Source organism: Prorops nasuta, unplaced genomic scaffold, assembly GCF_024137725.1.
Source record: "Prorops nasuta isolate Cenicafe-Biocafe unplaced genomic scaffold, Cenicafe_Pnas_1.2 PNAS00022, whole genome shotgun sequence".
NCBI classification, from domain to species: Eukaryota; Metazoa; Arthropoda; class Insecta; order Hymenoptera; family Bethylidae; genus Prorops; species Prorops nasuta.
This window is the reverse complement of record NW_027116819.1, coordinates 2,546,434-2,690,612: the sequence shown is the minus strand read 5'-3', so window position 1 is coordinate 2,690,612 and position 144,179 is coordinate 2,546,434. Positions and strand designations below refer to the sequence as shown.

The window sequence follows — 144,179 nt, the reverse complement described above, 5'->3', positions numbered from 1 at the left end:
TGTCATAGTGAAGTAGTACGTTGAACTGAGAAAATCATGAAACTGCAATCTCTTTTATATAGAATAACGCTTTCTTCTCTTATTTAGATCCTGTCAATTTGTAACTATTATGCTCGATTTTATCATTCAATTTTTCGATTCTTTCATCAATTTCATCGATACGTTTTTTCAACAGAGTTGTAAGTTTTTTCTCAAGAATTTCACATTTCAATACGTATTCATTCAGCTTCACACTATATTCATTCATTTCTTTTGTAAAGCTATCACGCAGAGGTGTCAAATTACTCATCAGAACACTGATATTCACCGTACTTGTCTCATCAGTAACATCAGATCCCAAGTTTGAAATTATTTTCTTCTTGGCATTAAATGCATTCTTATATTTATCAAACTTTAACGTATCATCATCAATTTTATGGAAATAATTTCTCACTTTACCAGTATTGAAACCAGCTCCAAATTTATTTATCGCCATAGTGAAGTAGCAGGTTGAACTGAGAAAATCTTGAAACTGCAATCTCTTTTATAAGATGATACCTTCTTCATGGAGCTCCTCAATTATTGACTGTATCTCATTATGGTGATTCGTATGACCAGCAGCAGATGATGCAATTAAAAGTTTTAATCTCTCGACCAGTTCGTTTGGATCGTTCCAATGTACATAGCTTACTGGATTATTATTAACACGCATATATCCCTTACTTTGTACAAGTTTTGTCTTCGGTGGAAATAATTCACTAATTATTTTCTTCCATTTATGTCCCTTATTCCCACGAAGCTTTCCTGTACTAATGTTATCTGCTCTGTGCACATTAGTTTGAGAAAGAATACTTTTATATGTATCTAAATCATCTTTAGTATAGTCTTCAGGTTCTTTCATGAAGATCAATTCAAATAGACCTTTCGTGCCAGGATAATACTCCTTATCGATAATAATAAAATTACTGTAATCATCAACATTAAAAGCACATTTCGCAAGCCACATTTTATTCGTCACTTTATCTAACTTAACTCCAAAATTACTGTCAATTTTATCCTTACCATTATTCGTCAACAACTCTATATATTTGGATGCAATTGAACCAGACTTTATCGTACTTCGATTAGCATCTTTTACATCCTCGATGGATGTATGCACAGGTAATTCTATTTGTCTCGCTAAATCTTGCGTGCCATATTCATTATTCTTCTTCACCTTCTCCTCCTCCTCTTCATCATCCTCCAGAGAAAGGTACTGTGTTTCGTGCGACTGTGAATATTCCTGCTCATCATCCGATAAATGATCTTGAACGTTAATTCTGGAGCTGCCTATGAAATCTTTCCGTTGTGGAGTCGATGTGGGATAAGACTTTTTTCGTTTCATCGGAATTATGAAAGATTCCTCGTGTGAGACAGATCTCTTTATAGGTTCCATTTTCGTCTCATGTTTCGGTGCAACGAAAATTGCTTGATTATTTTCGGTGAGCTTCTTTAATGGTTCAACTATTGGTTTAAAAGTTTCATTTAAACTGTCTTCCATTATTACTCTGTCTGATTTGAGTGCGCGATAATTTTAACAAATTACTTCACTTGCCACAGCAATCTTCTTTAGAAGCTTTTTCTCCTTCATTTTGTAAAGCTATTCTCTATTCAATATATAGACTTGATCAACGTTCAAGGTTAAACTAACATTTTTGACCATTAACATCACTCTTTAATCACAGCATATTTATTGAAACCCTTTCGATATCGTCCATTTTGCATTGCACTGTCTTTATCAATTACTAAAAATCCATAATCACGCTTCCAACAATTTGAACACAATTCACAAAATTTTTCAAACGCCGTATCTGTATTTACATGTTCGTTATATATACACTACCGGTCAAAAGTTTAAGACCACTTGAGAAATTTGGCTGAAAAACAGTTGCTTCTTTAAACGCGCATAACTTGATAATGAAGAAAGATAAAAGAAAATTCAAAACACCATTGGGAAGGTGATGAAATTCTCCATACAATAGAATTAGATTCATTTCCTAGAAGCTTATAATTACAGAATTGTAATTAAATAAAAATGCTGCTAAATTAAAATATTTTAATTTTTCGTTATGTCAATTCAACCTGTTGCAGCACTTGTAATAATTATGGTAACTATGTGAAACTTTGGTGACATAAAGCTCAAAGTTTTAGCTTTAATTTGAGTCATCACACGTAACGATATTCATCGCATTTCCTTATTTTCATAACGTTTTTCTGAGTAATGTCGGGAAAAATTTTTGACTGAAAAACAACTGCCCAAGCATTTGAAACAATTTCAGATCGAAGAATCCGTCGGTATTAAACGACTTATTCTACTTATTCCATATTGCGCTTTTATTCATTTAACACAAAGCACCATTCATTTTTAAATTAAATCAACAAATATAGAGTAATAATTAACCAAATCTATTTTATTAATTCGAAGATTTACAATTATCATATTTCTTTTAATTGAATAAAAGTGCAATATGGAATAAGTAGAAAAAGTCTTTAATACCGACGGATTCTTCGATCTGAAATTGTCTTAAATGCTTGGGCAGCTGTTTTTCGGTCAAAAATTTTTCCCGACATTACTCAGAAAAACGTAATGAAAATAAGGAAATGCGATGAATATCGTTACGTGTGATGGCTCAAATTAAAGCTAAAACTTTGAGCTTTATGTCACCAAAGTTTCACATAGTTACCATAATTATTACAAGTGCTGCAACAGGTTAAATTGACATAACGAAAAATTAAAATATTTTAATTTAGCAGCATTTTTATTTAATTACAATTCTGTAATTATAAGCTTCTAGGAAATGAATCTAATTCTATTGTATGGAGAATTTCATCACCTTCCCAATGGTGTTTTGAATTTTCTTTTATCTTTCTTCATTATCAAGCTATGCGCATTTAAAGAAGCAACTGTTTTTCAGCCAAATTTCTCAAGTGGTCTTAAACTTTTGACCGGTAGTGTATGTTTTAGGTTAGTTCCATCTTGTTGAAAAATAATTAAAAAATTTGCATTATCACGTATTAGATGTTTTGGTATCCTTGCATAAGTCTGACAAAGATAAAAGCAATCAATCTTAGAATGTCTACCCATGGAGAAGTAGTTTCTTATATTGTCTTGATTATCGGTTGCAACATCATCAAATATGAAAATTGAATTTGGTAGTGCTTCAGCTACTTTTATAACCTCACTGTTATTAGAAAATTGGAAATAACTAATTTCTACATTGTCCGATAATAGTCGCTCCAAGTATCGATATTTTAGTTGCTGTAACGATTTTGAATAAACGTATAGGTTTTCAAATCTCACATCCTGAGGGCTTTCTATAAGGCTCAGCAATACATTTGTTTTTCCACAATTTGAAGGGCCACAAACTATACGGCGTATGGTTGATGGGAGTAGAGGTCCGTGACGTCTCATACATTTATCGGTTGTTCGGTAATCTATATTAGAGACACGAATACCGAGCGGCTGCTTTACGAAGTCCATGACTGAAAACTCTGTGGTCATACAACCTATTTATAGGAATGAAATGAATTGTTTGATCAGTTCTTATCATGCCGTTATTAGTGTTAGATGTGTCAAGTTTGGAAGAATTAACCGCTGAGCAGTTTGAATACATACCGAAAATTTTACTTTTAAAGTACTTTCCGCGTAGTATTCAAGAGGTTTGGAATAAATTGCCTGAACACATTCGCGCAGATCCTGAAGTGCAACAATATCGCTGGTGTTTTAAACATCATAATCTACCTAATACAGATCACATTGATGGACCGCCCCCTTGAATAAAAGATTGCTGGGCTTGTCAGCAAACTCTGTGCGAGAAACAGAAAGAAAGTTCCACATGGTAAGCTACGGTTGTGGAACTTTTTTCAATAAAATACTGAATAAATTACCGTTCGAAGTACACATACCTGGCTACAATTATTGAGGACCAGGTACTCGACTTCGAGAATGGTTAGCACGTGGTGATCCTGGTATAAATCCTCTAGACGAAGCCTGTCGTGAACACGATATCGCATATTCAATATATAAGGATCTGCCACCACGTCACCAGGCTGATAAAGTTCTTGCACAGCGTGCACGAAAACGTATCACTGCTAGTGACTCATCTTTACGTGAATGAGCAGCTGCAGCAGCAGTCTGGGCATCCATGAATGTAAAACGAAAACTTGGCTTAGTCCTACAAGTGCATGGGAGAAGTATGAAGAAAAGGAAAATTCGTGTACCGAAGAAACGAGGAGGTTTATTGAGGAAAAAGCAATTTACTCACAAAAAAAAACGGGGGGGTTTATTACCTCTGCTCCCACTGTTGAGTGCAGTGGACGCATTAGCTGGGGGCGCAACAGGTATAACAAAAGCTGTAAACGATGCGAAAGCATCCAAGAGACAATTGGAAGAGATATAGCGTCACAATCGTTTAATAGAAGGCAGGCGTGGACATGGTTTATACCTATCCCCTTACGGGCGAAAGGGAGAGGGTTTGAAAAGGAGGAAAAAAAACTCGCAAAAAAAAATAAGCAACCTTCCGAAATCTGGAGCTACTAGTAATATTCAATTATTACATGCATGTCAGGATATACCACATTTTCGAGGAGTCTTTATGCGCACATCTCTACCACAAACCGTACTATGCAATGAGTGTGCAATCGTGAATCTTGACGAAGAAAAAGGTTCTGGTACACATTGAGTTGCCTAGGTTAAACGTAATAATTACGTAAAGTATTTCGACTCCTTCGGAAATTTGAAACCTCCAATTGAACTTTTAGATTATTTTGGTTCTTCTGCTATAATCTACTACAACCACGATCAATATCAATTGTATGATACAAGCATATGCGGTCAGTTGTGTGTCAAGTTTCTACGTGAACAATGTCTTTAACGGTTACGCTGTCTGACCGCGAGTCCATATGAGAGACAGATTTTTTTCCAACGATCAATTTTCAGGAGGGGCAATCTGAACTTGGTCTCGTAGACTTTCAGAGCTTCAATTCAATCGCTAATGTTGATGAGTCGAACAATAAGTTTTACTACGATACCGAAGATCTGACTATACCTACAGGTTGTTATGAGTTGAGTGCTATAAATGATCTTTTGCGTACATTGATGCATGAGGCGGATAATGAAGATGTTATTATTCTACGTGTTAATAATAATACGTTGAAAAGTGAAAAAAAGTGTAAATATCTGATTGATTTTACAAAACCTAATAATATAGGCTCTTTATTGGGTTTTTCGTCAGATCGAATTATTCAGCCGAACACTCTAGCCGAATCAGACCAGCCCGTAAACATTATGAGGGTCAATATTTTACGAATTGAATGTAATATTACTGCTGGTGCATATACAAACGGCAAACCTCAACATTTTATACATGAATTTTTTCCAAGCGTCCCACCTGGCTATAAAATCTCGGAAACACCGAAAAACGTCATTTACTTGCCAGTCATTGTGAAAGTATTTGACCGTCTTACCTTGCGTATTCTCGATCAGGAAAACCGTCTAGTAAATTTCGGTGGGGAAGAAATTACAATTCGATTACACATTAGAAAATGCTAATTTACAAGAATACTTATAAATCACCGATACCAGATGAGCCTATCATCAGTCCAACAGTTGCTGCAGGATCAGATACATTGGGTGGGGATTACGTTAGAAGACCGCTAACAAGAAAAAATATAGCCTTTCTTCAATCACTGGGTTTCAAGGTCAGAAATAAAGATGGACCTGTTGGACGTAACCGCACAACCTGTGTACGACAATCACATTACTAAAATGGAAATACATGCTTACAATCCGTATGCAAATGCATCATTGGGAAATAGTGACGAAATTCGAATTCCAATACAACAGCAAGATTTAATACTTTCACCATGTGAGAGTTATCTTTACATAGAAGGAAAATTAATCGAGGGTACTCGTATTTCAACTGCAACAGCTGAAGATACTGTGGGACTTGACTGCAATTCCATGGCATTCTTGTTCGATGAAACTCGCTATGAATTGAATGGTATTGAAATTGACCGCAGTAAGAATGTGGGTATTACTAGTTCCATGAAGAATCTCATTTCCCTGACTGGGGAGGAAAGTACGAGTCTACGCCATTCAGGATGGTTTCTATCAGATTATAAGCCTATGAAATATTTCAATTTTTGCGTACCACTGAAAATGCTGTTGGGTTTTTGTGAAGACTATAGAAGAGTCATAATAAATGCACGTCATGAGCTCGTTCTCATTCGAGCGCGTAATGATATGAATTCGATATAGTCTTCAACGAAAATTACCGACTCCAAAATAGATGTTCAAAAAGTGCAATGGAGAATTCCTCATATATCATTGAATGAATACACAAAACTTCAATTTCTACGTACTATCGACCAAAACAAAAGCCTCACCATGGCTTTTCGATCCTGGGAACTCTACGAATACCCGCTTCTACCAGAAACACAGAGGCATACGTGGGCTGTAAAAGCTGCAACACAATTGGAGAAGCCTCGATACGTTATTCTAGCATTTAGAACAAATAAGAAGAATACGCAGCATATGAAGGTGCTTGACTTCGATGATAGTTTTGTTCGTGATATTAAAGTCTATCTTAATTCTGAATTTTATCCGTATGATCGACTTGATACTGATACTGAAAAATCACGATTTTCTGTACTATATGATATGTATGTTAAATTTATCCAATCCTATTATGCTGGAGAAAATCCGTCGAAACCAATGCTTGATTACAACAATTTCTTAGAATATGGCCCTCTCTTTGTCATTGATTGTTCGCATCAAAACGAATCTATTGAATCTGGCACAGTTGACGTTAAAATAGAGATCGATTGTTCTAAAAATATTGCAAGTAATACTACTGCGTATTGTTTAATTATACATGATAAAATTGTTGAATATAACCCGCTTACAAGTATTGTTAGAAATGTAAGTTAATCGTTAATAGCTAGAAATATAAGTTAATCGCTAATAGTTAGAAATGTAAGTTAATCGCTAATAGACTATAGTTAAGCTTATCATTATAATGAAGGAAAAAAAATAATAAATAAGATATAATAATCATTTATTTTGTATTTAAATCATTCCTTACAAATGTTTTCTAAATTAATCTTTTGAAATTTGACTAACAATTGCAAATGTCATATTATTGTAATTTCCACCATGATACGTGAATGTTAATATTTGATTTGAAGCTGCATCTTGAAAATTCTTGAATTGTTCTGGTTTTTCCAGGAATGCCATCATCCTCGCAGGCAAGAAGAACCATTCCTTCGTAAACAGCTTTGCTTTTATTCTCTCTCCATATTTGGTTTTAATTTTCGATAATTCAGTTATTCGGTATGACCCCCCAATCTCCAAAGTATTCAGCTTTATAAAAGTTTTTGGTTCTACAGTTGCGAGTTCATTAATCTTAGTTAAATCCATTTCTATAATAAAATAAAAAATTAATCTTAGTTAAATCTATTTCTATAATAAAATAATATTAAGAAAAGAGAATAACGTAAAAAGAAAAAATAATTCTTACCTTCTAAAGATTTTCTACGACAATAACGTGATAATAAAAAAAATATTCTATCTGCAACGTGACACTGGTACTTTGCACTGCTTGAAGCTTCAATACTGCTATTACACCACAATAAAATATTCTGACTGCAGCATTACAGACTTGAACTTTCGACTGTTTCACGCTTCTAATCGAGACTGAATGAAATTTCCGAATTGTTAGCGTGGGTGACTTTGAATAATATCGTAGGTAGGGATAAGATATACACACATATTGGAAATTGAGAGTAGGGAAAGTGTTGCAGGCGAACGAAATTTGTAATAGGTTACTCTCTCATGATTGTAGATTTCAAAGAGAAGTCATAATTTTAAACGTGTTGATACATGTAGTCTTTAGATTAAGTAGTTGTTAATTAAAACAAATAAATCCATTTAATTATATACACGTTCCTTAGATAAAGTGACATCAGTCTAGAATATAAACTTTTCATTGTTTAAAAGCGAGTCGTGAGATACACGTTCTTCAGATCAAATAACTGTCATCTAAAACAAATATATTTAATTCAAACGTATCATAACACGTACTAGATGGTAAAGATAGTCACGTTCCTCAGATAAAGTAATGACAGTTTAAAATATAAACTTTTCATTATTTAGAAACGAGTCGTGAGATATTCGCTATGTGCACACCTACACATTGGTAGTCAGGTAAGAATGTGTAGTGATGCATATGCATAATATCAGCGCTGACTGTCGGTAAATTTTGTCATTTTTGTCGGACTTTTTTTGTTTATGTATATTGCTACACATTCTTACCTGACTGCCAACGTGTAGGTGTGCACATAGCGAATACGTTCATTATTACTTGAATGGGGAATACTAGCTTCTTAAGGACGTATCCTGAGTGCAGCTTAAAATTTACGAGCGCATCAATGACTTCTTGAAAATCTTACTTCACACTGCGACTCTGTTTAGCACATGGGTTCATTTGTCTGGTCTGCTTGTGAGAAAAGTCTTGAGAAAAAAATAGCTAGAGGCTGGTTGAGAGGGTAAAATATGGTCAGAAAGTATCGAGCGCATTAATGGCTTCTTGACAATCTTACTTCACACTGCGATTCTGTTTAGCATGTGGGCTCATTTGTCTGGTCTGTTTGTGAGAAAAGTCGAAAAAAATAGCTAGAGGCTGGTTGAGAGGGTAAAATATGGTCAGAAGGTATCGGGCCAGTTTTAGAGAGTCCTGGGAAAGCTTACAGGAGGAACATTGGGTGGTCCCTAGAATTTCACTCCCCATTGTTTCGCAAAAGGAAAAATAATGTCTGTTAACTATGTGACATGTAGAGCATGCTTACAGGAAGATGTAATGAATAATCTATTCACTTATAATATGCTTACAGTAATTTTTATTCAATATTCTAAAGATTTAACATATAATACTTTTATTCTATATATATATATATATATATATTGTTATGGGTTCACACCGTGACAAACTAATTCAAGTACTTTTGGTACAACTAAATTTATTCAGTCCTTGTAGAGTTATTTTACAATGTTGAGTTATAAAAATAAATTATAGTTATACAGGTTTTTAGAGGTTTTAAATAAAAAGATTATCTAATTGAAGTTAGATTGAAATTAGAGTAACTTGGGAGCTAATGCTCGGTTAAAGTCAGATGACTTGTTCTAGTTACTGCTGGGCCTGGACTGATCGGTCAGGAACCGAGCAGTCAAGTCGTTGCCTCAAAATGCATCGTTTCTCATGACCATATATGGTATGGTTTTAGGGAATCGATCGTGCGTCAGTGGTTACTAAGTCAACCGTGCGTCAATAAGGCGATTGTTCTAATAGCTGACTAAGATTTTTAGCCACGCGCGTTCTGAGGCCCTGGCAACAGAGAAGTACTGTTGCCTAAGAAAGAGGTTCAGGTTGCATACGAATGACGCCACACGGCTCTTGTTTAGAATGCAACCGGAGCCTTTTTGAATTAACTAACTTTTATGAATTAAATGTTTTAGTTCTAGTTATTGGCTAGTTAATAGAGAAAAGTAGTATAAATAGTTATATGTATATAACACCCCTCCCCCCCTGGGGGAAGAGTACCATAAGGGACTCTTAATTGTTTACAGCACGGACATGTGGTCGGAGTTTTGCGAGTTAACATCCTCTTGCATCTCCATCGCTTCTTTTTTTATTACTCTGGTCCTTGGCTTGGGTGTGGGCCTACGTTGACAATAGTGCCACAATGCGTAGAGTCCTATTTCAAGTAGTAGTAAAACCAAGGCTGAGTATGAGGATACTGTGTGGTGAAACAGGTAGTGGCCCGTCCCTTGACCTTTTTTTTCTAGGTCCTTCTCGAGGTCCTTTAATTGAACGCTGAGGGTATTGAGTTCGTTCACTTTGTTTAACACATTGTGAAGTCGAGGTATCTTGTTGGTGTCCGCTGTATTCATGCTGTTTTTGGGATCAATTGTATTTAGAGAAAAATTATAGTTTGGAATGTAATTCCTTCGCTTGCTTATTCTATAGGTTTGTACGGTTTCCAATATAAAATCAGTAGCTGTTAGCAAACAATTATTATGTAGGTAAATTGTCCCGGAGCCCATTAATTCTACGCTAAATTTCGGTTTATTTTTACAAATTATCTCTATAATTTCTTTATGCGGAGTCGTAAATATCCATGATGATGGATTGTTCATTGGTATCAGCATTGGCTGAACCAGGTGTACTGCTTTATGTTCACATGTATCTGTTTCTATCGCTTTAAGATATAAGGCAATTTCACATGGGTTTACGCTTTTTATCTTTATCATCGGTTTTTCTAACGGGCAAAAATATTGGTCGTTAATTATGTTACAATTTCCTAATTCTTTTAGGTCATATTCTGTGTACCTTTCTGTTGTACTATCTATTGCTAGGTATTCTCTTTTCAGATTTATTATTGTAAAGAGTGTTTTTGAAATGTTTGTTGGAATCGGAATAGGGTATAAGTGTATAAGCTCGTATTCTTTTGGTGTAACTAATGGTATACTTAATATTACTATTAGTTTATTGGTTTTAGACCAAATTGTGGGTTTCATTAACCTTGCAATTAAGTGTATATTTAGATTGTCTAATGTTATTGGGAATTTCGTACCCGATGGAATGTGTTGTACCGCATCTTTTAAATATTGTAAGATTTTTGAATGTGGGATAACTTTTGGGTTTATTACTCCGTTTGTTGCTTGTATCGCAAAATTTAGGAGATGATCGGTATCTACCATTAGCTGTTCCGCGGCAAAGTCTATATTATATAACGTTTCTTTTTCCGCTTGCTGCGTAAGCAGACTATTCGCCGTGCGTGATAGCATTTCTTCATTCGCGTACAGATTTCTTACGCTGCTATTAAATATTTCTAAATTCCTAACAATAATTTGTATTTGACTTTTTAATGCTTTTTTATTAGTATCTACTTCATTATCTAAATCTTCTAAATGTTTATTTATTTTTTCTTCATCTTCGCTATCCATTGTTCCGAATAACGATTTTCCTAATGAACAAATCGCATTAACTAAACCTTGCTTTGATCTATCTGTATGTTCTGTTATTTCAGTAAGTTCTTGTAAGTTTCGTTTTGTCGTGTTTAATTTGTAGTCTATGTCGTTTATCGTGTTCATGCAAGTTTGCTTGTTGTTGTCGTTATTACAAAATCGTTGTTCTTTCATTATTTTTTCTAGTGTCTTGTGTCTCGTATAATATTCGGTGACGTCCGTTGTAATTACTAGTTTCCATTTTTCTTTATAGTAGTTTATAGTTCCAATACGTTCGTAAAAGAGTCCTGGTTGTCCAACTATGGGGTCTATTTTGACTTGTTGTTTCGTCCGTCCAATGTGGATAATTGTTAATAACAATAGGAACCTAGAAAGAATGTTATTTATTAGAAAGTGAAAGATTTCTTTCTTTTCTTGTCTTCTTTTTTTTCAGTGCTGTTCGACCCATGGCTTGAACGTTATGCGATCGCCAGGTCAGCGCTTTTTTTTATGTGTTCCTAAGTGGGGATTTTCCTATATAATGTGCGTTTTTCGGACGTGAAGTCATTCTCGTTCCTTCTTTCGAAGTGCATAGTTGCTCTACGTTTTTTTAAAAGAAAATATGGTTAGTGCTCGGAAACAACAGTTGGCTAAGTACCGGCCTCATGATCGGGGATTACGCAACGAGCATGGGTTCCCCTCTTTGGATTTTTTGGTGGTTGTAAGTATTTAAAGAATTACTTTTGTTATATATTTGGTTATAACTTTTCCGTTTTTAATATCGTTGTCTGTTTCGTTTAGTTATATGGAAAAATCTCCGAGCCGTCACTGCGCGGAAACAATATCGCCGGCAGGAGCGGTACTTCGCGGAGGCTCACGCGGACTTCGCGGAGCAAGACAACGACTTCCATGAAGTCTTTGACTACTACGGGATCCGGTGGTTGCAGTACACCGGCGTGGTACCCCAACGTGGCTGGGGGTACACTAATCGTCAAGTGGTGTATCCGGAGGAATGGTATCCACATGCCCCCTCAGATGTCTATGTCCTGTGGTACCATGGGCTAATTAATTAAGAGGAGTAAAAAAAAATTTTTTTGTATAACTTTATGTTTAATTTTTTTTTCTTTTTATAATAAATTGATAATTTTACTCAATTTTGTGATTCTCCTTTATGTTTTCCTTTCCCAAACGAATTTTTGAATAAATTATTGATTTTACCTAATTTTTTCTTATTTTATTTGTATTTTCCTACCTTTTAGTATGTAATTAATATAAGATAGCTCAGGTTTAGTTTTAATTACGATTGGTTGCTAGTTTGCAGTAGAGTAGATTTGTTAGTTATTTTTTAAAAAAAATTATAGTGTTAATTATTAAAACTACGCGATTAATTATTATACTTATTTGACTATTCACATAATATAGGGTTTTAATCTGTTTACGTGTACATTCACGAATTTTTTTCCGGTTAATATTTCGTAGTTTAAGTCGTTTCGTTTCCTTGTAACCGTATAGGGACCATCGTAGATAGGTTCAAGTTTCTTTGGTCTACCATGCCGAATCATTTCCCTTTTTAGCAAAACTTTATCTCCTATATTAAAGTCAATTTCTCGCGTGTTTTTATCGTATTGCAGTTTAGATTTTTCTGTTTCCCTTATCAGATGGTCTTTCATCATGATTCCTGCCGAACGCATTCTTTCGCGTAATTCTTCACGGTAATCTCCGTATGTATATGATGGTTTCGGCTGTGATTTTAGGGATGTTGGGAGTTCTATTTATCTCCCAAATAACAATGAAAATGGAGTTTCGTTTGTGGCAGTATGAGGGGTTGTATTATATGCAAACATAGCGTAGGGTAGCCACTCATCCCAATTATTTAAGTCGTCATTAACGTAGCTTTTTAAATATGACGTTAGTGTTCTATGCGAACGTTCTAAAGCTCCATTTGATTGTGGATGGTATGCGGTTGTTTGAATTTTCTCGATCTTCAACAATTTGCATACGTTTTTGAAGAGTTGACTGACAAAGTTAGTACCTTGATCAGTTAATACTTTTTGCGGGATTCCGAATATAAAAAGTATTTTTTCCACAAAATATTTAGCCACTGTAGAAGCTGACTGGTCTGGTATGGGTAAGGCAATACTATACCTCGTAAATAAGTCTTGGAACGTCAGCGCATTTTTATTTCCACGTGGTGTTGGCGGGTAGGGTCCAATAATGTCAAGTGCTACCTTTTCGAAGGGTTCTAACGGTGTATCCGTAATAAGCATTGGAGCCCTTTTTACTCCCCCTGTTTTGTTCCTTTGGCATTTGTCGCATTTTGCGATGTATTCCTGTATATCTTTTTTCATGTTGGGCCAGGTATGTCGGAGTTTAATTCTTTTTAATGTTCTGTGTATACCTTCATGACCTCCAAAGGGTGTGTCATGGTATTCGTACAGTATGCGAGCTATTTTTTCAGCGGAATATGTCTCCTCTTTTTCCAATATTTCTGACTCGCTTTCTTCCTCTGATTCGCTTTCTTCTGGCCTTGACGAGTCAGCTGTGTCGGCGTCAACGTTCGGCGTCTCCTGTTCTGGGTCCACGTTCGGTGTCGCTAGTGATGTAACAGTTTCAGCTGTCGTCTTCTCTTTGCGGGTTTTTTGTTTCTTCTGTAACAACTTAGGATCTGCTATTGGAGATTTTGCCTTATCATTTGTTAGCGGATCGGAGGATACCGTTTTCGCTGTGGCCCTTGTGACAACATGTATTCTACTAAGAGCATCTGCGTTGGTGTTTTGTTTTCCTGGCTTGTACTTTATTTCGTAATCGTATTCCTCAAGTTTCAGTCTCCATCTCATAAGTCTTGATCCTGGATCTTGAATATTGAATAACCATGTCAAAGGTTGATGGTCTGTAACTATAGTGAATTTTGTTCCATATAAGTATGGTCTGAAATTTTGAACTGCCCAAACTATGGCTGCTAGTTCTTTTTCGGTTGTACTATAGTTTATTTCTGCTTTGTTTAATGTTCTACTGGCATATGCCACTGGCAGATCTTCTCCCAGAATTCCTTGTGACAACACGGCTCCTACTGCTAGTTCAGATGCGTCCGTAGTTAAAATGAAAGGTTGTTTAAAATCTGGGTATTGCAATATTGGTGCGCTTACGAGTTTCCTTTTCAGTGTGTTGAAAGCGGTTTCTTCCGCCGTAGTCCAATGAAAATTTTTTCCCTTTTTTAAGAGTTCTGTTAGCGGTTTGGCTAGGTCAGCAAATTGGTCTATAAAACGTCTATAATAGCCTGCTAATCCTAGGAATGATTGAATGTCTTTTACATTTTTGGGTCGTGGATATTTTTCCACAGCTGTTGTTTTGCTCGGATCAGGGTAGATTCCTTTATCCGATATTATATGTCCCAGATAACATGTTTCTTTTCGTAGAAAACGACATTTTTCTGGTTGTAATTTTAACGTATTTTCCCTTAATCTGGTAAACACTTCTTGTAGCCTCTTATTATGTTCTGTTAAAGTTGGTGCATGGATTACTATATCATCCAGATACACGTAACATTTGATTCCATGCAGTCCTGACAACACTGAGTTCATCATAGGCTGGAATGTTGCGGGTGCATTTTTCAAACCAAATGGCATACGATTATATTCGTAGTGTCCCATTGGCGTAGAGAATGCTGTTTTCTCCTTGTCCTTCTCTGCCATTTCTATCTGATGGAAGCCTGATGCCAAATCTAATGTTGTGAAATATTTAGAATATCCTAATTGATCCAGTATTTCTGTTATATTTGGTAAGGGAAATGCATCTCCTACCGTTACTTCGTTTAATTTACGGAAGTCTACGACTATGCGCATCTTCACATTTCCCTGGGCATCAGGTTTCTTAGGAACCACCAGGAGTGGTGCATTCCATTGACTTTTACTCGTACGTACTATACCTTCTCCTTCCATCTGATTTATCTGTTTATTTATTTCGTTCTTATGTTTTTCTGGCAGACGATAAGGTTTCTTGAAAATTGGGGTGGTCCCTTCTTTTAGGGTGAGTGTGTGTTTTACTGCTTTTGTAGTCAAAAGACGATCTCCTTCTATTTGGAATATATCGCTGAAGCTTTTACAAATCATGTATAATTTCCGCTTTTCTTCTTCATTGAGATGGGCTACATCTATGAGATTTATCAGTTTATCAATTCTATCTTCATTGTAATTGTTTATGTGATAAATTGCTGGAGGTTGAGAGTGCTCGATGTTTTCTTCGGGTGGGTCGGGAATTTTTTCTAGTTCCACTATTGGGGTATCTATCTCCTGCTCGTCTTCTGTAACATTAATTATGCTGACGCAGCAGGTAGACTCAGACGGCCTGGTGACACAGTTTCCCATGTATACGCCTGGTCTAATCTCTTGAGCTGTCGCTAGCCCCTCACTCGTGCTATGTGTTATCGCCGCCACTAAAGTTTCGGTTCTCGGTTTCAGGGTCACTGTCCGGGGAACTGAGTAGTGCATTTGCCAGCTGTGTCCTAGCATTGTAATTGAATGATCTCGGTTTACCGTGTAAACATTTTTCTCCCAGAAATCTACACCTAAGATTCCGTCTGCGATTAATGGGAATGAACTAGGTATTACCTGGAATGGATGCAAAATTACGTGTTTCCCTATTTTCACATATAGTTCCACTGTTCCTGCAGTAGTGAATGGGTAGTTTCCTAATCCAGTAACGGTGTTTTCCTTTTGGTTGATCATCGTTTTTCCTTGGAGAACTCCTGCCTTTATGATAGAAATATCAGCTCCTGTGTCAAAAAGTAACATAGCTGTTCGGTTTTTGAATTCATCAGCTTGAACTTCAATTAAATTTCTATGTGACGAGTTCTGTAATACGTTTAGTCTCGTAGTGTCGAGTCGTACTCGTTCCTCCGCTTGCGACTCTGCGGCACTTGTTTGCTGAGTGGATTCCCTTTGTTTTTTCCTTTTTAAGGTTTGGCACTCTTGGACTGTGTGTCCAGGTTTTTTGCAATAATTGCATACATCAGATATTTTATTTATTGATACTCTCTTATCTTGAGGTTTTTTAGCGTTAGCTAATCGTGCGTAGCAATTTTTTGCGAGGTGTCCCTTTCTATCGCACCTTTCGCAATGTAGGTTATCATTTTTCTTATTATTACCTGTATGAGAGCCTTGTTGAACTCCTCTCTTGTTATGATTAGGTTCATGATAGGATGGGTAGGTGCTATCTTCTTCTATAGCTATAGAGATAGCTTCTTGTAGAGTGAGGCATTTAGAAGCCTTCACTATCGTTGCAATACGCGAATTTAAACCGTGATTAAATTGAATCAATGCTTGTTTTCTCAGCAATCCTTCTATTGCGGCATTACTGTCTGCTGAGTTTCCTGGGTCTAAGCTTAATTGTAATAGCTCGGTTAGCAATCCTTCTATTCGGTTAGCGTATGCTTTTACTGGCTCGTCCTTCCTTTGTCGGCTAGTATATAGGTCGTTTTGTACGACTGCTACTGATCGTTTAGGCCTGAATATGGCTTCTAATTCTACGACTAAATCGTCGATGGTATCAATGGCCCTATGTTTAAGTTCATGGAACGCTCTGCCTTTTCAACTTGAGAATCTAATGAATTGTAATTGGTCGCTTCGATCTTTAGGGGCTATACCATCGTGAATAAGGTACGCTGTACTTATAAATGGATCTAATCCATCTGGATTCCCTGAGAAAGTGGGTAACATTTTCATAGCTGTTTCGAACGAGAATCGGGGTTTCGGTTCGTCTTCGTTATGAGTTAATTCTTCCCGTTCATGATTTGAACCATGGTTTAATGGTTTAGAGAAGGTCCTCCGTGAAGGTTTCCTTATTGTGGAACTTCCGCAAGGTCGCGGTTCGTTTTCTGTTGCATAATAAATCGCATCCTGCCGGAAACGTAGTTGTCTAAGTTCTTCTCTTAGCCTAGCATTCTCTTCTTCGAGAGGATTAGTCTCTCGTCGTAAGGTTTCAGTTAGTCTGTTTATTTCAGTCGTTACTGGCGACTGAGACACCCTTGGGGCAGGTGTTACAGGTAGTCTGGTATCCAGAGTTCTATCTGTATTTTGTTCAGGAACCAAGTTTGGGCCATGAAAAACAACACGATCGCGATTTGCCATAATGGAGCTTCCGCGCCTACGAATAGTAACGTTGCGTCTAAGAGCACTGCGGTCTACGCTCCCAAATAATGGATTTCGGTGTGTGTTTGTATTTGATGTGCTAGGAAATGCAACGGTATCGGTCACTTCTGGGCTTTCCGAATCGAATAGTGCACGTTCGGTATTTTCCTGCACTTCATGCAAGAAGGAAGTTACTTCGTCACTGATAGAGACTTGATTAAATAAGCGCCTAGAAGTTGCTGTAAGATTTGGAACCGATTGAGTCGGTCAAGGTTTCCGTCGTCTTGACTCATGAGAAAATTTTTCCTCTAAAATTTAATTTCGCTCGCGGGGCTCGCGTTTACAATGATTCGCAAAGTAAATAGTTTTGCTACTGATTTTTTACAAGTTGGAACCGTACTCACCAAAGATCCATTCTTCTTCAGTTGGGTCCTGATGTCGTAGGTCCTCTTGTAGATTCCTTGAGTAAGCTGGTCGGTGATGTTGAATCCTCTAGGATAGGCAGTGATCTTCCGAATGAACGAGGTCGAAATGTTGAGACTGCGATAATGATCGATGAGTCCCTTGAGGACTGGAGTACTGAGGGGTTGATTTGAAGTGAGAATTCCTCCAGTTGTTGCCGTCGTAGTAGTTGATGAGCGTAAGGAAATCTCCTTTCTTTTTCCTGCTGCTTCACCAGTCGATAGATCTTTCAGCCTATCCCACCGCTGCCACCACTTTTGTTATGGGTTCACACCGTGACAAACTAATTCAAGTACTTTTGGTACAACTAAATTTATTCAGTCCTTGTAGAGTTATTTTACAATGTTGAGTTATAAAAATAAATTATAGTTATACAGGTTTTTAGAGGTTTTAAATAAAAAGATTATCTAATTGAAGTTAGATTGAAATTAGAGTAACTTGGGAGCTAATGCTCGGTTAAAGTCAGATGACTTGTTCTAGTTACTGCTGGGCCTGGACTGATCGGTCAGGAACCGAGCAGTCAAGTCGTTGCCTCAAAATGCATCGATTCTCATGACCATATATGGTATGGTTTTAGGGAATCGATCGTGCGTCAGTGGTTACTAAGTCAACCGTGCGTCAATAAGACGATTGTTCTAATAGCTGACTAAGATTTTTAGCCACGCGCGCTCTGAGGCCCTGGCAACAGAGAAGTACTGTTGCCTAAGAAAGAGGTTCAGGTTGCATACGAATGACGCCACACGGCTCTTGATTAGAATGCAACCGGAGCCTTTTTGAATTAACTAACTTTTATGAATTAAATGTTTTAGTTCTAGTTATTGGCTAGTTAATAGAGAAAAGTAGTATAAATAGTTATATGTATATAACAATATATACACTGCCGGTCAAAAGTTTAAGACCACTTGAGAAATTTGTCTCAAAAACAGTTATCGATTTAAATGCTCATAACTTTGCAATAAGAAAAGATAGAAGAAAATACAGAAAACTGTCAGAAAGGCGATGAAATTCCCCATACGGTAGAATTAGTTTTATTCACTAGAACCTTATAATTGCCGAATTACCATTAAATGAAATAGGTGCTAAATTTTTAATTTTCAGTTTTTTGTTCCGCAAACTTAACTGCTCACACCACTTACAAGAATTGTGGTAGGTATCTCAAACTTTGGTGACATAAAGTTTAATGTTTTAGCTTTAATTTAAGCCATCAAACATAATGAAATTCGCATTATTTCCTATTTTTTATTACTATTTTGTGAGCAATGTCGAGAAAAATTTTTGACCGAAAAACAACTGCCCAAGCATTTGAAACAATTTCAGATCGAAGAAACTGTCGGTATTAAACGACTTATTCTACTTGTTTCATAATGTACTTTTATTGAATTAACTCAAAGCGCTATTAATTTCTAAGTTAAATGAATAAATTTAGGGTAAGGAATAAACGATTATAACATTTATTTTCATGTATGCAATTAATTTAATGTTTTTTCATCGGAAAAGACATCTCTATTTTTTATTACCACTTGTGCAATTCGCAGCATTTTTGCTATCAGTTTTCCAATGGTTTCTGCAGATATTTTTGTCCAGTTTTCTTGCAGTAATTTTTATGGATATTTAGCTAAAGTTGGGCATTTATTTCTGAGCGCCTTATCAAATTAATGACAAAAAAGCTCTATGGGGTTAAGGTCAGAACCTTGCGACAGCTGCGTCATAATTTGTGAAGTTCTTTTTTCCTCGTATTTTTGAAGATAATTAATGCATAGTTTTGCGGTATATTTTGGGTCATTATCTTATTGAAAAATGAATTCTGGACCTATTATTAGCAGCTCAGATGGGATTGCATGATTTATTAAAATTTCATAAAATTTCTTTTCGTTCTAAATGCCAGACATTCTAATCAAATCATCAACTCCTTCAGCTGAGAATCCACCCCATCCTTGACTGAACCGCCACCATGCCTGACCGTAGGAACTATGCATTACGAGACCATCTTTTCATTACTTGCACGTCATACAAAAATTCGACGTTTATTCCCAAACACTTCAAATTTAGACTCATCTGTTCACAATACTTTCCTCCAATCCTGAAGGGACCAATCCTTATACAATTTAGCCCATTCTAGGCGCTTCTTTTTATTTATTGGACGCAGTAATAGCTTTCTTACGGCGATCCTTCCATATAAATTGGCATTTCGTAGCCGCCTGTTGACTGTTAATAATGAAATAGTTTCTAATTTTGCTCATTAAAAGTAGCTATTGTTTCAGGAGCTGTTAAACTTCTGTTTCTTTTATTTAATACAGAAATGTATTTATCTTCTGCAACTGATGTTAGACGAGGTCTACCGCTATGTTTTCTATTCATATTTTTATCACTTTCATTGTAATGTTTAATTACATCATGTACTGACGATTTGGAAACATTTAACTGGGATGTAATAACTCCTTGTGATTTGCCCTTTTTAGGAAATATATAGTAATATAGTAAAAACAAAGGAAAATAATTAGATATCTTCGTGTTGTTAATTTGTTGATGATTAAGCTCTCAATTTTCATATAACCAAGTCAGTTGTAACCGAAAATATGGGAAAATCAAAAGATTTATCAGTTGAGATACGATCAGCAATTCTCACACTTCACAAAGAAGGTAAATCACAAAGGATTATTGCAGCCCAGTTAGAAGTATCTAAAATGGCGGTGTTTAATGCAATTAACCGTTATAATGAAAGCGGCTCAAATAAAAATAGAAATCGCACCGGTAGACCACGTGTAACCATTGATTCAGAAGATAAATATATTACAATATTAAGTAAAAGAAATAGAAGATTAACTGCTCCTCAAATAAGAGCAAGTATTAATGAGCAGGCGCTTAATACAGTCTCATTGTCTACCCTAAGCAGACGGTTAAGAGAAGCTAATCTCCATGGAAGGATTGCCGTAAAAAAACCCTTGCTACGTCCTATTAATAAAAAGAAACGCCTAGCATGGGCCATCGCACATAAAGATTGGTCTCTTCAGAATTGGCGAAGAGTATTGTGGACGGATGAATCCAAATTCGAAGTTTTTGGAGTTAAACGTCGAGTTTATGTGAGACGTGCACCAAATGAAAAAATGGCTCCGCAGTGCCTAGTACCAACTGTAAAGCATGGTGGTGGTTCGGTTACGGTGTGGGGTGGATTTTCAGCAAAAGGCGTTGGAAGTTTAATTTCAATATCGGGAATTTTGAACAAAGAAAGCTTTCACCAAATTTTAGTAAATCATGCAATTCCATGCGGGTTAAAATTAATTGGTCGAGGATTTATTTATCAACAAGATAATGATCCCAAGCATACGTCAAAACTATGCATGAATTATTTGGAAAAGGAAGAAGCAAAAAGAAAATTGAGTATTATGAAGTGGCCACCACAAAGTCCTGATTTAAACCCCATAGAACTCCTTTGGGATGAAATTGACAGAGCTATTCGAAAAGAATGTCCAACATCGACAAAGCATCTGTGAGAACTATTACAAGCAAACTGGCAACAAATTTCTGCAGAAACGACAGAAAAACTTGTAGCAAGAATGCCACGAATTGTAAAAGCAGTTATAAAAAAGAGAGGCGGCTTTTTCGATGAAAAAACACTAAATTAATTGTACATATGAAAATAAATGTTATAATTGTTTATTCCTTACCCTAAATTTATTCATTTAACTTAGAAATTAATAGCGCTTTGAGTTAATTCAATAAAAGTACATTATGAAACAAGTAGAATAAGTCGTTTAATACCGACAGTTTCTTCGATCTGAAATTGTTTCAAATGCTTGGGCAGTTGTTTTTCGGTCAAAAATTTTTCTCGACATTGCTCACAAAATAGTAATAAAAAATAGGAAATAATGCGAATTTCATTATGTTTGATGGCTTAAATTAAAGCTAAAACATTAAACTTTATGTCACCAAAGTTTGAGATACCTACCACAATTCTTGTAAGTGGTGCGAGCAGTTAAGTTTGCGGAACAAAAAACTGAAAATTAAAAATTTAGCACCTATTTCATTTAATGGTAATTCGGCAATTATAAGGTTCTAGTGAATAAAACTAATTCTACCGTATGGGGAATTTCATCGCCTTTCTGACAGTTTTCTGTATTTTCTTCTATCTTTTCTTATTGCAAAGTTATGAGCATTTAAATCGATAACTGTTTTTGAGACAAATTTCTCAAGTGGTCTTAAACTTTTGACCGGCAGTGTATATATATAATTAAAAAGAGTTTTAACATATAATATTTTAAAATATGAAGCTATTCTTCAGCCCTTGCTACCTCCATTGTTGTCTCCTCATCCTCCTCCTCCTGCTCATCCTACTCTTCCTGCGGAATTACCCCTGCCTCTATCTCAATCATTCTGATACCGCTCATCAACATTTGCATACACCGTGATACTGTAAAAAATCATCAGATTTTAGAAAAATGTATAATACAATCTCATTTATAATAACTTACTATTTTCATATTCCATTCCATCCGTCTCGATTGTTTCTTCATTTACCACCCGTGATTAATTTTGCATAATTTCACCCATTATTCTTGTAATTATAGGAATTACTGGAGAATTCTGTCTATACGCTAAATTAATAACCATTTGATACTGCATATTTTTTCACTTTATATTTTTCGACAGCTTGTGTAAGAAAAAAGGAATCTGTATCCAAGGTTCAAGAAAGGTATAATGTGAAATTAAAAGAAGGACCCATAGGAGGAAAATAGTAGGAGGGTCTAGAATGGGTATGTGGAGGGAAAAAGTCCCTTGAATGGCGTAGAGGTCGGTTGAGAGGGGAGAAAAATGGTTAGAGAGTATTAGGGAAGTTTTCAAGAATAACATTGACTTTAGTTTTAAACAAAATTTTAATAGATTCACTTGTTTCATTATTTACAAGTTGTAACATTATATCTCATTCAATTAAATTTTTGTTAACATATAATATATGAATCTATTTCAAAGAAATTCAAATGAAACAATTCAATTATTTCCTGTAATATACTGTCCGTAGGACGTCCTAAAATAATAGCAATGCTAACTCGCATATTTTTTCAATTTATAATTATTACTAACTTGTAAAAGAAAAAAAATCTACCTAGTGTTCACGGTTTAAGAAAATGTGAAATCAAATTAAATGGCGGGTCCACAGTAAGAAAATAGTGGGAGGGTCTAAGATAAGTTGTAACGAAGTTCCCCGTTACGTATACGAGATACCGAATAAAGAACATAAAAGCTACCGAACAGTGGATATTATTAATCCCTACGTTACCGACTCGTGAGATAGGCTCACGAGTGGATTATAGCTAACGTCAAGGATAGACCCCGTTGACAGGCAGAGGCCCGGATGAAAAGACCGGCGCTCCAGTAAACGATGTCCAGGTTGTCCTGAGAAGTAAGGCAGGGCCATGCCAAACAACCCAGGCAACCTGAGATAAGGAGAAGCGGCCTCGGGGAGTCCTAAAACAATGACAGTGTCTATAAGTCCCCACGAGGAGGGGAAATAGAACATCGAGTCTGGCTTGAACGCTGGTTACGCGCGTCAAGCAGGCTGCGCGAATGTCGTGCGCAGACTGCCATAGCAGGCAGTCGGAACCCGACCATGGGACTGTGCTGATGTGCCCGTGCGTGCTGGTGAGCGCGTGACGCGGCACTCAGACATCCATGGGTCGGTTCGCGTACGTGAGGCGTGTGCTATAGGCCAGCCTGCACGTACGTCACGACTGGATACCGGCCAATGCATAGTGGGTTGTGCAGGGGCGTAGTTAGCCCGTTGGAATGTGTCCCGGTGCCCTCCGTAATCCCATAGGCTTGCGCTATGGCTGGACGGGCCGTGAACATTGCCTCCGTGGTGGTCCGCTCCTGGCAAGACGCTATGCTTTGGCAATTGATACCGCATGTTCCCGCACTCCTCACCACCACCTGTGTGTGGGTGGTGAGGGAGAAATGTATGCCCCTCAGCAGGCAGGTCTGCGAGGCTCGGACTTCCGTAAGGAACCCTCCCCTCTCTCCACGACCTAGCATACTGAGCGACCCCGGCTACCGCTACCGTCCATATGCATGGCCGCAGGGCCGTATAAGATGCATAGAGAATGGGGTCGAAGGACCCAATTGATAACGTAGGGTTGTTGGCCACCCAACTGACCAACTGGCGCCCTGATACCGATAGAAAAGGACGGGCGAAGGTAATGGGAAAACCCGTAGTGTGAGTGGCCCCTCGCACTGACGGGAATAACGTTACAAAGTATGTGGAGGGAGAAAAGGCCCTCCGAGGGCAGGCCTAAGAAAAAATGGTAGTCTGTAAGATGGTGAGGACCCCTAGCGGTGTAGCTGACCCAGTAATTTTCGTGATCGCCACCTAGTGAAGAAAATCAAAACTTTTTCCTCCACTAACTAAAATACAAAAAAGAGTTCTCTGGGTAACTGTCAGGATAACTAACCATCCGGACCCTAGAGTGATGGGAGAGGAGTAACCCTTAGGAAACTAGTCGACCCGTAGGATAACCAACCATCCGGGCCCAAGAGTCATGGGAGAGGGGGTAAGCCTTAGGGAACTAGTGGACCCGTAGGATAATTAACCATCCGGGCCCTAAGGTGATGGGAGAGGGGTGAGAGACTCTCTCTAAGAGAGAAAGAGAGTGTGAGAGGGATCTCTCTCTCTCTCACACACACTCCCCACAGCCAAGGCACTTCCTCCGCACACCCGCACTCCCCCTCATCCCCAATATACCCTAGCTCTTAAGACACTTCCCCTCTCACACCCGCACTCCCCTCATCACCGTGTCACAGGAACCGCCTAGCTACCACTACTCAGGTGAGCAGGGCCAGCGGCTCCCTATAAAACCGTTCGGTGCTACGAGCCCTAAAGCCCTAGCACACCCCGAGACGTCACTGGACTTTATCACAGAACGAATAATCACCCTAATTTCTGCTTACAATTGGCTGGCTCTCTTCTATCTCTCTCTCTCTCTCGCTCTCGCTCTCGCTCTCCTTCTCTTTCTATCGCCCCTGGTGGCTGGCCCGAAGGGCTAGAGTGTCCCGTCGTCCGATATGGGTTCGCGGCTCCCTGGCAGTCGCTGCACTTTTCCTTCTTCTTCTCTGTGTGGCGGCTGTCAGTGGGGTCGCACTAGTCTCGGCGGCGGGTCACTATTGAGCACTCTCTGTGTCACCTTTGACATCCAAACTACGTGTGTCGGGGCAGTTCGCGGGAGCAGGTAAGGCCCTGCGCCTGTCCCGCCGCTGCCCCACTACACCCATCGCGCGACACTAGGAAGCCGACAAGTTATCGATCCTAGATCAATATTTATCGATTGATAACTCCCTAGTTCGCACGCGACCCGCCTATCTAGCGCTTGTGATTAGCAAAGCGCTAGATGGCAGCTATTGTAACGCTGCGGGAACGCAACGTTACAGTACAAATGATTTAGTTATTTTTTTTTTTTTTTTTGTAAGGGAAAAATGCATCTTAGCACACTTAGCTAAAAGAAAAAGAATATATATATATATATTCTTCCCCTTCTTTCTAAGTATTGTGGGACTCACTATCTCTTTGTTCGACTCAATACATTGACAGCAATTTGTATACAGATAACTATTGCTAGTGTCTGTTTCATAATATTGCCATTAAGGAATTGAGCTGAACATGGATTTATCAGATAGCGCCTACCCACTAAAAAACCCTCAATTACAAAGTGTCGCAAGAGGCAGACATTGTTTGTAATTATTTTTAAATGTGTCGCAAGAGGCTGACATTGGTATAATTTTTGTTAAGGTATCGCAATAGGCAGACATTGGTTTAATTTTTGTTAAGGTGTCGCAGTAGGTAGACATTGGTTTAATTTTTGTTAAGGTGTCGCAGTAGGCAGACATTGGTATAGTTTTTGATAAGATTTCGCAGTAGGCAGACAATAGCTCAGTCGTACATATTAAACCCTGATCATCATTATTATCATCATCATCGCTTTTATACCCATAAAGAGTAAGAGTCCTTTCATTTGCTACACAAGTTTTAGCATATAAATGATTTGTTGCAGTGAACAATAAATGTCTTTTCGTTACTGGAATAGCAACGCTATTAAAGTTTGTATACTTCAAGTAGCTTTTAATCACGCATATAGAATTTAACGTTGCAAAGTTAATACTATTTCTTTCTTTCGTTTTCACATCAGGTATTAGTGAAAAACAGCGCTCGGCTTCCGCATTGGAATGCGGTAATGATCGGACATTATTAAGAAGCAATCGCAGTTGAGGATATTTTTTAATTCCTTCAGACGTTAATTGAGAACATATTGTCATCCACATTTTATCAAAAGAAAGTTTAGACCATGCAATTCTTTCATCCGGCGATTCTTTATGAAAAAGAGAAAACTATTCATTTTTTAAATCCGTTTCATTTGAAATATCAAAAATATTACCGATTTTTATTAATACTGCAGCCGATGAATCTCGGTCGGAATCGAAAAGAGCAGTTTTATAATCCAAAATTGTTAAATTTTTGAAAAATTCATTATTGAAGAAAAGCGGTTACGGATTTCCTCAGCAGATTTTATTAAAAATTGCAAGTAGTTTTTCTTTATGTCATCAACTTGTATTTTGGTTAATGACTCATCGAGTAATTTATCTTGGAGATATTCTTCGCAATCAGTTACCAACATTTATACAGGGTGGAACGTTAACGCCGCACTTCCTTTAAACGGGTGATTCCTGAGACTTTTCTAAGGAGAACGCCGTTAGCCGTTTTAAAATCTAGCCACTGGTTAAGGAGATATTAAAGATTAAATTTTGTATGCAATTATTGATTTTACATATGATTGCAGTAGTATTGGTATGTACGTGTGGCAAGTGCAAGTATAAGAGAGAAGTTGTTGCTATGACGTTTCACTCTCCTCTTTTATTGATTTTTTCAGATTCGTTGAGAAGTTGCTGCCGGTTAGCTGTTTTGCTTTTTTATTGATTAGCTGGAAATTTTGAGATTTAATTCGCGTTTTCGCGCAGAAACTAACGCGTACGCGCAATTTACCGACGGAGAATCTTGGTTAACTGTTATTGTGTGCGTCCCCATACCATTTAATTTCCGATGCCAAATAATTAATGGGCAAATCGAGATAATATAAATTAAATTCTATGAGGATTGAACACATTAAACCAAGACTATGCTCCAGTCAATGAGCGCTCAGTTGTGCATATCTGTCGATCATTGACTGTAAGCGAGAGAAAGAAGCTATAGCCGAATTGTCGCGTCGTTGACGGTTAGCCTAATAAATGAAAAGATTGCGTAATCAAATGTTTATTTACCTGATTTTATGGAGCAACTTCAAGGATGGGCAGCATTGTAAATGTGCTCCACATGGCCACCTTCAGCATCGATGCACGCTCTTGCTCGTCGGAGAAAATTTGTTTGGACAGTGGCTACCACATCAGGTGTGATCTCCGTGATAGCCACATTCAATCGCGCTGCTAGTTCTTCCTGATCCCGCATTAGTTGTCTTCCCGTGTAGACCTTTTCTTTCAAGGCCCCCCAAAAGAAGAAATCTAATGGATTCAGATCAGGAGATCTAGCAGGCCAAGGGATGGGACCACCACGGCCGATCCATTTGCCGGGAAACTTGCGGTGCAGCACGCCTTTCGCAGTGGCCGCATTATGCGGAGTTGCTCCGTCGTGCTGGAACTACATTTTCTGCCGAATTTCTAGAGGAACATCTTTCAGAAGGTCTGGAAGCTGATTCTCTAGAAATTCGGCATAAATGTGTCCCGTCAATCGAGATGGTAGGATGCACGGTCCAATCTGTAAACAATTCAGAACGAACTTCAGTTGCAAGCATTATTAGCATTTAAGAAACGTGAATAAGTGTTAGAAACTTACCAAATATTTTCCGACGATGCCTGCCCAGAGATTTACCGACCATTTGTATTGAGATTTCTGTTCTCTTATTACATGTGGGTTACTCTCAGCCCAATGATGGTCGTTTCGCATGTTTATAACACCATTTTTGTCAAACATGCTTTCGTCAGAGAATAAGATACAATTTATGAAATCGTTATCCTCTCCATGTTTTGCGAGAAGCCAGCGGCAAAACTGCAAACGGCTCCCATAATCTCTGGGCAATAATTCCTGTACACTTGTGTACTTATAGGGGTGCATCGATTCGCCATGGAGCATTCGCAGCACCGTGGTGCGATTGCTGCCTAAATCTCTGGCTATGGCTCGTGTGCTGGTCCTCGGCCTCTCCCGGAACTCGCGCAGCACCCTCTCCTCAAAGGCAGGAACGCGTGATGTTCTCTGCTTGCCGTTGTCACTATAATTTGGCGCCAAACTGCCCGTGTCCCTCAAGCGCTGCACAACCGTCTTGATAACATTTTTATCCGGGTGTCGCCGATTGGGGAACTTTTCCGCGTACACCCTCGCGGCCACGGTAGCCGAAGCATTGTTCTGCCAGTATAACTGGAGCATATCACAATATTCAGTGTTGCTGTAACTCATTTTTCACTAAGTTTACGGTTGATAAACGGATAAAACGATGCACACACTTATGTCGACAAACTGGTAATAGTTTTTTCAGTTGCTATTAACAACCCTAGCGGTGCGAAAGTAGCCCTTGCTATAGAAAAAGGGGGTGGATGTTATTAGCAACTGAAAAAACTATTACCAGTTTGTCGACATAAGTGTGTGCATCGTTTTCTCCGTTTTTCAACCGTAAACTTAGTGAAAAATGAGTTACAGCAACACTGAATATTGTGATATGCTTCAGTTATACTGGCAGAACAATGCTTCGGCTACTGTGGCCGCGAGGGTGTACGCGGAAAAGTTCCCCAATCGGCGACACCTGGATAAAAATGTTATCAAGACGGTTGTGCAGCGCTTGAGGGACACGGGCAGTTTGGCACCAAATTATAGTGACAACGGCAAGCAGAGAACATCACGCGTTCCTGCCTTTGAGGAGAGGGTGCTGCGCGAGTTCCGGGAGAGGCCGAGGACCAGCACACGAGCCGTAGCCAGAGATTTAGGCAGCAATCACACCACGGTGCTGCGAGTGCTCCATGGCGAATCGATGCACCCCTATAAGTACACAAGTGTACAGGAATTATTGCCCAGAGATTATGGGAACCGTTTGCAGTTTTGCCGCTGGCTTCTCGCAAAACATGGAGAGGATAACGATTTCATAAATTGTATCTTATTCTCTGACGAAAGCATGTTTGACAAAAATGGTGTTATAAACATGCGAAACGACCATCTTTGGGCTGAGAGTAACCCACATGTAATAAGAGAACAGAAATCTCAATACAAATGGTCGGTAAATCTCTGGGCAGGCATCATCAGGAAATATTTGGTAAGTTTCTAACACTTATTCAAGTTTCTTAAATGTTAATAATGCTTGCAACTGAAGTTCGTTGTGAATTGTTTACAGATTGGACCGTGCATCCTACCATCTCGATTGACGGGACACATTTATGCAGAATTTCTAGAGAATCAGCTTCCAGACCTTCTGGAAGATGTTCCTCTAGAAATTCGGCAGAAAATGTGGTTGCAGCACGACGGAGCAGCTCCGCATAATGCGGCCACTGCGAAAGGCGTGCTGCACTGTAAGTTTCCCGGCAAATGGATCGGCCGTGGTGGTCCCATCCCTTGGCCTGCTAGATCTCCTGATCTGAATCCATTAGATTTCTTCTTTTGGAGGGCCTTGAAAGAAAAGGTCTACACGGAAAGACAACTAATGCATGATCAGGAAGAACTAGCAGCGCGATTGGATGTGGCTATCACGGAGATCACACCTGATGTGGTAGCCTCTTTCCAAACAAATCTTCTCCGACGAGCAAGGGCGTGCATCGATGCTGAAGGTGACCATATGGAGCACATTTACAATGCTGCCCATCCTTGAAGTTGCTCCATTAAATCAGGTAAATAAACATTTGATTACGCAATATTTTCATGAAATAGGCTAACCGTCAACGACGCGACTATTCGGCTATAGCTTCTTTTTCTCGCTTACAGTCAATGATCGACAGATATGCACAACTGAGCGCTCATTGACTGGAGCATAGTCTTGGTTTAAAGTGTTCAATCCTCATAGAATTTAATTTACATTATCTCGATTTGCCCATTAATTATTTGGCATCGGAAATTAAATGGTATGGGGACGCACACAATAACAGTTAACCAAGATTCTCCGTAGGTAAATTGCGCATACGCGTTACTTTCTGCGCGAGAACGCGAATTAAATCTCAAAATTTCCAGCTAATCAATAAAAAAGCAAAACAGCTAACCGGCAGCAACTTCTCAACGAATCTGAAAAAATTAATAAAAGGGGAGAGTGAAACGTCATAGCAGCAACTTCTCTCTTATACTTGCACTTGCCACACGTACATACCAATGTAACGTCCACAGTATAAATTTTTTTTCTTTTCATTTCCTAAGTAAATTCTGACCAAACAACAGCTAGTTAAATATTATTACTATAATCTTAACCCTTGTCCTATTAACTAGGAATAAATTACAATATTTACAGAAATGTATAACTACCATCCCGATCTCGAGAACACGTATTGTCAAAGAAGAATCTACTACTTTAGCTATAAGTATCCAAATATTTGCGGGAAATGTTATAATCACCTCAGTAAATCAATTCGTATCAATTACTCATTATACAATGAACACATTACTACTATACATCCAGAGATTAATAACATCGATTATTGTTTTAACTGCAAAAACGAATTCATAAATATAGCGAAAGCTAAATGTTGTAACATTTGTTCATTGGTGTATTCGGAAGGTAGAAAACAGAACGATAAATAACATACAACCCACACGAACATACATGTATATATATATATATCGCTTTTATATGGATAATAAGAAAAGTAAAAAATTAAATAATAAAACAATTGTAAGCCAAGATACCGCACTATGTATAAATTTCTAAGAACGATAAGTTCAACGAACCCAAGAAGTCCCTAGAAGATGCAAGCTCAACATCCGGTGGCACAGCACACCGGCGCTCAGCTCATCAGGTTTCAGGAATCGCCAAGCGATAGACCTAAAAACAAGTACTGCTGACCAAGCAGTACTTCTCCAAATCGGTCAAAAAAAGAAGCAGAGCAGTCTCAGTCTCATCTCAACGCCACTATTAACTAGACATACTAAAATTAGCTCTCATTAACGCGTCCAAGTTATACTTGACATGGTACATTAGGGCGGTAACTTGGTTATTCTGTACAATACATAAAATAAAGTTGATTCGTGAACGGACAAAACATTTATTGAATCAACCAAGAATCGAACGTTTCTTTGCCATCCCATTGTCGACAACACTTACAAAATCACCATCTGCAACATCTCCAGGCGCTGAGCATTTACAAATTTCTTTCCCACTACCAAAAGAAATAAGGTAGGACTTAAGTATTATTGAGACTCTGCTTTTTTCCAAATTTTTCCTATCCTGTCGCGTGAAGTGTACGAGCGAGTACCGGCTTTCCCGATTATTCAATTCAGACCACGATATTTAATAGGCTCAAAGGTAGTGGAGGGTTATAGTCAAGAAGAACGCGCAGCTCTTATCTAAATCCACAATAGTCATACTTGCGACCTAGCGTACGCAGTGGACTATTCCACGCATGCGATTAACACGCAGCTCTTATCTAAATCCACAATAGTCATACTTGCGACCTAGCGTAAACAGTGGACTATTCCACGTATGCGATTAACACGCAGCTCTTACCTAAATCCACAACAGTCATACTTGCGACCTAGCGTACGCAGTGGACTATTCCACGCCTGCGATCGACACGCAGCCCCTTCAATCCATCTGCTAAATTACGCAGAGTAACCATGTTTTCCCCCCTTCAGATCCAGGGTTATGCCCAAGAAGAAGTGCAGAGGTGGGCGTAAGAAGAGGGAGAGAATTCTTCGCGCCAAACTAAAAAGAGAGCTTGAAGCTTACAGACTCTTGCAGGAAACATCGTTTCCAAAACAGAATACTGCGTCGCAGATTACTCTTCAAGACGTCCCTACCAATCTAGAGCCTACTGTATCATCAACACTTCCTTTGGGTGATCTAGAATCCACACAACTACTAGAAATAATAGAATCGGATTTCGAAAACCCACCTAACGAAACCAGGAACGAATTACCGTATCAAACCTTGGATTTCGAACAATTCTTCCAGCAAGAAAACCCCTTTAATAATCCGCTAGGAATTTTTACCCCACCCCAGGAGACCCAGTTTGTTAATTTTTCTCTTCATCAACAAACTACGATAGTAAATAGTAATAGCGTTGTGATTGAACAGTTACAAATAAATGTGACCCAAGTAGAAACGGTCTGTATTCCCAACGACTGGAATCTCACCACGGTTGACGTAAATACAAGTGTTGATGCGTGCCGTTTATCCAATAACGATATTTTTACCAAGGATTCGCGCTTTTCGTCTCTCCGACAAAATACAAACGAAGGGGAAATAGAAACTGTTATAATAGATTGAAACTTCGTAAATGTTAAATAAATAAAGACAACCATCTTAAATTTCCTAATAAAATTTATTTTGTGACAACCGGGATCTCGGCTCCGACCACTTTAACGCTACTCCATTAACATTATTCCCAAATCCACATCCCGGACGTTACAAAATTGGTGGCAGCGGTGGGATACGACGATACTGGTGCCCTAGACGTACTAAAACTCGTTGACCCATTACCATAATCTGGAAAACAAGAAACAAAAGGGATATAAGATGGCAACATATAAGGAAGACTCAGGGATATTAGAATCACCAAGCATCATTGAACAAACCCCAGAGAAATATCTCGGAACAAAGAAAAAGATAATTGACGAACGAAGGAAAGCTATTGACTTTAACCTGCAAAGGATAGGAAAAAGACAAAACAGCGATGAGGAAGAAAACGTTCCCACCACGGGACAACTAGCTGTCAATAATATAATTAAACAAATGAAAACTCAGTTAGATAAATACGAGGAAATTATGGGAACCTTAGGAAAATTATCAATCGAAGTAAACGGCATTAAATCACAACTTCGGAATCAATCTAATAACGACCTACAAACTCCTGCAAGATCCATACCTCAATTTCGATCTGCAACCTCCACACCAATGACAAGTAGATTTATGGAGCAAGGTTCTCTGATTATTATTTCAAGACGAGCAAATATTAGGGATGCATTGGAGCACGTACCGCGTTATGACGGACAGAATATGAGCATTTTCCAATTCTCTAGACATTGCAGACGAGCTAGAGATATGCTTCCTTCAGAAAGCGAACCTGAATTAGTATCCGCCATTGTAGCAAGGCTCGAAAAGTACGCCTATATTATTATAGGGAATCGACGCTTCGAATTTGTGGAGGAGTTAATTGATCGACTTAAAAGCATATTTAGCCCAGCAAAAGATGCGACCAATTATCGAGCAGAACTAGCTACCATTTATCTCAAATATCCTAACGAATTGTTACAATACATCGCCCGCGTAAAAGACTTACAGGAAGCTATATTTGACGAAGAATCCGAAGATCCTCATTTTGTAATAGATGACTCTAATATTAATAGATTGGAAAGAAAAGCCATGAGTAGTTTTAGACAAGGCTTGACTACCGAAATCAATAACCGCTAGTAGTGTAGCTATGCCGATACTGGAACATTGGCGAGGGGGGTGCGGCGCGCGGGGGTCCCCGTCGCAAGGCGGGAGGTGTCCCCACTCCTCTGACGTCATGCCCCCCTCCACTTTTTTAATTGCTTCACGAACGTGTCACAATTTTGATATAAGTTTAACGGGAATCCGTATACCGATATTACAGGGCGAAAACTATTTCGCATGCAGCGTCGTCATTTGTTGACGGATTGTAAAGTTATTACAGGTTTTTGGAAATGCCAGAAGCTTATCTACTAAGTTACGTTAGGACAATTAACAAAAATTGAAAAAAAATTTTTGTTTAAATAAATAAATTAACATTATTGAGAAACAACAATTAAATCGCAAAATCCCCCAACGTACTTTACTAGATAATGTTCATACGTTTCCAAAAAGTCCATATAAATGCAAATCCGTCAAGAAATGACGATGCTGCATGCGAAATAAATAATGGAAGAATTTCGTGTTAGCGACTTCCCGAACACGAAATTCTTCCATTATTTATTTCGCATGCAGCATCGTCATTTCTTGACGGATTTGCATTTATATGGACTTTTTGGAAACGTATGAACATTATCTAGTAAAATACGTTGGGGGATTTTGCGATTTAATTGTTGTTTCTCAATAATGTTAATATATTTATTTAAACAAAAATTTTTTTTCATTTTTTGTTAATTGTCCTAACGTAACTTAGTAGATAAGCTTCTGGCATTTCCAAAAACCTGTAATAACTTTACAATCCGTCAACAAATGACGACGCTGCATGCGAAATAAATAATGGAAGAATTTCGTGTTAGCGACTTCCCGAACACGAAATTCTTCCATTATTTATTTCGCATGCAGCATCGTCATTTCTTGACGGATTTGCATTTATATGGACTTTTTGGAAACGTATGAACATTATCTAGTAAAGTACGTTGGGGGATTTTGCGATTTAATTGTTGTTTCTCAATAATGTTAATATATTTATTTAAACAAAAATTTTTTTTCATTTTTTGTTAATTGTCCTAACGTAACTTAGTAGATAAGCTTCTGGCATTTCCAAAAACCTGTAATAACTTTACAATCCGTCAACAAATGACGACGCTGCATGCGAAATAGTTTTCGCCCTGTAATGTCGGTATACGGATTCCCGTTAAGGACTGCATTGACCCCCACCACTTATGAGTTCCCCCACTCTGATGACGTCAGGGCATATTTTTTTTTTAATTGCTTTAGGAACTGCTGTAATTTTTAATAAGTTTAGGAACTACATTCACCCCACCAGTATGATTAGATATAGATGTTTTTTATTTTAAATGTATTGGTACGCTCCGATGTATTCGAACGTTTCTCAATACATGCGCATGAGCTCGCCATTGGTACTTTCCGATGAAATTCGGACGTGATGAGTCTCCCTCACCTACATTCATGTTTTAAATATTTTTTTCCACGATAGTTTTTCTCCTGTAGAGAGAGAGAGAGAGAGAATAGCGGTCTCGGATGTGCTATTCGGCTGAGCACAGCCTTTCGCGCTCACCGTGATCAAGCTCATCGTCCTCATCACATCTCAAGACCCCGTCTATCCCCTCTAAGACTCCACTACTTGGTTTCTTTTACTACTACTACTACTACTAATGCTGCTAGTACTAAGGTGAACCCCTTCCCCTATGTAAGGTTAGTGGAGAGGAAGAAAAATAATACACACACACATTTTTATTAAAATGATTTTAATTTTTAAAATAATAATAAAATACAAATAATAATAATAATATAAAATATAGGGTTATCAATATTTCACAAGTGAAGGCATGCAATCGCTGCAGCATTCTCCCATTATATTATAACCGGGAAATTTTCACCTTCATCTTTCCCCCAAACGGAAACAGCATCTATGATTAAACAGAGAAAAATTATTTATTGTTTATTTATTATTATTAGTTTTGATTTTTATTAACTCTTACCGATTGGTGGTGACTGTCACACAACCCATATGCTCACATCGGCTGTATATTGCGTAGCCGTAACACAGCAGCAGCATGCTGTGGCAGCAAATGTGGTCGACGTAGTGGTTGCCGCTGCTGAGGTATCCATCGGTTACCTATCTGCACTGCCTGTTGTTGCTGTTGTTGCTCTTCTTCAGGAGCATATGGCTTAACAATTGCCACTGGTATGGATGAGTTTATAAAATCAAATTTTTTATCTGGCAAACTGATTTTTCTGACAGAGCTCATGGTGTTATACTGTTAGAAGCACTACTGAAGTGATAATTGCTCTCCTCTCCGTATTCAAAGAATAGAAAATCCTACATTAGCATTATGAAACACTCTATACCTAGTAAGATAATATAAGCTGATGGTATAGAGAGCGAAAGGGGCTTCAACTTTTTTTCATCTTCTTTTTTACTGTAAAATAATAACTACTTCAAGGTTGTGATGATACATCACCCAACAATTAGAAATTTAATATACGATCAACAAAATTTCAAAGTGTAACATAAAATTGAGATCTGTGTATGCTTTAAATATTAAATTTCAATTGACTGGTTTTGATTTCGTACGTGTATATTTTGAATTCTTTAAAGCTAAAAATAAGATGTAATTAGCAAAACAACAATTAATTTTTTAAATTTCAGCGAAAATTGATATCTGCACATATCTTTAAGATATCCCTACCATCATTATTTTTTACCCCCTCCACTACAATTTTTTATTATAAATTCAAGCAATACTGCATAAGCGTTATTCTTGAAAATCTTCCAACAGTGGTAACCAGTTTCACTTGTATTCAAGCTTCAGTCAACAGTATTAACTAGTATCAGTTAAAATATATACCAGATTAATTCTTTACACAAGTTTCATACATATTTTTTTCGTCTTCTAAAGGTAAGAATACATCATTTAAATCTTTGTTATTTAATAATAATAAGGGTTTCCTTTATAGTATAGAAGAAAGAATGTCCTTTTTAAGTGGTGTCAATTCAATAGCTTCCGTCCCTGAGATGGATTTTATTAAATTAAACACTCTTGAAGAAAATCAAGAGTACGAAATACTTCAAATTCTGAAAGTTAACACGAAATTTGGGATGAGATTAATAGCTAAACTATTTACTGATAAATGGTTCTATTTACCAGCGCGGATGGCTGCTTTATTGGAATCGAAGGCACAGGACCAATTTGCAGAGCTGCAGAAAGCAGCAAATGAAAATATATTAATAATGAGATATTTGGGAGGAAAATACAATAATCTGGAATTTAAATTGAAAGAATAATGTTTTTGTGTAATAACAGTAATAATGTGTAAATTAATAAATACTTTTATATATGTTTTAAAAAACAATGTTTTATTTTTTTCTACACCTTACATTTCTAATTTACATTTCTCACAATATTCGTAAGTGGATTATAGTCTACAATTTTATCATGTATAATTAAACAATACGCTGTAGTATTACTCCGAATGTTTTTCCAACACTCTATCTCAATTTTAACATCAACCGTTCCAGTTTTAATAGATTCATTTTGATGTGAACAATCAATTACAAAAAGTGGACCATATTTTAAAAAGTTTAGATAATCGAGCATTGATTTCGACAGTCTTTCTCCAGCATAATATGAATTGAAGAACTTTACATACATGTCATATAGTACAGAATAGCGAGATTTTGTGAAATCTGTATCGAGACGATCGTACGGATAAAATTCAGAATTCAGATAGACTTTAACATCACGTACATCACAATCACTAAATTTAAGTACATCCGAGTATTGATCGTTCTTTTCATTTCTTCTAAACGCCAGTATCACATATCTAGGCTTCTCCAATTGTGTAGCTGCTTTCACAGCCCACGTATGTCGCTGTGTTTCAGGGAGAAGCGGATATTCGTAGAGCTCCCAGGAACGAAAAGCCATCGTGAGGTTTCTATTCTGCTCGATAATACGTAGAAATTGTAGTTTGGTAAATTCATTCAAAGTCACATGAGGTATTCTCCATTGCACTCGGTACAGTTCGATTCTTGAATCGGTAAACTTATTCGATGAAAATATTGAATTGATATCATTACGTGCTCGTATCAGAATAAGCTCATGGCGAGCATTCATGATGACACGTTTGTAATCTTCGCAGAATCCTAACAGCATATGCAGGGGAACGCAAAAGCTGAAATTGTTAGTGACATTTTCACTGTCTTGAGTCTCGATAAACCAACCAGAGTGACGTAGACTCATACTCTCTTCAGTGCTTAAGGATATGAGATTCTTAATACTGGTAGTAATGCCAACGTTTTTACAACGATCGATTTCAATACCATTCAATTCATACCGAATTTCATCGAATAAGAATGTCATAGAATTAGCGTCGAGCATAACTTTATCCAACAAAGGTGTATCAGCAGCACGAGTGCCTTCAATCAGTTTCCCTTCTATATAGAGGTAACTTCCGCTCGGTAAAAGAATCAAATCTTGTTGTTGTATAGGTATACGAATTTCATCACTATTTCCCAATGATGCATTCGCATATGGATTATAGGCGTGTATTTCCAATTTACTTATGCGATTGTCGTATACAGGCTGTGCGGTAACGTTCAACGGATCCATGATTTTTTTTCTTCACCGTCAAACCCAATAAGTGTAGAAAATCTATATTTTTTCTCGTTAGCACTTTCTTATTACCAATTCCAATTTTATTATTCTCAATATTACTCCGTAATGATGATGATGATGTATTCAATTCAACTGCAGCTGATTGACTGATTGGTTCATCGAGTAATGATTGTTTATAATCATTAATATTCTTGTAAATCAACATTTTCTAATGTGTAACCGTATGGTGATCTCTTCGCTTCCAAAATTTGCAGGACGATTGTCTTGATCGAGAATACGTAATGTGAGACGATCGATTACTCTTGCAATGACTGGCAAGTAAATGACGTTCTTCGGTGTTTCAGAGATTTTATAGCCTGGTGGAACGCTTGGGAAAAATTCGTGGATAACATGTCGTGGTCTACCGTTCGTATATGCACCAGCGGTAATGTTACATTCGATACGTAGAATATTTACTTTTAAAATATTTACAGGTTCGTCCGATTCAGCCCAAGTGTTTGGTAGGATTACGCGGTCCGACGAAAATCCTAGCAGAGAACCAATATTATTATTTTTTGTAAAATCAATAGAATATTTACACATTATTTCACTTTTCAGTGTGTTATTATTGGCACGCAGAATAATAACGTTATCATCATACGGTAACTTCAACCGCATACACAAGTATTCATTTATCGCACTCAACTCATAACAGCCTGTAGGTATGGTTATTAGTTTATTTTTACCAAAGTAAAAATTATTATTCGTCTCATCTACATTGGTGATCGAGTAGAAACTTTGAAAATCTACGAGTCCCAGCTCATAGTGACCATCGTCCAGATTGATCGGTGGGAAAAAATTTGATTCCAACACATGACCGTGTCCTGATAGCGTAAATGTTAAAGACATTTCGTCTGTTCTCTTAGAAATTTAACACACAACTGACCACAAATGCTCGTATCATACGACTGATATTAGTCATGATTGTAATAAATTGTACTAAGCGGACCGAAGTACCGAAAAAGTTCAGTCGGTGGTTTCAGATTACCGAAAGAATCGAAATACTTTATAAGATTATTGCATTTAACGTAGGCAACCCAGTGAGTGCCTGGACCATTAGAATCGTCAAAGTTAACGATTGCACATTCATTAGACCATGGACCGTTTCGTGGTAGACTTTGTAACGAAGCGTACGTTCGTCACGATAATATTTCAATGTTCCGTTCTTTCTGTTAATTTCTGTAAAGGAGAGGGGCAAGCGCCACCTGTGCGACCCCGCGATAATTACGCGTAATAGGTTTGATCGCGGGTCGATAGGGGGTCGATCCGCACACGCGCGACAATAATTATCTCGCGTGCCACTGTCCTCCCGACTCACTCGCATTTTTGGGCCCTACGTAGCCGGTTGTGTGCCGTAGTTGTGTCTTGTTGAGTCGTTAAGGGTACCCCCCTGTTTAGTATTTTCTATTTCTTCTCTACTTGTAATAGTGCGCCATAGCGATTTCACTGAAAGGATTCCCTGGTTATTAAGGAAAAAGGTGTAGCATGGTAAATGGACCCGATACAGGAAGCATGGAAGGAAAGCAGAATTTGGAAAGAACCGTCTAGCACGTGGTAGTCCTTAAAAAGGCCCCTGCATGGATCCCCATTTTGTCTGCATATATAGTTGATTCCAGGTAAAGCTGACTTCGAATTTGCGAAGTCAGGTTTCCTTAATCTTATACACCTCTTTCCTTGAGTTTCGTCCGGCATTATTACTCGTATGATTTTTCTTATATTTGTATTGAGCGTATATCAGGTATTTTGTAATTAATTAATTGGATATTGCTCCTTTTTATTAATTGTTACGTTTTCGGGAGCGGTTTAAGAGCAGTGGGCTAATGGACGGGTCGCGAATCGCGTAGGGATTCCCTGTATTTTAGGAATACTTTGTAGGACAGGGTGTAGTCCCTCGTCGGAGAAAGGCGATCCAGAGCCTTCTCGAAGTTTTCCCGACGCGAGCCCGTTCGAATATCCTTGCCCTAGCCGTTTCCCCGTTACTTTAAGTAAAATTTACAAAGCGTCTTGGTTCACGCATGAGACGAGTCTCAAGCCGGTCAGCCGCGGAGGGTCATATTAACGGATTTAGCAAGCTGGCGCCCAACACCTTGTAAACGGTTTATTGTACTTGATCTCCTTTTCATTATAAATAACAAGTATATATAATTAACTATTATCATTTTACTACAACGTAGGGAATACCCTATTGTAACTATGAGAACGTTTGCTTATCCGTAATAATTAAAGTAAAGCTGTATTTTTAGAAACTAATCATTTGCTTATTTGATTACCCGGCCAATAACTCCCTCCGTGTCTTGGGCGTCGGTTCTGGTCACTGCCTATCCTCTGGCCAACCAAGGCCCATAAGTGATACTTTTCGTTTTTAGGTAATAACCTTAGTGAAAGCACTTATTTGGCCAGGCCGCGAAATACGACGTTACAACTTGTACACATAAAGACTCCACGGAAATTTGGTATATCACGACATACGTAAGATAATTGAATATTACTTGTAGCACCAGATCTTGGTAGACCGTGTACAGTTACTTTTTTGTTCTCTTCTTTGACATTGATTTTTTTACTACCCCTCTTCCGCTTCGTTTGTACGGTGCGAGATACAGCCCCCGTCCACCTCTTGCAGTTGCTTCTATCATACGATTGTGACGCTGCATTTCTTCCAACTGTTTTTTCGCAGCTTTGGCATCGTTTACAGACTTCGCTATACCTGATGCCCCACCTGCTAGTGCTTCCACCGCACCTAGCAGTGGGAGCAAAGGCAACAAGCCGCCCCGTTTTTTAGGCACTCGAATTTTCCGTTTTTTTACAGCACTATTTCCAGTTTTTCTCACTGCTGCTTTCCTCACCATATCTGTTTGTAATCCTAAACCAAGTTTACGCTTTGCGTCCATAGACGCCCAGACAGCTGTTGCTGCAGCACGCTCACCCAAGGTTGCGTTACCAGCTGTGATACGTCTACGTGCACGTTTTGCGAGCACTTTATCAGCTTGATGACGCTGCGACAGGTCTTTGTATTGCGAATATGCGATATCGTGTTCTAGACAGGCTTCGTCCAGCTGATTCACACCTCAATCACCGCGTGCTAATCGTTTTTGAAGTCAAGTTCCTGGTCCACAGTAATTGTATCCTGGTAAATGAAGCTCAAACGGTAGTTTGTTTATTGTTTTATTGAGGAATGGTCCGCATCCAACGCACAACATGTATAACAATCTTTTATCAACGATGGTAGTCCATCCGCATGAGTAGTATTAGGTACATTGAAATGTTGTAAACAATAGCGATATTTTTGAACCTCAGGATCTGCACGAATATGCTTGGGTAATTTATTCCAATATCTGTCAATACTGTGTGAAAAGTATTTTAAAAGTACAATTTTCGGTACGTATTCCAATTGATCACTACTTAACTCCTCCAAACTTGTAACATCCAACACAAATGCAGGCATAATGAAAACTGATTGAATTCTCCGATTTCATGCCTATAAATAGCTCATGCAGTTACGATTTAACCTCACAGTCGTTTGAGAATGCATTTCGTAAAGCAACCATTAAGTATCAATATCTCTAATACCGATTATCACATTGCCACCGTTAGTGATATGAAACGTCATGGATCTTTGCTACCGTCAACTATACGCTGTATAGTTTGCGGACCCTCAAATTGTGGGAAAACAAACGTATTGCTAAGTCTTATTGAGAGTCCTCACGGTGTAAGATTTGACAACCTGTATGTTTACTCGAAATCGTTGCAGCAACCGAAGTACCGTTACTTGGAACAACTATTGACAGATATGGAGGAATTTGGTTATCATCAATTTTCAAATAATAGTGAGGTTATAAATGTGACAGATGCATTACCAAATTCAATCTTTATATTTGATGATGTGGCAAGCGATAAGCAGGACAATATAAGAGACTACTTTTCAATGGGTTGGCACTCGAGGCGCGCGGGGGTCCCCGTCGCGTGGCGGGAGGTGTCCCCACTCCTCTAACGTCATGCCCCCCCCCCCCCCCCCCACATTACTATAAGAATATAGTGATGACCAGTATCAACGTAATAACGCATATCAACAAGGTCAGCCTGCCAGAGGTCATCGAAACCACGTATTATAACTTTTCTTCGTAAAAAATTTCTTCTCGCAGGGACATGTAACTTTTGCACCAGTTGCTTCTTTTCTTCACTCACGATTTTCCCTCATTTTCTTTTTACAACCTTTCCCTCAGACACATATAATTTCTGTTTTTTTTCATCACTCATGATTCTTTTTCTTTCGAAAGCAATTGATTATCATGAGTATAAAATGTACGATGCATCCTAAACATTCACTTCTTGGATCCATCATTAATCTTACTGATTGTTTGGAAAAGTTTTGCTTCAATCTCCTGTATTTTTTTATTTATTCTCTCTTCAACTTTTTCCTCCAATTTAGCTAAACTGTATTGCAAGAACTTTATATTCACAGCACATGTATTATTATCAGAATCAATAGTTAAATTTACTATTTTTTTATTATTCAAATCCAGTGCTCTTTTAGTCACATTTAATGTACCAATATTAAATTCCTTCCTTACGTTAAAACCACTACCAAATTTATTAATTGACATATTGACGTGTGGTACGCAACTGATGAAAATTTTGATAAATTGTACCCTTTTATAGAATACGATGCTCTTCACGTAACTCTTCTATTATTGACTGTATTTCATTATGGTGGTTTGTATGACCTGCGGTGTTTGATGCAATTAAAAGTCGCAATCGATCAACTAATTCATTAGGATCGTTCCAAAGTATATAGTTTGCAGGCTCATCAGTAACACGCATAAATCCACTACCAGCTATCACTCGTTGTGATGGTACTTTATTATAAATTAGTGGTTGAATAATTTTCTTATACTTTGGACCCCAATCCCTTGAACCTGTTGGTAACTATCATTTGCCCTTTTATATGATTTAGTTTGTTCAAGGATATGCTTATATATGATCTTGTCATCAATGCTGTAGAGCTTTCTATCAGACTCTATCATGAAGATTAATTCAAAAAGACCTCTCGTACCAATGTAGCGCTTTTTATCAATTAAAATATCACCTTCATGACTAATATCAAATGTACATCTTCCTATCACATACTGGTTCCTTTCATCTAATGGAACCCCGAAACCATGATCGATTTGATCTTTACTACCGAAAAGGAACAACTGCATATAATGACGTGCAATAGGTGGAAATGATCTCCAATCTATGGAATGATTTATTTGTTTTTTGAGCAATCCTAAGGTTTCCTGTTTTGATGTTGAATGTGATGATGCAGACTCTTGTCCAGGCTCTGAATGTAATGATGCAGATTATTGTTCAGGCTCTGAATGTAATGATGTAGATTCTGACATTGATTTCATTGGTAATATTGATTTATCAAAAGTAGATTTTTCATCATTATCATCATCATCATAGATCATCAATGATTTATTTGTAAGAGTACCGTCATTGTTATGTAATTTCTTTTTATTCTTGATAATATACTCATTGGGGGTTGAAGTATGATAACGCTTCCGCTTCTTGTCATGATTTATATCAATGTTTAAGTCATAAGATTCTTCATTGCTATTATCTGTTTGCATAACTAGTTTTTTCAGTGGATCAACTATTGGTTTAAAAGTTTCATTCAATCTACTTTCCACCATTGATTTTTCCAATTTCAGTGCGCGATGTTTTTCACGAATCACCTCACTCGTTTCAGCAATCTTCTTAAGTAATGACTTTTCATCCATTTTTATTGTTTAACGAGTCAATGTATTAGTTCAATCGATCTTTATAGCTGTTCAATCAACTAGTTTAGCAGTTCAACCGACCTATTTAGCGGTTCAACCGACCGGTTCAGCAGTTCGACCGACCGGTTCAGCGGTTCGACCGATCGGTTTAGCGGTTCAAATGACCGGTTCAGCGGTTCGACCGACCGGTTCAGCGGTTCGCCTGACCGGTTCAGCGGTTCGACCGACCGGTTCAGCGGTTCACCTGACCGGTTCAGCGGTTCAACCGACCTGTTTAGCGGTTCAATCGACCAGTTCAGCGGTTCAATCGACCGGTTTAGCGGTTCGACCAACCTGTTTAGCGATTCAATTGACACGTTTATCTTTATAACTGATTTGCTTAATAATGTATTTACACTGTTCAATGCTCTACGTTAGACTAACACTTTTCAGCGCTGATATGATGCTTTATGCTATTCGATGGTTGCATATTCATCGAAACCCTTCCGATATCGACCATTTTGCATACCACTGTCCTTATCAATTACTAAAAATCCATAATCTTCCTGCCAACACTTTGAACACAATTCACAACATTTTTCAAATGTCATATCAGTGTTTACATGATCTTTGTAAACATGCTTCAAGTTATTCCCATCCTGCTTAAAAATGATTAACATATTTGCATTGTCACGAATCAGATGTTTTGGGATCTTAGCATATGTCTGACAAAGATAGAAGCAATCGATGCTCGAGTGCCGACCCATTGAAAAGTAGTCTCTTATATTGTCCTGCTTATCGCTTGCCACATCATCAAATATAAAGATTGAATTTGGTAATGCATCTGTCACATTTATAACCTCACTATTATTTGAAAATTGATGATAACCAAATTCCTCCATATCTGTCAATAGTTGTTCCAAGTAACGGTACTTCGGTTGCTGCAACGATTTCGAGTAAACATACAGGTTGTCAAATCTTACACCGTGAGGACTCTCAATAAGACTTAGCAATACGTTTGTTTTCCCACAATTTGAGGGTCCGCAAACTATACAGCGTATAGTTGACGGTAGCAAAGATCCATGACGTTTCATATCACTAACGGTGGCAATGTGATAATCGGTATTAGAGATATTGATACTTAATGGTTGCTTTACGAAATGCATTCTCAAACGACTGTGAGGTTAAATCGTAACTGCATGAGCTATTTATAGGCATGAAATCGGAGAATTCAATCAGTTTTCATTATGCCTGCATTTGTGTTGGATGTTACAAGTTTGGAGGAGTTAAGTAGTGATCAATTGGAATACGTACCGAAAATTGTACTTTTAAAATACTTTTCACACAGTATTGACAGATATTGGAATAAATTACCCAAGCATATTCGTGCAGATCCTGAGGTTCAAAAATATCGCTATTGTTTACAACATTTCAATGTACCTAATACTACTCATGCGGATGGACTACCATCGTTGATAAAAGATTGTTATACATGTTGTGCGTTGGATGCGGACCATTCCTCAATAAAACAATAAACAAACTACCGTTTGAGCTTCATTTACCAGGATACAATTACTGTGGACCAGGAACTTGACTTCAAAAACGATTAGCACGCGGTGATTGAGGTGTGAATCAGCTGGACGAAGCCTGTCTAGAACACGATATCGCATATTCGCAATACAAAGACCTGTCGCAGCGTCATCAAGCTGATAAAGTGCTCGCAAAACGTGCACGTAGACGTATCACAGCTGGTAACGCAACCTTGGGTGAGCGTGCTGCAGCAACAGCTGTCTGGGCGTCTATGGACGCAAAGCGTAAACTTGGTTTAGGATTACAAACAGATATGGTGAGGAAAGCAGCAGTGAGAAAAACTGGAAATAGTGCTGTAAAAAAACGGAAAATTCGAGTGCCTAAAAAACGGGGCGGCTTGTTGCCTTTGCTCCCACTGCTAGGTGCGGTGGAAGCACTAGCAGGTGGGGCATCAGGTATAGCGAAGTCTGTAAACGATGCCAAAGCTGCGAAAAAACAGTTGGAAGAAATGCAGCGTCACAATCGTATGATAGAAGCAACTGCAAGAGGTGGACGGGGGCTGTATCTCGCACCGTACAAACGAAGCGGAAGAGGGGTAGTAAAAAAATCAATGTCAAAGAAGAGAACAAAAAAGTAACTGTACACGGTCTACCAAGATCTGGTGCTACAAGTAATATTCAATTATCTTACGTATGTCGTGATATACCAAATTTCCGTGGAGTCTTTATGTGTACAAGTTGTAACGTCGTATTTCGCGGCCTGGCCAAATAAGTGCTTTCACTAAGGTTATTACCTAAAAACGAAAAGTATCACTTATGGGCCTTGGTTGGCCAGAGGATAGGCAGTGACCAGAACCGACGCCCAAGACACGGAGGGAGTTATTGGCCGGGTAATCAAATAAGCAAATGATTAGTTTCTAAAAATACAGCTTTACTTTAATTATTACGGATAAGCAAACGTTCTCATAGTTACAATAGGGTATTCCCTACGTTGTAGTAAAATGATAATAGTTAATTATATATACTTGTTATTTATAATGAAAAGGAGATCAAGTACAATAAACCGTTTACAAGGTGTTGGGCGCCAGCTTGCTAAATCCGTTAATATGACCCTCCGCGGCTGACCGGCTTGAGACTCGTCTCATGCGTGAACCAAGACGCTTTGTAAATTTTACTTAAAGTAACGGGGAAACGGCTAGGGCAAGGATATTCGAACGGGCTCGCGTCGGGAAAACTTCGAGAAGGCTCTGGATCGCCTTTCTCCGACGAGGGACTACACCCTGTCCTACAAAGTATTCCTAAAATACAGGGAATCCCTACGCGATTCGCGACCCGTCCATTAGCCCACTGCTCTTAAACCGCTCCCGAAAACGTAACAATTAATAAAAAGGAGCAATATCCAATTAATTAATTACAAAATACCTGATATACGCTCAATACAAATATAAGAAAAATCATACGAGTAATAATGCCGGACGAAACTCAAGGAAAGAGGTGTATAAGATTAAGGAAACCTGACTTCGCAAGTTCGAAGTCAGCTTTACCTGGAATCAACTATATATGCAGACAAAATGGGGATCCATGCAGGGGCCTTTTTAAGGACTACCACGTGCTAGACGGTTCTTTCCAAATTCTGCTTTCCTTCCATGCTTCCTGTATCGGGTCCATTTACCATGCTACACCTTTTTCCTTAATAACCAGGGAATCCTTTCAGTGAAATCGCTATGGCGCACTATTACAAGTAGAGAAGAAATAGAAAATACTAAACAGGGGGGTACCCTTAACGACTCAACAAGACACAACTACGGCACACAACCGGCTACGTAGGGCCCAAAAATGCGAGTGAGGCGGGAGGACAGTGGCACGCGAGATAATTATTGTCGCGCATGTGCGGATCGACCCCCTATCGACCCGCGATCAAACCTATTACGCGTAATTATCGCGGGGTCGCACAGGTGGCGCTTGCCCCTCTCCTTTACAGAAATTAACAGAAAGAACGGAACATTGAAATATTATCGTGACGAACGTACGCTTCGTTACAAAGTCTACCACGAAACGGTCCATGGTCTAATGAATGTGCAATCGTTAACTTTGACGATTCTAATGGTCCAGGCACTCACTGGGTTGCCTACGTTAAATGCAATAATCTTATAAAGTATTTCGATTCTTTCGGTAATCTGAAACCACCGACTGAACTTTTTCGGTACTTCGGTCCGCTTAGTACAATTTATTACAATCATGACTAATATCAGTCGTATGATACGAGCATTTGTGGTCAGTTGTGTGTTAAATTTCTAAGAGAACAGACGAAATGTCTTTAACATTTACGCTATCAGGACACGGTCATGTGTTGGAATCAAATTTTTTCCCACCGATCAATCTGGACGATGGTCACTATGAGCTGGGACTCGTAGATTTTCAAAGTTTCTACTCGATCACCAATGTAGATGAGACGAATAATAATTTTTACTTTGGTAAAAATAAACTAATAACCATACCTACAGGCTGTTATGAGTTGAGTGCGATAAATGAATACTTGTGTATGCGGTTGAAGTTACCGTATGATGATAACGTTATTATTCTGCGTGCCAATAATAACACACTGAAAAGTGAAATAATGTGTAAATATTCTATTGATTTTACAAAAAATAATAATATTGGTTCTCTGCTAGGATTTTCGTCGGACCGCGTAATCCTACCAAACACTTGGGCTGAATCGGACGAACCTGTAAATATTTTAAAAGTAAATATTCTACGTATCGAATGTAACATTACCGCTGGTGCATATACGAACGGTAGACCACGACATGTTATCCACGAATTTTTCCCAAGCGTTCCACCAGGCTATAAAATCTCTGAAACACCGAAGAACGTCATTTACTTGCCAGTCATTGCAAGAGTAATCGATCGTCTCACATTACGTATTCTCGATCAAGACAATCGTCCTGCAAATTTTGGAAGCGAAGAGATCACCATACGGTTACACATTAGAAAATGTTGATTTACAAGAATATTAATGATTATAAACAATCATTACTCGATGAACCAATCAGTCAATCAGCTGCAGTTGAATTGAATACATCATCATCATCATTACGGAGTAATATTGAGAATAATAAAATTGGAATTGGTAATAAGAAAGTGCTAACGAGAAAAAATATAGATTTTCTACACTTATTGGGTTTGACGGTGAAGAAAAAAAATCATGGATCCGTTGAACGTTACCGCACAGCCTGTATACGACAATCGCATAAGTAAATTGGAAATACACGCCTATAATCCATATGCGAATGCATCATTGGGAAATAGTGATGAAATTCGTATACCTATACAACAACAAGATTTGATTCTTTTACCGAGCGGAAGTTACCTCTATATAGAAGGGAAACTGATTGAAGGTACTCGTGCTGCTGATACACCTTTGTTGGATAAAGTTATGCTCGACGCTAATTCTATGACATTCTTATTCGATGAAATTCGGTATGAATTGAATGGTATTGAAATCGATCGTTATAAAAACGTTGGCATTACTACCAGTATTAAGAATCTCATATCCTTAAGCACTGAAGAGAGTATGAGTCTACGTCACTCTGGTTGGTTTATCGAGACTCAAGACAGTGAAAATGTCACTAACAATTTCAGCTTTTGCGTTCCCCTGCATATGCTGTTAGGATTCTGCGAAGATTACAAACATGTCATCATGAATGCTCGCCATGAGCTTATTCTGATACGAGCACGTAATGATATCAATTCAATATTTTCATCGAATAAGTTTACCGATTCAAGAATCGAACTGTACCGAGTGCAATGGAGAATACCTCATGTGACTTTGAATGAATTTACCAAACTACAATTTCTACGTATTATCGAGCAGAATAGAAACCTCACGATGGCTTTTCGTTCCTGGGAGCTCTACGAATATCCGCTTCTCCCTGAAACACAGCGACATACGTGGGCTGTGAAAGCAGCTACACAATTGGAGAAGCCTAGATATGTGATACTGGCGTTTAGAAGAAATGAAAAGAACGATCAATACTCGGATGTACTTAAATTTAGTGATTGTGATGTACGTGATGTTAAAGTCTATCTGAATTCTGAATTTTATCCGTACGATCGTCTCGATACAGATTTCACAAAATCTCGCTATTCTGTACTATATGACATGTATGTAAAGTTCTTCAATTCATATTATGCTGGAGAAAGACTGTCGAAATCAATGCTCGATTATCTAAACTTTTTAAAATATGGTCCACTTTTTGTAATTGATTGTTCACATCAAAATGAATCTATTAAAACTGGAACGGTTGATGTTAAAATTGAGATAGAGTGTTGGAAAAACATTCGGAGTAATACTACAGCGTATTGTTTAATTATACATGATAAAATTGTAGACTATAATCCACTTACGAATATTGTGAGAAATGTAAATTAGAAATGTAAGGTTTAGAAAAAAATAAAACATTGTTTTTTAAAACATATATAAAAGTATTTATTAATTTACACATTATTACTGTTATTACACAAAAACATTATTCTTTCAATTTAAATTCCAGATTATTGTATTTTCCTCCCAAATATCTCATTATTAATATATTTTCATTTGCTGCTTTCTGCAGCTCTGCAAATTGGTCCTGTGCCTTCGATTCCAATAAAGCAGCCATCCGCGCTGGTAAATAGAACCATTTATCAGTAAATAGTTTAGCTATTAATCTCATCCCAAATTTCGTGTTAACTTTCAGAATTTGAAGTATTTCGTACTCTTGATTTTCTTCAAGAGTGTTTAATTTAATAAAATCCATCTCAGGGACGGAAGCTATTGAATTGACACCACTTAAAAAGGACATTCTTTCTTCTATACTATAAAGGAAACCCTTATTATTATTAAATAACAAAGATTTAAATGATGTATTCTTACCTTTAGAAGACGAAAAAAATATGTATGAAACTTGTGTAAAGAATTAATCTGGTATATATTTTAACTGATACTAGTTAATACTGTTGACTGAAGCTTGAATACAAGTGAAACTGGTTACCACTGTTGGAAGATTTTCAAGAATAACGCTTATGCAGTATTGCTTGAATTTATAATAAAAAATTGTAGTGGAGGGGGTAAAAAATAATGATGGTAGGGATATCTTAAAGATATGTGCAGATATCAATTTTCGCTGAAATTTAAAAAATTAATTGTTGTTTTGCTAATTACATCTTATTTTTAGCTTTAAAGAATTCAAAATATACACGTACGAAATCAAAACCAGTCAATTGAAATTTAATATTTAAAGCATACACAGATCTCAATTTTATGTTACACTTTGAAATTTTGTTGATCGTATATTAAATTTCTAATTGTTGGGTGATGTATCATCACAACCTTGAAGTAGTTATTATTTTACAGTAAAAAAGAAGATGAAAAAAAGTTGAAGCCCCTTTCGCTCTCTATACCATCAGCTTATATTATCTTACTAGGTATAGAGTGTTTCATAATGCTAATGTAGGATTTTCTATTCTTTGAATACGGAGAGGAGAGCAATTATCACTTCAGTAGTGCTTCTAACAGTATAACACCATGAGCTCTGTCAGAAAAATCAGTTTGCCAGATAAAAAATTTGATTTTATAAACTCATCCATACCAGTGGCAATTGTTAAGCCATATGCTCCTGAAGAAGAGCAACAACAGCAACAACAGGCAGTGCAGATAGGTAACCGATGGATACCTCAGCAGCGGCAACCACTACGTCGACCACATTTGCTGCCACAGCATGCTGCTGCTGTGTTACGGCTACGCAATATACAGCCGATGTGAGCATATGGGTTGTGTGACAGTCACCACCAATCGGTAAGAGTTAATAAAAATCAAAACTAATAATAATAAATAAACAATAAATAATTTTTCTCTGTTTAATCATAGATGCTGTTTCCGTTTGGGGGAAAGATGAAGGTGAAAATTTCCCGGTTATAATATAATGGGAGAATGCTGCAGCGATTGCATGCCTTCACTTGTGAAATATTGATAACCCTATATTTTATATTATTATTATTATTTGTATTTTATTATTATTTTAAAAATTAAAATCATTTTAATAAAAATGTGTGTGTGTATTATTTTTCTTCCTCTCCACTAACCTTACATAGGGGAAGGGGTTCACCTTAGTACTAGCAGCATTAGTAGTAGTAGTAGTAGTAAAAGAAACCAAGTAGTGGAGTCTTAGAGGGGATAGACGGGGTCTTGAGATGTGATGAGGACGATGAGCTTGATCACGGTGAGCGCGAAAGACTGTGCTCAGCCGAATAGCACATCCGAGACCGCTATTCTCTCTCTCTTTCTCTCTCTCTCTCTCTCTCTACAGGAGAAAAACTATCGTGGAAAAAAAAATTTTAAACATGAATGTAGGTGAGGGGGACTCGTCACGTCCGAATTTCATCGGAAAGTACCAATGGCGAGCTCATGCGCATGTATTGAGAAACGTTCGAATACATCGGAGCGTACCAATACATTTAAAATAAAAAACATCTATATCTAATCATACTGGTGGGGTGAATGTAGTTCCTAAACTTATTAAAAATTACAGCAGTTCCTAAAGCAATTAAAAAAAAAAAAATATGCCCTGACGTCATCAGAGTGGGGGAACTCATAAGTGGTGGGGGTCAATGCAGTCCCTAAACTTATCAAGAGACACGGTAGTGTCTCGACGGCAAGTACAGAAAAAAGTAGATAATAACATGTATATACGGCCGTCGAGGCACTACTCTCTTATACAGCAAGTTTGGCTGTCCTAATTTTCAAACCGATTTTTCTTTGTGAATAATCCACTATCATGATTTAAGCAAAGCTTTTCTTAAAATGGTTTTGAACGAGCTTTCATTTGAGCCCATAAACATTAAAATCGGTTCACGCAATCCAGAGATCTCATACTCTGTTAGCTATATATATGCCGAAGTTGAAATTCTTCTCCTTCCTTTCTGTATGTCTCGGGCTGATCTGTATGTCTCGGGCTGAAGTTGACCGCTTCTGTATGTCTCGGGCTGAAGTTGGCTGCTATATTCAACTGCTATATTCAATACCGGCATAACCCTAATTTCGATCGATTTCGATAGAACTGTCAATAAGGTCAAAATCAAAATTACTCTGTATTAGGATAAAAATAGTGTGATATAATTCAAAGTGTAGATAATTAAACTAAAGGAATAAATACATGAAGGAGTCTGATGGAGAATCAGATAAGTAACACAACATTGTAAAATATATTAAAATTTAATATTTTGTGGTACTTTGTGGGATTTTATTTCAGGTTATAAATAAAATATTTTCCTTGTATGCACCTCTGATTTGAAGTCATACCAGTGCCAAATGCTCTAACAATTCTTGGAAATACCCTGTTATTGAAGAATGTAGATTAACGAAAATTGTAAATGAAACAGAAGGATGAGGTTGTTACGTTCACTCATAACCAACACACATGGTAGTGTTTCAACAACAATTAACATAAACGTTTTTAAGAAAAGTAAGTACATTGTGAAAAAAATTAGTTTAATTAAAGCAAAGTTATATACAAGGTATCCTTTCATAGTTTGCAATTTGATGCCAGACCAGTGCCAAATGCTATAACAATTCTTGGAAAAATGCAAGCACCAAAAAGTACTACCATAGTTAAAGAGGAATCAGTTACAGTTCCAGTGGATATTACTACTTTTTATAATAAAATAGATAATGAAGATAGTGCTGCCATGTGTTGCTGGAAAACAGAGCTTTGGTTCAATGCAACTACGGAGTACTGGTTGAGCAATGGAAACAGTAGTTTGAAATGTGATTAACTGTTGATGACTCAATGATATGTCAATTTACTAGCGAAAGAAAAAGATAAGCCAATTGTTCATTATCACATGGTAAAGTATGTGTAACTCATTCAACCGCTTAAAATGTATGTAATTAAAAATTAATTGTTTATTTATTTATTTTTTAATTCAGCTCAAGCATGTATTAAAATATAACAATTACTTTGTTGAGTCTCTCTTTCCAGATGTACTTCAAAGGTTATTGCAGATAAAACAGATAAGGATAATCTTGTTACATTCACTCATAATTAAGACACACGGTAGTGTCTCAATAGCTATAAACATAAACATTTTCATGTAAAGTAAGTACATTGTAAAAAGAATTTGTTTAATTAAAACAAAGTTATATATAGGCATTATTTCATAGTTTGCAGTTTGATGCCAACCAGTGCCAAATGCTATAACAATTCTTGGAAATACCCTGTCATTGGAGAATGCAGATTAACAAAGGTTGTAAATGAAACAGAGAAGGATGAGGTTTGAACATATGCTAAACATCCAGGTATGGAAATCAATAACAAATTTCATGTTTAAATTTTTCTTTTCTTTAAACTCATATGGATTTCAACTGTCCGATAGGTTATATCATATATAGAAACAATTTTCCATGAGACAATAAATCTTTCTTATTACTACGATTAAAGAAAAGCAGATAAATATTTTCTAATCGTTATTTAATATTCAATTATAATATAAAAAAGTATTAAAACCATATATTTACCTACGCTTCCCCAATCAGAATAGAAAGAAATTATTATTATTACCAAAAAAATTATTCAAATTTAATTTTTTATAAGAATAACATTGATTTTTATAATATAATATGTAATATATCTTTTGGTACTTAGTGAGATTTTATTTCAGATTGATTTACAATAACATGTTTATTGTGTCATTGTGCAGGGTTAAGCTGTAATATTTAATACAAGAAGTCAGAAATGATTCCAGTTTACCATAGAAAGAGCCATAATGCAAAGTTAATGTTGAGAGTTAAACCTAAGGAAAAAGGTGGAGAAATTAAAAAATTAATTTGGAAGCCAATTTTTAATAGCGAAAGGCTTGCAGGTGATTTTGGGCATAAACCCTTTGAAATATATAAGTCAATTAAATCATAATTTTAATGATAACGTCATCTAGAAATGAAACAATGAAAAGAAGTCATCATATTAATATTTTCCATGCAATAGAATTTACAGTGAATAACTTTGCGAAACTGAAAGCAGTATATCCACAAAAGAGTGGCTTCCATTGTATAAATTGGTGTATTTCCTAGTTTATATTAATGAAAGGAAAATATAAATGGTACTAGTGTGCTGGAGAAAGTGCCATAATTCAAAGTTGATATTGACGGTAACAGCTAAGAAAATGATGGATAAATATGAGCTAATTTATAAGAAAATCCTTAAGAGTGAAGTGCTTGCAGGTGATTTTAGGCATACAACTTTGGAATTAGAAATCACATAGTTGATGAAAATTATAATAAATTTATGTAGATGTGTAAATATGAAAAGAATTCATGATTGCAATATTTTACATGTGATCAGGCATATGGTGAATAAAATTAGGAAACTGAAAGCTGTATATTTAATAAAGAGAGGCATCCATTGTATAAATTGGTGTATTTCCTAGTTTATACTAATGAAGGGAAAATATAAATGGCACTAGTGTGCTGGAGAAAGTGCCATAATTCAAAGTTGATGTTGAGGTTAACAGCTAAAAAAGTGATGGATAAATATGAGTTAATTTATAAGAAAATCCTTGAGAGTGAAGTGCCTGCAGGTGATTTTGGGCATACAACTTTGGAATTAGAAATAACATAGTTGATGAAAATTATAATAAAATCATGTAAATGTGTAAATATGAAAGGAATTCATAATTTCAATATTTCACATGTAATAGAACATACAGTGTGTAACTTCAAGAAACTGAAAGCAGTATACCTAAAAAACATAGACTTCCATTGCATTAACTGGTATATATTTTACAGTTTATATTAATGAAAAGAATATATAAATGTCACTAGTTTACCAGGGAAAGAGCCATAATTCAAAGATGATAGTGAGAGTAACACCTAAGAAAAAAGTGGATTTAAAGGTAAATTTAGAAACAAATTTTTGAAAGCGAAAGGCTTTAATGTGATATTGGGTATATGATGTTGAAAATATAACTCAAACAGTCATTGAATCCTATGTTAAATGCCTCTAAAAGTGTAATTATGATAAGAACTCATCATTGTAATAATTTGTATTATATTTAATAGATTAATAAATTAATATCTCGAATTGAAGCTTTACATTATGGAACGATGAGAACATTGGAAAATGTTTTATTAGATTGAATTAGTTAAAAGAATTTTTAGTTTTAATTCCTATATTCTTACAAAACGTTATAAGATCCCACAAAAAACAAGCTTTGCTTGTAAAAAAAGGACGGCAAGTACATAAGTCGTATCTAGTATGATTAATATATAGTAATATAAAATATTTTAATTAAAAAAAAGTAGTGAAATCCAAATGTTAGGCAAGTATAAATTTTTTCCATGGCGAAAATTGAAATTTAGAAAAAAGTAAATAGTAATACAAAAATTACTTGCCGGGCCCGTAATATTCATGTGTAAGTTGCTATCTTGCAATATAAGCATTGCTTCTCGTAAGTTAAAAATGAGGCTATTTAATACGATTGCATACAACGGGCCTGGCAAGTAATTTTTCTATTACTATTTACTTTTTTCTAAATTTCAATTTTCGCCATGGAAAAAATTTATACTTGCCTAACATTTGGATTTCACTACTTTTTTTTAATTAAAATATTTTATATTACTATATATTAATCATACTAGATACGACTTATGTACTTGCCGTCCTTTTTTTACAAGCAAAGCTTGTTTTTTGTGGGATATCAAAATTGTGACACGTTCGTGAAGCAATTAAAAAAGTGGAGAGGGGCATGACGTCAGAGGAGTGGGGACACCTGCCGCCTCGCGACGGGGACCCCCGCGCGCCGCACCCCCCTCGCCACTGTTCCAGTATCGGCATAGCTACACTACTACCGCTTAGGGGAAGCAAGATTCCATAGCCTCGATGAACTAATACAAAGGACCATCGAAGTCAACAAGAAAAGGCGCGACGAAACAATAAATCCTCTGAATCAGGACCTAATTATATCCCTAATCACAGAAACTCCTATAACAATACACCTCATAATAATAATAATCATAATAACAATGAGAACCTTAATCAATTCAATAATAATAACAATATTACTAACTGTAAGTACTGCAAGAAGGCAGGACATATAGTAGAAGAGTGCCGTAAACTGAAATACAAGAAAGAAATGGAAAACCAGGGAAACAGGGAGCGCAGTCGATTCGGCCAGGGCGCGAATCCATCCAACCTGCCAAACCGCTCTGTCCATCAAATCACCATGGAAGAAATGGAAAATACACATGAACAGTACTCCTAATTGATACAAACACAATTGAGAAATCCCCTGCTGTACAAATACAGACGGTACACTGTAAAGATAAAATTTCGTTGTTAGTAGACTCAGGTGCGGAACCAAACCTTATAAAGCAACACTGCTTAAAGGAAACCACGGAAATAAATTCGAAGGAAAAAGTGGACCCTAAAGGGATAACTACCGAACCAATTACCACATTAGGAACTAAAAATTTATCAATTTGCGGATTTTTTACGGTATTTCATGTCATATCTGACTCATTTCCCATAATACAACACGGAATTTTAGGAGCAAATTTCTTCCAAGAAAACAAAGCAGTAATCGATTTTGACAATCAAAGCTTATATTTCAGAGATATATACCTGAGATTTATGGAAAATAAAGAAATTAAAGTACCCCCGCGAACGATCATGCACATACAATTGCCAATATTGAATTCTGAAATAAGAACAGGATATATATCTCTATAAAATACCCCACACGGTATTCACTTGGGAGAAGCAGTTACTAATAATAATAAAGGTTTAGCACACACTCTCGTCTACAATACCACAGAAAAGGAATACGATCACCGCATAGAATATATAATTATGGAGCATTACGACACAGAAAGAGAACAGGACGAAACTATGGAAGTAAAATTAATAAAACTTGAAAATAAAACAGAACGACAAAAGAAATTGTTTAATCTAATAGATCTGGAACACCTCAATGAATTAGAAGAAAAGGCTGTAGAGGATATAATAACAGAAAACGAGGATATATTTTATATAAGCGGGGAACCTATAGGACACACAACGATCCTATCTCACAATATAAGCCTCAGAATGGACGAATCAGTTCACACAAAACAATACCGCTATCCACCAGTTCATAATGAAGAAATAAATAAACAAATTAAAGAATTATTAGAAAATAACATCATCCAACCCTCTCTTTCTCCTTATAATTCACCATTGTGGATAGTCCCCAAGAAAGCAGATGCACAGGGTAATAAAAGATGGAGACTGGTTATCGATTTTCGCTCTTTGAACGAAAAAACAGTGGGAGATGCATACCCAAAACCAAATATAAGTGAAATTCTAGATCAATTGGGCGGAGCAAAATACTTTTCAACTTTGGACCTTGCATCTGGATTTCACCAGATACCTATGAATAAGGAAGATGCTCACAAGACAGCTTTCACCACACCTCATGGACATTACGAATTTAAAAGAATGCCGTTTGGGCTAAAAAATGCCCCTGCCACTTTTCAAAGACTTATGGATCATGTACTAACAGGACTACAAGGAATCGAGATGTTTGTATATGTTGACGATATAGTCATTTACGCAAAATCCTTAAAGGAACATGAAGTTAAATTCAACCGACTGGCGAAACAATTAAGAGAAGCAAATTTAAAACTACAAACTGACAAATGCCAATTCTTACGACATGAAGTTGTTTATTTAGGACACGTTATATCGGAAGAAGGAGTCAAACCAAATCCTAAAACCATAGAGGCGATCAAAAATTTTCCAGTACCCAAGAATGCCAAAAACATCAAACAATTCTTGGGCCTTGCTGGATATTATAGGAGATTTATTAAAAACTTCCCCCTCATTAGTAAACCCCTCACTGAACTTTTAAAAAAGGATAAACCTTTTGAATGGAAATATGAACAATAGGAAGTCTTCGAAATCTTAAAGAATATACTATGTTCCGAACGAATACTACAATATCCTGATTTTAGCGAACCATTCAATGTCACTACGGATGCATCTAAATACGCCATAGGTGGAATTTTAAGCCAAGGGCCTATCGGAAAGGACTTACCAGTGGCATATACTTCGAGGCTTCTAAACAAAGCCGAATGTAACTATTCTACTATAGAAAAGGAGTCTCTCGCAATAGTCTATTGTACAATGCATTGCAGACCATATTTATATGGAACGGAATTTAATCTAGTGATAGATCATCAACCCTTAACCTTTTTACATAACACTAAAGATCCAATCTCTAGACTGGGTAAATTCAGAACCAAATTAGCCGAATTTGACTACAAAATAGTTTACAAACCGGGCAAGGTGAATTCCAATGCAGACGCATTATCTAGGAACCCTCCCACACAGGAAACTCAAGTACTTCCTATCGAAAAACGACGAACAAGGAGCTCTTCAATGGGATCCCCTATCTTTCATCGTGCACTCAAGAGACCAAGGAAAATCGAAGATACAACTGACTCTGAGACATCACCAGATATCACACCTAAACCTAACATCGGCAATGACTTCTCATCGTCAGATTCAGAAAACGACGAAGAAATACCTCGAGAAATTCAAGCTCTAATACACCATCCTAATATAACGAGAAGGTCGGACTCACCACATGTGCGAAACAATGTCCCAAGTTGGCTCCGAACCTGTGGTCAGAAGGGAAGGTCTTATTCTAGAATAAAGTATTCAACGCCAAGATAAGAGATAAAAGGAGTTTTTATTTGAATAAATAAAATGTACAAAATTTTACAATATATTTACAAAAGAACCGCTAGACTAATGATCGACTTTCTAGGGAATTTGCTCTCGTCAACTTCTAGGGAATTTCGGTAGACGAAGATTCACTAGAACCCCAAAAAACAGAATTCCCCAGAAAGGAACGCGGACTTAGAAGCTCCCGGACTGGGCAATTTTCCCTGGAGTATTCCCCAGTAAATTCCCCAGCCACGGGAGGAAGCGAAATAGGAGAAGTGGTTTTAGGGAAGGGGAATCCCCTTACCCCTCGGCCTCCTTCTCCCAGAGCTATAGTGGCTCCGAGCCACCCCAACCCCTAGGGTGAATGCTACCCCTCCCGCTACCCGACTCTTTCGAGAGCCCTGGACTTGAGGGTCGGAACACTGGGTCCGAGGTAGTCCTCGGAGGCAGTGTGGAGGGCAAGGAGAGGGTTAACTTCTCCCGGGCAGTCCCCGGAGAAATCTCCCTTAGGAGGGAGGATATTGCCGCAGAGGGGTAGTCCCCTCTTGGTAGGCGGTGGGTGGTTGGGTGATACTTACTAAAGTATGGTACCCAATGAGTTCGCCGGTGGAGGCGCTCTTGATTGCCTGGTGGAGGCGTCAAAAAATGGGCCGTGGAGGCGAGAGCAAAGCTGCTTCTGTTACTGCGGTTGCTGCTGGTTGGGCAGTCGGTTGAGCAAGGCTGAGGTGCGATGGGTCCTTATCAAGGACCCATCTATATAATTCCGCGGCACGAAACTTGCCAGCGAGAGAGCTGCTCGTGGCGCTGGCCACCTAGTGGTCAGGCGCGCAAGCTGTGCCGCGGCCGCGACGCGCCAGGGCCTGTAGACGCGCAAGCGCGCCGCGGTGTGAGATAGAGAGAGACAGGTGGAGCGGCTACACGCTGTTGGTCTAGCCGTCCCCTGTGAACGCAATAGAGACAGGGAGATATAGCAAAAATGTGGAATCTACTTCTCAGCATTGTTGCTCCTCCCGATCTCGAACACCACATATAGATTCAACTTTGGAAGACGATGTATTTATGGAAGAAATCAGTAGTGAAGAACCATCCAACACATCACTCGAACCTGATAATACTTCACTCGAAATCATTAACAATGATCAATCGGAACATTCAGAAGAAACTCTGAATTTTGAAGATTTAACAGAGAATTCAGATTCAGATGAAGAAATTCTAGAAGACGAAGAAGAAAATTTAATAGACGTAGTACGAGATGGTAATTTAAGTATCAGGGAGACTCCTGAGAATTTGTTAACGCGAACCGATACTCATGTAATTTTCATAACTACTGAGACAGAGCCTCTAGACCCTGGAGGAGAAGAGTACAAGAAACACGGCCTATTGCCTACATTTTACGAAATACACCTAGAGGAATGTAAATTACATCGACACAAAAATAAAAATTTAATACTAGTATCAATTAAAGAAACTAAAAACCACCCCGTCGAACCAGGAGAGTTAGATGAAGCATTGAGATCTCTCGCTGAATTAATAGAGGCCAAAAATATAAAATCCTCCTGTATGGCAAAAATAAATACCTTACAAGGCGAAATAAATTGGGAATACTTTTTATATCTATTCAGAAGGACATTCGGAAACACGAATGTCACAATAACTGTCTGTAAAATGGAGATAATAATTCCCTCAAAGGAAGAAAGAGAAAAATTAATCAAGGATGTTCATGACTCTTATCTAGGAGGTCATAAAGGTGTAACAAAAATATACAAGCGGATTAAACAATTCAACGTCTAGTCCAATATGAAGGCCCAAATTCAGTTAGTGGTAGGTCAATGCCGACAATGCCAACTGAAGAAACTAGTTAGGAAGAAAACCCGACAACCCATGATTCTAACAGATACCCCAAGTAACAGCCTAGAGAAAATATCAATGGACCTGATAGGACCAATCACTAAAACTAGAAATAATCACGAATATATATTAGTGATACAAGACCTTCTGAGTAAATTTATTGTATTAATACCCATAACAAACGCAACCTCCCAACAGATCGCCAATGCCTTTATAACAGGTTATTTACAATACTTTGGTGCCCCAAAGTTTATACTTACTGATCGAGGAAGTAACTTCCTTAGTCCCTTAATTAAGACTGTTCTAAAGAAGTTTAAAATAAAACAAGCAACAACTACTGCCTACCATCCTCAAGCAAATAGATGCAATGAGAGGTCGCACCACCCCATAATGGAATACATAAAATCATACATAGAAAACGAAAACAGATGGGACGAACTCCTTCCTCACGCGAGCTATTGTTACAACACAGCGGTTCATGAAGGAACCAATTGTACCCCCTACGAAGTAGTATTCGGAAAGATCGCTAGAAATTACGGTATCGACCCTGAACTAAGTGGCGTAAAAACTGAATCTTACTTACAATATTTACAAGACTTATTTGATAGAATCACTCTCGTTGAGATAATAGCCCGAGAGAACCTAGAAAAATCAAAATTAAGAAATAAACATTACTATGACAAAAGGGTAAACGAAGTAAACTATGAAGTAGAACAAAGGGTCTTCCTTTTGAAAGAACCACAGAAAGGAAAATTTTCAGACCAGTAAACAGGACCCTATACTATATTAAAAATATTACCAAATGAGGATGTAGAAATAGAAATTACTCGAAATAAAACTAAGATAGTTCATAAAAATAAAATAAAGGAAGCTAGAATATGACAAACTATATACACATATGTTTAACTTTAAGGATGTCATTTTCTTCTCTTTCAGGAAATGATTCGTGTAATATTAAGTATATTAGTAACGGCTGCCACACCTGCCTTGTGAATAATAGGCTACGACTGTAACTCAACAACATTGAATGTCACTACGTTCTCACTCAAACAACCAGTGCCATGCCAGGAACCTGACCTAACCCTTGAAACACGCATCGAGGAAATCCAACTGCTAAAAATAACAAACTTTTACCAAACCATGGCGGTATCATGTAAAATTGAAGTTCAGCGAACCATATTTAGATGCGGAATGCATTCTCATACTTCAACGGTATTAGGAGGAAAGGCCTTATACCTGCAAGAAATCACTGCAGAAACTTGCACAAATCTTTACGAAACAGGAACTATAAGAGTCAATGATCATATAATTGTCACGAACATTTTGAAAAATAGAACTACTTCTAGATCAGTATTATTAGCTGGGGAACTCAGGAACGACGGAACCTGTAACGGTCCGTTTATACTAGGCCGTACCGTGACCGTACCGTACACGTTCGTGCACGGATAAAAAAAATTATTTCTTTATTTCTTTATGAAGCGTTTCCACTTGTCCGTATTGATACCGTATCCGTTCCGTATCAGTTCGGCCGACACGGCCGGTATCAGTCTCGACGATATTTTCACGGTCAGGGCGACACCTCACGGGACGGTACGGACAAGTGTGAACGTGTCGGGACGACGTGCCTGAACTTGTTTTCCTAGTAAAGCTTCACTTAGCCAGTTGTGTAGCTAAGAAGCTATGATGGACGACGAGAAATTAATAGAATTGGTTCGTGAATATTCAGAATTGTATGACTTATCACATCCTAAGTATCTTGATGGGCATTACAAAGACAAAGCATGGAAGAAAGTTGCGGAACAATTGAACCAAACAGGTAACTTAGAAGAATAGATTAGTCAAACAAAATAATTTTTTTGAATAATATATTGCAGTATACAAATTCATTAAAGTTATAAATACAAAATAATGTATATGTGTATAAGGCAATATTTATCTAATATTTGTGGTATTATATTTTCTCATTTTGCCATGGAACTGATCCTATGGTGGAATTAAAATAATCTTTATATAAATCTCTTATTGCAAATGCACTCATTGTGCTATTACCTCCTTGCAAATGTAGGTTTGTTAACATTCTTGGTGTCTCGTTAAATTCTGTAATACTCATGTTGTGGCCATTATTACCATCTATTTCTTTAATAAAATTATGCAATACGCATGTTGCAAGAACAGTAAGATCTACGTTCTCTGGTTTTGCCTGTATTCTTTTATTATAAATTCGGAATTTTTGACTGAGAATGCCAAAAGCATTCTCTACTACCCTTCTGGCTCGAGATAATCGATAATTAAAGATTATTTTCTCATTATCCAACTGTTTTCCAGGATATGGTCTTAAAAGGTACGTTTTTAATGGAAAAGCCTCATCTCCTACTACAACGTACGGTGCTTTTTTTGAGGTTCCTGGTAAAAATGTATCATCTGGAACATTCAATGTATTATCTTTAAGCCTTTTGCCTATAATCGAATGTTCTAGAATTCCCCCATCGCTATTTTTTCCGAAGGACCCTACGTCCACCATTATAAATTTATAATTTGCGTCAACTAAGGCCATTAATACAATGGAAAACGTTTTTTTATCATTGAAAAACTGTGATCCGCTGTTAGGTGGGGCCTGAATAACAATGTGCTTCCCATCTAGAGCACCCAAACAATTTGGAAAATTCAAAATATCCCGGAAATCATTTGAGATTGCTATCCAGTTTTCTTTTGTTGGTATTGGCATGAATTCATTTATTAGCTCTGAAATGATGGCTCTACATGTTTCAATTATTATCTGATATACGGTTGAAACTCCTACACGGTAACTGAATGAGATGGTTTTGTAAGAATCCCCTGTCGCCAAGTATCTGAAATAATTATTTAAACATAATATTTATTATAAATTTATTGTTCTTGGAACATTACTTTAAGACCAGTATTTGTAAATGAATTTGTACACTGAAAATTGTAGTAGTTTGCACATCAGTTACAAATAAATATATATAATCTCATGTAACTTTTTATTATTATTATATAATATTTGTTTTTTTTACAGTTAGCACTTGTAAATCTCGATGGAACAACATTAGAGACAATTTTAGAAAATCTTTAAAAAAGAGAACTACTAAAAGCGGACAAGCTGCGTCAAAAATAAGTAAATACAAATACGAAGATCAATTGAATTTTTTACTTTAATATATGAAAGAAAGAGATACAATTAGTAATGTGTCCGAAGATTTACAAGATAAAGAAAATCTCGATAGTGATGTCGATGATGATTTTAATAATACATTAATAGATAGAAGCTCGGAAAATGTTAAAACATCTCAACTGAGAACAAAAATAGTGCCTTCTACCAGAAAAAAACAAAATGACTCAAAATTTCAAACAACACAGAGCGCAGCATCTACATTAATGCAATACATAATTGATAAAAATGAGAAAATTAACGTACAAAATGCAGTAGTCCATCCTGTCGATGCGTTTTTAAATGGACTTGCTCCTACCATGAAAATTCTAAATCCAGTTTCTTTAAACCTAGTGAAAAGTAAAATTTTTTCTATCGTTCAAGAAGCAGAACTTAACCATCTATATGAAAAACAAAGAAACGAACAAAGAGAAGACCGACAGCCTGAAAGTGCAACATCTAATTTACCCTCCATATATACGCCTATTCCAACTCCTTCACCTTTAAACGCAACATCCCCATTAACATTAATATCACAATCACACAATTATACCACACAGCATCAACAGTCAAATATATCATCAGATAGTCAATTATATAATACATACAAGCAAAGTTCAGACTATACTTCATTATAAATTTTACATTTTATTTCTGTGTTGTTATTATACTAAAATACTTTTATTTTGAAAGATGTGATATTATATTAATTTGTAACTGAATATTTTATACTATTACTATCCGCGTTGTTATTATATGTTGTGTAAAGTTAATAAGTGTCATCAATATGTAATTAAATCTATGTGCATATACTTATTTATAATAGATACTTATTTTTTTAGAATTACCTTAAGCAAATTGCTAACCGTTCTTTACCCGTAAATGGTTTTCTTAATTTTGTTGTTTGCTTGCATATTCTATTTTTTATTTTGTTGAGTAAAATATTGAAACAACGTTGGGACATCCTAAAATACTGATGAAACTTTGTCTCATCATCAACCAGTTCCTTATATAATGTTGTGAATTCTCCTTCGACATCTCTTTCTGTCCATGCTTTATGTACCCATATGCTCCTTTTCTTCCGGGTTTCTTCCTCGTCAATAATTATTGCTATGGCTGCTAACTCTTCTATAGAGAAACTAGCCATGCTTACGGAATGACGAACACTTTGAAAATGAATGTAGAATATCACGGAAAACGGATATGAACCGGCCTAATGTGAATATCAGGCTATATTCATGTCGGTAAGGTACGGACACATTACGGTCACGGTACGGCCTAGTATAAACGAACCTTAATGGAGTCCAATACTCTGATGTATACGGAACATGGAATAAAGTAGTATTCCAAGCCATTATTACTATAACCATTAAGTCTTATTTAGCCAACGTAAAAGTCAGTACTAATGAAATAATCTTAGATCAAGGATTCCGATGTCCACTCAACCATGAAAAATGCATGGATGGAGACGGGAACTACGTGTTTTGGAGAAAGATCCCTACTCACGAATCCGAATTTAAAACATAAACCTTGCTATACGAAGGTCCAGCAAATCGAACACGAGATGTGTTCTCCCCAAAGAGACCTGTCATCTACACGGTGTCTTCCGCAGATGCAACCTTTGCCCTGACGATGGACGAAGAAAGAATGATTTGTAGATATAAGCTTCTGACTACCGAACATCCGAAACTTCTCATATATGTTAACCAAGCTAGAAGACTCCCCATTGAATACAAAAGATCCAACGAGGATCTGGACATAATGCTCTACATAAATTCCAAATTCGTATATTTGGAAAAACACGTTAAAAATCAAATGATACATATGTACCAAGAGTTAAATCGACAAAGATGTGAATTAGAACAACAATTTATAGACACCACTCTTGGTCTCGCTCTAAACAATCCAGATGAATTCGCATATAGAGTAAATAACAAACCCGGTTACACAGGAGTAGTCACAGGAGAAACTATTCGAGTAATCATATGTATACCTGTACCAGTAACAATCAGAGACACGAAAGAATGCTATAACGAACTCCCTATCTCTAGTAAAAATGAATCTTTATTTTTAACGCCTAGAAATCACATAATAGTACAACATGGCACAATGAAAAGGTGCAACAGAATCCTAACGACACAATTCGAAATTAACGGACAATGGTACAATTTCCCGGGAATAATCTATAAAGACATAGAACCACATCAATTGAATCCTAACAAAGAAGGAAAATGGGAGTATAAGGACGCAAAAAATTTAGCTACATCCGGAATATATACCATGGAAGAGTTAGAAAACATGCAAGAACAAATATTTTTCCCAAACCAAAAAGGAGCCTTGATCCATGACATGGCCAGAGAAAATTTTGGAAAAGGAAACTTGGGAAGCACACTACAAATACAGAACCTCTTCGACGAAGGAAAAATGGAAATAATATTAGAATCAACATTTACTAAAGCATGGAATAAACTCATGAAATTCAGAGAATTTAGTTCTGCAATAATAATGATAATATTGATTTTTGGAACAATAAAATATTTAATTAGCCTCTTACTAAGAGGCTATGCGCTCCATTCATTGTTTGGATGCAGTACATTCATTCTAGGAGCATGCTTTGGAGAATGTACGCAGATATTGATTGGAATAATGAAGAAAAGAGAGATGGACAGCGCTGAACAAGAAGAGAACATCTACCACAGACTAACAAATTCCAACCCTAAGAAGAATAGACCCAGACAGGCTGACTGTCTAATCCCAGACAAAAATTCAAAAATTAATTTTTGTCTCCATAAGGGCGGTGATGTAACGTCCACAGTATAAATTTTTTTTCTTTTCTTTTCCTAAGTAAATTCTGACCAAACAACAGCTATTTAAATATTACTACTATAATCTTAACCCTTGTCCTATTAACTAGGAATAAATTACAATATTTACAGAAATGTATAACTACCATCCCGATCTCGAGAACACGTATTGTCAAAGAAGAATCTACTACTTTAGCTATAAGTATCCAAATATTTGCGGGAAATGTTATAATCACCTCAGTAAATCAATGCGTATCAATTACTCATTATACAATGAACACATTACTACTATACATCCAGAGATTAATAACATCGATTATTGTTTTAACTGCAAAAACGAATTAATAAATATAGCGAAAGCTAAATGTTGTAACATTTGTTCATTGGTGTATTCCGAAGGTAGAAAACAGAACGATAAATAACATACAACCCACACGAACATACATGTATATATATATATATCGCTTTTATATGGATAATAAGAAAAGTAAAAAATTAAATAATAAAACAATTGTAAGCCAAGATACCGCACTATGTATAAATTTCTAAGAACGATAAGCTCAACGAATCCAAGAAGTCCCTAGAAGATGCAAGCTCAACATCCGGTGGCACAGCACACCGGCGCTCAGCTCATCAGGTTTAAGGAATCGCCAAGCGATAGACCTAAAAACAAGTACTGCTGACCAAGCAGTACTCCTCCAAGTCGGTCAAAAAAAGAAGCAGAGCAGTCTCAGTCTCATCTCAACGCCACTATTAACTAGACATACTAAAATTAGCTCTCATTAACGCGTCCAAGTTATACTTGACATGGTACATTAGGGCGGTAACTTGGTTACTCTGTACAATACATAAAATAAAGTTGATTCGTGAACGGACAAAACATTTATTGAATCAACCAAGAATCGAACCTTTCTTTGCCATCCCATTGTCGACAACACTTACAACATCACCATCTGCAACATCTCCAGGCGCTGAGCATTTACAAATTTCTTTCCCACTACCAAAAGAAATAAGGTAGGACTTAAGTATTATTGAGACTCTGCTTTTTCCCAAATTTGTCCTATCCTTTCGCATGAAGTGTACGAGCGAGTCCCGGCTTTCGCGATTAGTCAATTCAGACCACGATATTTAATAGGCTCAAAGGTAGTGGAGGGTTATAGTCAAGAAGAACGCGCAGCTCTTATCTAAATCCACAATAGTCATACTTGCGACCTAGCGTACGCAGTGGACTATTCCACGCATGCGATCGACACGCAGCCCCTTCAATCCATCTGCTAAATTACGCAGAGTAACCATGTTTTACCCCTTCAGATCCAGGGTTATGCCCAAGAAGAAGTGCAGAGGTGGGCGTAAGAAGAGGGAGAGGATTCTTCGCGCCAAACTAAAAAGAGAGCTTGAAGCTTACAGACTCTAGCAGGAAACATCGTTTCCAAAACAAAATACTGCGTCGCAGATTACTCTTCAAGACGTCCCTACCAATCTAGAGCCTACTGTATTATCAACACTTCCTTTGGGTGATCTAGAATCCACACAACTACTAGAAATAATAGAATCGGATCTCGAAAACCCATCTACCGAAACCAGGAACGAATTACCGTATCAAACCTTGGATTTCGAACAATTCTTCCAGCAAGAAAACCCCTTTAATAATCCGCTAGGAATTTTTACCCTACCCCAGGAGACCCAGTTTGTTAATTTTTCTCTTCATCAACAAACTACGATAGTAAATAGTAATAGCGTTGTGATTGAACAGTCACAAATAAATGTGACCCAATTAGAAACGGTCTGTATTCCCAACGACTGGAATCTCACCACGGTTGACGTAAATACAAGTGTTGATGCGTGCCGTTTATCCAATAACGATATTTTTACCACAGATTCGCGCTTTTCGTCTGTCAGACAAAATACAAACGAAGGGGAAATAGAAACTATCATAATAGATTGAAACTTCGTAAATGTTAAATAAATAAAGACAACCATCTTAAATTACCTAATAAAATTTATTTTGTGACAACCGGGATCTCGGCTCCGACCACTTTAACGCTACTCCATTAACATTATTCCCAAATCCACATCCCGGACGTTACACCAATACTACTGCAATCATATGTAAAATCAATAATTGCATACAAAATTTAATCTTTAATATCTCCTTAACCAGTGGCTAGATTTTAAAACGGCTAACGGCGTTCTCCTTACAAAAGTCTCAGGAATCACCCGTTTAAAGGAAGTGCGGCGTTAACGTTCCACCCTGTATAGCAGTTATCAGTATACAGAGTCTTTCTCTAATGGCAACATATAGGAGACTCGTGTTAGTTGACTATAGCACTCTGAATGATGGGATCTAAAAGAGCTGATTGATCAATATATATATATATATCGTGTTGTGCCAACATAAAATAGTCCTTTACCAGTAGTCGGATACGAAAAATGAGACACATCCACTATTTTGTTGCTATCCATTACACCGAATGACACCTTTTATAGAAAATATATACATTTTATTGTTTTAGAATACAATTTTTCATTAATTTAACATTTAAGCAAATTATATTTACAATTTAGCAAATAAAATTAATCAGAATATAAAAATTTTCTATTATTTATATAAGATTTTTAAATAATCTTTGGGCGTCCTCATATAAGCTTGAATAAGGTTTTAAAAGCTCAGGCTCGATATTGAATTCATCTTCCAGACCAGCATTATCATTTCTAAGTAAAAAAATATCATTAGTTATTAACTAAAAAGGTTACTTATTTTGTTTTAACTCACCTGTACAATATATTCCCCGTAATTATAGAATCAGTATCAAAACCTTTTGAAAAACGTGTTCTTGCTAGAGCCATATGTATAACAGCAATATCGTTAAGAAGAAATTCTAAAAATATTTTGATTATTTAAAAATTGAATTAACTCAAATAAATTAGTTTGAATTTTTCTATTGGTACACACTCACCATTTATTCCGTAATTTTCAGAAAGTTTTCCGATGACTTCCTTTCCAGCACACTTAGTCGAAATTCCAATTCTTTGAAAAATTGTCTTGCATTGCCATCGACTTTGAGCAATATTGTGTCCAGAAGTATGGTCTCTTTTAGGTTGACTCTCTGTGACCAAACTTTCCCAATCAACTCCAAGAGCATCCCCTAAACCCTTTCCGCTGGTTTTGATGTCTTCCTCTAATTCTCCATCCGATATTTCCTCAAAGTCCATTGTTACTATATTTTCATCATCAATATTTCTGAAGCCTACAGAATCACTATCCTTGCTCTTTGTGCCACAGACACTATCTTCAACAGATTCTTTAACTGGGGATTGAAAACCTTTCTGCACATTCAATGGCTCTTTACTGTTATCCCTAATCTTTTCTCTATTATCTTTCATTTCAGTAGCGTCTTCTTCCATGTTTAAAATATCATCTGGATCATCGCTAATATCACTCAAATCACTCTCAGTATGGAGTGTAGGTACAGACTCCTCCTTCTTCGGTTCTAGAGGGTGTTCCTTTACCTCACTTTTATCTTTTTGTATCTTTTTGTGAAAACGTTCAGTATGCTTTTCTCCGATTGTTCGTATTTTTCCTTCCGCTAATTCCATTAATTTCTTATTTATTGGTTCGTCCTTCATACTGTAAATAGCAGACTGTTTTAGTGGATGGGTTGGAATATCAGTTTTCGGCTCGGTTGTACTGCATGATCTACGTTTCCTATAACATGAATAAAATCAATATAGTGAATTAATTAATTTGATTTAGGTAATATGTCAAATTTGTTAGGTGAGTAAGCTATCTCAAAATGCTACTTCAATTCAAAAAACTTTGATACAAGAATGTTTCGAATTAAAAATATTAATGTAAAGATGGTGGCCTTAATGGAACCTTTCAAATAGGCATTAGGGAGTAATACACTCTGGGAAAAAGAATCGTTCCGAAACGTCAACAGAAATTAAATAGGCCTAAGTTAGCTGGTGGACAATTCTTTTCCATATCGCGCGGCTTACCTGCTATTGTACCGAGCCCCAAGCAATAAACTGAGGGTAATAAACCGACCGAAAATGACGAATCCTTATATACCTGTACTCAAATTGGCAATCAAAAATTCTAATTTTAATATTATTAATTAAACATTTTTTAAATTGTTATCAATGCATTGCTTTTATTTTTAAGATGAGAATAAGCCCAAACACGAGACTAATCGGACGATATTTCTATATTAGATGTATCCTGTAGTTCTTATTTTATTAAATTCTAATGATACTTTATTTTATTTTGTATTTCTTTTATTTACTAAATTAAGATAAATGAAAAATAGCAGAAATAAATCATTAAAAATTATCAGCGTTAATACGATGTCTAAAAAAATAAGAATTTTTCATCCTTTATCAAATTTCCCAGCTTAATATGTTTCAAAGCGATAAGCGAAAAACATCACCTTCTTTATTAATAACTGCTTTCGGCTACTTTTGCAACGCTTGAAACGTAAACAAATTTTGATCAGCTGCTAATATGATTGTTGTTGATATTCTTGAGATGTAAACACAAATAGAGCAGCTTACCTTATTTAGAATACCATTTAACTGTTATATAATATAGCCATGACATAGATCATACATATGAAATAATATGTGTTGATCCGGTTTGCTAAAATTTGATTGTTTATATCTCATGGAGAAACAAGACAATAATATTACCAGCTGTCAGTCGTGCGTTAACTTATATAGAATCCAGACATATAATAAAGTGAAATTATATATATATACAAAATGAATGATAACGAACTATTGTGGGTGAAAAAAGGAATGGTTATTGGTATGTTTTTATGTGGTGTAAACAACAGAGTGATATCAGAACAGACGGAAATGAGTGAAAGGTTAGTGTCAAAATGGATAAATAGATATAAAGAAAATGGATTAGATGGACTTAGAGACAAACGCAAAAACAATTTTCGATTGAGCAAAACAACAGCGGAACAAGACGCAGCGATAGTAGCAGCAGTGGATTTACAACCGTTTGAGCCATCAGCTAGAGTTTTAGATACAGTGGATAATTTAAACATTTGTGCAAGAACTGTAAGAAATAAGTTGCACAAAGCTGGAATACACTGACATCGTCCAGCGAAAAAAATTAAATTAACAGCCCAGCACAGAGAAAAAAGAATTTCATTTGCAACTAATTATTTAAGAGTGGCACCAACATTTTGGGACAATGTTGTATGGACTGACGAAAAAGTTTTTGTGTCAACGATGGATGGCAGAATGCACGTGTGGCGTCCAGACGACAAAAGATTTGACAACAAATACACATTGCAGAGAGACAGAAGCAGCAGAATCTCTATTGCCTTTTGGGGCTGGATGACGAAAGATGCAGTAGGAGAATTACATGAAATTGAAACGAAAATGAATTCAGAAGTTTACTGTAACGTTTTGGAAACTGTCATGCTTCCTACAGTGAGAGCAGTTTATCCTGAAGAAGATGTTTCAAAAATTAAATTCGTACAAGATAATTCCAGCGTTCATAGTTCGAACATGACAAAAGAATGGTTCGCCGAACATCCGGAAGTAGAGCTAATTGACTGGCCAGCTAAGTCACCTGATTTGAATGTCATTGAAAATATTTGGGGCATAATGACAAAGCGGTGGAGGCCTGAGCAAGAAAGATCGACGGCAGCATTAAGAAACCACGTTTTACAAACATGGGACGATTTGAGAAACGACCCATCGTTTTGTAAAAACTTGGTCGACTCGCTCCCTCGACGTCTTAATGCTATCATAAATAGTAATGGATACTCTATTGGCTATTAAGGTAAGTTCTTTCATTTTCTAATAAAATTATACAATTTCAAATTTGTAGAGCTTAACCTTTTCCTTCGATTGTGTTCATTTTAATTTAGCGATGTTTCTTACTTGGACCTTGCCGTATTGTCATCATGGCCCATCTATTTTCAATACTTTCAAACGGGTTGACGCTGCCAGTTCATTGGATCTGCTTTCGGGAGTTTGGGAAATCATTCTTTTGGAGTTCGACCATCTTGCACGAAATTAAAATTTAGGGCATCATCTTCAGGAAATTCTGTGTTCACTGTGGAAACATGAGTTTCCTACATGTTGCAGTAAACTTTTGAATTTATTTTTATTTCAATTTTATGGACATTCTCTTAATTCCATCTTTTGTTATATTCTGCTGTTTCAGTCTTTCGGTAATATTCGTCGCAATACATATGCATTCTGTTATCCATCATTGAAACAAAATCTTTTTCTGTCAGCGCATACAACATTTTCCCAAAATTATGTTGCGCTCTTAATTATTTAGTTGCAAACGACATTCTTTTTTCTCTGTGTTTTTGGTTAGATTAATTTTTTATTAGATGATGGCAGAATATTTTAGCGATGTGTAACTTATTTCTTACAGATCTTGAACAAAAATTGTAATAATCCACTGTATTTAAAACTCTAGCTGGTGAATCAAATAGTTGTATATCCACTGCTGCACAACAATTTTAATATTATAGCTCACTAATTTTAAACTATGACAAGGCCTCTATACAGCCGCTATATATATAATGTATTTATTTTAATTTTTGACCATATTGAACTTATTTATTTATTTATTTATATATTTATATATTTATTTAATGTAAGTTCAATATACTTTTATTATATGACAAGGCCCTTATACAGCTGATAAAGGAGAGATATATTTTTTTAATCTATGACGAAATTGAACTTATTTATGAATATTTATTTATTTACTTATTTATTGTAAGTTCAATACTTTTAATATATGATAAGGCCCTTATACAGCTGTTATAAAAATAATGTTTTTTCTTTTACATTTGCTGGCGATATGATCAACAAATTTTATTATGTTAATATATATGTATGCTTGAAAAGATTAATTATAATTCTTAATGTTAACTTATTTATTAACGAAAAATTATTTACTGGTATATGTATTTAGTGATACTTATTAAATCTTAAAAGAGTCCGTATATTTTAAGAAAGAGCGAAAAATTAAGTGTGTAATAAAAATATTATTAAAAGATAAATAAATATTTCTTTCATGTAAATATACAATTAAAAGATGTGTAAATACTTTAAATTCCTATCTAAATTGCTCAAAAAAAAGTTTCATTAGAATTTAATAAAATAAGAACTACAGGATACATCTAATACAGAAATAATCGTCCGATTAGTCTCGTGTTTGGGCTTATTCTCATCTTAAAAATAAAAGCAATGCATTGATAACAATTTAAAAAATGTTTAATTAATAATATTAAAATTAGAATTTTTGATTGCCAATTTGAATACAGGTATATAAGGATTCGTCATTTTCGGTCGGTTTATTACCCCCAGTTTATTGCTTTGGTCTCGGTGCAATAGCAGGTAAGCCGCGCGACGTCGAAAAATCTTGTCCATCAGCTAGCTTAGGCCTATTTAATTTCTGTTGACGTTTCGGAACGATTCAATTTCCCAGAGTGCACGTCTGTCAAGGATATCGCCTTTTACGAAGTACGATACCAAAGGGAATTTAAGGATATTTACCTAAACGAAGGCTAAGAAATATCGGACTATATTTTTCATAAAACGCCTCTATGGTAAAGAAAAACAACCCGTTAAAACTTAATCTGCCTAGAACTTTCATTGTTTGAGAATGAAAAGTTGTTCAATGTGAATATTTCAAAATATAATGCCTGCAAAACCTATCATAGTACAGCATTGATGAAAAGAAACGATACATAGATCTACTCTACCCTTGTTTTCAATTTTTTCTTTCAAGTTTTACGAATACTGACAAGTAGTTGGTAATTCGAAAGGAATTACTTGTTTGCTATTTTGATCGACTTATTTGTTCTAATATACCGACCATTATTTTATATCATACAGAGAGCACTTAGAACATTTGCTAATATTTTTAGATTTTTAGTAAGGGCAGTTGGCACTTCAAATGTAAGAAAATATTCAACGAAAACTAATTACTATTGAGGAATACAAATGATTTATCGTAAAAGTTATGGTATACAGACTATGGGTGCTTTATAATTAATCTATAATTTGATACAATTAGGCTCAAATGTTACTTTGCATATCATGCAAACTATCCGAAGTGTTATAATGTCTGGACTATTTCAAAATAAAGCATTTTCGGTAAAAGAACATTATATGTAAAATTTCAGTAAATAAAACAAATTCGTCTTTTTGTTATGGCGCTTCTAGATTATATAAGCGGGTTTCTTCTATATAGGTTTAAAATAATAATTTTTTTGTTGTATAAATTACACCCAAAACTCTTATGTAGAATAGGAAGGTAAAAGGATTTTTTCAAATTTGAATCCGTTATAAAGTTATAGGCCTATAATGGTTTGGAAATTTGAAACGCATAATACGCTCGGGTAAGTATAAATTCGTTTTTCTCGAAACAACATTTTACAAAATGATGCCCAAGATATCTCAAAAAGTTCTAAACCGATTTAGCTAAAATTTTTCATATAACTTTCGTATATATCTAGTTATTGTATAAAGTAAAATAATTAACGTATTACGTTTAAATTTTTTTTTCTAAATCAAATTGTCGAAAAACATTACTAAAATTTGAATTTTCTGTTTAAAAATGTGTAAATATTAATATTTTTGATTCATTCTAATTTAAGCGACCGCCACATATTTATAGATTAAGAAGCTATTTTTTCCTGGTTGAGCTGCAAACTTAGAATCGTGGAAATCATCCGACAACTCTCTTTTTAGCGCAGGCATTATCTAAGTGCTTTACCTCGGATATTTGCTTTTTTACATTTAAAAAAATATATTTTCACTTTTTATATATTAATGAACACGATATAAAAATATCAAAAATTTGTGATGTGGTTCGTAAAAAAAATTAATAAAAATTGGAACAAAAATCACCATATACAAGAGACGACACACTTAAACCTTAAAGCACATCGTAAAGGTTACGTCAAGATTACCTTGAATTTATTAAGTGTGAAACGCTGTATATATTATTACATATTCTTGTAGCTGGCCTTAAGTGCTTTGCGAAATCGGTTTTTCGCTTCCCATATCATGCTTGTGAGATATTGCGATTTGAATCTGCACATAGTTATTACTTTAGTTAAACTAGTGTGCATGAAAACTACGGTTTATACTTATAGATGCTCACGTATATATCTTATGACAAGGTATAACCTTCGTCCCGTAGTTTCTAGTTGTTCGCGCTTTCGATTGTCGCGGAAAGAGGGGAGGCGGCGCCACCTGTCAGTCTCAGCGATCATCGCGCTGATTAATTTACATCACGGATCGAGGACGGGATCGATACGCGCATGCGCCGTTAGACTCGTGTCGCGTGCCATTGTCGCCTGACGACACACCATTGTTGGGACTCACCGAAAATAGACGCAGAATTCTACTGGAATAATTTCTCTGTGGGCAAGACCAGTTTGGCGGTTTTTATGACTGTCGCCTCTCTCACGGTAAGGGAATTCCCTGAGGGTATCCCTGTGGAAACTTAAGTTGGGGTAAATAGTAACAGAGTGAATAGGTATTGGGCAAGTGTAGTGTGGGATGAAATAGCTGCCGGATGAGAGGCTAGATTGGAGTCGGAATCAACAGGACTTGAGACTATGACGGCATGCAGTATCGACACGAATTGCTTCTAGACCCGCATGAGTATTTATATTAGCAGGTAAATCTGGGTTTTCGTGAGAGGAGCCAGATCCCTTATTATTACCTAGTACCTTTCTTTCCTCGAACCGCGGGGTTTCCTCAAAAGCCGGGCGTGCGGGCTGAATTACGCTGGTCACATTTAACGTGTTTGTAGGACTGACGGCTCGTTAATTATTGCCGGGCCTTACCTCAGACCTATGTTATTCGTTTTGAGCGTAGTAGGATAATTCTTTTATATCTACCGTGGGCATATCGCGTATTAAGTGGGTCCGGGAGCTCAGTATTCCGGAGATACCGCGGACTAGTGTGTAATCCGCTGGTGAAGGGGCGCCCTATTGGTTTGTTTTCCTGGGCTTCCTCGCGAGATTGGGCCGTCCCACGGAATTAAGTAGGTTTTTCAGGTAAAATTGTACAGAGTGTCTGGCACACTACCCCCTGGAGCAGTCTCAAGCCGGACAGCCGAGGAGAGGGAATCAAGAAAAGTAGCTAGCTGGTGTCCAATAATTCTTTGTACAAAATTCAGAGCTAACTAAAATATCATAGAAGGGAATGCCCTATTATATAATATTGTGAATGTGCTTGCTAGAAAATTATAATGATTAGATAGAGAAGTTATGCTGCTAAAACCATTATGTTTATTTACCCTTCTTTACCAGGCCAATAACTCTCTCCGCGTGCCTTGTGCGTCGACTCTGGTCACTGCCCATCCCCTGGCAAACCAAGGCCCAGAAATAGTGCTTTTCCCATTCCTAGGCAGTAACCTTAGTGAAAGCACTTATTTGGCCAGGCTGCGAAATACGACGTCCCAATCTCAAGTTGAAACTTTTTATAAATGATTACATGAAATGTAATAAGGAAAATACAGGATTTTGAAAAGTTCTTGTAATCAATTGCCAAAATATGTAATAATATACAGGGTGTCCCACGAACGATGGCCATGCTAATACCATCGAGTAGGGGACAAAAATTTGTAAAAGAGTTCTAAAAACTTGTTTGTCAGCACCCTTAGTTAAAAAGCTACTTGAAATTAAAGATTATCAATTACAGTAGCTTTTCTTAAAAAGGAAGATTCTTTTGGTCGTGCATTATAAAGCTAAATAAATTATAAGATTCTGTGAATTAAAATAATAAGAAAAACACAAAGACAAACATCCACTTAAGCCTATGAAGTGATTGAAGGCCGATCGGCAGTTTCGAATGCGAGCGCCATAAAAACAATTAAAACATAAACAGTCTTAGCAAAATTTGTAAGTTAAGATTAAAACTTTTGCAACTTTCGTTTAACAAATTAATTATTTATATTTTTAAATTGTGCCTAGTTTTGCGATGAAAATTAGTCCAAACGCAACGTAATTACGTCAAGTCTAGAGTTAATTAAAAGTTTTAATTAATTAATAATATTGCTAAAAATAGTCGTAATTATGTCACGTTTGGACTCATTTTCATAGTATAAATACGTACAATTAAAAAATAATTATTATTAATTTGTTAAATGAAAATTGCAAAAGTTTCAATCGTAACTTATACATTTTGTCAAGACTGTTTATATTTTGATTGTTTTTATGGCGCTCGCACTCGAAACTCGGCCGCTCATTTTCAACCACTAAATAGGTTCAAATGGATGTGTTTGGCCTCGTGTTTTTCTTGTTATTCTGATTCACAGAATCTTAGCATTTTTAGTCTTATAATGTGACCAAAACCATCTTTCTCTTTAAGAACGGCTATTATAATAGAGAATCTTTAATTGCAAATAACTTTTTAACTAAGAGTGCTAGCCAAACAGTTTTTAGAATTTTTTGCTTAGAATTTCATACCCTACCCGATGGCTTTGACATGGCCATCGTTCGTGGGACACCCTGTATATAAATATATATGTATACAGGGTTAGCTAGATAAGATCCCTCAGACCATGTACATAAAATGATGTTTAACTTCGTAACTATAAAACCTTTTTGAAATGTCTTTTGATTTGAATTCAAAAAGGTCTTATAGTAAATTTTTTTTCCTGGGCGCCCTTTCGGGGTTCGCCCTTTTCCTTACATCATCCTTACAATATTCCTTACATCTACTTATTCTATCTTATCCTACTACACACCATTCCATTACGCTGTTTGTAGAGAGAGACGCACCATTCATTCCTCCATTCCGTTCATTCCCATACATGCTTCTGCTGACCCCCGCTTCCGGCTTATCCACACACTCCTCTTTTCATCCATTTCCCTCATCCATTCTATTCCTTTCCCTCTTCCATCCAAAATCCCTTTTACCTTCTCCTCCACTCCTACCTCCGCCCCCCCCCTCCACCACACCTTTTCAAAATATGTTCCCAGCTTTCCCTCTCCCACCCAAACACCCTACACATTCTTTCGTCCTCTTTTCTCCAATACTGTCCTTCCTTCATTTCGTTTCCCAATCTATACCTAGCTATTCTTTTCCATTCCCCTTCCTTCCTTCCCCCCTTCAAGTACCCCGGAATTTTCTCCTCCATCACCATCTTATACCACCTATTATATTTCGACAATCCTATCCTACTTCTTCTCTCCTCTCTCTCTCTCTCTCTCTCTCCTTTTCATTCTCTTTTCCACCTCCTCCCATATTCTTTCCCTCTCTTTCTTGTTCTCCCATCCCTCCCTACATCTTTTCTCTCCGTATCAGAGTTGCCAAATGTAGTACTTTCGGTACTACCGTAGTACCAAAAAGCGACATATCCTATAGCGTAGTACTATTTTAGGTACTACGCTATAGTCGCTGCTGATACTACTGGTCGGTGGAAATACGTCAGAGGGTAGACACTGTAGAGGTGCCGCAATATAGATATTTTTAATTACTATGGGCGTTTTCCATTTACAGACTAAGATTGACAGAAGTTAACAGAAGTCGACACAAATATATAGCCTGTGTGACACACAATATACCAGTTTTTCGACTTCTGTTAACATCTGTCGATCCGAGTCTATAAATGGAAAACGACCTATATGAAAAATGGCAGCACATAATATGTCAAAATACATAATGCATGGTCCGTGAGCCAAAACAAATGTTAGTATTATTGTATCATACCACAATAAAGTATTGTAAAGAAATAAAGAGTAAGTGACAGCTTTGATCTATCTGACAGCTGATGTACTTATGGTATAAGTGAATAAATAAAATAAAAATGCTTTTCCTAAATTGATTTTTAATTTTTATAAAATGGTCAAATGTAGCCATTAATTAATTAGATTTGGTAATAAATACAAAAAATGCGTTTTATTATAACAAATGAGTTAAGGTAAAATAAACTCAATGTTTTTATATTAATTTGTTAACAAATGCATTTTTTATTTATTATTGAGTCCAATAAGTTAATGGTTATTAAAAAAAAATTCCTTGTAATGAAAAAAAAAAATGAAAAAATTTTAAACTTCACCAAGACTCGAACCCGAGCCCACCGAATGACAAACCGCATCCTTACCGCCTTCGCTACAGCGCTCACTTGATGTACGAAGAGCAAAACAGCCTTTTAAAGATTGACTACAATTCTTTCATTAATTCGTCATAAATGATCAAGAATTAGCTGTAATAATAAATACATTTATCTACATAGCATTATTGTACTAAATTTACTGTTTTTAATTTGAATCATACATTTTGCATGAAGATATGATAATTTAAGGGTAAGCATTCAGTACTCTAAATACATTAAACTATTCATATGCTCGTCTATCATAAATTATACCATTACACGTGTAACATATATTATAATATTATTTAATTAATTTATGACAATGGAGCATATGAACAGCTTAATGTATTTAGAGTACTGAATGGTTACCCTTAAACTATCGTATGTGCATGCAAAATGTATGCTTCAAATTAAAAACATAATAAATTTAGTGCAATAATGCTGTGTATATAAATGTATTTATTATTACAGCCAATTCTTAATCGTTTATGACGAGTTAATGAAAGAATTGTATTCAGTCTTTAAAAGGCTGTTTTGGTCTTGGTATAACAAGCGAGCGTTGTAGCGCAGGCGGTAAGGTTTCCGTTTGTCATGAGGTGGGCTAGTGTTCGAGTTTTGGCGAAGTTTACAATTTTTTCATTTTTTTTCCATTAGAAGGACTTTTTTTTAATAACCATTAATTTATTGGACTCAATAATAAATCAAAAAATTCATTTATTAGCAGATAAATACAAAAATATTGAGTTTATTATACCTCAACTCATTATATGTTATTATAAGAATGCATTTTTTGTATTTATTACCAAATCTGATAAATTAATGGCTACATATAAGCATTTTATAAAAATTAAAAACTAATTTAGGAAAAGGATTTTGATTTCCTTCGAGTTTTTGGGTAAACGCAGCATCACTTCACACGGATGACACGTAAAAATGTGTTGGTTAGTGGTAGTCGCTTTTCTTCTAAAGCCGAGGATGCCCCGAGAGAGTCAAGATCGGGAGCGAGTGAGAGGGCCGAGAAAACTATACCGCTCTCTCTCTGTCTCTCTCTTTCTCTCTCTCTCGCTCTATAGCTGTGCCGAACCCGACAGAGATCCAGCGAAGGCAGCCGAGACACGCACACATCGCTGTAATGGTGTGCGTGACTAGCGAGTAGCGGGATGAGTGGGGATGGCTCACCGTTACTACCGGCTGACTGTGTGTTAGTGACACTACGGTAAGCGTAGTGGTGAGAGAATTCCGCCACGATTTAACAGCACTGATTATTGTTGGCTCATTCCTTGCGTAGTGAATAAGGCGTCCTTAATTTAAGGAGCTCCTTAAGGACCGACTATGAATACGGCCGTAAGTAAAATGTATAAGAGCAATAGGTTTGTAGGCGTTCAGGAGGATAGCGATATAGACTAACCAATGTCTATGACAATATCTTAAGGTCGAAAGTATATTACCCATATTTTACATTAAAGAAAGAATATTGGTGACTTTCTTCGGCAATATTTGCCCTTAAAAATCAACAATAAGATGACTTTCATCTAGCTTGCCGCCAATATTTTCTGCATACACATAACTAGAAAGCATGTGGCACTCGAGAAACCCCAGACCATAGATGGAACATAACGTTTATCTCCAATATTATAAGATTTATTAACATTTCACGTAAGATCTTTACGAAGTTCTTTTGAATTTAAATTCAGAGGAATGTTATGCAAAAATTAATACTTCCCATATTTATGTAGGTAAATAAATTCTTATGTACTAATTGTATGTCTTCTAGCGTGTCGCATTCTATAATATATTTATAGACATTAGAATTGTAATTGGAACATCTAGTTCCAATAAAAGTTTGGCTATGGTAAAAAAATGGTCGTACTCAGATACAATTGTTAGTGACATTATTTCTTTTCAAGTGCTCTGCAATGATTGCCTTTTGTATCTGAGAAAGTTGTACCACCCCTGATGTTTTTAATATAAATAATGCGTTTGGTAGGAAGGTCGGGCCAAAGCTTATCGATATAACAGAAATTGATTTTAATGGTTATGATTAATTTGCAGTACACTCTTTAAGTTCATGAAAAGGTTAGTGACGTAATACAGTATGCATCGGATCTTTTTTAAAACGTCATTCACATTTGTTAAGTATAAGTTAGGGTCCAATGACAATGTTTCTTATATTTTAAATTCCAAGTAACTTTTCAAAAAATCTGAACAAATTTGGGAAAATGCTTCGAGATGCTTTTCATTTTGTGTTAAATTATGATCGATCTATCGGAGCAACAAGCCGCTGAAAATGCAATAAAATAATTCTGTTTAAATTTTCGGGCCTTTAGAATAATTTCAAAAATCTAAAAAGTGAGAAATTATGTAGAGTATACATACGTAACATATATTTGCGGCTATGCTGTACTGTAAAAGATTCCAAAGATATCGCGTTTTGAAATTTTCATTCTGAATCCCTTCTCAACCTTAAACGTTAGAACCTAGAGGCTTAACGGGAATCCGTATACCGACATTACAGGGCGAAAACTATTTCGCATGCAGCTTCATCATTTGTTGGCGGATTGTAAAGTTATTGCAAGTTTTTGGAAATACCAGAAACTTATCTACTAAGTTACGTTAGGAAAATTAACAAAAAATGGAAAAAAATTGTGTTTAAATAAATATATTATCATTATTGAGAAACAACAAATAAATTGCAAATTCCCCCAACGTACTTCACTAGATACTGTTCTTATGTTTCCACAAAGTCCACAAAAATGCAAATCCGTCAAGTAATGACGATGCTGCATGCGAAATAAATAATAGAAGAATTTCGTGTTGGCGACTTTCCGAACACGAAATTCTATTATTTATTTCGCATGCAACATCGTCATTACTTAACGGATTTGCATTTTTGTGCACTTTGTGGAAACATAAGAACATTACCTAGTGAAGGACGTTGGTAATTTACAATTTATTTATTGTTTCTCAATAATGTTAATATATTTATTTAAACAAAATTTTTTTTTCATTTTTTGTCAATTTTCCTAACGTAAATTAGTAGATAATCTTCTGGCATTTCCAAAAACCTGCAAAAACTTTACAATCCGTCAACAAATGGCGACGCTGCATGCGAAATAGTTTTTGCCCTGTAATGTCAGTATACGGATTCCCATTAAAGTTTTAGTTGATAGATTTTCTTAGCCATATACACGTTTAATTAAAATTTCAGCCCAATATTTTTTGAGGCACATTTAACACACGAATCCTTAAACGCCCTTTAATGTACCAAATGGCATTATGTACAGGTTTAAACTTGGAAAAAGTCTTCTTAAAGGTATCAAAAATGATATTTTTATTGCTAATATGAATTTCCTGAATATTGCCGTATGGATAGTAATTTTCCTTCTGTGCAGCTGGCGGCTGGAAAGTGGCAGCTAGCTTCAGACTCATAAAAACGTACGGTAGTCAGCAAGTTCATCCGATATTTACATTAACGCTAAAAGCTATCATGGGATAAGAACGTAAAAATTGCCCTCAATTGGATACTAATTTCGAATAGGCCATTCGGCAGGACATCAAATCAGATTAGTTTGTCAAAATTTTCAGATCCCTAAATGGTAACATGATGCTGCAATAGTAAAAAACGTATTTTTTAAAGAAAAAAACCTCCTGCTTCATTGTTTGCCTCAAAAATTCTGCAAAAATTCATGAGTTTAAGCTTTCGAATAGTAAATAGTCTTGTTTTTTTTCAGATTATTAAGCTTAAAATTGGAGTCATTAAAAATATTTAAATTTTGCAGTGATTTTAAATCTCATGGAGGTTATATTTGGCTAACTTGTAAATGACAATTTTTTATCCGTTATTCCCCATACTGTTGAATTCCCACACCAGAATTACTACTTCTAGGCCGGAACATGCTCAAAATGTGAAAAAACTGATTTTTGTTCGTATTTTGTCCATAGTTTTAACAGAATACCTTAAAATTAGGTAGCTCCACGCGCATCAGAGCACCCAAAATTACTCTCGGACCCATTTATAGGTCGGAAAAGTTTATAAAAAGTAGTATTACTTCACTATAGCGGCAAAGTGCCTAAAACTGCTGGCTTTAGGTACAGGAAAACCTTATATTATTTGAAAAATATTAATTATTACAATTCATGCTAAAAATAAGTAAGTATTTCTAATGAAATAAAAACACAGTGTTTATTAAAGTTATGAAAATTTTCGATTATTTGTGAAAATAACTAAATAATTATTTATTATTAATAAATAAGACACGGTAGTGTCTCGACGGCAAGTATATAAAAGTAGAAAAAGTCATGCCTATACCGCCGTCGAGGCACTACTCTCTTTTACAGCCAGTTGGGGAGTCCCAATTTTTAAACCGATTTTTCTCCGCGAATAATCCATTGCCATTATTTAAATAAAGCTTTTTTTAAAATGGTTTTGAAAAAGCTTTCATTTGCGCCTAAGAACATCAAAATCGGTTCACGCCATCCAGAGATCTTATACTATATTAGCTATATATATACATATATATATATCGAAAATTAAAATTTTCCTTCATAATCTTCTTCTACTTCTCCAGCCAGAGTGTATGTCTCGGACTGAAGTTGGTCACTAAGAAAAATGACGTCATTTTCACAACGCTTCCAACATAATATACTCAACGACCAAACTATATATGGTTGTGAAATGTCAATTAAAATCGATATAATCGATATAATTAATTCGAGGACTATATTGAACTGTAAATTGTAATGTGAGGTTATTTTTATTTAATGCAGTGAGGTTATTCACCGTGTTGCGATATTGCATCTGCTAAATTTCTAAAATCACAAATAAATTCAATTAACAGTGATAGAAGGAATCACGAATTAGATAAGTATAACATTATAATTTACAATACAGGATGTAGTATACTTTGTGTGGTATTCTTTTTCAGATTAAATTAAGACAGAACATTTTCATTTTCATTGTTGAGGATAGAGCTGACTGGATTAAATAAAATTAATATTTACAACTCTGTGCCAATGAGAAGTATACTTTCAACATTAGTGTGCATCGGTCAATATCAGGAGGATATTAATTGAAAGAAATTGTTAAGGTATTTAATAATCATATGCTCGATTTCCAGGTGTGGAAATCATTAATAAAATTTATGTTTAACTTTTTCTTGTTTTTAAACTGATATGGATTTCAATTGTTCGATAGGGTATATCATATATGCGAACAAATGTCTCAGATTAAATAATAGTAATGCTTGTTTGGAAAATATGAAGTATTCCAATGAACCTTCATTTACGTTGAGTACAATTTGACTAGTGTTTGGATTTAAGCTAATTATAAAATAATAGATGTTTATAAAAGATGCAAAGACACCCAAATATTACAGATCTTTCGTCTCAAAGAAGTTAGGTCACCAAGTAATAAAGAAAATGGAGATGGGGCAACATCAAATACTGGTAAATAACTGAGATGCTTCATGTTCCTTCAAATATTTATTTTCTTTGAAGAATTGAGATTGTTAAATGACGAATTTGATTTTAGATTTACTCGTAGTGTCGTCATTTAGTATTTTACATTCACTGTAAAGTCTATTATAGCAAATAGTAGTACTTGTGCTTTGACTTAAATACATTTGATACAATTGAATTAAAAATCCAAGGAGGAAGGTTCGCACACATACTGACTGTTGGAGTTGAATAAAAAATTGGGCTTTTCACTCCTGCATTCTGAGACTTGAAACAGGCAAAGATGAAAGCATTGAAAGATTGGCAAAAAAACAGTAGGCCAATATTCAGGAAAACGTCGTCCATTGCTCAGCCATAATTTAAGGATGAGATTCATTGCATGAAATTATGTAAAATTGATTTGAAAACTGCTGATTGTTTTCCTCCGTTGCCTATGTAAGTATTCCAGGCCAGAGACAGTATACTGGCCATTGGTATGGATGAAAAAATGCACGTTTATTCTCAATGGGAAAAAACTCAGTCCAAAAATTAATAATTTCGACTCCATTTTGCAGCACCAGATATCCGACCAGTTTCAAGCGTGTAGAAATTTACGAGACGAAAATCTGAGGACTTTGGCACAGGAAATGTTATGAGGACGACTCGCCAATGTATCTCCCATGTCACCTTTGTCAAGAGTTAGCAGTATAAACGTGACAATGATTGGTGCTAAAAAGAAACGGCGTATGCAAAACGACAATGCCAACTTCGATTATATGCTTGATTGTAGCTTATTCGAAGTTTTACGAATTGCTTGTCCAGTCTTGCCCCTGTATCACCTCAAGCAGCTAATGGAGTTAATGAAGCTTGGTAAAGCCAGATGTTGGTAAAAAGTCAAATGTTGATAAATAAAAAATATAAATTAATTAAAACATACATTTCACTTCATTATTTTTATATGTTCAAAATATGTTTATTGATTATGAAAAATTTAATTAAACTTTTATTATTGTGAAACTGAAAACATTAAAAAAGTAGCCTGGGCATTAATTATGAAGTTCATTTATGCAAAATGCATTACAAATATCAATAAATTCAATGTGTTGACTGTGATATTTTTTCAACATTAATATATATGTCGGGGATGATAGGTTGAGAAGTGATTGGTTGGGGGAATATAGTGGGGGGTAGTTGGGCTATGGTGGAGATAGCAGTAATAAGTTGAGAAGAACGAGTGAGCGTTAGGTTCAACGAGATGTAAACAAATCGGAGTTAGTAATGTAAGGTGGGATAGTAAATAAACAAAACGTGGAAGGGAGGGCGGAAGTATGATGCGGAGTAAATTAAGTGACAGTTTCACGGTGGGAACCGGAAAAGACGGAAGTATTCGGGCGGCGGTTAGAAAAATTTAAGTGTTCTCCGACATATATATATATATATATATATTAGTTATGCGCTGCTGTTTCAAAAAATGAGAAGTGTGGAAATTTTCTTTAAATTCTGTAGAAATTAAAAGAATAATTTAATTTTTTAAATATTATACTCTTACAAAACGTTATGAAATCCCACAAAAAAACAGACTTCGCCTTTAAAAAAAGGCAGCAAGTACATAAACCAGCTAGCATAAATAATATAGTAAAATTATTCAATTAAAGAAAGGAGTGAAATCCAAATATTAGGCAAGTATGTTTTTTCACCTTAGCAAAAGTTAAATTTTTGAAAAAAAAAAACAAAAAAAAGTCACTTGCCGGGCCCGTAATGTCCATGCGCAGTGAGAAATAGAATCGTATGTGGTTCGGCTAAATTCACTCTGTATTTTAACATGAAATTTGCTATACTACGCTATAGCTGAATCACACACACGATTCAATTTCCCACTGTGCATGGATATTACGGGCCCGTCAAGTGACTTTTTTCTTCCTTCTTTTTTAAAATTTAACTTTTGCTAAGGTGAAAAAATATACTTGCCTAATATATGGATTTCCCTACTTTTTTTAATTGAATAATTTTACTATATTATTTATGCTAGATGGTTTATGTACTTGCTGCCTTTTTTTACAGACGAATATATATATATAAATTATATTACACCAATCAAAATTATTTATTATTTTAACATTTAATTATAATAATATTTTTAATCCTCTTCACTATCTACGTTTATAACTGAATCAATATCTATAATAAAAAATAAATCAGAAAGAATTTTCGCTGGTTTAGAATTTTAAATTTGTATCCACATTTCTGAGATCCCACAAGAAACAAGCTTTGCCTGAAAAAAAGGGCGGCAAGTACATACATCCTCTAGCGTATAAATAATATAGTAAAATAAAATATTGGAATTAAAAAAATAAATGAAATCCAAATATTAAGCAAGTATATATTTTTACCGTGGCAAAAGTTAATATTTCCAAAAAAAAAAAGTAACATAGAAAAATTACTTGCCGAGCCCTTTGTGTGCAATGGCATTAAGTAGCCACATTTTGAAACTACGAAAAGCAACGCTTGTACTGTAAGATAACGACTTAGGTATGAACATTATGGGCCCGGCAAGTAGCTTTGTTGAGCTACTATATTTGTTTTTCGAAATTTTAACTTTTGTCACGATAAAAATATATACTTACCGAACATTTGGATTTCACACATTTTTTTTAATTCGAATATTTTATTTTACTACATTATTTACGCTAGAGGATTTATGTACGTGCCGCCCTTTTTTACAGGCGAAGTTTGTTTCTTATGGGATCTCAGTAATGCGCGATACAAATCTAAAATTCTAAACCAGCGAAAATTCTATCTGATTTAGTCTTTACTTTAGATATTGATCCAGTTATAGACGTAGATAATTATAGAGAATTAATAATATTATTATTATTAAATATTAAAATCCTTAATAATATTGACTGGTGTAATATAATATATGCAATATTAATAATGCATCATTATTTTATTATTTTCATAAATAATCGAACATTTTCACAGCTTTAATAAACACTGTGTTCTTAGTTCATTAGAAATACTTACTTATTTTTAGCATGAATTGTAATAATTAATATTTTTCAAATAATATAAGGTTTTCCTGTACCTAAAGCCAGCAGTTTTAGGCACTTTGCCGCTATAGTGAAGTAATACTACTTTTTATAAACTTTTCCTACCTATAAATGGGTCCGAGAGTAATTTTGGGTGATCTGATGCGCGTGGAGCTACCTAATTTTAAGGTATTCTGTCAAAACTATGGACAAAATACGAAAAAAAAATCGGTTTTTTCACATTTTGAGCATGTTCCGGCCTAGAAGTAGTAATTCTGGTGTGGGAATTCAACAGTATAGGAAATAACGGATAAAAAATTGTCATTTACATTTAGCCAAATAAGCCCTCCATGAGATTAAAAATCATTGCAAAAATTTAAATATTTTTAATGACTCCAATTTTAAGCTTAATAATCTGAAGAAAAAAAATCAGGACTGCTTGCTAATAAAAAGCTCATACTCATGAATTTTTGCAGAATTTTTGAGGCCAACAATGAAGCAGGAGGTTTTTGTCTTTAAAAAACACGTTTTTTACTATAGCAGCACCATGTTACCATTTAGGAATCTGAAAATTTTGATAAACTAGTTTGGTATTATTTCTTTTCGAATAGCTTATTCAAAATTAATAGCCAATTGAGAGCAACTTTTACGTTCTTATTCCGTTATAGCCTTTCACTATGGATCGATCAATTTTATAGCTGTTAAGAACGCGCGTAGTTGCTTAAGTGGTTGTTTAGAGGCCCTACTTGCACAAAATAACAACGAAAGTTTTGATTCAAGGGTAAATGCAGTGGGAATTGGCACTTAAGAGCCCTTCCCGCGGAAAAATCATATTAGACGCAGCTTCTGACATTGCAATGAGAAATGCTCAACGATCCCGCAGCAGTACTCTATTAAATATTATGCAAATTTCTCTGCTATGACTATATGATCCAACTGCCATAATTTTTGCTTGGAACTGAATGTAATGCGTATGGAAAATGACGAACAATCGGTGTCGGATATGACGTGGGCCGTTCGCTTCAGCTGTGCAAAATCCTTTAAAAAAGTAGAGATGGAAGAAAATACTACTGTAGAGTGGAAAATATCAACTTTATGAAGTGGCTATTGCTGACTAATGCTAAGCATTTTTTAAGATTAAGAAAGGAAAATTTACATATCAAACCTTAAAAGCCTCTTTTTCAAAACAGCTCTTCTCGAATTGCAGTGCCAAATAACTTAAACAATTTTTATCCGATTAACTCTTCTTTTCACAATCATCATTCAATTTACATTTTATAGAGAAGTAAATATAGAATTTGTGATTACTTTAAAATATCTCGTTTTATAAGCATTTTAATACGAAAATTTTCACACGAAATTTACCTTTTAAATCCAACATCCTTTCATTTTCGAAAATATTAATATTTGTTACATTCCATCAATACTTCTCTAGATAAAGTAATCTAATGTAAGAATAAGTAGGCTTCATATTTAAACATATGAAACATATTGTATTTAATTATAATAATGTAAAAGGTTGTATTGGCATATCAATGTTCTCTTTCGCCACTAAAATTAGGCAGAGAAACTTGTGTACGTTTAAATATTAAACCTGTGTACTCTTATACCAGTTTATCCTACTCTTATGTAGAATAAAAGGATCCATCGATGTGGAATATTTTAATTTCCAATTATCTTCTATAATTTTTGAAATATTAAAATTTTTTAAGGATTAAACTTATTCATTGAGATCCATCTTATGACGATAAAAATCTTTTTTTCAAAAATAAAAAGAAATACAAAATAACAACAATTATATTTTACTGTGGGGAAAAAATCACTAAATTTATTAAAAAATGTGAGCCTTTATGGCTGTGAGCCGGAGTGTAATGAGTAGTTTGAGATCAAAGCAAACTGATATTTCTAAAATTGTAGAAGATTTTTAGTTAATAGTAATTCAGCTGAATCGAAGAATGGATTTGAACCTGTTTTATCGACACGAACGCATAGTAATATATTAGACAAGGACAGGCATATAAGCTATATCGGTATATTATGAACGTCCATTTTCTCCCTACTACTCCCAGCCTAAGTGCACTAATAAATCTCGCTTACTAATATCCCTGTAGGTATCAGATTCCAGTACAACAGTGCAATAACGATTTATTTTTAGTAACAAATAAAGGATTTTTAAGTCTATTGCTCTACCCCTATTCCTCAAGAACCAACGAAACTGTGCATAATTTTTTTATTATAATATGACCTCTAGAAGTTGAGAAAATTAGATAAAACTGTACGAATGCTTGAATGTTAGCATGCTTTGCTGCGAGCTTCTATGTGTTAGTTCGTTGAGTTCATTCGTTTCTATCAACACATAGGCCAATACCATTAAACATATACCTTAAGCTTAGCACTGTCTGCGCTAATATCAAGTTGTTTCACTTTAACTTTCAACACTTACTTTAGCTTTTCCTTCGTCTTAAGTAAATGCTAAGCTGCAATTCGAGCTTAGATCTGTTTAATGGTTCGGACCATATAAGCTTACAACAAAAAAGGCTGAGATTCGTATATACACCTGTACTTGTCCAATTTTCCAGGCTTCTAGAGGTCAGATTGTGATAAAAAAAATATTCACAGTTTCGTTGGTTCATGAGAAATGGGAGTAGAACCATAGATTTTTAAGAAAAGTCTTTTCAACTGAAAATAAATCGTAATTGCACTGTTACGATACAATCTCATACCAACAGGGACATTAGTAAGTAAAATTTATTAGTGTATTTAGGTTGGGAGTAGTAAAGAAAACATGGACGTTCTTAATTTAGCGAAATAGCTAATGCACCTGTGTTCTCGTCTAATATATTAAAGGTGCGGGTACACGGCGCGTCCGCTCCACACGTTTCACGCGCCATGTACCCGCACCTTAAGGGGAATCTGTATATCGACATTACAGAGCGAAATCTTGCGCCAAACGAAACGGCCTCATTTCTTAACCGATTTTAACGTTTATGCACCTTTTTGGAATTGCCAGAAGATTATTTAGCGATTTACTTTGGTTGATTTCTCAAATTTCACTTTTTTTTATTTAAGTTTTTCATTTTCTTAAAAATCTGCCAACGAAGATCGCTAGATAATCTTCTGGCGTTTCCAAAAAGGTTTATAAACGTTAAAATCGGTTAAGAAATGAGGCCGTTTCGTTTGGCGCAAGATTTCGCTCTGTAATGTCGATATACAGATTCCCCTTAATATATTACTATACATTCGCGTCGATAAAATCATTTCAAGTCTGTTATCCGTTTAGCTGAATTGGTTTCAACCAAAAATCTTTTACAATTTTAGGTATATCAGCTTGTTTTTGGTCTCAAAATGCTCATTAAATCCGGCTCACAGCTGTAAAGACTTAATTTTAAATAAATTTAGTGATTTTTCCAAAAGGTAAAAATTTAATTGTTATTATTTTCTTATTTTTTAAAAGCGGGCTTTTTACCAATATAGAGTGGATCTTAACGAATAAGTTTAGCGCTTACAAAAATGTTAATATTTCTAAAATGTTAGAAGATGATTAGATGTTAAAATATTCGACCTCAACGGACCCCCTTAAAGGGAAAACTTTTCTTCAGGTCAAAAATTGTGCATGCCACTTATCACCCCAAGGAGAACCTCAAGAAAAACACGTTATAAACAAATAGCTGTGGTTGATTGGCTATTTTGTATGAAAATCAAAAACGAGAAAATTATGTTCAATTAATTTGATAACGATAATAAATAAATCCATCATTGATTTATATAAAAAAATTACTCTTTTACAAAGAAAATTTAAATATATCTAAGTGTTATTTTATACCCATCACTGTAGTCATATCCCATAAAACACGGTGCGCAATGATACTTTTTTGCTTTACTCACAAATCGTTCATTTATCCAGCTTTAAAAAAAAGTTTTCTACTTTCAAATCTTCCCTTTTCATCTATGAAAGCTATTTATTAAAAATTACTGTTATGGTATAACAAAAAACGAAGTAAAGTTCATTGGACATTTTAGATATGAAATAATCGCCTCCGAACAAAACTATCAATACCAACAGAACCAGAAAGACAGAATCTACTGAAATAATGCTACGTTTTGTTTTGCTTTTAATTGCATAAATTCGTTTGCAAGCGAAACGAACAAATTGCTTCATCTACGAAAAATATCTGTCGAGTACAGACGATTGACATTTCTTGAACAAGCCTCCGTCATAATGATATTTTGTTTTCAATATATACAAAATCTTAATAACCCTCCCCCATTGATCGTAACTCTGCTGAACTTTGGATCCCATTACTAATATATACAAAATTCGAATTTCAATATAGTGTTAGTCAAATGTATAGGCAACGTGCATGAAATATAACGATAGAGAAGTGAGAATGTATTGCTTTATACGTATACGGAATGCACAGCGAAAAACAGCAGAATTTTAACGATTTTCTTACTGCGCTTTTCACACACATATACAGCAATACACTCTCACTTCACTATCGTTTTATTTCACGCACAGCGCCTATAACTTTTTGGAGACGCAGGTAGGGTCTCGTAGTCGAAATTGAAGCTCAAGTTCAAGCTTAAGAACGATAAAATTTATAGTCTGTCAGGGCTTGGAATTATTTGTACATTTCAGCTATTTACTATAGTCACTAATAGGAATTTCCTATTAGTGGCTATAGTAAATAGCTGAAATGTGCAAAAATTTCCGAGCCCTGGTTTATGTTATACATCTTATAGATTTCAAGATAATCTTAAGGTTAAATTTCGACTATGAATTCCGGCCATAATGTGCTTTTTTAACTGTGCTTAAAAGTAGTATGGGAATGTCTTTTTAAGAAAAACAAAAAAATTATAAACAACTGTCTCGAATCCTCAAATGGAAACGTTAATAATACTATTCGACGTGTATCGCATCCATTTTAGTTTCCAAGACTTCGAGCCATTCGCTATTCTCTAGCAGCCCTCCTTAAGTCCCCGATGGTTATCAATGAGCATAGTCTTCGGTTCGTTTGAAGCGACTTGTATAAATTGGAATGAAATAATTTACCCTTGAATAGCAGGTTCGTTTATTTCAATGTTTTTTGTTCTCTCGCTTCTATAGTGTCCCCTTAAGTGAACAGACTGACTGTCCCATTTCCTAGCATTGCTGACTTTCCAGTTCACCATAGAATTCTCGTACCTGTCGGACCACTCTTCTTCCTGTGTCTCGGAACGAGGTAAATTCTCCCTATTATCCCAAATGGATCTACTGCGCCATTCCCTTTCCTCCCAATCAGTTCCATAACGGTCCCTGTCAAGCTCAAGTTCATGATGATGATTCCAATTGTCAGTTGTGCCTTCCTCACGACCTCGCGTTTTCTCCCCAGAATACAACGGATGCTTATGGTGATGATGGTGCCTGTAATTTTATCATTTAGAAAATTTTATATTTAATCATAAAATAAAAGTAACTATGAACTTAATAAATACCTTCTAATTTCAAGCTTCCTCCTATCGTCATCATGGCTTTTATGATCCCTATAATCCATATGTCCCGCAGAATCTTCCTGTTCGTCCCAATGTTCCATTCTGCTATATCCTCTCCCGAAATTTCTGTTTATCTCAATAGCTCTTCTAGGACTAAGGTCCCTTCTTTCAACTATCCTATCAGATTTTGTGGAATTAGTCCTCGATTCCTTTTTACTTTGCTCTCTGTCGTACCTGACAGCAAATCTTCTATGCCTGTCTCTTTCATAATGTCCTTCTTTATCAATCAGGTGATCCCTAGATCCAGTTACAGATGAACCGGCGGTAGATGAGGATAAAACCGATGAGGTTGCAGTATTTGCCAGCAAAGATAAAGTTGTAGATGGTGACGAAAGAGGCGGAGGATGATGAGGTTTTCCATCCATCACGGAATTCTTATCTAGTGACCTTTCTCTGTGAAATCTCTCCCTATCTCTGGGAGAGTCTAAGTTACACTTCCTACTACTTTCTTTATCCATTATATTTCTTTCATACCTTCCATCCAATCTTTGAGATGAATTTCGATCGCGATCTGAATTTGCTTTAGTTTCACTTCTTGCTCTATCTGTTTTATGCTCTCTAGCCTTTTCTAATAACGATTCTTTTACTAGACGTTCTCTGTCTTTGTACCTGGACTTTTCGGAAACCATTAATGACGAAGTAGATGAGATTAAAGTGTCCCTTACATCTCTTTTTATTAGATCTTTTTCTCTCTCTTTATCGCGTTCTTTCTCCCTCTCTCTATCACGATCTCTTTCTCTATCGCGTTGTTCCCGATCTCTTTCCTTCTCTCTATCCTTATCTCTATCCCTTTCTCGCTCCCTCTCCTTTTCTCTATCTCTATCACGCCCCCTTTCCCTAATTCTTTCAACTGGGTCTTCTTTTTCCTTATCACGATGATATTCTCTCGTTGTTACCCTTATATGACTCTTTTCATCTTTATTATGGTCCTTTTCCCTACGATCTCTGCTTTTTGCCCTCTTCTCTCCCACATAAGTTCTTTCTTCAAATACTTTATCCAAATTTCTTTTATTATGACTTTCTTCCTGCGTTGTCTGCCTGGATTTGATTTGATCTATTTTTCTCAGTTCTTCTTTATCTTTACTTTTCTCAGGTTTATGCATTTCACGCTCTTTCTTCTCTACTTCACGAGACTTTCCAGATGATACCGATTTTTCCTGGTGGCGCACTAGGCTTCCCTCTCGCCTGGTTTTAGATTTGTCTGGTGTTCGACTTCTTCGCGATTTCGATAAATTCTCTCTTGAATACTGTTGTTTTGCTCTTTCCAAAACTAAAAAATTAAATCCATCAATTGAAAAAACCTAAATAATTTAACCTTTCATTAATCTATAGTTACCTGAAGGAGTCCTTGAACGTCTATCCTTCTCCTTAACTTTTCCTTTAGTTCGTTCCTCCATTCGCAATTTTTCTTCGACTAATCGAGATTTTTCCTTCTCTAATTCTTTAGGCTTTTCCACGTTTTTCATTTTCAGTTCTTTCATAGATGTCTCATCTAAGTCCCTCATTTTTTTATAATGTCGGTCCTTATCCATTTCCTTCAATTTTGTAGATCTAGGAGATTCACTTCTGTCTCTTTCTTTACCTTTAGCTGTTATTACTGTAGCTGTAATCGAGGAAGCTAGCGGCGTGACTGTAATTGAAGGTGACGGAGCCATAGTAGGTATTCCTGGTGATCGAGTTCTAGAAGTACGCTTTCTAGAAGCTGAAACAGATCCTGATTTTTTTATCAATTTTCCTATAGTATCTTTTTTGTCCATTGCTGAAACCAATTTTGTCTTTCTGCTAGATTCTTGTCTCTCATCTTTTGCACCCAATCTTTTTAGTTTTATCCTATGACAAACAAAACGGTACATATTAAATTTTTATTTTAAATAAACAAATATTTTACTTACTTTTTCTTTCTCTCATGTTCAACATAATCAGCTGAAATGCTATGTTTCCTAGGTTTTAATTTTTTCACTTTCCGACGTGATTCAGAAGTAGAACTAGATGAAGAATCTTCGCTGCTTGAGCTAGTACAAGAGCTGGAAGAGCTAGAAGTATGAGAACTGGAAGAAGAGCTCATGTTTTTTTTTTTCTGTTTAGCTTTTTCTTTTCCATGAATTTCTTTATCTTTCTTCATTTGTATTTCAAGTTCGCGCTGTAGTAGTTGTCTCCTTCGTTCTAGAACTTTTTCGTCCTCGTACTCCAAATCAGTTTGATTCCACTCTTCTAAATTTAAATCAGGACTATGTGATGCTTTCTTTACAATTTTTGAAGTGAGACGTTTGAAGGGATCATCAGCAGACTAATGTAACAATGAAACTAAGTTATATCATTGTTTCACATAATTTAACTATTATCAGCTTACCCCTGTAGTATTTCCAGTTGCATTATCCTTTTTGGCACGCTTTGAAGGACTTATCAAAGTATGAGTGTTAGCATATCTATGTAAAAAGATATTTTTTTATGAACAATGCAAAACTCAAGCAATAAAAAATACTTACTTGCAATTTTTTCCATATGAGCAACTGCCGTTTAGTGCCCAATTTCTACAATAATCCGATCTGTTTTGTGTGGTGACAGAAGTAATTGGTTTAGTTCCCAACCTCTCAAATACGCTAAGTCGCCGAGAGTCTGTATTACATTTCGTAGGATCAACTGTTATCTTTCTTATATTTGATTTTGACATATTATTACCAAAAAACTATTATGTCTTTACAACGGAAGCACATAACTGAGCATTCAAGTCTCCATTATGCATGAAAACACTGGTGCTGAATCTATTTTTCAAAAGCTCCAAGTTATTCTTTTTCCTTATTTAAGATAATGCTTTTTAGATATCTATAAGCTTTAAAGGATTATGCTAGTTCTTTAAATTAATAATTATTAACATCTAATTAAAAATGTATCTACCTAAATTTAGAATAAACTGTAGACAAGTAATGCCAAGCAATTGGGCCCTATTGAGTTTCGAGCAGTTTTGAGGTTTTTCGAGTAGCTTCGACTTTTAGGGCCGTATTCATAGTTCATAGACATCACTCGAGCTCAACTCAAGTTTTAATGCTACAGTTTACGTTACATATACTGTAGTAATTTAGCCTGTTTCGAGTTCGAGTGGAGTTCGAGTGACGTCTATGAATACGGGGTCGGCGACAGTTTACCTAACGGGTTTGGAAGTTTTATGTTGCGCAGTTGGCAACAGTGCGATATGATATAGGGTGCGTTCTGAGTCACGCATATGCGCGCAGCACTTAAACTCTATGTATAATAAATGTGACATAAACTGTACATTCTATGCGCTTCATGCGTGATTTGAGTTGAGTTCGGAATTAAACTCTTTTCACTCCGACGGAGCTTTCCCTAGAATTCCCTATTCACTCCGTCTAGTAATTCTGTGTCCGGGAGCAAGTTAGAGAGTGAATAGGGAATATGGAAGAGCTGTGATAGCTAATTGCTATTCTATCCCCACTTCTAAAAGGAAAATAGGGGTAAGGATAAATAAGAAATATTGGCACTAATTGGGAGCTCCGTCTGACTAGTTTAAGCGGGAAAGAAGCAAAATTGACAAATGTTGGTTTCATTATTTTGGAATTAAATTTCAAACGTTTGTTTATATAAATCTATAAGGGCCTGATAAAGTAAGTGAAATAAAATTTAAAATAATACAATATCGTGTATAGTTAAAAAATTAATCTTTTATTTCTTTTTAACAGTTGTTATGAATAATGAATTTAGTTCGTGTAGACTCTACCAATTTTAATTTAATTTATTTTGATAAAATAAAAATGGATGTCCTACTGCAAGAAAAAAGTAGTGAGTAGTTTATAAAATTATATTAAAAATATATGCAGGGATAAAGTTGCTACTGGAATTTTTCATTTTTGCTGTACTACTAAATTATTGCAATTAATTGAAAGAAGACAGTTATCAAAATAAATTAAATTAAAATTGGTAGAGTCTACACGAACTAAATTCATTATTCATAACAACTGTTAAAAAGAAATAAAAGATTAATTTTTTAACTATACACGATATTGTATTATTTTAAATTTTATTTCACTTACTTTATCAGGCCCTTATAGATTTATATAAACAAACGTTTGAAATTTAATTCCAAAATAATGAAACCAACACTTGTCAATTTTGCTTCTTTCCCGCTTAAACTAGTCAGACGGAGCTCCCAATTAGTGCCAATATTTCTTATTTATCCTTACCCCTATTTTCCTTTTAGAAGTGGGGATAGAATAGCAATTAGCTATCACAGCTCTTCCATATTCCCTATTCACTCTCTAACTTGCTCCCGGACACAGAATTACTAGACGGAGTGAATAGGGAATTCTAGGGAAAGCTCCGTCGGAGTGAAAAGAGTTTAATTCCGAACTCAACTTTGGAAATTTGGAATGCACAGTGTGGTTGAAACTATACTAAAAAGTTTTGATGGTATGCGTGTAAATATGTGTGTAATACAGGTGGCTAAATAAAATCGGGTACCCGGACCTATGTCCTATAAAATTTTTAAAAAGGAATATATTTTCTGCCTCTTCTATAAATATGAGTAATGTAGACGCAATTCGCGCAAGCATACAATAAAATTGAAAGATCTCCATGGGAAAGAGGCAATTCATGTGTGCTGTTAATGATTTGAATAATATTTCTGTTTACCAAGTGTCAAAATGTATTGTGGAAAGGGTTATGTCAAATGTCAAATTATAAATCAGATAAGTATTTAATTTTAAATTTTAAGGTAACACTTATTTAATCTAAAGAAGTTGATTCTTTGTTCTATGTGTGTTACAGATTGTTTATATAAAACCTGATATGCAGAGGAATGCAAAAGTGTTAATCTCTACCAAGATAGAGTAACCGATGGATGGCTTTTGGAGCGGTCCATTTATATAAAAATAATAAATGAATCATTTGTGAGGTAATCGTGTGCAAATTTCACCAATTCATTGGAAGGAAGACTGGTTTCTCTCATCAAATTTTCTACAATCCATTCATGTTGGATAAGGTCTCTTGTTTGTTATCAAACAGTAATTTTAACAAGTTAATGTAAACGTTATGCCATGCCATGCTTTGTGTTATTTTCTCTTTGCATATTTAAAATTCATTTAATTTAAAGAAGTTGATTCATTGCTCTATGTGTGTTACAGATTTGCTTTTATAAATCTGGATTTGCAAAGGAATACAAAAAATCTCGAGCTGTACCATGTCAGATTAATCAATGGATAGCTTTTGGAGTGGTGCTCTTACACAAATTAACAACCGAATCATTTGTTAGGAAATTGTACGCAAAACTCACCATTTCGTTGGAAGGAAGACTGGTTTCTCTCATCAAAAACTCTATAATCTATCCATATCAGATGAGGTCTCTTGTCTTATTAAACAGTAAAGTATTTTTCTCTTTGTGCATGTTTAATATTTATTTAACTTAAAGAATTTGATTGTTTGCCCTACGTGTGTTGCAGATTGCATTTATGAAACCTGTTATGCAAAAGGAATACAAGATACATGCAATTCACGCAATGGTGGTTTTTATCAAGAGCTATATTTATAGATGCATGATTTAAAAATTGTAATTTTAATATAACTTCATCTGTGTATATGAAATTTGCAATTTGATACGATTGGTTCTTTAGTATAATTAGTGTAAAATTAACGCTAAGGCTTGAATATATTTGACCAACATTTATGTTTCTAGAATATTAATAATGCAATGTTGAGTTTTCCTTTTACAGGATATAACTTATAAATATCTTTTATATTCTATCTTTCTTTGTACTTTGATTTAATTCTAAATAAAGAAGGTAATTGAAAAACATTATAGTGATCATGTACTATATACCTTCCTTTTCTTTATAAATTCTTTATTAGTTTATATAAATTGTGATTAAAAATATACAGCTATATTTTGATAAAGCGCGGATAACTCTTCCATATAATATTCAATACAATAAGTTTTTCAAAAATTGAAACCTGATATTTCAAGTTTTATAAATTAAACATTCGTGAATTATCTATTAGGTTATTTAACTAAAGTAGAGGATTCTTGCAAGAATGATAACAGTTTTCGTTCTTTTTCATCCAAAAAACAGATATTTTACTCTCTCTCTCGCTCTTTCTCTCTGCTTTAGAAAAAGAATGGTAAAATTTTTTAAATTTACGGATAATTTTTAATTCAAAAAGAGTCCCATAAGATTTTCTTCGCATTGTTTCACTGTCTTAATAAAGACATGGGATTCTTTTTAAATTAAAAATTATCCGTAAATTTAAAAAATTTTACCATTCTTTTTCTAAAGCAGAGAGAGAGAGAGAGAGAGAAAAATATCTGTTTTTTGGATGAAAAAGAACGAAAACTATGTTATCATTCTTGCAAGAATCCTCTACTTTAGTTAAATAACCCAATAGATAATTCACGAATGTTTAATTTATAAAACTTGAAATATCAGGTTTCAATTTTTGAAAAACTTATTGTATTGAATATTATATGGAAGAGTTATCCGCGCTTTATCAAAATATAGCTGCATATTTTCAATCACAATTTATATAAACTAATAAAGAATTTATAAAGAAAAGAAAGGTATATAGTACATGATGACCATAAATGTTTTTCAATTACCTTCTTTATTTAGAATTAAATCAAAGTACAAAGAAAGATAGAATATAAAAGATATTTATAAGTTATATCCTGTAAAAGGAAAACTCAACATTGCATTATTAATATTCTAGAAACATAAATGTTGGTCAAATATATTCAAGCCTTAGCGTTAATTTTACACTAATTATACTAAAGAACCAATCGTATCAAATTGCAAATTTCATATACACAGATGAAGTTATATTAAAATTACAATTTTTAAATCATGCATCTATAAATATAGCTCTTGATAATAACCACCATTGCGTGAATTGCATGTATCTTGTATTCCTTTTGCATAACAGGTTTCATAAATGCAATCTGCAACACACGTAGGGCAAACAATCAAATTCTTTAAGTTAAATAAATATTAAACATGCACAAAGAGAAAATAATATTACTGTTTAATAAGACAAGAGACCTCATCTGATATGGATAGATTGTAGAGTTTTTGATGAAAGAAACCAGTCTTCTTCCAACGAAATGGTGAGTTTTGCGTACAATTTCCTCACAAATGATTCATTTATTAATTTTATATAAATGGACCACTCCAAATGCCATCCATCGGTTACTCTATCTTGGTAGAGATTAACACTTTTGCATTCCTCTGCATATCAGGTTTTATAAAAACAATCTGTAACACACATAGAACAAAGAATCAACTTCTTTAGATTAAATAAGTGTTACATTAATATTTAAAATGAAATACTTATCTGATTTATATTTTGACATTTGACATAACCCTTTCCACAATACATTTTGACACTTGGTAAACAGAAATATTATTCAAATCATTAACAGCACACATGAATTGCCTTTTTCCCATGGAGATCTTTCAATTTTATTGTATGCTTGCACGAATTGCGTCCCACATTACTCATATTTATAGAAGAGGCAGAAAATATATTTCTTTTTAAAAATTTTATAGGACATAGGGCCGGGTAGTGGATACCCGATTTTATTTTGCCACCTGTATTACACACATATTTACACGCATACCATCAAAACTTTTTAGTATAGTTTCAACCACACTATATCATATCGCACTGGTCCCAACTGCGCAACATAAAAATTCCAAACCCGTTAGGTAAACTCTCGCCGAACCTGAATACGGGCATGCCAGATGATAGCGTTGCCAAGTGTAGTATAATTTTCCTATAGCGTAGTATCCTTAGGGTGAGTCCGACTAAAACCTATAAGGTAAGTTTTTACCATGTAGGATTGCCACCTTAAGCATAAATTTGAAAACTTCAAAACCGACAGTTGGCATTAGATCACGTGGGTGAGATTTAACAAGTTTGTTCCTTCCGTTTCTCAAGTTTTTGTGGTTCAATCAGTTTCGTAGCGGCTTTTAAATCAGCGGTAACCTAGGGGCGTTCATCAAAATAAAATATATTTATAATTAATATTTTAATACCCTAAGTAAGGATTTTATTGTTATATCACAATTTTTTTTATATTATGTGTTCATTATATGTCTAATCTGAATGCCGTAAGCAGTGTTATTGTGCAGAATAAGGGCTTGTCTACACGATCAAAGAAATGTGCCAAATTTCTGTGACACAGTCCAAAGTTACTAGAAAGTTACTAGACTTTGATTGTTTAAACACTTAACTGTGACGAAAAAGTGGGATACAAAACTTGGATTCTGGAATTGCGCATTAAGCGCAAAAATGTATAGTTTATGTTAGGTTTTTATCATACCTATATTCATATTTACCAAATGCATTTAAATATTCTTAATAATTGAATATCAGTTTATTATAGTGTGTATAGAAGAGTAAAGATTAAATAGATGGATAAAAAAATAAAGAAAAAGTTAATGAAATTAATTTTTATCTGTTCATTAATTGAAAATACTACAGAAGAGGAAAATATATTATTGCGGGAAGAAATAAGAAAACATAGTCGTCGTGCAACTTGGACGAAAAGATGGATTTTACGCCGAACTGAAAAATTAATGGGAACAATTAATATGGCTCACTTAGAATTAAGATTGGAAGATGAAAAATCATTTGAAGGCTTTTTTAGATTACGAATTGATTTATTCGATCACCTTTTACAATTGATAGGTCCATTTATACAAAGGAAAAATACTATAATGCGGGACTGTGTTTCACCGAAAGAGAGGCTCTCAATAACTTTACGTTTTTTAACAACTGGAGAAAGCTACAGGAGTCTCGAATATTCCACCAGATTTTCGCTGTCGACAATATCACTAATTGTTCCTGAAACATGCTCCATTATCTATCTAGTCCTACGCAAAAAATATTTAAATGTATATGTATAATAAAGAATTAATTTAAAGGTAAAAGTTAATTTATGACAGTACTTATACTCATTTAGCAATTACTTTTTATAGACACCAAATACAAATGAAGAATGGGCAGATGTTGCCAATAGATATTTTCAATTATGGAATTTTCCTAATTGCATTGGTGCTATGGACGGTAGACATATTGAATTTAAAGCACCACTTAAAGATGGATCATTATATTACAATTATAAGGGTACTAATAGTATTGTATTATTAGCTATTGTTAATGCCAATTATGAATTTATATATGTTAATGTTGGCGTTAATGGAAGAGTCAGCGATGGAGGAGTTTTTCGGGAAAGTGATATTTCAAATTTATTAAAAAACATAGAAAACCCTCTGAACATTCCATGTGAAAACCCTTTACCTGGAATGAATGAGCCATTGCCCTATGTATTGTTAGCAGATAATGCTTTTCCATTACATAAAAACATTTTAAAACCTTATTCTACATGCAATTTAACCCAAGAAGAACGTGTTTTTAATTACAGACTTAGTCGGGGAAGACGAGTAGTGGAAAGTAGTTTTGGAATATTAGCAAGTCGATTTAGAGTTCTTTTAACACCAATATACTTGCCAGTTAAAAAAGTAGAAATTATTACATTAGCATGTTGTGCTTTGCACAATTTTATAAGTCGTGAAAATAACACATTTTTTCATGATTCAATAGGTTCAATGCAAAATATAAGAGTTAGACCAATTATAGATGTAGAAATAAGTGATGAAAATAATTTAGAGGGGATTCATGTTCGAAATGCATTTAAAAATTATTTCAATACTATTGGAGCTATTGAATGGCAAGACAGAGCAACGCATTTTGGCTATATTAACTAATTTAATTTATGTGGTATTTAATTTTATAGATTTTCTAAACATTTTTAAAAATGATTAACAGTATTCTATAAAAAATCTTACTTTATTGCGTATTTAATACATATAACAATTTATCTACTTATAAAACTTTTATTGGCTGTCTTAATTATAATCTTAGACTTATCAACTTTTTTTGGCAAACAAAAATATTTTAAGTGTAAAAACATTAATAAATTCTTTCTTCTGGAAAACAAGTTAACATTTATTATTATGAATAAGAACTAGTATAAATATATATACTAGTAAACTGTATGGAAATATTTAATATTTAAACATTATAAAAAAACCGTTTTTTAAATATTTAATTAATTTTTTCATTCATCACTATCATCATCATCCACCAGTGCCATTATCCCTCGTTGTAACCTTCTCAATTTTTTTTTATTCTTTTTACGTAATTCAGCTTCTAAAAATTTTATCCAATAATGTAATCCATCTTCATTTTTATCTTCATTAGAACATAATTTCTTTATACCATCTAATGCATTGTCCCAAAAAGGTTGCCTTTGTTTTAAAATTTCTGATATATCTTCTGTTTTCCTTTTTTTTTTCTTAACATTCATTTCATCAGTAATTGTGGTAGATGCTGAAGAAGGTGGTGTCAAACAATTGCGAAACTCAGCTTTTTCATCTATAAAAATATGAAATATTAATTGCATAGGATAAGCATTTTTATATGGTTTATATAAAAAGAATCATAAAGATTTACTACTCAAATCATTGTCATCATCTATTTGTAATGTAATATCTGCTAATTCTAAATCCTCTGTGGAGGAAGAATTTATAAGATCCGTTAGACTTGTATTCCCTTTTATGTACTTGGGTTCTACATTTTCCTGAAAATATCTTGGTATTATATATAAGCAATTGAAATATGAATAGAATAGAGCTTATAATTAAAAATAGGAAAATTACTCTGAAACTTACCTTTAAAGAAGAGTTTCCTTTTCTAGCTGCCACGTGTTTTTCTAAGAAAGACATGGAATCATATAGCCACCACGTTGGTTTATAAATCTCATCACTTGAAGCACCGCTACATTTAGATTGTTTAACTTTATTTATTTGTTCTAAGAACTGCGTACGTAAGCCATTAAGTTTCTTCTTAATTATGTCCACTGTTATTTTCTCATTTGTTATTTGTTCATAAGATTTACTTATAATTTGTAATGCTTTGTCACGTAGAACTCTGTTATGATAATCTTTTGATTTAATAACATATAGACATGGATGCTGTTCATATAGCATTATTAATGTCTTTATATTTTCTTTGTTATTATTCATTTTCTGCAAATTTAAAATTATGTTAATACGCGAAGAAAACACAAAAGATAAATTATTACCTGTTGCACTCTCTGGTAGGTTATGTGTTTAAACAAAATTACATAAATTTATGTAATATGTATAGCTATTCACACATTTGAGTTAAAGCGCTACCTATATTCATCCAAGAACAACTAAAAACTGTGTCACAGAAATTTGGCACATTTCTTTGATCGTGTAGACAAGCCCTAAGTGCAGGCTTTCTAACATATATTTTAAATAATAATGATTGTGATGATGAATTTGATTATATTTGTTAATTCTAACATTAAAAAAGCAAATTACGACTATCAAAAGCATTAAAACTGCTTCTAATCGGATTTATTTCCAAAACCCTTTTTGGAAGTAAATTTATCATATCTAAATGGTGCGTGTTTTCTGGAAATAATTATATTATTTGTACTCTTCGGTGTTAATATAATTTTAGTTTTATTGTATAAGTTTCGTATCATGGAGAAAAAAAGGAAACTGAACCTTCTTGATGAACAATTAGGGTTAATTGAAATAATTAAAGAATTTGCACATATAGTGGAAAGCAAGAATACTGATGTTTATGGTATGGAAGATAAAAGAAAAGCATGGAATGAAATAAGTAGAAAATTTAATCAAAAATTTAATCACAGTTTCAATGGTGAATATTTGAGAATCTGGTGGATTAGTAAAAAAAGTAACACAAGAAAATATTTTGCCAAACACAAGCAAGAAACATATAAAACTGGTAATTATAACAATTAAAAAATTGCATTTTTGTAATTCAATTTTTTTATACAAAGTTTTTGTAGGTGGTGGCCAATACATCAGAAAGCCAAATATTCTATATGAGAAGGTTTACGAAATAATATATAAGACAGTTGACGGCCTATATAACCAGGTCGATAGTGATGCAATTTCAAATGTTAATGAAGCAAATATGACACCCGAAATATTCAATGAAGAAGAAGATGATGATGAAATACAAAATGCTACGATGGTGAATGTTATTGATGAACTATTGAATGAAGAAGAAAAAGAGAATGATGATAGTAATACACCTATATTTGAGGTAAAATATTATATGCTCATAAAATAAAAAATGTAGAATATTTAAGTAGGTGAGTAGTTTTGATAAAATATATATTTGATTGCTTTTGTAGTATTTAACCAAAGAAAATAAGATTGATAAATGGGAGAAGTGGAACCCCAAAAAATTGAAGAAATCTATTAGCCATCCACTTTATGATGTGAAACAACCTACAGCATCTTCGTCAAAAAATAATTCAATTGGCCTTTATAAAAGAGACATAGGGGATATGCAAGAGGTTTTGGCAAAAAGCAAATATGAGCTGACGGAGTTAATAAAAGACCAATTGACGTGTAAATATAAGATAGAAATGAACATATTACAAAAACAGTTGGAGAAAGAAAAACTAAAAATAAAATTGCTCCAATATAAATTAAAAGAAGTTAGTGATGTTAACAATAACAATAGTGATGAAGACACGAAATTCAATTCCGATTCATCTTCTGATTTCAATATAAAATAATTTAATTCTTAATTGGTATAGTGAGACTTAGTGTTTGTTATAACTAAAGTTATATTTTTATTCTTGTTTCTTGTTTTTATATACAACATGAATATTTTTATTTAAGCATGAATATCTATGCAATACTTCAAACGTATATTTTGCTTTTATTTCTTAATTTTATACAGAACCACTTTTTTCAAATTATATAAAAGTTCATAATAAGATTTAATTAGGTTTAAAATTTATTAATATAATTGATTAATCTAAGTAAAATGCTGTCATAATCATATTCATTCTTTTCATTCATATATATCATATTAACTTTTTTCTATTTTAAATACTAAATGCATAGAAAAATTTAAAGAATCAAAGCAATAAAAAACTTGGTTCCTGTTATATTAGTATTTTTATTATCTGCTCTTAAATAATTAAGAATATAGTGTATTCATCTAATTTACTTTTCATTTGTAAAGTACCCTGGATCGTTATATATTTAATCAGCATGGGCTTTGCCTTTGTATACTTCTTTTTAATATATCTTTCTTCATGTATATATGAAGGCAATCTAAAATCTCCAAAAAGTAGCCAGTGATCTTTCATAAAAGCCTACAAACGAAATAAGATTAATTATATATCTTTGTGCTTATGTTATAATATTTAAATAATGAGACAAAAATCAACTATTAAATGTTTTCTTTCTAACAGCGAAGCATAGGAGATTCATGTTAGTTGAGCATTCTCAGATTCCATATCATTTCGAGTACTATAGAGAACTAACACGAATTTATACTTACTTTTGAAAATAATTTTCAATCAAATACTCTCGTTCGTTTCTGTGTAGGTTTTGATCTAAGTCATTAATGATACTGTTATACCTTTCATTACTTATAACGTCTCTTGTGGTAGATAATCTTGAAATATTATAAAGAACCCCACAAGCAGTTATTAATGTCATAGTTCTTGTTGGAGTCCAGAAACGAGACCCAGTAGTTAGTATTGGAAACATTTTACCCAGTATTCCAAAACATCTCTCAACCATTGTACGCGTTCTTATCTGTGACTCGTTGTATAATATTTCAGATGGCGTGTTTACATTCTGTAATGGTGTTAGTAGGTAAGGCATACAAGCATATCCAGAATCACCCAATAATAGGCCGTTTTCAAATTCTCCACTTTCAAACCGGGATTTTATTCTGGAATTGTCAAATATTGTGACATCATGCGTAGATCCTGGCCAACGAGCAACAAGATCTAATAATTCAAGTCTACTATTCACAATTGCTTGTACGTTGATAGAGAAGAAACCCTTCCTATTTCTGTAAATCTCTGCATCTTCTCCACCTTCAATAAAATAAATAAAGTATCGATTAAGCATATAATAGACTTATTCCATTTATAATATAAAGAAAAATATATAAACAGGTATTTCTCTCACCATAAGAACGAATTCTAACATGAAAACAATCTATCGCTCCTATTACTCGTATAAATCCAGAGAGGTTAAAGTTTTCTAATTGCATTCTTAATAAATCATTTGTTTCACATGGAAATTTTATAAAATCTTTACTTTCCTCTGCAATTGCTATTAATACTTTATGAACAATGCTTTGGGCACTCTGCTTACTAATTCCACAAAAATCAGCTACACATATAAAAAACGAACCAGTGGCCACAAATCGCAATGTAACTAAGATTTGTATTAATGGTGGAATTGGTTCATTACTGAAAATATAAAAACGTCTGACAACTTCCATAAATAAGATATAATCTGTAGTAACGATAAAATTTATTTAATCGAAGAAACAAAGTTTTATCAATATATTTAATCAAACGTTTCACTTAATTTACTTTTTTGTGCGATAACTGATTTTTCGTTCTATTCTTTCCAAAACCATCAGGACATGATGCTTCAATAGCCGGAACCTGCGTTGAAAATCGATGTTATCATATATGTAGTACCAATTAATCCTCTTTCTTATTATTCTAGGTCTTCGATGTGGCAATTGATGAATATTATCAAATTCATCGTCACTGTCATCATTCAATATATATGCTAGAATACTTGCATCCATTCTGTAATTTAATTGTTTTAGTTAATTAAATTAGATATATATGGTAAAGAGTAAAACAAATTTTATGACATAATCATAAAACCCATACTTACGGTATTAAAATATTAATTATAAATATATTTTATTTTGATGAACGCCCCTAGGTTACCGCTGATTTAAAAGCCGCTACGAAACTGATTGAACCACAAAAACTTGAGAAACGGAAGGAACAAACTTGTTAAATCTCACCCACGTGATCTAATGCCAACTGTCGGTTTTGAAGTTTTCAAATTTATGCTTAAGGTGGCAATCCTACATGGTAAAAACTTACCTTATAGGTTTTAGTCGGACTCACCCTTAGTAGGATACTACGCTACAGTTTCTGTTCCCTGCGGGATCCTACGCTATAGTTTCTGTTCACTGCGGGATCCTACGCTACAGTTTCTGTCCTTGCGGGATACTAGGTTTTGGCCTTTAATCTTGAGTCTTGGCGAGGGGAAGTTAGAATCAGAGGGGCGAGGGGATTTCTAGGGAGTTTGTCCGTAGCTGTCAAATGGCGCGATTAACCCTCAATTTTATATCATCAACAAAAATAATATTTTCGGAAAACGATTGTGGAAAAGAAGGAAGGATTTTAATAAATAACAGATAAGACAAAATATATCAGATGAGTATAAATTAATAAAAAAAATGAAAATTATTGTGAATTTTTAAGAAAATATACTTTGTGGTTATTTTATTTTTGTTACAGTTGAAATCCGGTTATGACGACTTTCAATTAAGGAAAAAAGTAATTACAGACCAATAAATGAAAAAGTATTAATACATTAAGCATTTCTGTACGGCCCAGTCATTTCAATAATTGTGACTTAATGTTATAATAGTGAATGTGTAAGCGATTAGTGCATATACAACAAACTCTTATTGTAAATTTAATAATCTTGTATGACAATGTTTTAATTGCTATTATTTTAAATTAAAGCTAGTTTAATTAACATATTTTTATTTCATCCCTTTCTCAAAATTCTAAACACATGGTAATTACCTATTCTTGTAGTAGTCATATATTCGTTAAATTACATACAAAATTACAACTGTTTTATATTTGTAAAGCATAGCTGTTTGTTGCAATGATTTTTATTATTCAATGTGAGACAAATCGCATTTTGTTTAGGCAAATGTCTTATTTATCTGCCACAACCTTCCATATCTTATGCGACATTTATTTGGCTCCGTTGCACTATTTTCTTCCAGTCTATATCATATAACATTAATTTTCTAATCATTTATACATACACACAGATCTAATAATACTGCTGATCTGCAATTATTTTTGTAATTGTTGAAATGATTGTTAAACCATTATCTTGTTTAATTTGTAAAATGGACATTTGAATGATGCTATTAAAATTTGGCAACTTTTCTGCGAGATATGTTCTGATAATATTTGTGAAGATAAAGTTCTTTAAAAGGTATATGTATACTGCTGAGTTCATCTTGTTTTCAGCTTTAAATAGTTTTCCAACTACACGCATGGATATCTATTATGAATATAGAATACATATTTCATTACATCTATTATGATATTGTTAAGATTGATAGATAGATATCAATTCTTTGAAAATGATATATTATATATCTAGTAACTGGATTAATTAAGGTTTTAGAACAGATAAATTTCACAAACAAATAGGACTAACAAAATATGTATTATATATTGTTGTGGTTCAATCGCTGATTCACGACAAACTTGAAATTCTTTTGTATAATAAGGTTTATTGATTTTTGATTTACAATGTTTCTTCTTTATACAAGTTGATAACCAGAGCTATGAGCTAGATAATTATAGTTTTAAGAGCAAAGGATTGCCTGGATAAAATTAAGAGATAAGAGGACTGAAGGTCCTAGGAGATTCGACTTGTTCCTTCTAGCTTTTGACTCGAACTGATTTTTGGGGCTGCATGTTTGGGGCTCTTACCCTCAAAGTGCAGCGTCAAACATTACCTTATATGGTAACATTTGCGGGTCCCAATGGTCAAATGCGTCATTGTTCTAGAACATTTGACTGCCGTCGAAGTGCATTTGCCACGTGTCGGGACTTAGCCTTGGCGACAGTGTGAACGAACTGCGTCTGGCGCTTCGTATTACACTCAGGAATTTATCGCTATTAGGAGTATTTCTTCTTTACAATGAGGCTATTGGTATTTTAGTATAACTATGATAAATTTAGATTTATTAATTATGTCTTCAAATGAAAATAATATTAATTATATCAATTATATTAATTATATAATGCTTATTGTAGCAATGAGTTATGTATGTTTATTCTATGTACATAACAATATTGAGGAAGGATATCCAAATGTGAATTATTTGAAGCTAAAAGCAAGATAAATTCAGCAGTATCCTTAAATGTATTGGAGAACAACATCCTCTCAAATTTAAAGAGAAGATATCCTATGGAAGAGATGCCAAACATTATAAGTAAAATAATTCAAGTGTCCATTCTTCAACTTTAATAGAACAATGGTTTTCCAATCATCTTGACATTTATAAGATTAATTAGTCAATAGAATAGCTATATCTGAGTGTATATAAAAATAGCAAAAAATTAATCGTATATTTTGAAAACTAAAAGAAAGAACTAACAAGGCAAATAAATGTTACATAAGATATGGAAGGATGTAGCGGATAAATAAGACATTTGCCTAAACAAAATGCGATTTGTCTCACATTGAATAATAAAAATCATTGCAACAAACAGCTATGCTTTACAAATATAAAACAGTTGTAATTTTGTATGTAATTTAACGAATATATGACTACTAAAAGAATAGGTAATTACCATGTGTGTTTAGAATTTTGAGAAAGGGATGAAATAAAAATATGTTAATTAAACTAGCTTTAATTTAAAATAATAGCAATTAAAACATTGTCATACAAGATTATTAAATTAACAATAAGAGTTTGTTGTATATGCACTAATCGCTTACACATTCACTATTATAACATTAAGTCACAATTATTGAAATGACTGGGCCGTACAGAAATGCTTAATGTATTAATACTTTTTCATTTATTGGTCTGTAATTACTTTTTTCCTTAATTGAAAGTCGTCATAACCGGATTTCAACTGTAACAAAAATAAAATAACCACAAAGTATATTTTCTTAAAAATTCACAATAATTTTCATTTTTTTTATTAATTTATACTCATCTGATATATTTTGTCTTCTCTGTTATTTATTAAAATCCTTCCTTCTTTTCCACAACGTTTTCCGAAAATATTATTTTTGTTGATGATACAAAATTGAGGGTTAATCGCACCATTTGACAGCTACGTACAATCTCCCTAGAAATCCCCTCGCCCCTCTGATTCTAACTACACCTCGTCGCGACGCAAGATTAATGGCCAAAACACGTCCGAAAGCACTGAGAGCTTATTATACCTAAAACACTATACTTCGTTTCTTCTCTGTGAATCACACTTACTATACATTTTGCGTGGTATATTCAATTCTCGCCAACAAACTATACAGCGTAGTATCTTCCAACATGGCGGACTTGGCAACGCTGCCAGATGACTATTTTTTCCACAGAAACAGTTGAACAGGGAGGGCAAACACACAAAGCCGTAAGCCCCTATGGGCCGTTGTAACCAAGCAATTCAGGCAAGCCTCATGTACATACAACATGGCGGACAAAAATCTGAACGCGGAATTTTGGGTTGGCAGCAGTGATCGTAAACCCCGTGAACGTTGTTTTTTGTAGAATCAGATTTTTGCCAAATGGTTAGTACACGAGACTTTTGACAGGTCCATTTGTTTACATTATTATCTTTTTACAATGCTAAATGCAAAGCCTGTGTCGTCTGTGTTAACAAATGGTGAATATATTTAACAATTATAACTACGATTTGTAGCTGACAGAATGTAATGAAATGTTATTACTGAATAAAATAAATTAAACCTTGACTTTTTGTATTTTCAATTAAATTCAAACTGTAGATATTGTTATGTTAGCATGTAAAATAAATGGAAATTGCCGGTTTTGTATAAGAATTATATAGGGGAGTGCTTTATAATTAATTTTGAACTGGTATGATAAATGAAAAAAAGTTTAATTTGTTGAAAGTGAATTTTATTAAACTATTAAAGTTGTTTTATAATTTAAAATTATCATTTAATTAATATGAATATTTATAATTCTATGGCGCCAAAATTACATAAAGGTATCGTTTCCTGGTTTCATGAAGATTTATTGGTGTAAACGAAATTGAGAGAACATATTAAAGTTAAAGCAATAATGACTAATTTAATAAGAGCCATATAATGAATCTTATATCGCCAATGAACGCCTTTGAAGCGAGTCAGTTGATTCATGTATTTTTTTGATAATAATTTATTATCCAACGATTATACAAAAGGCGAAGACTTCTTTTTATTTCAACGTTTATCGAAACCTATTTCACATGAAAGGCGTGAATTATGTTGTTTTATACTTCAATCTTTGTTTACTTTTGGAAAAAAAGTCTTCTTCCTCCAACAATGGTATTACGTCAGTCATAAGTATCGGCCAAAAACTTAGAAAAGGAAAAGTACAGCGTAGTAGTCGTATTAGATATAAAAATTATATATTGAAACCAATAATGAATATTTTACTGTTTAGGTCTTCAATTAGAAACCAAAAAGGCCATGTAACGTCCAGGCCGATAATTCTAAATTCTTAAGCGTTTCCCAAAATTTTTTTTCCCTTTTAAATAGATTTGTTACTCTAGAGTAAATGAAACATTGTTCCGATACTTTCATTATTTTGTTCAGACCGATCGTTAGCATCCCTTGAAGTTGTTTCATGAACATTTCGGTTCATTTATTATCTTCCTTGCGTTTAAGAGTAAATGTCTTATTTATATTTTAAAATGTTTCCATTTATCATCTCCCTTGCGATTAGGAATAAATGTCTTATTTATATTTAAGAATGCTTCATATTTCCAAAACGCGCCAGCGATCGTCTTACCATCGCGCAGTGCGGACCCAATTCTCCATATTTTTCCCCTTTTCTCTGAAAAGAATTAATTAACTCGATTGTTAAATAATCTTTCTCATCGTTTTTCTCTTCTTTCTCTGTTGGGTAATCTTTCTTTTACTGTTTTGGTCATTTAAAATGCTAGCGCTTTCCTTTAGTCGGGAATAAAAGATTGCAAGCAGCAAATTAGATTCATTTCCTAAATGTCTAAAATCTTCCTCATTTTCAATTCTCCATATTTTTCCCCCTCTTAGAAAGGAATTTCTTAACTCGATTGTTAAACAATCTTTCCTTTATTCACTTTCAATTTTCCATATTTTTCCCCTTCTTAACTCGATTGTTAAACAATTTTCCTTTATTCATTTTCAATTCCCATTATTTTCCCCCTTCTTTGGATTAACTTATTTAACAAATACTAATTTTGTTCTTTTCTTTTTCTTCTCTTTCTCTCTCTTTATTTGTTTTCCTGGAACCCCACCGTTAGTCACGTTACTCGCGATAAAGGTTCCTCTCAGACGCTAGTCAGCGGATCTCACGCTTACTGCCTTATGCCTCTTCTATTCTATCTTTAATACATCCTGTGTCCAAATTTTAACCATCAAATCCGTTTCATTATCAGCATGGCCCCAAAGGAACTTTTCGTTTGTGAGCGGTTATTATACAAATATGTTAGGACCAATCCAGCCCAAAGGATCTGTGCCTATTGCGAGGCCGCCCTTCCGGACAACAAACGAAGTATCCTAGCAACAATTCGCCAACACCGTCTTAGAGCTGCAAAAGATGTTAACCACATCTTTTGTAACATCTGCCATAGATCATTGCTTTTCATTGCCCCACTTAACACATGCCTTTGCTGCAAGCATGCTTTTTATTTGCATAGAGAAACCCTTCAGCGAAAAGAAAACAATCGAACCTTTGTAAATTCCATTATCTACGAAGATAGATATTGGAATTTCGATTTTCCTAACCCCAATAAACCATGGGGAACATAATTGCGATACAATATTAAGCGTTTTTCCTCCGTAACCATTCGGGCATTTTTTCTTCACGCTTAACTATTTTAACGTTTTTTTTTCTTCTCCGTAACCATTCGGGCCACCGTTTATATAAGTCCAACCATAGGAATAAGAAACATTAGATATCAGGTTCCATGAGTAACGGGATATCGAACCACAGGTAGCCACGTGCATACTATTTTTTTTATATAACTTGCCCTTGGAAGCGGTCAACCGTTTAACAATTTAATTGTTATGGGTTTTTTAACCCTAAAACGGTGATCGTTTTCCTCTCACGATTTTCCTCCTTTTTCCTTTTTATATTATTACTTTTCTCTCGCGTCCGGTTTAGGACACATTTTTGCTTATGCGACGGCTAATGCCGTATTAATCTTAAAATTGATTAATATTATTTAATAATTGCGTTTAGTTATAAGTAAACGATTGTATACAAAGGTGCAAGCTCAGCACCCTTTGTCTCATCCTCTAGCGTACCCAAGCTTAGGCAGTAGCGCCTTCTGATTGGCTGAAGGCGACGCGACGTCCTCCCCCCAGCTAATTATTTAAGAGCGGAGCGGATGGGCGCCGCATGCATTCTTTCATTCATTTTCAAGTTAGACTCATATTTTTTTTCTAAATTACTTTCACTCATCTCGTACGTCTTTGATTAAGTAAAATTCAAGAATTTGCATAAGTTTCGAACCTAGAAAGTGAGACAAAGCTTCGCGTTATAATTTTGTTAAAATACAAACGAACAATTTTTTTTTATATTTTTTTTTGTGTGTGTAACCAAGCGAAATCATTATCAAATTAAAATTTTTCTCGCTAATTGACTCAGTGCACACTTTTCTCTTCACCAAACACTCACACAATCATCCCTGGTTCCCTACGGCGACGACGACCGTAGTCCGAGAAGCAGCAACAGGAGAGTCTCCCTTCTACCTTCTTCATTGTTTTTTTATTATTGTTGTTCATCACCAGGTAATATTTGAATTATATTGTTTCCAATTTTGAATTTCACTTTTCCTTCTCATTTTGTACGCCCAGGGTTTTATTTTTCTTTACCTACGACGCCTTATTTAAAAGAATAATAACGCTACCTAGAGGCTCAGCAATGATATGAAATTGTAATTGAGCATCGTGTTAAATTTAATAATCGTGCAACTCCGGACGTTACAGCCACCAATAAACTCGCTACATCCTTGAACCTGTCAAAAGTCTCGTGTATACTAACCATTTGGCAAAAATCTGATTCTACAAAAAATGACGTCATCTGGCTTTTCAATCACTGCTGCCAACCCAAATTTCCGCGTTCAGATTTTTACTCGCTATGTTGTACATGAGGCTTGCCTGAATTGCTTGGTTACAACGGCCCTATGGGCCGTTGTAATTTGGAAAAATTCAGGGCTGAAAACCTTAGAATTTGAAGACAAAAAAGCAGTAATCATTCTAGGTAGACGGTAATTCCATGCGAAAATGATAAATTGTTATTTGATTTATCTAGTTTTACTTCAGAGTGTCTTCATTTCAAGCTCCCGGACATAATAAATGCTGTTTTGTTTTCAAATTCTAAGGCCGAATCCTACCAAGTCGGATTAAACCAAGCTGGATTAAGTAGTGTTGCCAACCCGAAGAGAGTATAGGAAAGTTTTTATTCTGGAAGTTGGCAATAGTAAAAATTTAGATAATTTTTATTTTGTGCATACTTCAGGAATCTCAGGCAGGAATGGCAGGATCTTAAGATTTAAATCGAAAGTGAAAAGAAATGACGTAAAATTCAAAACACAAAACAACATTCATTCTTTGTTAAATTCTAATTTTTAAGGTAACTTAACCATACGTTTAATTGTTATTGTAACCTTAATGGTTTACGTTAATTATTATAAAATATATTGTAGTGTTTTCAGTAGAGCTTTGAAAAATGAACAATATTAAGATATGTGGAAATTTTACACATGAAGAAAGAATTTATTTTCTGGATATAATAAAAAAGTTTTCACATGTAATATAAAATAAAGAAACCAATTGTATTGATATGATAGAGAAGGAAAAAGCATGAAAGCAGGTTACAGATGAGTACAATAATGGGATTACATGTGGTTATCGTGTACAAAGTTCTCTTAAATTATTATATAAAAATTTAAAAATGCAATGCAGAAAGCACTATGCAAAATTAAAGCGAGAAACTTATTTAACAGGTACCTTTTTAGTAAAAATATAATAATTGTTATATTCTTAATAATTGCCTATAAATGTAAATTCTAGGTGGTGGAATTAACAAGGTGAAACCTAATATATTAATGGACAAAGTTCATGAAATTATTGGAAACCACATTGATGGATTATATAATCCATATGACAAAGATAATTTACATCCTGAGGTTTATTTTAATAACAGAGAAAATGAAGGTAATGAAAATGTACATCCACACATTAGTGACCAAAACAATAATGATCCAATCATTAATTCCGACACAATTATCATTAACGGGATCCCTCAAGCCCTCTGTAGCCAATATTACGGAAAGAAAAACGAGGGAGAATTGTCCAGCGCTATTTTTCAACCGATTTCAATGTTTTTGGGCTTGTTGGAATCGTTAGGACTCGCCTTTCGTCATAAATAAAGCCGTATTTTCTAAAAAACGTAAAAAAATGAAAATGTTTAAAAATTCGCATTAATAACATTTAAACGCAAAACAAATCGAAAAATCGGGCTTCTTTATGACGAGGTGCCAGACCTAACGACTCCAACAAGCCCAAAAACATTGAAATCGGTTGAGAAATAGAGCCGTACCATTGTCCCGCGTTTCTGAGGTGGACGAAAACCAAAAATTTTTAGGAAGGCAGCTAGGCTTCCGCCCCTCTCGCGGCTCACGCTAACGTGTTCCCCCACTCCAGCATCGAAACTTACTGCGAAGCTTTCCTCATATTTACGCTATTCCCCTATCTGTAGCTATACACATATAAATAACGCTAAAATAATGTTGAGAACATTTCATTTCGCCGATATAATGAAATTGGTCAAAATGCAATTATCATTTTGAAATAAAATTGTAGAAAAGTAGATTTCGTAATGCTTGAAATATAGGGCATACGGCGAAACGCGGGACAACGGTACAGTTGTATTTTTCAACAGAATTTGATGAGACTAGTAATAATTAAAGCCAGTCTTCATATAGATTGTCCTAAAGAGCTCGCATTTTCGATAAAGCTTATAGTTTTTCAGCTATGAACGTTTGAAGTTGCACGGCGCACAAATACATATTTCTTCTCTCGCGTAGATCAGCTGTTGCGCACGTCCATCTTCAATCATTCATAACTTGAAAACTATAGCCTTTATCGAAAATGCGAGCTCTTTAGGACAATCTACATGAAGAACGGCTTTAGTTATGACTAGTCTCATCAAATTCTATTGAGAAATACGCCTGTACCATTGTCCCGCGTTTTGCCAGAATTTCAGGTCTTCAAGCGTCACTGACTCGTTCATTCTGCTATTTATTCCGAGCAAAGTAAAAATGCACCAACAACTTGGGTAGCATCAATGAATAGAGCGTGAAAAGGGGAGACGCTTTTATGATATTTTCATAATTTTGCAACGCTTCTTTTGGTCATTATAATGCAAACTGTAACAAGATGCGTACTCGGAGTAAATAAAGTTGGCATCCCCTTTCCCCTCTACAGCTTGTTGCCTTGTCCAGCGTATGTAAACCAGCATAGTAGGCCTACATACATACGGGTGTGACTGTGTTAGTGACTCGTGGCGTGTACTGTAAACAAACACACCTAGCGTTTAGTATGTATGTACGTGGGTCTTATTTTCAATCGCGAAATTGCCCTTCTAAATTTATTGCATTGCACCTTCTACGACAAGCTTCATAAGATTAAGAAATACTCATAGCAGCATGTACATTATCGAGAGCTTCTAATGTAATTTCTCAATGTGCAATCGTACTTTTATTTGTTCCGAAATAAATAGCAGAATGAACGAGTCAGTGACGCTTGAAGACCTGAAATTACGGCAAAACGCGGGACAATGGTACAGGCGTATTTCTTAATAGAATTTGATGAGACTAGTCATAACTAAAGCCGTTCTTCATGTAGATTGTCCTAAAGAGCTCGCATTTTCGATAAAGCTTATAGTTTTCCAGTTATGAGCGATTGAAGATGGACGTGCGCAACAGCTGATCTACGCGAGAGAAGAAATATGTATTTGTGCGCCGTGCAACTTCAAACGTTCATAGCTGAAAAACTATAAGCTTTATCGAAAATGCGAGCTCTTTAGGACAATCTACATGAAGAATGGCTTTAATTATTACTAGTTTCATCAAATTCTGTTGAAAAATACGACTGTACCATTGTCCCGCGTTTCGCCGTATGCCCTATATTTCAAGCATTACGAAATCTACTTTTCTACAATTTTATTTCAAAATGATAATTGCATTTTTAGCAATTTCATTATATCGGCGAAATGAAATGTTCTCAACATTATTTTAGCGATATTTATATGTGTATAGCTACAGATAGGGGAATAGCGTAAATATGAGGAAAGTTTCGCAGTAAGTTTCGATGCTGGAGTGGGGGAACACGTTAGCGTGAGCCGCGAGAGGGGCGGAAGCCTAGCTGCCTTCCTAAAAATTTTTGGTTTTCGTCCACCTCAGAAACGCGGAACAATGGTACGGCTCTATTTCTCAACCGATTTCAATGTTTTTGGGCTTGTTGGAGTCGTTAGGTCTGGCACCTCGTCATAAAGAAGCCCGATTTTTCGATTTGTTTTGCGTTTAAATATTATTAATGCGAATTTTTAAACAATTTTATTTTTTTACGTTTTTTAGAAAATACGGCTTTATTTATGACGAAAGGCGAGTCCTAACGATTCCAACAAGCCCAAAAATATTGAATTCGGTTGAAAAATAGCGCTGGACAATTCTCTCTCGTTTTTCGTTCCGTAATGTTGGCTACAGAGGGCTTGAGAATTCTGAAGTTAATCCTGATGATCCAATCATTCAACCTCTTGACCCAGACATTATTCCTCATGATAAAATCATTGACCGTGATGAGCTAAACATTGATCCTGATGAGCCAGGCATTGATCCTGACGATGCAGTCTTTACAGTTCAGTATCCAGCATATTTTACAATGTATAATTCGTTTGGGGTAAAATTTATTACGTGGTTGAGGTTAATATATAACATTAACGTAATCTATTCTTTAAGTACATTTTTAATGAATGATTCAATCAATTCTGTAATTCATACTGTAGAGATATATTTTAACAATTGTATACTATATTCTGAAAAATGTTCAAGGTTCACTGTGTATGAATTTGTTTTGTGCAGATGCAACTCATATACTTTAATCTCAAAACACGATCATGAAAAATTAATAATTACAATTTAATGTTAATTTGCGCTATTTAAATTTTTAAATTTTCTTTATATATTGCAGTATTTACTTGAAAATGGAAATATTGATAATTGGGCCAAATGGAATCCTAAAAAATTAAAAAAACCTCTGAATACACATCTTTCCAATATTATTAGGAGAAAATCAGCACTTTCGACAAATGATCCTGATAAAAGTGGCAAATTGCAAAAACAGAAGAAAAGGGACTATAATGATATACAACAAAGTTTAATTGAAAGCAAAGAAGAACTAGCGGTTTTAATGCATAAACACATCTCTGAAAAAGCATTACTGGAAATAGAAATCTTAAAAACTCAGTTGGAGAAAGAAAAGCTGCATGTGCAATTATTAGAATTACAAATAGAGAAAGAATTAAAACAAACAAAGACTGTAAATGTTAATAATTATTCTAGCAATGAAAGAAATTATAATTAATATTAATTTAACCATTGATTTTTATGTTTTAGCCTTATAATTGACAATATGTAGATCCTGAGCAAGAATTGCATGAGGAAATGACAAACAATTAAATCTCATCTACACTTATCCAGAAAGATTTAAGACTAAAGAGGATTTTTTGTCACTTTTAGTTATAAATGTAATTGAAGTGTTAATTATATTATTAATTCATAAGTGAAATTATTATCATGAGTTACGTGAAATATTTAATAATGTTTGTTATATTATTTTTAATGGAAATAGCTTACGCAAGAATTTTAGCCCTCAATACGGCTATGAAAGTAGAATATTTTAGAATTAAAATATGTTTGTCTAATTAAAAACTGTTCTTATAATATGTGTAATACTTAATCTAAACATTTCTATTTATTTTTCTATTTGATTATTCCTTATCGTGGTTTATTAAAATAATAAAATTAGTAGAAAATATAATTTATTTCTTACGGTATATATTAAATACAGTTTATACAATTATATGCAGCAAAACTTTCATTAAAATTCATTATTTTTATTTGAATGGATAAGAATAACTTTATAGATACTGGATGCTTTCTATTAAATTAATAGAACAAATTTATGCTCTATCTCTGTAGATGTAGAATTATATGATACAAATGATAAAGATTTATATCTTTATCTCCTTTTTCCATTTCTGTTTAAATTTTTAGTTATACATAAAATGTTAAGTATGTATAGTACTCTTATAAAAGCCTACAAAATAAAAACATATATTATTTCGTACATGTGTACTATAGGAACACACTATTTGGCCTCATTCGTTTATTAGCTGAGTGTAAGTACTGAGTTTCTTTAAAAAATATGACATAATTTCTAGATTCACAGTACTTGCAATTAACGGGAACCCGTATACCGACATTACAGGGCGAAAACTATTTTGCATGCATCATCGTCATTTCTTAATGGATTTGCATTTTTGTAGACTTTTTGGAAACGTAAGAACATTATCTAGTAAAGTACGTTGGGGAAACTTGCGATTTAATTGTTGTTTCTCAATAATGTTAATATATTTATTTAAACAAAAAATTTTTTTCATTTTTTGTTAATTTTCCTAACGTAACTTAGTAGATAAGCTTCAGGCATTTCCAAACACTTGTAATAATTTTACAATCTGCCAACAAATGATGACGCTGCATGCGAAATAATTTTCGCCCTGTAATGTCGGTATACGGATTCCCGTTAATGAGCAAACGCATACCTGGTCATTTTTTTCTTTAATTGTTTTTCAATAATTACTTATAGATTATAAAATCATAAAAAATAAGATATTTACCGTTGAAAATAATTTTTTATTAAAAAATCTTTCTCATCTACGTGCAAAATATTTTCTATTTCTCTATCAATGTTACCAAAGACATCTTGATCAAAGTTTTCTACATCTATCGATAATCTATGAATGTTGTGCAAAACAACACATGCTATTATCATTGGAAGGGTCCTTTCAGGTGTCGAAAATCGGGATCCCATTGATAAGATCGGGAATCGTCTAACTAATACACCAAAACATCTTTCCACCATTGAGCGAGTACGAATGTGTGCTTCATTGTATAAAACTTCTGCTGGTATTTTAGGGTTGTGGAGAGGTGTTAACAAATAAGGCAAACATGGATAGCCTGAATCTCCCAGGATAACTCCACTTCCAAATTCACCACTTTCAAAGCGTACTTTGATACAAGAATTATCAAAAATAGTTGCATCGTGTGTGGCTCCCGGCCAACGCGCAACCACATCTAAAATTTCTAATTTAGAATTTACAATAGCTTGCACATTAATTGAGTAGGACCCTTTTCTATTTCGAAAAATTTCACTATGGTCTCCACCTGAAATTAAGTGAAAATATCATATTTTAATCTTCTAATACGTAATTAACATAAAAACTAAAAAAAAGATATCAAGTTTTAATTATTACCGTAAGATTGAATTCTGACATGGATACAGTCAATAGCACCTATAGTCCTAGGGAAACCAGCTAATTGAAAATTCTCATTTTGGGTCCTTAAGATGCTATTAGTCTCAAAAGGGAGCTTTATAAAATCTTCATGGAGTGCAGCTATTGCATTTAAAACTTTTGGAACTATAATTTGAGCACTGCTTTTGCTAACTCCGCTAAAGTCAGCTACTACAATTAAAAAAGATCCGGTTGCTAAAAACCTTAGTGTTAATTGAAGCTGGATTGTTGGTGAAATTGCTTCATTTCTAGAAATTTTAAATTTTGAATTAACAATTTAATATGTAATAAATTTATTGACGTATATACAGGGTGTAACGAAACGACCGCCTTTTCTCGTAACTGGAGGTTCGGTGTGACAAACTGAGTGCACGTGTAAAATTTCGTTCGAATCGTTCAAGAGGATTAAAAGTTATTTACATTTAAAAATCACCCTTTTTCGGTCCTTTTCGAACGACTTTGATTGCACAATGGAAAGTGAAGAAAGTGAAGAAACAATTGATGAAAACCCCAATAGAATGTAAAAATTATCGATCGCGCGCGATAATACTTTTGCTATTTGTTCCATTAATCTGGCTATCAGATTAATTTTAAAAATAGCAAAATCCTTTTCTTTACATTTCCAATTCAATTCAGTACAATTATCATTGACTGAATTTATGGAAAGAGCGAGAAGACGCAATGAAAAGGAAAGTATCAGAAACTAAGATGTCGCGCGAACGTACTGATAATTTAATAGGAAACGCATGAGGGCATTCTCTTTCTACTAACGAAGCTAAAGAGAATGATTCAAAATCAATACATTGATGATAGAGAAAACTAAACTTACCCATTTAATGTTCTCCAAGTTCTTTTACATCAAAGTTTTAAGAAAGCTTTAAACTGGCTCCTCGATGATTTCCAGAAAGCACACTATCACTGATTTTGCATTTAAAAACTCGCGAATTTAAGCAAATTTGGTATTAACCTACGTTTCTTCAAAACACCGGTTAATTTGACACATTTGAACTGTTTGAAATATGCTGAAGAGAAAGAGAGAGAGAGAGATACAGAGAGGAAAAATAATAAATAATTCGTTTCGACTACTCTTAATCAGCCTACTTCAAACAGTTCAAAACAGTCAAATTAACCAGTGTTTTGAAGAAACGTAGGTTAATACCTAATTTGTTTAAATTCACGAGTGCTTAAATGCAAAAACAGTGATAGTGTGCTTTCTGGAAATCATCGAAGAGCCAGTTTGAAGCTTTTTCGAAAACTTCGATGTAAAAGAACTTGGAGAACATTAAATGGGTAAGTTTAATTTTCTCTATCATCAATGTATTGATTTTGAATCATTCTCTTTAGCTTCGTTTGTAGAAAGAGAATGCCCTCATGCGTTTCCTATTAAATTATCAATGCGTTGGCGCGACATCTTAGTTTCTGATACTTTCCTTTTCATTGCGTCTTCTCGCTCTTTCCATAAATTCAGTCAATGATAACTGTACTGAATTGAATTGGAAATGTAATGAAAAGGATTTTGCTATTCTTAAAATTGATCTGATAGACAGATTAATGGAATAAATAGCAAAAGTATTATCGCGCGCGATCGATAATTTTTACATTCTATTGGGGTTTTCATCAATTGTTTTTTCACTTTCTCCACTTTCCATTGTGCAGTCAAAGTCGTTCGAAAAGGACTGAAAAAGGGTGATTTTAAAATGTAAATAACTTTTAAACCCCTTGAATAATTCGAGCAAAATTTTACACGTGGACTCAGTTTGTCACCCCGAACCTCCAGTTACGAGAAAAGGCGGTCGTTTCGTTACACCCTGTATATATGTACTACATGGTGGAAAATTGATTGGTCTATCTTTCTTTTAACTTCTTTGCATTATATGTAATATTTTTGAATAAATTATTATAATGCTGTACTTCATATTTAAAAATCATTTAAAATGAATTATTATTAACAAAAAGATACCTTTCTGTGATATGATATAATTTGTTCTTTATTTTTTGCAGCACTATGTCGAAATTTTCTTTGGATAAACGAAATCTGTATTCAAAGCCAGCATTATCCAGCATCTCATAATAATTGACCCTTTCCCTAAACACTCTAGATCTGCGTCGAAGATTTGGATTAACATCATCTGAATCTTCATCAGAATAGCTATCATTGAATAGCCATTCTATAACATTTTCTTCAATATTATTCATATCTTTTTTTAAGTTCAAAATGTTTAGGTTTATTTCTGTAAAGTCATTAAAAACATTCAAATATATTAAAATAATTAACATAAAATATTAAGGGTACAATAATAATTAAGCATATAGTTAAGGTTACCTTAAAAATTAGAATTTAACAAAGAATGAATGTTGTTTTGTGTTTTGAATTTTACGTCATTTCTTTTCACTTTCGATTTAAATCTTAAGATCCTGCCATTCCTGCCTGAGATTCCTGAAGTATGCACAAAATAAAAATTACCTAAATTTTTACTATTGCCAACTTCCACAATAAAAACTTTCCTATACTCTCATTGGGTTGGCAACACTACTTAATCCAGCTTGGTTTAATCCGACTTGGTAGGATTCGGCCTAAGGTTTCCAGCCCTGAAGATTTCCAAATTACAACGGCCCTATGGGCCGTGTTACTTTGGAAAGTAGGATAGCCAAATAATAAACAACAAATCTGAAAATGGTTTAATTGAGTTGGTAGCTCTGCGAGGTAGCTACGCTACAAGTTCTGCCGACTGATTACGCCTGACTTGTACGATTAAGGGCCACTTTCACCAACGCGTAGTTAACTTAACCCCAAATTAAGTAGTAGTACCAACCTATGCAAACTAAAAAAATGGATTGGCAGCCATTAAAATTAACCTCATAATAAAACTTCAAGTGTGATAATCCTTTCGGTGACAGCGCCATATAGTACATTTTGCTAACTCCGTCACGTATCACACATCCTACAAAATAAAAATAAGTTAGCCGGTATAAATTAATATTGGCTAATGATTTCAGTAATAATTTTAATTTATGTTAAATATTAAGTATATAAAAATTGTTACTTCAATACTTTCTTCTTAATTGGAGAAAGAACATTACTTCAGGTATTTTAATTTATTCATTATAATAAATTATACAAATTAAATAATTTACGCTAAAAATTTTGCATATATTGCAATGATTTTTGAACATTTAAGTGTTTTATATGGACAATCTCTTCACAGTTATACATATTTACAGACTTCTATAAGTTTGGCCTTAAAAGAGTGAATTATCTTCTGAATAATATATGTAATACTGTGAAAAATTAAACATTTATTACTGGGCAGAAGAGTTTGCAGGATTAAACTTTGATTAGTTAAAATATATTTTCCCCAATAACTGAAAATAGGTATACCGTTATTTATTTTATTGTTTTTGTTTGAAACTACTTAAAGGAATATACAACACTCAATATTATGGTTTATTTTAGATTTTAACAGCATGGATGATTTTGAGTTTTATGTAATCCAGCATTTATTTGACAATGAAAATGACGAGGATGATAATGTTCTTAAAATAAGGCATCGAAGATCACCTACAATTAGAAAACGATTTAATTACATTGAAATATATAATGATAAAGAATTTCAATTAAGATTTAGGTTATCTAAAAAGAATGTAATTATGATTTTACAAAAAATTATTCATAAGTTACACTATGACTCAGAGAGGTAACCGAATCTTTAATTAAAATAATACATATCATTAATAATGAGAACCTTTTTAGGAATAATCCAATTTCACCAATAATACAGCTGTTAATGATGTTTCGGTTTGCAGCAACTGGATCATTTATATTAAGCATTGCAGACTTTTGTGGAATTAGCCAATCTAGTGGTCAAAGGATAATTCACAAAGTTTCTTTGTCGATTGCTGAGTTACACAAAGAATATATTAAATTCCCTACTAACAATGATATGCTAATGAATAAAATTCAAAATTTTAATGTATCTGGGTTTATTCGTGTCATTGGCGCAATAGATTGCGTACATGTAAGAGTGAAATTATACGGTAATAAAAGTTGATATTCTAAATATATTTATATTCTTCATTTATTTAGAAAGTCCTAAATAACGTGTAGACATATACTAGAAGACGTTTATCTTATTGACTGTAATAAACATATATTTTGTATAAATTCTTTGAATAAAAATATTAATAGGAATTTAAGAATATTTCTTAACGAAAAATTGAAATCTGCAATTACGAATTATAAAGGGTCTTGACTATATACTTATACTGTGAACATAATTAATGTATACATAATACATATACATATTGATAAGATATTTTTTTTCAGGTGGCCAAGATAGTGAACTTTTTAGAAATAGAAAAGGTTTTTTTTCGATCAATGTACAAGCTATAGTAAATTCAAATTTACAGATTCTTGATTTAGTTGCACACTGGCCTGGGGCAACTCACGATGCAACCATATTTGACAATTCTCGCATAAAAACTAGATTTGAAAGCAACGAATTTGGTAACGGTGTTTTACTAGGAGATTCAGGGTATCCATGCCTATCTTATTTATTAACACCTTTGCTAGATCCACGGACACCAGCAGAGGTGTTATATAATGAATCACAAATACGTACTCGTTGTATGGTCGAAAGATGTTTCGGAGTAATGGGAAGAATGTTTCCTGTTTTAACAGTTGGTTCCCGATTCTGGACACCTCAAAAAACTCTACCATTAATAACTGCATGTGCGGTTTTATATAATGTAACAAGATTAACAAGTGAAGCAAATGATATTAACATTGAGGAATATTGTAATTTTGATAGAGTTTTAAATGAAGACCTACATGACAACGAAAGAGCACACCTTATTACAAATTATTTTGAAAGGTCAAATACTTCTTCTTTATATATCTTGATAAATTTCAAATTTTCCTTATATTATTTGATTTTCCATTTTATATGGTTAATTTATATAATATTTTTCTTTAATTTTCAGACTATTATGAAAACTATTAAGAGAAAAGAGCTCAAATAAATCCTCAGAAATTTGATTGCAGGGTGCAAATGGATTGGATTTGCAGGAAAAATGTTATTCTCACAATCAACACTGTGTATATGTTCTTTTACACTTTTATGACATTGATAACATTAATCCGATATATAATTTCACTTATAAAAGCGTGAATAGTATACAACTTTTTTGTAAGTTTAACAATTTGTTTTATTATCTCTCTTATTTATAGAGCAAGTAAAACAGAAATATATTTTATAAATAAACAAAACTATAAGAGAAAGATTTTACTAATTGCTACATTTTAATTATTTATTTAATATGAAAACACTTTTAAACTATAATATAACACATTATAATCTCTTTTTCATTTGTGATTATACATTTCTCAATACAGGAAATGTTTTAGTCAACTCAGACAAACTTTTCTTCTAAGGCGAATAAATAATAATTAAACTGCCTATAATTAAATTTTTTACTAAAAATATCAATGAAATTATCCTTACATCTTTAATAAAAGAAAGTCTTGTTATAACCTCAGTCTTCGTTTATACCTTTTTAAAGTAAATAATAAAATATTATAAACACTAACATTTTTTAACTTATGGATTCTATTAAAATCTTCATGCTGAAAGAATGTGCTCACGTTGAGCCCATAGAGTCACAATCTTCTGGTACAAACTTAGCAGGTCTCAGATCTTTTTCAATATATTCCGACTAAAATATATAAATTAATAATTAAATAAATATTTTGCCTAAAGGACTTTAAATTTAATATATTGTAAATTATTCTTACTGGACCATTTTGATGTTTATCTTGCTTATTCATTTGAGATTCCAGTAATTTAATTTTTAATTCTTCTCTCTTCAATTGAGCTTCCATCATTTTTTGCTCCATTAATGCTTTCTGAGTCATATGTTTTTTCATTATATTAGTTAGTTCCAATTTACTCAACAGTAGATTTTTTTCAATTTCTTTGCTATTTTTTGCTTTTTTAGTACGTAAATTTACACTGATGTTTGACTGTTTCAATACAGTGCCACTTCTAGCGTTATCTAATGGTGAAGTTAGGGGTTTTCGTAATTGGCTAGGGTTCCAGTTATTCCAAGTTTCGATTTCTTCATTATTAATTAAGTACTTTAAAGTAAAAACAGCAATATAAATATACAAAAATTATGTCCATAATTTAATAAGATAATATATATTACAATCATGACATTTTACTTACTTCAAACACAGGTTTACAAGGATCGTCAGGGTCATCTGGGCTATCCATATTGACAGTTTCATTAGTTATTGACAACGGATCAATTGAATTTAAATCAGAATCTAGTTCGTAATTAATACCAGTCATTGACGTACCTATAATTTCATGAACTTTCTCAGAAACTATATCCATCTTTACACTGCAAGACCCACCACCTGCAGAAACATTAAATCAAATTTTCATTTTAATTATTTCTAAACGAAAATAAATTTGTTATTTAATTAATGAAAATTTAACTACTTACCTGTTAAATATGTTTCTCTCTTTAAACTTGCATATTTTTTCCTGGAAATCTTAGTAGACATGCTAGGCCGGTTCTGGCCCCCCCCCCACTCCTGTCCACTCGGCTGAGCCTGATTGCGAGGTAGTGGGGGGAGCCAAGAAGTGCTAAGCGGTGGTGGTGGGGGAAATCGGAGGCTCCACGTGAGCTCGCAGCAAGTATGGGCGAGAGGGTTGCGGGGGTGCGGGAGGATACTTGCAGCATTTTGACATCACACCCCCACTCCTCTGACGTCAGGTCTCAGTTAGTAAAAGCAATTTCCTAGATGGTAAAACAGATTCTCCCTGCGTTTTTTTTTGTTCGCGTAACCTTGAATCTTTGCAGCATGCTACTACCCCGTTGAACCCCCTTTACCCTAAATGTAGCTGAGTATGTTACTTTTTTCCATAGCTCAGCAATTTTTGAACTAATATATAATAGCATGCACAAACACACAATTGATTCAAAGCATACTTGGTGCAATGTACTGTTCCGTTTTCTCGGTTAAATAAATCCGAGGATAGGGGCCAGGGGACGCGTCAGTTTAACACAAATTTTTCGAAAGATCGTAATCAAAACGATGGTTCCTACATTCGTGGACTTTCAAGGGTTTCGATTGAAAGATAATTCTTTTATAGTGAAAGAGTTTGCAGTTTTGCGCGATAAAAAAGTGTTTCACATTTTATTTTCACCACCATTTCCATATTCTTGGTTAAATGAGGCAGAGATAAAACAAGCAAAGTAAGTGAAATTGTTTAATTAAAACAGAAGCTTTTTACTGTAATATTTTTATTTTTACTTCTAGCTGGTTATATTATAACCATCACGGCTTAAATTGGACAGATGGCTATTCACCGTATTATAGGTATAAAGATGTTATAAGGAAATATGTGATAAATGAAGAAGAACAACAAGAGATATTCGTGAAAGGACTAGAAAAAAGGAATTGGCTTAGTGGTATCTCTGATTATACAATAAGTAATGCAGATGAATGCGAGTGGGGAGATTTCAAATTGAAAGACAGCAAAGACAAGTTGGATCTTTCTATGTGCATGAATCATGAAGGTTTATGTGCATTGAAAAATGTTTATTTTATGAAATGTATGTATGAAAGAGAAATGTACAATAAATAAGAAACAAAATAAAATTACGTTTCAGTTATTTAAGCAGATTCCTACAACAGTCTTTTTGAAACGATTTTTAACACGTGTTTAAATTGAAGAATAAGCATATCGAGTTTCTACAGTAATTCTATTTTAAAACTAATTTTTACATACACACACATACACGCACACACACACATACCAATTGATGACTAAGTATATTAAATTTCATCTCAATATGTGAATTATAAAAAGATGTATCATGGATGAAATGTTTCACTCATTCCACTATAATCGGACTCGAATCAATCTTCCTCTTCTCCCATTTTTCGCATCAATTTTACATTCTCAAAATGTATACCGAACTTCGAAAAAAGTTTAGCTTAATTAAAACTGAGCACGAGTACTCTACATGGGTACGTGAATGTCGTGACCGTATCCAGGAGCTGAGGAACGATAATCGGAATGCATCAGTGGGTACACGACAGAAACATTTTGCTGAAATCGCGAACATCAAGTGCCTTCTGCTTCGTGCATCAAAGGATAAAAGCTCCATTAAATTTGGTTCTGGTTCTCATAATGCGGGAGAACTTATCTGGGAGGAGCTCGAATCAGCGTTTAATAGCCGAATATGTAGTGGTATGGTGATAAATAGTAGTTACATAGAACCACGCAGCTTTCTATTAGATGCAGAAGAAATTGTGTACACCCGTGTAAACCAAGTATTTGATAGTGTAAATAGTGTTAAGATAAACTGTGTATTTAATGGACAATTTGTTTCTAAGGACATTAGTGATGATAAGCATGTATGTACAAAGAATAGCGTATTGTATAAAACTGATAATTTTAAGGAATGGTATAGGCTAAATATTGTAGAGATTTTACTAAAAGAGTTGAGTGAGTTTCAAGAACGTGATAGTGGTTGGGCTCTGGAGAAAATTCTGAGTTTAATAGTTAATATTAATCATTACAATCCACTACATGCTGGATGCAGAATTGAGCTTCCAGCCGCTATTTTACATAAAAAAGCTGTGATAAACATAGACAATGAAGATAGCGCATGTTTCGCATGGGCTGTGACAGTGGCACTATTTCCAGCAATTCCACCTGCCAAATCCTACCGAATATCCTCCTATCCACATTATCGGTCTGTTTTAGATGTAGGAAGTATAACGTTTCCGACCACTCTAAAACAAATTCCGAAATTTGAGGTGGATAATGACATTTCAGTTAATGTCTTTACCATGGAGGAGGTAGAGGAGGAACATGATTGTAAAGCCAAAGTGAACATTGTACCGCTTCAGATAACAAAGATGAAACGTTCTAGGCATGTTAACCTCCTCCTCATCACGGATGACCAGGGAACTGCACACTTTCTTTGTATAAGAAATCTTCCAAGGTTGATAAGCAGCCAAATAAGTAAAAGAGAACACAGTGCTCATATTTGTGATCGGTAAGTAAGAATTATACTAGAGATATTAATATTTTATAAAAAAATACTAATAATATCAATAATTCATTTCAGCTGTTTACACTATTTCCGTACTGCAGATAAGCTACAGTCGCATGAGAGGGATTGTGTGCAGCTTAATGACAACCTGCACGTAATTCTACCAAGGAAAGCTGAAGACTGCTGGGTATCTTTTAAAAACCAGAAGAACAGTGAAAGAGTGCCGTTTGTCGTCTATGCAGACTTTGAATGTTTACTACAGAAAATTGACAATAGTAGTAATAGTAGTAAAAATAGTTACGATTATCAGAAACATGTACCTTTTAGTGTAGGGTATTATTTGAAAAGTGCTCGCGATGCGTCACTCTCATGTTATAATTCACATCGAGGTGCTAATTGCATCGAATGGTTCGTATGCGAGCTCGAGAGCATTGCACGCATCGTCAGCGAAAAATTGAAGACTGTAATACCGATGAATACTCTTAGTGATGTTGAAATTTCGCGGCACTACAGTGAACCTAATTGTCACATTTGTGGAAAACCGTTTCTTCCAAATCAAGTGCGTATTCGCGATCATGATCACCAAACTGGTAGATATAGAGGACCGGCTCATAATAATTGCAACTTAAACTTTAAAGACTCGCATGTTATTCCCGTAATATTCCATAATTTATCCGGCTATGATTCACATTTTATTTTTGAGACGATCGTGAATACGTTTGAGGGATCGGTATATTTGCTGCCTGTAAATAAGGAAAAATACACTTCATTTAGTAAATATCTGCGAAAGTATAATATACAGCTAAGATTCATCGATTCGTTCAAATTTATGGCATCCAGTTTGGATAAATTGAGTTCATATCTGAATAGATCTCAGCTGAAAAATTTAGAGTCACAATTTTCGGAATTAAGTATTGAACAGTTCAGCCTGCTTACGAGAAAAGGTATTTTTCCTTACGATTATGTGGATAACATTACTCGCTTGGAAGAAACGGTTTTACCTGCACGAGAGTTGTTCTACAATAGACTGTCCGATAGCGATATCACGGAAGAAGCATATAATCATGCCAAAGAGGTATGGACCAAATTCTCTGTGACAACACTCGGGGAGTACAGCGATCTTTATTTGAAGACCGATGTCCTATTGTTGGCCGATGTTTTCGAGAGTTTTCGCGATAGCTGCATGAAAAATTATAGTTTAGATCCCGCTCACTATTATACGCTTCCAGGCTTCACTTGGGACGCGATGCTCAAGCATACGGGAATCCGTCTGGAACTCTTCACCGATGTGGACATGTTGCTTTTTATTGAACGCGGTATACGCGGTGGTTTGAGCCAGTGCTCCCACCGCTATGAGAGGGCCAACAATCGGTACATGCGAAACTACGATCCGGCGGAACCGTCGAAATACTTGATGTATTACGACGTTAATAATCTATATGGATGGGCAATGTGTCAACCGTTGCCTACCCACGGTTTCCAATGGATCGATGACGCTGCCAATCTCGACATCCTTAATGTGTCCGAGGATTCGTCCGAAGGCTATATTTTGGAGGTGGACTTGGAATATCCACGCGAGCTTCACGACAAACACTCCGATCTACCATTCTGCCCGGTGCGTGAGAAGCCGCTAGGTTCACACCAGGAGAAACTGCTCGCAACCGTCGACGATAAGACGCGTTATGTGATACACTACCGTGCTCTACAGCAGTGTATACGTAACGGTATCGTCTTAAAACGCATTTATCGCGGTTTAAAGTTCCGGCAGTCCACCTGGCTGAAGGCGTATATCGAATTAAATACACGCTTGCGGACAGCCTCGAAAAACGATTTCGAGAAGAATCTCTTCAAGCTAATGAACAATGCAGTATTTGGTAAGACTATGGAAAATGTTAGGAATAGAGTTGACGTGAGGCTCGTAACCAAGTGGGAGGGAAGATACGGGGCGGAAGCGTTGATTTCCAAACCGAATTTTCACAGTCGTGCGATATTTAAAGAGAATTTGGTCGCTATTCAATTGTCGAAATTATCCGCGAAGTTTGATAAGCCCGTGTACGTAGGCATGAGCATTTTAGATATTTCAAAGACCTGTCTGTATGAATTCCATTACGATTATATGCTTCCTACATTCGGCAGTAAATGTAAAGCGATGTATACCGACACGGACAGTCTAGTGTACAGTATCGAGTGTGACGATGTTTACTCGGTCATGAAACGTGATCTGGTCAAATTCGACACCAGCGATTACCCTGCTGATAATCGGTACGGCTTATCTCGAGTCAATAAAAAAGTGCCTGGGCTAATGAAGGATGAGAACAATGGAAAGATCATGACCGAGTTCGTTGGATTGAGAGCGAAAATGTATACCTTTAAGGTGCAGGACTGTACGAAAATTACCAAAAAGGCTAAGGGGGTCAAAGGTTATGTTATCGATAGAAACATAACTTTTGACGACTACAAGGATTGTTTGGATAATTTCACCGTACAGTCCCGTAACCAAAATTTAATTCGTTCGAAATTGCACAAGGTGTTTTCCACTACTCAGCGAAAAATTGCTCTCAGTCCGTATGACGATAAACGTCACATAACACCCGGTTCTGTAGCGACTCTACCTTGGGGACATTATAGGTTAAAAGAGTAGATTTTAATAGCTGTATTTATTGTATTATAATATATTACATAAATTATTATTATTATTATTATTATTATTACAAAACATTATTCTTATTTATCCACGAATTATGCGTTTTATCCATTCCTAACCATTTTACAAATACCTTATTCCCTTTCTTACGCAATATCTTCTCTACCAAGTATACATCAGGATTACCTGTTTTTAAAAGTTCATATTCATAAAATCCACCATGTATGTCTGTACCACGAGAATCTCTAAGTAGATACGTGGCAGGATTTGTCCTTTGCACTTTTGTAATTTGAAATATTTCAGTAGTCCAGTTCGGTGTGTAACCTTTAGCAAACGCATTTTTGTATTTACTGATTCGCACGAAATCACCAGCCTTGAACTTGGTACGTCCAACGATCTTAATGTTGCTATATACAGTAGCAAGCAGATGCTCAGCATGCTCAGGTTTCACGTCAACGGGCCGCATTCCTATAGTACGATGTCTTCGCGCGTTATAATCATCTACCAGCTGTTGCAGTATATTTCGCCATTTGTAACTACCGTCCAGTGTAAAACGTTTCCACATTTCGGTTTTTAACGTTCGATTCCAACGCTCGACTATTGACGCTTTTAACGTGCTGTACGTGGAGTAATGATTTATTCCACGTTTTTTCATGAGCAGTTGAAACTCGTTGTTGTAAAATTCTTTACCATTATCAGTTTGCAAATTTTTGGGACATCTTCCACTCTTTAAAATTTTTCCCATAGCTGTGGTCACTTCCTTACCACTTTTTGTCTTAAGCGCTACTGCCCAACCATACTTCGATAAGGTATCAATCACTGTCAGAATATAGTGATGACCAGTATCAACGTAATAACGCATATCAACAAGGTCAGCCTGCCAGAGATCATCGAAACCACGTATTATGACTTTTCGTCGTGGAAAATTTCTTCTCGCAGGGACATGTAACTCTTGCACCAGTTGTTTCTTTTCTTCACTCACGATTTTCCCTGATTCTCTTTTTACAACCTTTCCCCCAGGCACATATAATTTCTGTTTCTTTTTTTCACTCATGATTCTTTTTCTTTCGAAAGCAATCGATTATCATGAGTATAAAATGTATGATGCATCCTAAACATTCACTTTTTGGATCCATCATTAATCTTGCTGTTTGTTTGCAAAAGTTTTGACTCAATCTCCTGTATTTTTTTATTTATTCTTTCTTCAATTTTCTCCTCCAATTTAGCTAAACTGTGTTGCAAGAACTTTATATTCACAGCACATGTATTATTATCAGAATCAATAGTCAAATTTACTATTTTTTTATTATTCAAATCCAGTGCTCTTTTAGTCACATTTAATGTACCAATATTAAATTCTTTCCTTACGTTAAAACCACTACCAAATTTGTTAATTGACATATTGACGTGTGGTACGCAACTGAAGAAAATGTTTATAAACTGTACCCTTTTATAGAATAAGATCCTCTTCACGCAACTCTTCTATTATTGACTGTATTTCATTATGGTGGTTTGTATGACCTGCGGTGGTTGATGCAATTAAAAGTCGCAATCGATCAACTAATTCATTAGGATCGTTCCAATGTATATAGTTTGCAGGCTCATCAGTAACACGCATAAATCCACTACCAGCTATCACTCGTTGTGATGGCACTTTATTGTAAATTAGTGGTTGAATAATTTTCTTATACTTTGGACCCTTATTCCCTTGAACCTGTTGGTAACTATCATTTGCTCTTTTATATGATTTAGTTTGTTCAAGGATTTGCTTATATATGATCTTGTCATCAATGGTGTAGAGCTTTCTATCAGGCTCTTTCATGAAGATTAATTCAAAAAGACCTCTCGTACCAATATAGCGCTTTTTATCAATTAAAATATCACCTTCATGACTAATATCAAATGTACATCTTCCCATCACATATTGGTTCCTTTCATCTAATGTAACTCCGAAACCGTGATCGATTTGATCTTTATTATCGAAAAGGAGCAACTGCATATAATGACGTGCAATACGTGGAAATGATCTCCAATCTATGGAATGATTTATTTGTTTTTTGAGCAATCCTAAGGTTTCCTGTCTTGATGTTGAATGTGATGATGCAGACTCTTGTCCAGGCTCTGAATGTAATGATGTAGATTCTGGCATTGATTTAATTGGTAATACTGATTTATCAAAAGTAGATTTTTCATCATTATCATCATCATCATAGATCATCAATGATTTATTTGTAAGAGTGCCGTCATTGTTATGTAATTTCTTTTTTTTCTTGACAATATACTCATTAGGGGTTGAAGTATGATAACGCTTCCGCTTCTTATCATGATTTGTATCAATGTTTAAGTCATAAGATTCTTCATTGTTATTATCTGTTTGCATAACTAGTTTTTTCAGTGGATCAACTATTGGTTTAAAAGTTTCATTCAATCTACTTTCCACCATTGATCTTTCCAATTTCAGTGCACGGTGTTTTTCACGAATCACCTCACTCGTTTCAGCAATCTTCTTAAGTAGTGACTTTTCATCCATTTTTATTGTTTAACGAGTCAATGTACTAGTTCTATCGATCTTTATAGCTGTTCAATCAACTAGTTTAGCAGTTCAACCGACCGGTTCAGCGGTTCAACCGACCTGTTTAGCGGTTCAACCGACCGGTTCAGCGGTTCAACCGACCTGTTCAGCGGTTCAACCGACCTGTTCAGCTGTTCGACCGACCGGTTCAGCGGTTCAAATGACCGGTTCAAATGACCGGTTCAAATGACCGGTTCAGCGGTTCACCTGACCGGTTCAGCGGTTCGACCGACCGGTTCAGCGGTTCAACCGACCTGTTCAGCTGTTCGATCGACCGGTTCAGCGGTTCAAATGACCGGTTCAGCGGTTCACCTGACCGGTTCAGCGGTTCGACCGACCGGTTCAGCGGTTCGTCTGACCGGTTCAGCGGTTCGACCGACCGGTTCAGCGGTTCAACCGACCTGTTCAGCTGTTCGATCGACCGGTTCAGCGGTTCAAATGACCGGTTCAGCGGTTCACCTGACCGGTTCAGCGGTTCGACCGACCGGTTCAGCGGTTCGTCTGACCGGTTCAGCGGTTCGACCGACCGGTTCAGCGGTTCAAATGACCGGTTCAGCGGTTCGACCAACCGGTTCAGCTGTTCAATCGACCAGTTCAGCGGTTTAATCGACCGGTTTAGCGGTTCGACCAACCTGTTTAGCGATTCAATTAACCCGTTTATCTCTATAACTGATTTGCTTAATAATGTATTTACACTGTTCAATGCTCTACGTTAGACTAACACTTTTCAGCACTGATATGATGCTTTATGCTATTCGATGGTTGCATATTCATCGAAACCCTTCCGATATCGACCATTTTGCATACCACTGTCCTTATCAATTACTAAAAATCCATAATCTTCCTGCCAACACTTTGAACACAATTCGCAAAATTTTTCAAATGTCATATCAGTGTTTACATGATCTTTGTAAACATGCTTCAAGTTAGTCCCATCCTGCTTAAAAATGATTATCATATTTGCATTGTCACGAATCAGATGTTTTGGGATCTTGGCATAGGTCTGACAAAGATAGAAGCAATCGATGCTCGAGTGCCGACCCATTGAAAAGTAGTCTCTTATATTGTCCTGCTTATCGCTTGCCACATCATCAAATATAAAGATTGAATTTGGTAATGCATCTGTCACACTTATAACCTCACTATTATTTGAAAATTGATGATAACCAATTTCCTCCATATCTGTCAATAGCTGTTCCAAGTAACGGTACTTCGGTTGCTGTAACGATTTCGAGTAAACGTACAGGTTGTCAAATCTTACACCGTGAGGACTCTCAATAAGACTTAGCAATACGTTTGTTTTCCCACAATTTGAGGGTCCGCAAACTATACAGCGTATAGTTGACGGTAGCAAAGTTCCATGACGTTTCATATCACTAACGGTGGCAATGTGATAATCGGTATTAGAGATATTGATACTTAATGGTTGCTTTACGAAATGCATTCTCGAACGACTGTGAGGTTAAATCTTAATTGCTAGAGCTATTTATAGGCATGAAATCAGAGAATTGAATCAGTTTTCATTATGCCTGCATTTGTGTTGGATGTTACAAGTTTGGAGGAGTTAAGCAGTGATCAATTGGAATACGTACCGAAAATTGTACTTTTAAAATACTTTTCACACAGTATTGACAGATATTGGAATAAATTACCCAAGCATATTCGTGCAGATCCTGAGGTTCAAAAATATCGCTATTGTTTACAACATTTCAATCTACCTAATACTACTCATGCGGATGGACTACCACCGTTGATAAAAGATTGTTATACATGTCGTGCGTTGGATGTGGATCATTTCTCAATAAAACAATAAACAAACTACCGATTGAGCTTCATTTACCGGGATACAATTACTGTGGACCAGGAACTCGACTTCAAGAACGATTAGCACGCGGTGATCGAGGTGTGAACCAGCTGGACGAAGCCTGTCTGGAACACGATATCGCATATTCGCAATACAAAGACCTATCGCAGCGTCATCAAGCTGATAAAGTGCTCGCAAAACGTGCACGTAGACGTATCACAGCTGGTGACGCAACCTTGGGTGAGCGTGCTGCAGCAACAGCTGTCTGGGCGTCTATGAACGCAAAGCGTAAACTTGGTTTAGGATTACAAACAGATATGGTGAGGAAAGCAGCAGTGAGAAAAACTGGAAATAGTGCTGTAAAAAAACGTAAAATTCGAGTGCCTAAAAAACGGGGCGGCTTGTTGCCTCTGCTCCCACTGCTAGGTGCGGTGGGAGCACTAGCAGGTGGAGCATCAGGTATAGCGAAAGCTGTAAACGATGCCAAAGCTGCGAAAAAACAGTTGGAAGAAATGCAGCGTCACAATCGTATGATAGAAGCAACTGCAAGAGACGGACGGGGGCTGTATCTCGCACCGTACAAACGAAGCGGAGGAGGCGTAGCAAAAAAATCAATGTCAAAGAAGCGAACAAAAAAGTAACTGTACACGGTCTACCAAGATCTGGTGCTACAAGTAATATTCAATTATCTCACGTATGTCATGATATGCCAAATTTCCGTGGAGTCTTTATGCGTACAAGTCTACCACGAAACGGTCTATGGTCTAATGAATGTGCAATCGTTAACCTTGACGATTCTAATGGTCCAGGCACTCACTGGGTTGCCTACGTTAAATGCAATAATCTTGTAAAGTATTTCGATTCTTTCGGTAATCTGAAACCACCGACTGAACTTGTTCGGTACTTCGGTCCGCTTAGTACAATTTATTACAATCATGACCAATATCAGTCGTATGATACGAGCATTTGTGGTCAGTTGTGTGTTAAATTTCTAAGAGAACAGACAAAATGTCTTTAACATTTACGCTATCAGGACACGGTCATGTGTTGGAATCAAATTTTTTCCCTCCGATTAATCTAGACGACGGTCACTATGAACTGGGGCTCGTAGATTTTCAAAGTTTCTACTCGATCGCCAATGTAGATGAGACGAATAATAATTTTTACTTTGGTAAAAATAAACTAATAACCATACCTACAGGCTGTTATGAGTTGAGTGCGATAAATGAATACTTGCGTATGCGGATGGAGTTACCTTATGATGATAATGTTATTATTCTGCGCGCCAACAATAACACACTGAAAAGTGAAATAATGTGTAAATATTCTATTGATTTTACAAAAATTAATAATATTGGTTCTCTGCTAGGATTTTCGTCAGACCGCGTAATCCTACCAAACACTTGGGCTGAATCAGACGAGCCTGTGAACATTTTAAAAGTAAATATTCTACGTATCGAATGTAACATTACCGCTGGTGCATATACGAACGGTAGACCACGACATGTCATCCACGAATTTTTCCCAAGCGTTCCACCAGGCTATAAAATCTCGGAAACACCGAAGAACGTCATTTACTTGCCAGTCATTGCAAGGGTAATCGATCGTCTCACATTACGTATTCTCGATCAAGACAATCGTCCTGTAAATTTTGGAAAGGAGGAAATCACCATACGATTACACATTAGAAGATGTTGATTTATAAGAATACCGACGATTATAAACCAACATTACTCGATGAACCAATCAGTCAATTAGCTGCATCAGAGCTGAATACATCAGTTCAGAGTGAAATAGGGAAAAACGTGATCGGTGACAAAAAAGTTTTGACAAGAAAAAATATAAATTTTTTACACTCATTGGGTCTGACTGTGAAGAAAAGAAATAATGGATCCATTGAACGTTACCGCACAGCCTGCGTACGACAACCGCATCACTAAATTGGAAATACATGCTTACAATCCGTATGCGAATGCATCATTGGGAAATAGCGATGAAATTCGTATCCCAATACAACAGCAAGATTTGATTCTTTTGCCCAGTGGTAGTTACCTCTACATAGAGGGGAAGCTGATTGAAGGTACTCGTGCTGCTACTACACCTTTGACGGATAAAGTTATGCTCGACGCTAATTCCATGGCATTTCTGTTTGATGAAATTCGTTATGAATTGAACAGTATTGAGATTGATCGGTGCAAAAACGTTGGTATCACCACCAGTATGAAGAATCTCGTATCTTTAAGCAGTGAAGAGAGTATGAGTCTACGTCATTCTGGCTGGTTCGTTGCCACTCAAGAGCGTGAAAATGTTGCTGACACATTCAGCTTTTGCATACCCCTGCATATGCTGTTGGGATTCTGCGAAGATTACAAACGTGTCGTTATCAATGCACGCCATGAGCTCGTTCTGATACGAGCGCGTAATGATATAAATTCAATATTTTCTTCGAATCAGTTTACCGATTCTGGGATTGAACTGCATCGAGTGCAATGGAGAATGCCTCACGTAACTTTAAATGAATTTACCAAACTACAATTTCTACGCATTATCGAGCAGAATAAAAATCTCACCATGGCTTTTCGTTCCTGGGAGCTCTACGAATATCCCCTTTTACCACAAACACAGCGACATACATGGGCTGTTAAAGCAGCTACACAATTGGAGAAGCCTCGATACGTGATACTGGCGTTTAGAAAGAATAAGAAGAACGATCAATATTCGAATGTACTTAAATTTAGCGATTGCGATGTACGTGATGTTAAAGTCTATTTAAATTCTGAATTTTATCCGTACGATCGTCTCGATACTGATTTCACGAAATCTCGCTACTCCGTACTCTATGATATGTATGTAAAATTTTTCCACTCATATTATGCTGGTGAAAAACTGTCGAAACCAATGCTCGATTACCTAAACTTCTTGCAATACGGTCCGCTCTTTGTAATTGATTGTTCACATCAGAACGAGTCAGTGAAAACCGGCACGGTCGATGTTAAGATTGAAATCGAGTGTTGGAAAAATATTCCGAGTAATACTACAGCCTATTGTTTAATTATACATGATAAAATTATAGACTATAATCCGCTTACGAATATTGTTAGAAATGTAAGTTAGATATGTAAGGTTAGAAAAAAAAATAAAGTACTTTTTAATAAATATATATAAAGCATTTTATTCACTCATTTATTATGCAAAACACTTATTGTTTAATCTTAAATTCTAAATTATTATAATTCCCGCCTAAGTATTTCATGATTAAAATATTTTGTGATGCTGCATTTATCAGCTCCGTAAACTGATCCTGCGATTCGAGTAAGGCAACCATCCGGGCAGGGAGATAAAACCAATCCTCCGTTGATAGTTTCGCTATTATCCTCATTCCATATTTAGTCTTTATTTTCATCATTTCAATTATTTCATATTCTTTATTTTCCTCGAGACTGTTTAATTTAACAAATGTCTTCTCAGGGATGAAAGCGAATGCATTAACTCCAGTTAAAAATGCCATTTTATGTAGACCCTATATTAGAGAAAACTATTATTATTATTATTATTGAAAAATTAAAACAATATTTGAATAATATATTCCTACCTTTCTTTAGCAATTGAGACTGAGGTATAAACTGATCTGAGTTTTCTTACTGGTTGTGGTTGATGCACTAACTAAAGTACTGATCGGAAGATTCTTGCTGGTTGTGCGGTCGATGCACTAGCTAAAGTTTGAACAGATTGAAGCTGGTTCAGTATTATTCGAATCCATTTATATAGAAAAAATTGTTGATGGAGGGGGTAAAATTCATTGATGGAAGGGGTAAATAATTTTTTGTTGAAAACGTGTGCAGATTTTTAACATGTCATTAACACTGATTAGTAAGATGATATACTGCTGATTAATCAAATTATGATTCTATTAAAAGAATATGCATGAATCATTCAAGCACATTTTGATGATCTTCAATGTGTTAGCGATCAACATATTTGTAAAGATCTATCATCTGGATAAAATATATATTAAAATTTCGTAAAAAAATATGATCTCGCTGAAGATCTCAATTTCACCCCCCACACGTATGACATATCGTTATACGGTAAGGTCCAGCGTGGAGCGTCTAAGAGGTACTTAATTTTCATCACGTGCTGATATTTAATACGACAAAGATATTTGTATATCTGAAGCACGCTTCTCTCTCGCTGAAATTTGATGCATCAAAAGTATTTGTACATCCAAAACATACATCGTTCATACAAATCTTTCTAATATGTATTATATTTAAGAATTAAACGACCTAGGCTTATTAATAAAATCATTCTTCTATTAAAAGCATGCGTATGATTGTATATCTGAAGCATCAAAAGTATTTGCACATCCGAAACATACATCGTTCATACAAATCTTTCTAATATATATCATATTTAAGAATTAAACGACATAGGCTTATTAATAAAATTATTCTTCTTCTTTTATTAAAAGCATGTGTATGTGTTATACCTTAAACGTTTCTGCCTTGAAACTCTATTACGTTGATTCTCAGGATGATTTTGGTTTCATCGCTTAGCAAGATGATGATATGTGTTTGCTTATCTAAAGTAGGGTGTAATTCCATCAAACGAAATAAAATATGAATGATAAGTACACACACCTCCAACGTTTCTGTTGAAAGGGTGTCTTTTATTAAGGTAGTTGGTGGTGGAAATGTTTTAAATACTTGAGTAGCTCTAAACAGTTCATTAGATTTTTGTTTCATCCTCTGTTTTAACAGTTTAAACTAAAGGAGACATTTTGAAGAAAAACTATTTCAATGGTTAATATTAAAGTTATATACAATTGTAGTGACAATATATTAAATGAAATTGAAAGGGATATGAACTTATTATTTGAATTACTATTTCAAATTAATACAAATATGCAACGTTGTGAGGAAATTATAAGTGATGATTGTAGCGAGGAATATATTGATGTTATTGAAATAATCGACGGTGAGAACGAGACAATGATTGAAGATGAAGTAACTGAAGTATTGACCGCAGATGATTCTGATGATGTTAATACTGTAATTCAAATAATTGACAGTGATAATAGTGATGATATTGAGCACAATTTTTCGATTTTTGCAAATAATAAAGTTACTGGAATAATCAACAGAGAGAATGACATGATAATTGAAGATGAAGTAAACGAAGTATTCAATGTAGATGATTCTAATGATGCTAATACTGTAATTGAAATAATTGACAGTGATAATAGTGATAATAGTGATGATTGTAGCGAGGAATGTATTGATGTTATTGAAATGATCAACGGTGGAACGAGACAATGGTTGAAGATAAAGTAACTGAAGTATTGACCGCAGATGATTTTGATGATGCTAATACTGTAATTCAAATAATTAACAGTGATAATAGTGATGATATTGAGGACAATTTTTCGATTTATGAAAATAATAAAGTTACTGGAATAATCGACAGCGAGAATGACATGATAATTGAAGATGAAGTAAACGAAGTATTCAATGTAGATGATTCTGATGATGCTGATACTGTAATTGAAATAATTGACAGTGATAATAGTGATGATATTGAGGACAATTTCTCGATTTTTGAAAATAATAAAGTTACTGGAATAATCGACAGCGAGAATGTCATGATAACTGAAGATGAAGTAAACGAATAGGTGTATATTTATAGCATTCTAGCCTTTACGTAGTAATATTGAATGCATATGATGATTGTATGTACTTTTCAGTTAACACTG

General features: G+C 35.0%; 11 protein-coding genes and 1 long non-coding RNA gene across 17 annotated transcripts in view; 6 read left to right on the top strand and 6 right to left on the bottom strand.

Moving 5' to 3' along the window:
* The first annotated feature begins 28,322 nt into the window (after positions 1 to 28,322).
* Positions 28,323 to 29,489, top strand: LOC136781306 (histone-lysine N-methyltransferase SETMAR-like). The gene is made up of 2 exons (XM_066740157.1): positions 28,323 to 28,940; positions 29,019 to 29,489. Exons 1-2 carry the CDS (start codon positions 28,323 to 28,325, stop codon positions 29,487 to 29,489), a joined length of 1,089 nt encoding a protein of 362 aa, XP_066596254.1.
* Positions 29,490 to 36,598: 7,109 nt separating this feature from the next.
* On the bottom strand, positions 36,599 to 37,825 carry LOC136781305 (uncharacterized). The gene has a single exon (XM_066740156.1). The coding sequence runs from the start codon at positions 37,823 to 37,825 to the stop codon at positions 36,599 to 36,601; it is 1,227 nt and encodes a 408-aa protein (XP_066596253.1).
* Positions 37,826 to 48,345: 10,520 nt separating this feature from the next.
* LOC136781304 (uncharacterized) lies at positions 48,346 to 49,572 on the top strand. The gene has a single exon (XM_066740155.1). The coding sequence runs from the start codon at positions 48,346 to 48,348 to the stop codon at positions 49,570 to 49,572; it is 1,227 nt and encodes a 408-aa protein (XP_066596252.1).
* A 3,425-nt stretch (positions 49,573 to 52,997) lies between these two features.
* LOC136781274 (uncharacterized) lies at positions 52,998 to 55,008 on the top strand. Of its 2 annotated transcripts, none has more exons than XR_010823894.1 (3): positions 52,998 to 53,275; positions 53,341 to 53,475; positions 53,877 to 55,008. It is a non-coding gene; the product is annotated as an uncharacterized lncRNA (long non-coding RNA). The 2 variants fall into 2 exon arrangements; XR_010823893.1 differs by having other exon boundaries at positions 53,838 to 55,008.
* A 7,673-nt stretch (positions 55,009 to 62,681) lies between these two features.
* Positions 62,682 to 65,046, bottom strand: LOC136781302 (uncharacterized). The gene is made up of 2 exons (XM_066740154.1): positions 64,748 to 65,046; positions 62,682 to 63,579 (listed from the first exon to the last, which is right to left on the bottom strand). Exons 1-2 carry the CDS (start codon positions 65,044 to 65,046, stop codon positions 62,682 to 62,684), a joined length of 1,197 nt encoding a protein of 398 aa, XP_066596251.1.
* A 4,166-nt stretch (positions 65,047 to 69,212) lies between these two features.
* Positions 69,213 to 96,739, bottom strand: LOC136781347 (zinc finger CCCH domain-containing protein 13-like). 3 transcript variants are annotated; one of them, XM_066740199.1, is made up of 9 exons: positions 96,286 to 96,739; positions 96,150 to 96,225; positions 95,692 to 96,086; positions 95,136 to 95,629; positions 93,743 to 95,069; positions 93,321 to 93,671; positions 69,661 to 70,409; positions 69,477 to 69,582; positions 69,213 to 69,415 (listed from the first exon to the last, which is right to left on the bottom strand). In XM_066740199.1, the coding sequence occupies exons 1-9, from the start codon at positions 96,468 to 96,470 to the stop codon at positions 69,307 to 69,309; spliced, it is 3,792 nt and encodes a 1,263-aa protein (XP_066596296.1). In that variant the 5' UTR covers positions 96,471 to 96,739; the 3' UTR covers positions 69,213 to 69,306. The 3 variants fall into 3 exon arrangements, with proteins under 3 accessions (XP_066596296.1, XP_066596298.1, XP_066596297.1); XM_066740201.1 differs by having other exon boundaries at positions 93,453 to 93,671; XM_066740200.1 differs by having other exon boundaries at positions 96,150 to 96,198.
* Positions 96,740 to 102,046: 5,307 nt separating this feature from the next.
* LOC136781232 (uncharacterized) lies at positions 102,047 to 105,047 on the bottom strand. 3 transcript variants are annotated; one of them, XM_066740063.1, is made up of 5 exons: positions 104,949 to 105,047; positions 104,536 to 104,892; positions 104,318 to 104,444; positions 104,084 to 104,239; positions 102,047 to 104,014 (listed from the first exon to the last, which is right to left on the bottom strand). In XM_066740063.1, exons 2-5 carry the CDS (start codon positions 104,887 to 104,889, stop codon positions 103,923 to 103,925), a joined length of 729 nt encoding a protein of 242 aa, XP_066596160.1. In that variant the 5' UTR covers positions 104,890 to 104,892; positions 104,949 to 105,047; the 3' UTR covers positions 102,047 to 103,922. The 3 variants fall into 3 exon arrangements, with proteins under 3 accessions (XP_066596160.1, XP_066596158.1, XP_066596159.1); XM_066740061.1 differs by having other exon boundaries at positions 102,047 to 104,239; XM_066740062.1 differs by having other exon boundaries at positions 102,047 to 104,239; positions 104,321 to 104,444.
* On the top strand, positions 102,394 to 103,569 carry LOC136781301 (uncharacterized). The gene is made up of 2 exons (XM_066740153.1): positions 102,394 to 102,696; positions 102,781 to 103,569. The coding sequence occupies exons 1-2, from the start codon at positions 102,394 to 102,396 to the stop codon at positions 103,567 to 103,569; spliced, it is 1,092 nt and encodes a 363-aa protein (XP_066596250.1).
* Positions 105,048 to 107,029: 1,982 nt separating the features above from the next.
* LOC136781300 (putative nuclease HARBI1) lies at positions 107,030 to 108,505 on the bottom strand. Its single transcript, XM_066740152.1, has 4 exons — positions 108,282 to 108,505; positions 107,869 to 108,155; positions 107,309 to 107,774; positions 107,030 to 107,039 (listed from the first exon to the last, which is right to left on the bottom strand). Exons 1-4 carry the CDS (start codon positions 108,503 to 108,505, stop codon positions 107,030 to 107,032), a joined length of 987 nt encoding a protein of 328 aa, XP_066596249.1.
* A 13,148-nt stretch (positions 108,506 to 121,653) lies between these two features.
* LOC136781299 (putative nuclease HARBI1) lies at positions 121,654 to 124,528 on the bottom strand. Its single transcript, XM_066740151.1, has 3 exons — positions 124,293 to 124,528; positions 122,294 to 122,580; positions 121,654 to 122,204 (listed from the first exon to the last, which is right to left on the bottom strand). Exons 1-3 carry the CDS (start codon positions 124,526 to 124,528, stop codon positions 121,654 to 121,656), a joined length of 1,074 nt encoding a protein of 357 aa, XP_066596248.1.
* Positions 124,529 to 124,949: 421 nt separating this feature from the next.
* On the top strand, positions 124,950 to 127,322 carry LOC136781298 (putative nuclease HARBI1). Its single transcript, XM_066740150.1, has 5 exons — positions 124,950 to 124,971; positions 125,787 to 126,027; positions 126,084 to 126,348; positions 126,740 to 127,203; positions 127,313 to 127,322. The coding sequence occupies exons 1-5, from the start codon at positions 124,950 to 124,952 to the stop codon at positions 127,320 to 127,322; spliced, it is 1,002 nt and encodes a 333-aa protein (XP_066596247.1).
* A 16,009-nt stretch (positions 127,323 to 143,331) lies between these two features.
* Positions 143,332 to 144,179, top strand: part of LOC136781297 (homeobox-like protein HDP1) — a 7,394-nt gene continuing 6,546 nt past the window's right edge. Inside the window, exons 1-2 of the mRNA XM_066740149.1 lie at positions 143,332 to 143,756; positions 143,822 to 144,086. Of these exons, the coding sequence (XP_066596246.1) occupies positions 143,332 to 143,756; positions 143,822 to 144,086 (690 nt within the window). The remainder of the gene's footprint in view (positions 143,757 to 143,821; positions 144,087 to 144,179) is intronic.

Coding starts and splice junctions, on each gene's coding strand:
- LOC136781304 (XM_066740155.1), top strand. CDS start 48,346: ATGGATCCGTTGAACGTTACCGCACAGCCTGTATACGACAATCGCATA.
- LOC136781299 (XM_066740151.1), bottom strand. CDS start 124,528: ATGAATAATATTGAAGAAAATGTTATAGAATGGCTATTCAATGATAGC. Junction 122,581..124,292: donor TTATATCATATCACAGAAAG/GTATCTTTTTGT, acceptor TAAAATTTCTAG/AAATGAAGCAATTTCACCAA. Junction 122,205..122,293: donor TGTCAGAATTCAATCTTACG/GTAATAATTAAA, acceptor ACTTAATTTCAG/GTGGAGACCATAGTGAAATT.
- LOC136781232 (XM_066740061.1), bottom strand. CDS start 104,889: ATGAATAATAACAAAGAAAATATAAAGACATTAATAATGCTATATGAA. Junction 104,445..104,535: donor AAGGAAACTCTTCTTTAAAG/GTAAGTTTCAGA, acceptor AGATATTTTCAG/GAAAATGTAGAACCCAAGTA. Junction 104,240..104,317: donor TGATGACAATGATTTGAGTA/GTAAATCTTTAT, acceptor ATATTTTTATAG/ATGAAAAAGCTGAGTTTCGC.
- LOC136781300 (XM_066740152.1), bottom strand. CDS start 108,505: ATGGATGCAAGTATTCTAGCATATATATTGAATGATGACAGTGACGAT. Junction 108,156..108,281: donor ATCAGTTATCGCACAAAAAA/GTAAATTAAGTG, acceptor TTATATTTTCAG/TAATGAACCAATTCCACCAT. Junction 107,775..107,868: donor TGTTAGAATTCGTTCTTATG/GTGAGAGAAATA, acceptor ATTTTATTGAAG/GTGGAGAAGATGCAGAGATT.
- LOC136781302 (XM_066740154.1), bottom strand. CDS start 65,046: ATGGCTAGTTTCTCTATAGAAGAGTTAGCAGCCATAGCAATAATTATT. Junction 63,580..64,747: donor CGGTTAGCAATTTGCTTAAG/GTAATTCTAAAA, acceptor TAATTATTTCAG/ATACTTGGCGACAGGGGATT.
- LOC136781305 (XM_066740156.1), bottom strand. CDS start 37,825: ATGGATCCGTTGAACGTTACCGCACAGCCTGTATACGACAATCGCATA.
- LOC136781301 (XM_066740153.1), top strand. CDS start 102,394: ATGGCTCACTTAGAATTAAGATTGGAAGATGAAAAATCATTTGAAGGC. Junction 102,697..102,780: donor TACGCAAAAAATATTTAAAT/GTATATGTATAA, acceptor TACTTTTTATAG/ACACCAAATACAAATGAAGA.
- LOC136781347 (XM_066740199.1), bottom strand. CDS start 96,470: ATGTCAAAATCAAATATAAGAAAGATAACAGTTGATCCTACGAAATGT. Junction 95,630..95,691: donor GAACATGAGAGAAAGAAAAA/GTAAGTAAAATA, acceptor TGTTTGTCATAG/GATAAAACTAAAAAGATTGG. Junction 70,410..93,320: donor AACGAACCTGCTATTCAAGG/GTAAATTATTTC, acceptor TTCATGTTATAG/GAAACGTAGATCATGCAGTA.
- LOC136781306 (XM_066740157.1), top strand. CDS start 28,323: ATGAGTTACAGCAACACTGAATATTGTGATATGCTTCAGTTATACTGG. Junction 28,941..29,018: donor GCATCATCAGGAAATATTTG/GTAAGTTTCTAA, acceptor AATTGTTTACAG/ATTGGACCGTGCATCCTACC.
- LOC136781298 (XM_066740150.1), top strand. CDS start 124,950: ATGGGCCGTGTTACTTTGGAAA. Junction 124,972..125,786: donor GGGCCGTGTTACTTTGGAAA/GTAGGATAGCCA, acceptor GGTTTATTTTAG/ATTTTAACAGCATGGATGAT. Junction 126,028..126,083: donor TTACACTATGACTCAGAGAG/GTAACCGAATCT, acceptor GAACCTTTTTAG/GAATAATCCAATTTCACCAA.